Raw genomic sequence first — 125,049 nt, forward strand, 5'->3', positions numbered from 1 at the left:
GAGTGCCTCTCCCGCGGGGCTCTGTTCTGGACCGAGAGGAAGATCCTGCAGGGCTGGTCTAAGGTCTAGCCTGGGCACTGGGCAGTAGTGCTGGAATCTGGGAGCTGAGGGGACGCGCAGGCACGGGTGTGTTATCTTGGGGGTGTGGGCACGCACCTCTGAGGGAGTGGTGTGAGCCTCAGCTGTGAACCCCAGTGTTATGTGGGTGCAAGGCTTGGCCTTTCTGTGTTAGGATTGTTGCGGGTGGGGACAGGTTCAGCGTTGGTTGAAATCGCGGTATTGTAAGAGGAGCTCGCTCATGCTCTAAGTGCTCACGAAGGTGCGGCTTAAGTGAGGAGACTTTTAGGGGTGTGATATTTACTAGGTGTTGGGGTGGGACGGTCTAGGTCTATGTGCCTCTGGAGTTTTTTTGTTGTTTTGGGGAGCTGGTGGTCTTTGGGTCCTACCACTCCTCAACTTTGCTGGAATGTGGTCAGGGCCCCCTGACCCAGCCAAATAAGTCCAGATTTCACTGAGTGTCAGGTGGCTGTGTTGACCCATTCTTAGGGTCTCAGTTCAGTGTTCCCCACTCCAAGTTAGGGCTTTGGAGAGGAGGGGGTCAAACTGGGACCCATTCCTCAAGTTTTTTTTAAAGCATCCAAAGACTTAGTGACTGCAAGCACTTTTAAATTGCATTTTACTGTTTTGTTAAGGAGACATTTCAAACAGCCGGAAAGATATAAAACTCCAAAGACCTGTCACCCAGACCCAACACTTGCCATCTTGTGGCTAACCAGGATTCATCTCAAAGTGAACACACTAAGAATCCTTACAACCCTACAGACTCTGGTCTTCACAGCCGTGATTTCACAAGCTGTCACTTCACAGTTTTGTCACCTTGGCAAGGGCCTGATCTCATCGAGTCTCCAGTCTCATGTGTAAAATGATAGTAACAGCTCCCCTGAGTTGTTGTAAGGCTAGCATGAAGACTGCCTGGAACAGTCTCTGGAATGTTCTAAGTGTCCAGTAAGTACTGACTTTCATTACTACTGGCAGAGAGGATTATCTTACACCTCCCATCAGCAGCATGCCAGGGAAGGCTGAGTTCTTAGGCTCCATCCCAGCTCGCTTTCTAGGAAGTACCCACAATTCTCCTCATCTTGTCTTCCGAGGCAGGTCCATTCCTAATGCCTTTAAGGAAGAAGAGGTGCAGTGCCCTGCTGGAGCTTGAGGATTTCCAAGGACTTTGCTGAACCTTTTGTTTGTTTGTTTGTTTTTTGTTTATTTTGTTCTTGTGCTTCCCAGGACCCCTGGCTGCCTACAGTACCTCCTGCTGGGGAGAATGCTTTTGGGTTCCTGACTGCCCAGTGTCAGGTGAGTGTCATTCATTTTTGCATCCTGAATCAGGAGTAGGTTTCTGTTGCTCTCTTTCAACATCTTGTATCTCATGGTGTCCCGCTGGGGATCAGAACCCCAGCTGGTTCCTCCAGGAAGATCACCTTGTTCTAAGGGTGACAGTTTTCACGGGGAATATCGAGGCCTGGTGTGCTCACTTATTACACCTCCAATCATTTCCCCTGCATTCTACCTCAGCATTTGGTTAGCCGAGGGCTTGTCAGGAGCCAGCCTGGGTCTGTCCTCATTTACTGTTTGTCCTGCTGGAATAGTTTCCAGGAATTTTCAGTTATTTTCCTGGCACCCTACTTTAATAGGCATCTCTAACACCTAGTGACATCTGCACACACACACACACACACACACACACACACACACACAATTTTATTTTAAAAGATGTACAACTTTAGTGTGTACAATTTCATTGTTACACCCAACAACATGTGTAACTTGTTAATATGATTTAATATTCAGTCCATATGGAGTTTGATTTTTGTTGTTTTCTTTTTCTCTCCAGTCATAACATCTGTGATGAAAGGCGGGTAAAGGAGAAGTATGTGGAATTCAGCAAGCTGGCTTTCTCTTTCTATGTCCTTCCTTCGGTTTCTCTGGGCCTTGCTTGTTTGGGTTTAACCGCTGTAACTTCTAGCTGGCTGGCTGAGTTTGCCTTCCTCCTTTGTTCTTTCCAGATTCACTTTCTCTGTGATTGGCTGTGGAATCCTCTAGTTCCACACGTGCTCACTTAATTCCGAGAACTGTATTTTCCGCCCGCTTGTCACTTGCACACTGGGGTAAGGCTCTTTCATTTCCACACACCGGGATCTGATCTGACTCCAGCCTGCTCTTCTGCAGCTGTGCTCCACCCTACTATGTTCCGGTAATTCTTTAAAGGGGAGCAGAGACCTGGCGACTCCTTTTTAGGTTGCTCAGACTCACAACCTTGGGGGCATCCTTGATTCTTGTTTTTACTGTCTACAGTAGCCACATCTGAAATCCAATGACCTCTAACCCCTGCCGCTCCCACTGTGGTCTGGGTCACCATTTTCCATGGAAGATTGTTGTCTCTGGACCTCTTCACTTTGTCTCTTACCCTGCCCCAAGACGCGTTGGTACAGAAACCACAAGGATCTTTTCAGCTAAAAATCAAATTATGTCATCCATTTACAAAACCCGTTCCCAGTGGCTTTTCCTCCTAATCAAAGTTAAAACCAGTGTCCCCCAGCGCTAGGTCTCATTGCCCCATGAGATGTTTACGTTTGGACTTCATCTCCACTCTTCTGTTCTGACGCACCACATCAGCCACATCCATTGCTCCTTTACTTTGGCAGCCTTTACCCAGGCTGTTCTCTTGTCTGAGATATTTACTCCCTCACACCCTTCAGATCCTCTGTGACCTTTTAGAGCTCTCTCTAATTACTCTATTTAAAATTCCAGAGCCCCACCACTTCTGTTACTACTTTTCTTCTGTGTGTATCCATGTTTGTTAAACTGTATGTCTTATTCATTCATCTATTCATCCAGACTGTGGTCATTTATGTTGAACCATACAAGATAATACTCTCAACACCTTTGGTGCTTTAGTGGGTTCACAGGAAGACTGGGGTCAGCAAGGACCCCTGGTCTCACCCTCTTCGTGTAGCATGTTGTACCTGGCCCCCTGTCTTGGTGTGTTCTCTCCAGGAGAGTAGTTGGAACTTAATACATTGTATCTTAGGATTCCCAAGAGTGAAAGCTGTCTAATGTTCTTCAGATGTAAGCTTATGGTACAGTGTTACCTGAATCACATTTATTAGTTAAAGCAGAGGCAATTCAAAACCAAGGTTTAAAGCTGGGATAATTTGAACAGGAGAAAAACATAGTGATAATATATTATATTATAATCCCAAAGATAAGAACCCATCTAGACATAAATAAAAACTGAATTCAATAAACAGGGAGATGGGACAGCTGTTCTTATAGAGTTCTAATTAATGAATTTAGGATGGACAGGGGAAAGAGAACATTGTCATTTTGTACATACCACAATAATAACTAGTGTGATGGGCTTCACACATGTCTGGTTAAGTCAGTGAGTGGAGGTTGGAAGAGACACAGGTTATTGGTATAATCTCCAGCTGTCCCTCAGCAGTGTGACTGATACTGTTATACACACCAGGGAACCAGTACCTGCTCAAGTTACTGCTCTCTGTTCGTTGTGTATATGTTCAGAGTAGCATGGTGGAGCACACTGTCTTTTCGTGAGGAGCCACTGTATGATTTTGTGGCTATGCCATTTTCCATTCTCACCTGTAATGTGCAGTGACAGAGTTGTGATTTTGAAAACTTGATCGGAGGCTGGTTTCTTTTGCTTAATGTCCTCTGTGTTCTTCCAGACTCCTGGGCTCTCTAGTGGATGTCTTGGAGTTGAGGCAGCTTTTTTCACCTGTCTCATATTACTTTCATATTTGATTCAGGTCAGTCATCTGTTCGGTTTTGCTTTGGAGACAGGGTCTCTCTGCATGGTCCTGGCTGTCCTAGAACTCACTATGTAGACCAGGCTGTCCTCAAAATCACAGAAAGAGTAACTATAATGAATATTATACTTTGTCCATTTTCTTTCCTCACCTTCTCTCTAGTCCTTTTGCATCTTTCTTTCTTTCTTTCTTTTTTTTTTGTACTTTCAGGATTTTTTCTGGTCATTTTTAAATATCTGTCATTTTTATTTCAATCTATTTTCTTGGATATCTTGTAATTTATTCTTCACTTTTCATAAGCAATCCTACAAATAGGCTTTATCTGTGTTTTCTTTCAGAAGTCTAGTCAAATCTTCTTGGTGTCTAGATTTCACCTGCCCATTTCTCAGTTTCTTAGTTTTTGAAATTTGGATTCTAGATGCTCTCTCGTATGTTTCAAGATACTTAATTCAAGCTGGAGTTAGGATTTTGTTTGGTTCTTTTCTTTCCCAATATCTTTGAATGAGGTCATTTTTAGCTGAATTGTTTGGATTCTCATTTTTTGCTTTACATTTTAATTTAAAAAATGATTTTTGAGATATATTGTATTTTATGTGTATGGTGTTCTGCTCGTACGTATGTCTGTGCACCACATTTCTACAGTGCCTGTGGAGACCAGAAGAGGGCGTCGGATCCCCTGGAACTGCAGATGGTTGGGAGCTGCCATGTGGGTGCTGGGAATCGAACCCTGTCCTCTGGAAGCACAAACAGTGCTCTTAGCCCCTCTGCTTTGCATTTTAATAGATTCCTATGTAGATGTAATGGTCTTATTAAATAAGAAACACAGAGCCAAATGCAGAGTTAAAAGTCCAAGAGGTCAGAGCAGTAGCTAAAAAACTACTAAAAAACCCTTTCTTACCCTTTGCTGCCGTCCTTCCCCTCTGAAAGAGACCTACTTCCTGTGTGTCTGTCTTTTATTGACTGTTCTGCCTTCTTCTTTTTTTTTTTTTTTTGGTTTTTCGAGACAGGGTTTCTCTGTGTAGCTTTGCGACTTTCCTGGAACTCACTTGGTAGCCCAGGGTGGCCTCGAACTCACAGAGATCCGCCTGGCTCTGCCTCCCGAGTGCTGGGATTAAAGGCGTGCGCCACCACCGCCCGGCTTGTTCTGCCTTCTTATTGGTTGTAAACCAAACCACATGACCTCCTCGTCACTGCCTGTCTATACAGACCTCTAGGTCTCTATGGTTGGTATTGAGATTAAAGGCATGTGTCTCCATGCTGGCTGTATCCTTGAACACACAGAGATCTGCCTGTCATGTGATCGGGATTAAAGGTGTACGCCACCACCGCCTGGCTTCTGCTATGGCTTGCTATTAGCTCTGACCCCCAGGCAACTTTATTTATTAACATACAAATAAAATCACATTTCAGCACAAATATCACCATATTCCTATTTACATGTCTGCATTTCTGTAACCTGAACTGCCACATCCTAGTGTTTTTGAGGCCATCTCCCCCACCCTAGCTTGAGAAAATGCTTTTGTAAGCTTAAATATGGTTTCCATATTTGGTTGTCGAGGAGGGAGCGGTTATAAGTCCTCTGGTATCTGTTTTCATCTGTTTTGCTTTGCAGGAACCCGGATTCCCCTGGCTTGTTGCCCCTTTACCTTGCTGTTTCCCAGAAGGTACCTTTCTTCACACTCCTTCTAGAGAAAGCATTTTCACCTGACACCCTCTCCTTTCTGTTTTCCTTACCCATATGTACTTTCAAGATACCATCCTCCTTTGGGGAGGCTGGGAAGGTGGCTGCAGGGTCCCAGAGAACCGAGGGAATAGTGGTGAGTGCCTCCTGTCTTCATACCAGCTGTCGTGGGATGGACAGACTCTTCTCTTGTCCTGAATGTCGTGTGGGTGCTTACCAGGGTCCAGGGCCTGTTCCGTCTGAGTGATCGCACCTGCAGGCACCACTGAGCGTCCCTTGGTGCTTAGTCTATGTATCCGTTATTTACCTAGTGATTAACTCTACACCACACAGTTCTTCAGTGGGAAACAGTGTGCACATTCCTTCGTTCATCTTCAAACCTCCTGTTGGCTGAGAGTGACCCCACAGTAAAGAACTGGAAGAATCAGGCATCTCTCTCCCTCATCGACAACAATTGGATTGCTGGAATATGTCAGCATACCTATTTTGAAAGAGTTTAGCTCCAGCCTACAGATTCCATTGGGAAGACGTGAATGACATGCCAGTTGGTTTTCAGCTCTTGATAGAGTAGTGGCTGTCTGTCCTCTTGCCCTTCATGGCCAGCAGCCGTGTCCATGTTGCTGCAGCAGCTGGCACATAGCTGCTGGGAGCCTTTTATCCAGGTGTCAAGGATATGTGTTCTGGTGGTTGTTACTGATCTCATCTCTGCCAGCTAAAGTGACTACGTAAGAACTGGGAAGTTAGAAAGATTTGAAAGGCAACAGGAATGAGTCACCGGAATTGCAGATAGGACCACTGAAATTAAGTTTGGGGACCATGAAAAATATTACAGAAAATAGAGACTTAGGGATCTGTTGGGACACCAAATAAACCAATATATACTGGTGGCATTATCATCAGTCTTAGGTTTGTTTTCTGTTTTTTTTTTTTTTTTGTTTTTTTTTTTTTTGAGACAGGGACTCACTATATAGCCCTGGCTGACCTGGAATTCTCTGTGTAGACCACATTGGCCTCAAACTCATAGAGATCCACTTGCCTTTGCCTCCAGGTGCTGGGTCCCAATGGTGTGTGCCACCACTCCTGGCCATTGTGGGATTATGAAAAGGGGAAGAGGAGAGGCATTTGAGGAAATAGTGGCCTCACATTTGCTGGGTGGCATGAATATGAACAGACAAGGCGCTCAGCAGCACAAGGTGGGACAGGCTGGGACATCTACACCGGGACACAGGATAGTGAAAGGATTAAACCAGACTTCAGAGACTATTTGGAAAAGAGCAAGAAGAAAGCAACCCTGAGTACCTGGGATCCTAAATGAGACTATCAGCGATATCTCATTGTCCATCTCCGAGGGCAGGAAGCAGCGGGTTGGTAGTTTCTGCTTTGATCACAGTGCATAAAGATGAACCAACTAGTAAACCAACTAGATCTAACAGACATCCCAACGAAACTGGATATTGCCCTCTCAAGTGCATATGGACAGTTTTCAGCATCCATATGCATTACATTGCACCACAGATTACCAGTAATCTTAGAAAGGTATATGTCATACACCACAGTGAAATAAAACTATAAACCAGCAGCAGAAGGAAAACCAAAAAATCCTCACATACCTGGAAATTAAATAGTATATCCAAACCAATGTGTAAAAGAGGAAGTCAGAAACTTCTAGAGACAAGTGAAGACAAAAACACAAATTATATGGTGGAATCAATGTTGAGCAACAGTTTTAAGCATAGTGCTTAGATTTGAGAAGGAGATGAGGAGGCCAGGAGGTGGTGGTACACGCCTTTAGTCCCAGCACTCGGGAGGCAGAAGCAGGTGGATCTCTGTAAGTTGAGGCCAGCCTGGTCTACAAAGTGAGTTCCAGGACAGCCAGGGCTGTTACACAGACTAACCCTGTCTGGAAAAAAACAAACAAGCAAAAAAAGAGGAAGAGGAGGAGGAGGAGACAACTAGGGCCTTGAATGCAGCTCAGTTGACACAATGTTTTTCTAGCCTGCAGGTAGCCCTGGGTTGATCCTCAGCACCACGTAATCCAAGTATGGTGGCCCAAACCTGTAACTCCAGCCTGTGTGGGGATGCAGAGAGCTCAGAAGTTCAGAGTCGTTCTCAAGTACGTAGCAGATTTGAAGCCAGCTTAGGCTACATGAGAACCTGTCCTTAAAGAGAGACAGGGAAAAAGAAGAGTCTAGGGGAACAACGTAGAGAGAGCTAGAACACAAACTAAAGTATTAACCCAAAGGTAATAGATAACAAAAATAATAAATATTAGAGTAAAAGCAAATGAAATAGGGAAGCTGGATTTATTGGTGCATACCAATGTTTCCAGTACTTGGAGGGCTGAGGCAGGAGGTTTGCTTTAAATTTTAGGCCAGCCTGGGCTACATAGCAAGTCTAAAAACAACCCCCCCCCCAAAAAAAAGGAAAATTAATCAAACTTAAAGTTCTCCAGAAGGCATCAAAATTTATAACTATATTAAAATGTGAATTATTCAAATAAGAAATGGAAAATGAGGTAGAAATTAAAAGGATTATAAGAGTACTATAAACTGGACACCACCAAATGAAACAGACTTCGAAGAGTGGTTAGAGAAGCAATGGACATCCCGACTAAGACGTGACTCGGTCATTGAGCCCTGCTCACCAAGACGGGCCTGTGACCTGGTGCCTTCACCGGGAAATTCTACCAAACACTTAAAGAAGAGCTAATGCCAGCCCTCAAACTTTCCCCCAAATATGGAAAACTGGATGAATTATTCTTTGAAGTCAGTATTACTCTTGGTGCCCAAACCAGACAAGGACACTAAAAGAAAACTACAGATTTGTTACAGTGAGAAAAAGGAAGGGGGAAAAAAAACCTTCAAGAAAATGCTAACAGAATTGAAAAGCACATTAAAAGAATGATGTGTTCTAGGAAGGCTCGATTGTTGGGATGTAAAGATGATGGTTCAACATTTTAAAAAAAATCAGTGTTACACATCACATTGTTAGTTGAAGGAAAAGCCACATGATCTTCCTGCTGGATGCAGAAATGTACTTGACAAATTAAATATCTTTATATGAAAAAGACTTAAAGGAGAGGCCATATGAGAAAGTCTCACAGTGTGTGTATGCCAAGATGAAAGGCTAGATAGCCATAGCACAGGGACAGGAAAAAGATGCCCACTTTTGCCAGGCGGTGATGACACACACCTTTAATTCCAGTACTTGGGAGGCAGAGGCAGGCAGATCTCTGAGTTCAAGGCCACTCTGGCCTACAGAGCTAGTTTGGACAATCAGGGATACACAGAGAAATCCTGATTGAAAAAACAACAACAAAGGATATCCACTTTTGCACTTGCATCAACAGCATATCAGAAGTTCTAGCCAGTGAAAAAGAAACACAAAGCATTGATTTCAGAAGAAAACAGTAAAATTACCTCTTTAGAAATGGTGTAATCTTACATGTTGAAGATCCTATAGATTACATGCATGTACACACACTTGAACACACCTATTAGAACTAATTTATAGCAACAACACACAGAACCAGTTTGATATCTGTAGACTAACAGTGAGCAATTCTAAAAGAGAATTAGAAAACAACTCTATATGCATCAAAAGGAGTAAAATACTTAGAACTAGCCACGGATATGAAAACGACAGAACATCACTGAAAGAATTAAAGAAATAGGGCTTGGGGTGTGTCTCAGAGGTAGAGTACCAGCATTTATGAGAATCTGACTTCAATCTTCAGTACCACAAGAGTAAAAAAAGAAAAAGGAAATGAAAGAAGTCACAAATAAGTGGAAAGGTGCCATGTGCTACTGGATTGAAAAACTTCTGAAACCATCATTCAGGCTCAACGGAAACATCTATCACAAGCTCAGTGACTTTTGTTTTACAGAAATAGAGTTCACCCTAAAGTTCATGTGGGATCTGAGGGACTCTGAGTACCTGAAGCCATCATGAAAGAGAACAATGCTGAAGGACTTCTGTGGATGAAAGAGAACAAGGCGGAAGGACTTCAGCTGTGGATGAAAGAGAACAAGGCTGAAGGACTTCAGCTGTAGATTTCGTGAATTTCCAGAAAGTTATTCTAATCCCAGCTTCAGTCCTGGTATAGACAGACCGATGGACAGAAGAGAAGACATCAAAGTCAACCCTGGCACATGTTGTCAAATGGTTTTCAGCAAGAGTGCAAAAGCATCCAGTGTGGGAAAGACAAGGTCTGTCAGAAAAGAGAAGGTGAACACTTAGCTCGCACCATGTGCAAGGGAAGGGAGGGAGTCAGGACCCAGTATGAGAGCCCCGCTGTATACCTCTGAAAGGAAACAGGTGCATGGGATACTGGACTTGGTGATTTCTTGGAAATGGTATCAAAAGCACAGACAAAAGAAATAGAAATACTGGGCTTCATTAGAACTTTACATTTTTCATCAAAAGGAAAGAATCCTATTTGTAAGTTACGGAACTGAGAAGGAATGTCAAGAATATAGAGAAAACATATAACAAAAGATTCAGTGTGTTCAAATGGTATGTGTCAGCATTTCTGCAAAGAAAATGCAAATGTGACCAACATATTAGTGTTCTGTCACTGTGGTGCAATACCTGAAGTAATCGGCTTACAAATAAAAGCTTCATTCTGGCTCAGGGTTTGGAAGGTTCTAGTCTATGGTGGCTTTGGTCTTGTAGTAAGGCAGCAAATGGCTGTGGGAGTGAATGGGAGAGCAAAACCGCTTACATGGAGAACCAGGGACCAGAGAGAAGTGAAATGGGCCATGGTCTCAGTTCTCTTTGAGGGCATGTTCCCACTGACTCACTTCTTAAAGGTTCTGCTCCCTCCCAGTAGTGCCTTTCTGGGGTCAAGTCTGTAACCCACGATCCTTTAAAGGATACCTAGCATACACACTTGCCAGCCAGTGAGCACATAAAAAGTACATAAGCACATAAAAAGTAACCAGTATTGAGATACACATAAAGACTTTATTCCCATATCTATCATTATTATTTTTTAAAAGATTTATTTATTTATTATGTATACAGTGTTCTGCCTGCATGTATGCCTGCAGGCCAGAAGAGGGCATAGATCTCACTACTGATGGTAGTGAGCCACCATGTGGTTGCTGGGAATTGAACTCAGGTCCTCTGGAAGAGCAGCCAGTGCTCTTAACTGCTGAGCCACCTCTCCAGCCCTCCCCTGTGTCTGTTATTAATTGCCATTAGCCATGTTTTCCATGTGAGAAAGCCAAAGCATTGGTTTATGACAGAGATGGGCCTGAAACTCGGGGACTGCGGCTCAGATACCTCACCACCCCTCTGTGCCTCTCAGCTCGGGCTGAGTTGTGGCTTATTTAGGCTTTGGTGTTATGGAACTGCATGAATTTCAGATGCTTCAACATTAATGTCATGTGTTAGACTATTTGGTCTTTTAAATTTTTAAAACTTAGGAAGTCTGGGGACTGGAGGAGTGGCGCCATGGTGAGGAGAGTGCACTGCTCTTGCAGAGGACCTTTAGGGTGGCTTACACTGCTTGTAACTCTAGTCCCGGAGACCAGATGCCTTTTGTGTGCATCCTCTGTGTACACCTATATGTATGTACATACACATAGACATGCGTGCATCTACACAAATGAAAACTGAAAAACAAACCCAGTAACTCAGAAAGGCTCTTAGGCCTTACTTTTTTTTTTTTCCCCTGAGACAGGTTTGTCTGTGTAGCCCTGGCTGGCCTGGAACTTGCTCTGTAGACCTGACTGGCCTCAAATTCACAGAGATGAGACTGGGATTAAAGGCACGCACCACCACCACCACCCAGCTTGTTGTTGAATTTTTATGTGTTGACTTTTCTGCTAGATTTAAAATTCTCAGGACTTACAGTTTTACTTTTTGCATGAACAAAGTAGCCTACCAGAACTTTGAATCTCTAGGTTCATAAATGGTACTGACTAGGTAGATACAGGCGTTTACAGGTCTCAGATCATATGGCATCAGGGTGGCAGCCAGAGCAGATGCAGTCTTTCTCACTGCCTCTACTGGGGTACCCTCTCACTGCCCCTCACCCTGTGCCACATCAGGGCTGGCTTGGGGCCAAGCAGGACCATTCTGTGTTACAGGTGCACATGGCATTCAGAGATGTGGCTGTGGATTTCTCCCAGGAGGAGTGGAGCCTGCTGAGCCCTGCTCAGAGGTCCCTGTACAAAGAGGTGATGTTGGAGAACTACAGCAACCTGGTCTCTCTGGGTAAGCCGTGTGTCTCTCAGGACTGACGTTCTCAATTAGTGCATACATCCACAGAAGTTTAGGCTGCCGTGTGTCTCTCAGGACTGACGTTCTCAATTAGTGCACATATCCACAGAAGTTTAGGTAATACTTGCAGCAGCCATCTTACTTTTTGGCCTGTTTGACATGAGTAAAGACATTTTGTTCTCTGCTTTCCTAGGGAAGTCTGATTTTGTGGAGTTGAATGTCAGCCGGAGTGAATGTGTACTCTGCATCTCTAGGCTTTTCCCTCCAGTCGGGGGCTCTCTCTTTCCCTAAGTTAACTTCTTTTAAATAAGACAGGTGTGTCAGATTTTTCATTTTTGTGATAAACACCCATGAAAACAACTTAAAGGAATTATTTTTCTTGGTTTTTTTTTTTTTTTTTAATGCCAAATGCTGTTTATTGAAGGAGGGAAAAGGTCTTAAATACAGGCTTACAGCACAATGGGAGAACCCTGGAGGGCAGAAGTTCGCTACCAATGTTTTACAATCTTGCATCTAAGCTGTTAACGTCCATTATGCAGGATACAAAGACAAGGAACTTCCCTTAAGCATTTAGGAGGGTGGAACCCAGCAGGGAATTAGCATAGGGAGGATATCAAGGTCAAGGTCAGCAAGCAAGGCAACAGTTACCCAAAACAGGGGCCAGGACCCTACAGGTCCCCCTTTTACTAAAAAATGAGCTTCTGACTTAGGTTGCGTGGGAAGTCAGCAGGTCATCTTACCCATCATGGAGACACCTGCCCAGGCTACACAGGCGCTCTGTCTTAGGTTGGTGAGTGCCCCCCCCCCCCCCCAGGTATTACCTGTCTCTGAATACTCATTATCGTACAGGCTCAATGTGTGTGAGCTGCAGAGTTAACTGCTGCCAAAGATCTCAAAGTGGCGCTGGGCTTGCAATCTGTGTGTTCGACACAGAAAAGACCAGGCAGGGTCTCACTATATACCACCGACTGTCATAGAATTCACTACATACACTAGGTTGTCCTCAAATTTGTAGAGGTCCATCTGCCTCTGCCTCCCAAGTGTTGGGATTAAAGGCGTGTGTCACCATGCTCAGAAGGAGGACTTATGTATTTCAGCTCACAGTTTCAGTGTGTTGTGGTAGTGGGGCTTGATAGATCATAGCGGTATACTTCATGGCAACTAGGAAGCAAAGAGGAAGGAGGGTAAACCTGTATGTGTGGACTTTCCTCCATCTCTCTTCTATTCAAGGCCCAGCCTATGGGGTGATGCCACCCCCTCTCAAGGCAGGTCTTTCTTCCTAGTGAATCCTCTCTGGAACCCCTCATAGACAGTCGGAACGGTACGCTTTACTGATCTAGACATTTCTCTACCCAATCAGCTTGAGAGTCAATATTCACTTTACTAGTTTTATCTCCCAGCATGGAGTAGAATCAGTGTATCCCCCTCTGAGTTCACTGTCCCGATAATCTCCAGTAACTGTTAACCCTTGGCACTGCCCCCTGCAGCTCCCCCCTCAGTCTTTGCTTTTGAGTCTATTCCAAAGGCCAAGTCAGAATTCCTTCTACACCCTAACCTACAGCCATCCTGTTTTCTTTTCTGGTGAGCAGGAATTCCATTTTCAAAACCAAAACTCATCACCCAGCTAGAGCAAGGGAAAGAGACATGGCAAGAGGAGAGAACATGTCCACAGGTAGCCTGCCAAGGTGAGTGGGAAAGGCCTGGGCATATGGGGCACAGGGCTGGTAGCAGCCCAGGATGCTGAAGAGAAGAGGCAGAGATGAGGAACTGAGTATTTGACCCATAGGGCCACCCTGTCTTCATGCAGGAGCATTCCTGGGGTCTCTTGTCTCTCTTTCCTTGAAGCCTTTTGGCCTCCTGCCTCTACTTTCTGAGTACTGGGATTAAAGTCATGCACCACCATGCCTGACTGAGTTTTTGAAATTTAAACTTATATCAGTATTGATTAAATCTGTGTAAACTATAAATACAGGAGCACCTGTAGACTTCAGATACTTTATAAACTAATTCGTTGAACTGATCATATTTTGTGTTCCGTTTGTCCTGAGACTAAATAGTCCAGAGTGTACACATAACAGCAGATTCACAGTCAGTGGAAAAGATCATCCGGTGGAAAATTGAAATTTGTCTTCCTGTCACTCCATATAGATGTTAAAACAATGTTGAACTTTCTTTGAAGGGGCCAGTTTAATTCTGAGTTGTGTTGACTGCAAATAAAAGCCAGCCACTTTGTGTGTACCCACAGAAGTTAGAAGACCATAAATAGGGCCATAAATAGAAACCCAGACTCAGCTATGATATGAGTTGCACAACACCTTAGATTACACAAACCAAAGCTGGTAAAAGGGGCCAGGCTTCGGATACACCCAAGAAACAGGCCTGAGGCACTGCTGGCTGCCTAGGCAGGTGTTCCATAGAAGTGGGGCTGGGGAGGGATGGGTATCAGGTTGGATCAGTGGCTCCCAGACTGTCAATCACACCTGTAGTGACAACCAGTGGAGCCGCTGATGGGAAAGAATTGTACCCAGGTGCTGGAGAGATGACGCAGCAGTTAGGAGTTGTCCTTGCTAAGGACCCAGGTCAGTTCTCAGCACCCACATGGTGGCTCACAATCACTGAACTCCACAGGCACCAGGCACACACGTGGTGCACATACATACATATATGCAGACAAAGCATTCAGACACATAAAAAATTTCACTAAAAAAGAATTGTACCTAGTTACTTATGAAACACTGAAAGATAAAAGGGAAGATATTTCTTTAGTAGTCTGCTGTGTAGAAAGAGTAAAAGACTTTCATGCTAGGAAAGGGTGGTTACTTTAATAATTAAGACAGTTGTTCCGATTGTGCTAATTCATTTATGACTGAAAACTGCATTTGGTATAGAATAGAGTAATTCTGATAACTGTGATTGTGCATTGGCTCAGGAAAAGAGTGTCTAGGCAGATTCGGTAAGATCTGTACTAACTGCTCAAATTGGCTGGTCATTGAGTGCCTTCAGCTGACCAGAACCAGCACCGATCACACAGTACAACAAGAGGTATAGCGTAGAGAAATGTTTTCTGGGTTTTGTTTTGGTTTCTTTTCAACTTCAGTGGTCATTTGATGTTCGTTGCTGAGTCTTCTCAGGACCTAGCCCTTCTTTGTCACAAACTGTCTCTGCTGTTAGACCTGTGTCCAGGGTTGTCTTTGGTTCTGTTGACACCTAGGCAGTGTGTCCTGTAGTTTTGGTTTTGTAAACATGCTCTTGCTATGTGGTCCAGCTGGCCTTAAACTCGATGTGGATATCAGGCCTCAAACTCCTGATCCTCCTGCCTCAGCCTCCCAGTCTTTCCTCTCCCCCTCAGTATCCCCTTGTGTTTTCTGCCTGCCTGCTTGCCTCTCTCTCTCTCTCTCTCTCTCTCTCTCTCTCTCTCTCTCTCTCTCTCTCTCTCTCTCTGTTTCTAGGGATCAACCCAAGGCTTGTGAGAGCTAGGCAAGCACTCTATCACTCAGCTATATTTCTTTCTCTTTTTAAAAAAATAACTTATTTATTTTATTTCATGTGCATTGGTGTTTTGCCTGCCTGCATGTCTCTGTGAGAGTGTCAGGTCCCTTGGAACTGGAGCTACAGACAGTTGTGAGCTGTCATGTGGGTGCTGGAAATTGAACTCGGGTCCTCTGGAAGAGCAGTCAGTGCTCTTAACCGCCGAGCCATCTCTCTAGCTCCATTCAGCTCTATTTCTAACCCCCATGTTTATTGTTTGAACTGATTCTTGGAGTCATTTTTATTTAAACTAATTCTGGAAATTAGCAGGACTTAGAGGTTAGTAAAGGGCATCTTTTACAGTACTGGGGACCTAGGCTATGGTTGTGCTGTTCCCTGCCGAGGGATTACTGCCTTGTAGAAATTCTCACAAAGTAGTCCACTGATAAGGTGTTTGTCAAGTGGGGACACCCTAGTTCAAGTGTGTCATGCACTTTCTGTTGAACCATTCTTTCTCTTTTTTAAAACACTTGTTGGTTGGAGCGGGGCATTCACATGCTGTGGTGCACATACAGAGGCCAGAGGACAACTCGTGGTACTAAGTTCTCTCCTAACGTGTGCAGATTTGGTGGCAAGCACCTTGACCCACTAACACCATCTGGGCTACCCACTCTTCTCCTGTGCTGTCTTGCACTAAAGTTGGAATGATGCTTTCTCAGCCTGCCTACTTCATCCTCCAGAACATCAGGAGATGTTTCCACATGGGTTTTGTTAATAGCTCTGTCAAAAGCACAGCTGCACAGTACACAGTGGACGTAGTTTCTGTCTTGGCGTGGTTGTGAGTCCAAGGTAATTGTAGTAGTAACTGTGTGGAGCCTTGTGTATTGGCCTGATTCACATATCTGTTAATTGTGGTGCTTTTTGTGGCCTCACGTCTATAGTGCTTATCCAGATGGAGTAGGAGGTGTGAGATATGGTGATGGGCTAGGGAGGAAGTCATGTAGAGGAGGTCTTGGGGGGTGGCACTCAAGGACAAGGTGCAGTCACCATTAGGTTGGGTAGGGTTATTTGGGCTGTCCCTGCAAGGACTCCATTCTGACTCATTCTTGTCTCTGCAGCACAGGCCAAGCGGGAACTCTGCCCTGGTCCTGTCTGCCCTCCAGATCTCACCAATCAGAAACTCCCTGTGCAGCATGTGCTGAGTGATCGCGCCCCGTGGATCTTCACACGCCTATGTGCAACAAGTCACGTTGACCCAGGGGACTTCTGTCATGGGGCCCAGGAGAAGCAGCAGGGAGTCTCTGATAAGAGCTCCTGCAGAGAGAAATCAGAAGGTGGAGAGAGAGAGGGTGTCAGGCCTCTATCTAGGACAAAGAAAAGGAGTTTGGGAGCCCTCTGCAGGCCACCCCAAAGGCAGCCAGTCAGCTCTCGGAATGGCATCAGATGGGTAGGGGTGGAGGCCAGTTCAGCTCAAGCTGGGAGCACTGAAGAACCCGAGAAGTTGCTGAAGCGGATAGAAGTCTTGGGATTTGGAACGGTCAACTGTGGAGAGTGTGGGCTGGGCTTCCGCAAGATGACGAACCTGCTTAGTCACCAGAGGGTCCATTCAGGAGAGAAGCCATATGTGTGTGGGGTGTGTGAGAAGGGCTTCAGTCTAAAGAAGAGCCTTGCCAGACACCAGAAGGCACACTCTGGGGAAAAACCCGTTGTGTGCAGGGAGTGTGGGCGAGGTTTTAACCGGAAGTCAACACTCATCATTCATGAGAGGACACACTCGGGGGAGAAGCCTTACATGTGCGGTGAGTGTGGACGAGGCTTTAGCCAGAAGTCAAACCTCATCATCCATCAGAGGACACATTCAGGGGAGAAGCCGTATGTGTGCAGGGAGTGTGGCAAAGGCTTTAGCCAGAAATCAGCTGTTGTGAGACACCAGAGGACACACTTGGAGGAGAAGACCGTTGTGTGCAGTGACTGCGGCCTTGGCTTCAGCGACAGGTCAAACCTCATCTCCCACCAACGGACGCACTCAGGGGAAAAGCCTTATGCCTGCAAGGAGTGTGGGCGGTGCTTCAGGCAGAGGACCACCCTTGTCAATCACCAGAGGATTCACTCAAAGGAGAAGCCTTATGTGTGTGGTGTCTGTGGGCACAGCTTTAGCCAGAATTCCACTCTCATTTCTCACAGGAGGACGCACACTGGGGAGAAGCCATACGTATGTGGGGTGTGTGGACGGGGCTTTAGTTTGAAGTCGCACCTCAACAGACACCAGAACATCCACTCAGGGGAGAAGCCTATTGTGTGCAAGGATTGTGGTCGAGGCTTCAGCCAGCAGTCAAATCTCATCAGGCACCAGAGGACGCACTCTGGGGAGAAGCCCGTGGTGTGTGAGGAATGTGGACGAGGCTTCAGCCAGAAGTCCAACCTCGCTGCACACCAGAGGATGCACTCAGGAGAAAAGCCGTACGTGTGCCGAGACTGTGGGCGAGGCTTCAGTCACCAGGCTGGGCTCATCCGACACAAGAGGAAGCATTCAAGGGAGAAGCCGTACGTGTGCAGGCAGTGCGGACTGGGTTTTACCAACAAGTCAGCTCTCATCACACATAAGCGGGCACACTTCGAAGAGCAGCTTTGTGTGCGCAGAGAGTGTGGTCAAAGCCTTGTCCAGAAGTCACACCTCACCTTCCATCAGATGGCACACAAGAGGGAGGAGACTTACACATGCAGGACCTGTGGGCAAGGCTTTAGGCAAAGGTCTCACCTTAGCAGACACAGGAAGATGAAATGTGCCCACCACAAACTGCCCCTGCAGCCTGACTCTGAAGCCTATTTGGGGCAGTTGTCTGACCCCTTCTGTTCCCTTTGAAAATGAAGGTTTTCAAAGAAAGGCTTCATTGTCCAAACTCTTACACTTCCATGAAGTAGGAAAATGGACTTCCTAAGACCTATGGACAGTAACTCAGCCTACTTCCTTTCCAGTCTCATGTTGTGTGGCCTTTTGTCTAGTAAACTTGGCTTCTTCACAAATTTGCAACCTGATCTGTGATTCTCATTCTCTTGGGAAGTGGACCATTCAGGTATCGTGAACTCACTGTTCACAAAAATCCATTGCCTGGATGACAAGGGCACACCTGCAAGGCTCTGAAGGCCACACCAGGTGGTTTCAGGGAACATCAAGGCAGTCATTCCACAACATTTTGATACTTCAATCCACTTTGTGGATGTGGTTTTATCTAATGGAATGCAATTCCATTAAAAGTATTGGAAACCCAATAGAAATACCTACTAAGAAATGTGATTTTCTTTTTCATCCAAATTCACTCCAAAATTTGTTTTTATACCTAAATGTACATACCCGATTTTTATAAGATGGCCCAGAAATGCAGTTAGGTTTTTCTTTTTGATTTTATGTAGTTAGGTGGTTTGCCTGCACTTATCACATGCATGCTCGAGCCTCTGGAGGCCAGAACTGATGTTCTAAAGCAACATCAGATGCCTTAGAACTGGAGTTACAGATGGTTGTGCACCACCATGTGGGTGCTGGGAATTGAACCTGGTTCTCTGCAAGAGCAGCCATTGCACTTTGCCTCCAAGCTATCACCTCAGTCCCCAAGCGGTTTTTCATCCAAATTTGCATACTAGGATTATCTAGATAAAATAGCTTACTATATTTTCCTTTCAAAATGCTCCTGAAACCAGGACTTTTCATCCAAATTCATTAGTTCTTGTAGTCTTTAGGAAATAATTATGCCAGATTTAAAGAAAATGACTCAGGTATATGATTTTTTTCCTTAGGTTTTTCAAGTGTTCATAAATTATGTGCTACATTATTTACAAACTACCAAGAAATAAATGGTTCATATCCTTCCACTCAAGTGTAGAGTTTGGGGGACACAAGTGTGTTGTCAGGTTTCCCTCTGGGTGATAAAGAAACAAATTAAAAACCAAATTTATGTAAATAGTGTGGACTTGGGGGAGGGAAAAACCATATTTCTTCCCAGATTTCCTAGAAATGTGGTATTTTCATTTACATCTGCTCAAGTGTGGAGGTTTATAGAAACTAAATCTTCTAAGATATGCAGAAAATGTAACTTCTTACCAAATTCACTGAAATCGTGGAGGGTTTTTTTTGTTGTTGTTACATATCCTTTGCAAGAGTTTTCTTCTAAATGGCATTGAAGTATGATTTTCTAGTCAAACTGGCTCAAATAGAGAAGTTTTGAGAAATAATTCTTATGCCAGAATTTTCTTCCAGTGTAGCTTAAAGACTTTATATTTCATCCAAACTTCTTGACTTGATGGGTACTGGGGTGGGGTGGGGGAAATAAGCCTTGTTACACACAAGTAGTAAGAAAACACTTGTTAAATTTTGTAACTTCCTAACTTTTAGACATGAGATCTGTGCTATATTTCTCCACAATGGTTCCTAAATATGATTTTTAAGTAATCAAATTCAGGGCTGGGCAGTGTTGGCACACGCCTTTAATCCTAGCACTCAGGAGGCAGAGCCAGGAGGATCTCTGTGAGTTCGAGGCCAGCCTGGTCTACAGAGTGAGATCCAGGACAGGCTCCAAAACTACACAGAGAAACCCTGTCTGAAAAACAAAACAAAACAAAACAAAACAACAACAACAACAAAATCAAATTCAGAGCAGTGTGCATGTTTGTTTTGTTTTTTCCATATCGGCCCTTTGCTAGGTTTCCTAGTGGTGAGTTTTTTTGTTCAAAGCATTTTGGGGTGGGGGTCCAAAGTGATGAAAAAAGATAACCTTTTATCCGAACTTGCCTGAAGTGAAACTTTGGACACAGGTGCATGCCATGTCCCCATGAATGATGTAAGTTTATGTCCAAATTTGCATAACATTAGGTTGAGGCAGTCAACGTGAGTTATTTACCACAATTTTATCTCAAACAGCATGCAAATGCAACTTTTTAATTTTTATTTTTAGTTTGGTTTTTTTTTTTGGTTTTTCGAGACAAGGTTTCTCTGTGTAGCTTTGCACCTTTCCTGGATCTCGCTCTGTAGACCAGGCTGGCCTCGAACTCACAAAGATCCGCCTGCCTCTGCCTCCCAAGTGCTGGGATTAAAGGCGTGTGCCACCACCGCCCGGCTAGTTTGGTTTTGTAAGACAAGGTTTCTTTATATAGCCCCAGCAGTCCTGGAACTAGCTTTGTAGACCAGGCTGATGTTGAACTCACAGAGATCTATCTGCCTGCCTCTGCCTTCTGAGTGCTGGGATTAAAGGTATACACCACCACTGCCTGGCACAAATGCATCTTTTTAGGATCCATATTCATTCAGATTGTGGTTTTCTTTATGTTTTTTTTTTTTTTTTTTTTTTTTTTTTACCTAATTCCTACAGCAGTTTCTTTGTCCCAGACTAGCCATAAACATGATTATTCACTCACATTGGCTTGGGCTATGGATTATTTTGGATATAATTCTGTGCCAGATCTTCAAAAATGGCCCTGAACTAGGGTTTTTAAAAACCCAAATTGAGCAAGGTGTGGTGGCACACACCTTTAATCCCAGCGCTGGAGAGGCAGAGGCCAAAAAAACAACTGGAGATGTTCAGTGAAGAGATCTGTGTCATGGAATAAGATGAAAGAATGATACACAGATCAGGATACCTGATGTATCCTCCTCTGGCTTCTGCATAGCCACACCTACATACACTACACGCACCCCTCAGATACTCATGCTTAGGCAGCAAGCGCTCTTACCCACTGAGTCATTCCCTGGCACCAACCCCATTTCACAACTTTGAAATATGAAATATGAAATATGAGAAACATGGGAAGCAACTATTAGCCTTTTTCAGACATTTGACCAAGGCTTGTCCATGATGCAAACAAGTCTCGTGTCTCAGTGCCATTTGTCCAGGTCTCATTTTAAAAACATCTTTGGGGTTGGGGATTTAGCTCAGTGGTAGAGCACCTGCCTAGCAAGCGCAAGGCCCTGGATTCGGTCCTCAGCTCCAGGAAAAAAACAATCTTTGAAAGGCTAATGATGTAGCTCAGTAGTAGAGCACTTGCTTCCCACAAGAAGGGCCCTGATTTGATCCCTAGTACCACTAAGTTGATACATTAATATTTTTGTGATCTGAATATTTGTGTTGTAACTTAACCCTTCATATAGTAGTGTTCAACTTCGATTCAAAGGAAGGAAGTGATGGTCAAAGTCACAGGCAGTACAAGGCTGAAATACCAAAGGTACATGAAGCTGGCTGTCATTTTAAGTTGGGTATCCTAGAGAGACCTCACAGTCCACTAGACAGACAAACACAGGTTGACTGGTATTTGCTTAGTTCCCTCTTTCTCTTCCAAGGTCACAGCAAATCCTCACATGCTGAGATCACATCTTATTTTATTCTTTATTTTTAGGCATGTACTAAAAATAAAGATTGTTTTTATTTCCTTGATTTTAAGGAATTCAAGGAAGGAAGAACATAGAAGCAGGTGGTATAATCTTTTTTTTTTCTGTATAATCCTTTTTTGAAACAGCAAGTAGCATTATTTCTTGGTAGATTATGATGGTTAGTTTTAACTGTTAACCTGGGAAGAGTCTTAGTGAGGCTCTGTCTACATCAGGTTGGACTGTAGGCATGCGTTGGTGGGGAATTGTCTAGATTATGCTAATTTGAGGTGGAAAGACAAATCCACTGTGGGTGGCACTATTCCCTAAGCAGGGATCCTGGACTACAGAAGAGTGGACAAAGTGAGCTGAGCACTAGCATGCAGGCATCCACTGCTCTTTGTTCCTGATTACGGGTGGCCATGACCCATTCCCTCAAGCTCTTGCCACATATGAGCTAAATTGGCTTTGTCAGGATATTTTATCGCAGCAACCAGAAACCAAAACACATACCAATCAAAATCAGACTATTAGGGTTGGAGAAGTGGTTCAGTGGTTAAGAGAGCTTGCTCTGCAATCAGGAAGAATGGAGTTCTGATTGCAGCATTCGTTTAACAAGCCAGGAGTTTCCCACAAACATCTGTAACCCCAGCTGAGGCTCAAGTTTGCTTGCTTCCAGCTTAGCTGAGACATGAGCCCTGAAGTCAAGAGAAGGCCCTGTTTCAGAGGAAGAGGCAGAGCGATGGAGGACACCTGGTGCCCTCTTCTGGTCTTTGTGAGCATACACAGGAACGTGAACTACCCCACACACCTACATGCACTCAGATACCACACACACACACACACACACACACACACACACACACACACACACGAATCTTTTTTTAAAATCATAACATTTTATAAGGAAATAGATATTATCTAAAAAAACTAGTTATTTAAAATAGTCCATGCACAGAAACCTTGAAAAAATTGACACTCTAAGAATGTGATAGTTCAGGAATTTTTCCTTTATTTAGATTTTCTGTTGCTTTAATTTCTTGTAACACACATGAAATGTTTCATGGAATAGTTACTTGTCTGCACAGGATAGGCAGGGAATCACTCTTCTGAGTCCTGAATGTCCATCTTTACTGTACACATGTCTAGGAGGCAAAACCCGCACCAGCATTTCTAATCTCACAGCACATAAACCCATATAACCAAGGTATCAGCTCGTTCTAGAAATTTGCTGATATACATATTTGCATTTTGAGCACAACCTCATATCAGAAAATAAGTGTTTTCCAAACTTAATAGCCAAGATATCTATTTTGCAAAGCTGTCCTTTAGGCTCATTGACCATTCAAAAAACCATAAAGTGAATTTTCACAACTGTTTCCTAAGAACCCACCTGTGCCAGGAGCTCTAATTAAACATGAGACTTACAGTCTCAGGCATGGACGTTGGGTGTGTAGGCATGCAGGTACAACACTGTGCTGGTCAGCTTTTTATTACTATAACACATAACCGAGACAATCAACTTATAAACGAAAAGGTTTGTGTTGGCTCACAGTTTTGAACTTTTGAGTTCACGATCATTTGGTTCCATGCCATTGGGCACATGGCAAGACAATACATCATACCAAGACAAAATCATTCACTGCATCACCAGGAAGCAAAAGAGAATGTGATCCTGCAAGCCCCTTCAAAGACCTGCCTTCAACCACTGAAAGACACCTCACTAACCCACACTTCTTACAGGTTTATCTTGGGGACTCCCCTATTCTCACCCATTCTCTTAGGTGTACTTCAAGACTTGTTCAACTCTGTGGTCAAACCACTTTGAAAAGACACATCCAGGACTTTGGCCATCAGGAACATAACACAGAAACAACCCATATGGTCATGTCACTGAAGAAGCTTCCTGAAGGGAAACAGACTACTTATACGGACACGTCACAGGATAAGACACAACCAAACATCCTCTTTCAACATGCTAACCTTGAGGATATGCAAGGGATCACCAACTCTGCTGTCTGTCATGCAGATGACCCAGGTAGGCAGGAAGGTGCAGCCTCATTCCCAACAGGGTACCAATGGTACATGGCAGATGAGCTGGCCTAAGTGCTGCCTACACTTTAAAAAGATTTGCATTCAATGGATCTAGAGCACAGGGAAGGCTTGTGGTCACTGCTATTGATCTATGTACAAAAGCTGGACTGCCGAGACAGTTTTCAGACTCTCAGACTTGAAAATTCATTTTTGTGGATATTATTTTGGCCCATCACTTTGGGTAACCTGAATCTAATTCAAACCTACAGACTGCATACTGCCAACCAAGAAAACCTACAGCTCCTCCTGGGTTCTTACAATAGATACAGAGACCTGGAGATGGCAAGATCCAGACTGGGGCAAATAGGAACAGATTAAAAACAATGAAGTGCTTTACTTTAGTGGTTGCAGGAGACAATTCACCTGCTGTTAGTGAGTGCCAACTTTGCTAAAGATGGAGGACTCTGGGAGTGGTCAAGGGCATCAGCCCCTGAAGCTTGCTGAGGCCTTCAGGGACTTTTTGTAGGGAAAGGGCTGCATTCTGTCTTCCAGCAGGAGCCAGCTCACTGCACCATGAATTTACATGACATCAGACAGTGTAGGCTGTGGAGAATGTCCTATCAGTTGGCCTGTCCCCACCAATCAGTGAAGAACTCGAGACTCCTCTGAGTGCACTAATGCCCTAGACAGACACCAGTCGGGGGGAGTTTCCTGCTGGACAGAGGCTCCTCTCTTGAACTATGCAAGTCCATCCTTCAGATGACCACTCCACAAGAGAACATTCCATCCCATCAACTGGCCTCCACTATCTTCCACTCATGCATGGCTACCGAACCTCTCTCTGCTAGACTGGACTTACCATTCTCTGCCCACATACCCTCTTTTGTATGTACCAAGAATCATATCCATGCCATTACCATAACATCCCAACACCTTCAGCGGGCCTAATTTCTCTGTCTTCTCTTGCCACTCTCTGCCCATGCTCCCCCAATGCTGTATCCAAGTTATGCCAACTCCATGAGTGTGCCAGCATGTGTGTCTGAGTGGGAAGAGTTCCCTGGTGTTTAGACATGCTTTCTTACAGCACCTCTGCAAAAGATCAGGGACTTTAAACCACCCCTGTGTGTTTTCAAGGGACATATGCAGAACAGATATCTAGGCAGAGCATTTTGGTTTCAAGTTGGTCAACAGGATTTGTAGAGTGACTGCTGGCAAAAGTAGCTCTGAGGACTGAGTAACTATGTGGGATCATAATTACTATTGGGACACAGATTGTGACCAACTGTGTCACCTGTTATACAGAGAGGCAGGCAAAGATGGCAGCCACCCTCTCTGTCCAAGCAGACTCATATACTATCCTTAAATAAAAAGGAGAGCTAGAGCTGCTGGAGGCCCACACACAATGCTCCGATACAATGTAAAGTTTCCTCCAAAGGAGGGGCAGAGTGCTACTCTTTTTGCCCAGGAAGGTAGAAAACCAAACACCTGTAAGACTGCAGTCACAGAAGCATCTGATGCCACTTCCCAGATGCCCACATATCTGTAGGAAGTGCCCCAGGTCTCTTACAGACAGTGGCTCTCTTTCCCTGATGGATGTCCTGAACATCACATCAAGGGTGAGGACATGAGTTGAGGGAAGAGGAACAGCCATTAACACAATGTCATGCTGAGTAAGTGTAGTCTTGCTTTCAGCAGACTTAGCAGAATCTAAGATATATTGATATGGAACCCATTCCTAGTAGCATACTTCTGTGAAGTCCCCTTTGGAGGAAGGAAAGAGCCATCTGTAAAGCTTGCATCCAAGTACAATTGTTTTCAGGCACCTCTCTGCTGTGGGTGAGGGGTCACCAGCATGCAGGGAGAACTGCGGGGTGGAGGGAGAAGAGCCTGAATGGACTGAGTCCAGCCTGAGGGAGTATAAGACAGGGTCATCTAGTTCTGAATCCTGGGAAGAGGCCTTTCAGATACACTGTGTTTTCTGCTAAGATAAGGACAGTCATTCCACTATGAGTTCTTATAAACTATTTGATTAAGCTGTATATATATATATATACGTCCAATAAAAGCAGGGGAGGATATATACGTGCTATACTCCTTGTGTACACATACACATGTGATTATATAATGTTGTATCACCCTACAGAGACATGGCTGACTCTAAGCGTGAAGCAGTGGCTGAAGAATCTGGATGAGAAGAGCTTTATTATGTAGAACTTTATACTTTCTGACTTTGAACTACATGTAACTACTATCTATTGAAAAATTAGTAACTGGGTTGGGAGCACACTTCAGTTGGTAGAGTATTTGGTTAGCATGCATGAAGCCCTGGGTTCAATCCCCTGTACCACATAAAATCTAATGTAGTGGTACAAGTCTGTGATCCCAGTACACAGGAGGTGGAGGGAGCAGGATCAGAAGTTCAAGGTCATACTCAACTACATAGCAAGTTCAAGGACAGGACACATGAGACCCTGTCTCAAAAACAACAATAAAGAAGAAAAACAAAAATTAAAAACCAAACTTCAAAATTATCAATAAAACATCAAAAAGTGTCTGGACATAGTGGCACATGCCTTTAATCTCAGCATTTGGGAAACAGAGACAGCTCTCTGTGAGTTCAAGGACAGCCTGGTCTACATAGCAAATTCTAGTCTGGCCATGGCTGTATAGTGAGAACCTGTCTCAAAAAACAAAAAACAACAACAAAACAGAAAATAAAACATTAAAAAGCATATGTTAATTTTACCATACTCCAAGGGATATGTGGTATTGGGTAGTTATACCACTTTAAATAAAAAAAAAATAAAAAAGGAAAGAAAAAAAGCTGGGTCTGCTGGTCCCAGCCTGTATGTACTCTCAGCTACTTGGGAGGCTGAGGTGGGAAGATCCCAAGTTATTCAAGGCCTTTCTATGCTACAGAGTGAGTTCAAGGCCAGTCTGAGCAACTTCATGAGTTCAAAATAAAGAAGGCTAGGAATATAACACAGTGGTACAACACTTGCCTAGCCTTGCCTGGGTTAAATCCCTTCTACCATGGTACATACATGCACACGCGTGCACGCACGCGCGCTCACACACACACACACACACGCACACACACACGCGCTCACACACACACGCACACACACACGCGCGCACACACACACACACACACACATACACACTCACAAATCTTATGAGTTCCTTTCAACCCTAATTCTTACATTTAAACACACATTCCAAAAGTAAGACCAGCTATAGCTGGGTGGTCTGTCTGCAGCCTTGTGAATACCTCAGATCTAATTGTCCCCTAGGGTGGGGTTCCCAGATGGGGAAAGTTGGTCTTCCAGACCTTGGCTGAATTTAGCGGCCAAGAGCGAAATGGTGGGGTCATCTCCAATCTCAAGAGCGATGTCATATGCTGTCTGGCCTCTTGTGTTCTTCTTTTGGATGTTTGCATTGCACCTGCGAAGGAAGTGGAGAAACAGTCACTCAAGGCCCTCAGGCATATGACTCTCAGAGCTTGACTATTCCTTGCCACAGAGGCCAGTGTAGGTACATCCTGGTCCTACCTCCCCAAACATGTCCCCAAAAGACCACTATGGCTTCAGCTCTTAGAGTGACTCTACCTCTTAAGGGACCATGTGATTTCAAATATTCAATTGCCTGTCCTGGTCATTGGTTCCAACTGTATCAAAGACCTATAACCATGTTCAATGAGGGTAACGCTCATTGTGTGATAGTGGCCTTCCCTGACACTATGGGTAACAGTTCAGAAGGTAGGGCCTGTCTAACACCACTGAATGTCAGTAGAGATGTCACTGGGATCCTCAGTGGTGTAAGCCTTTGAACATACCCCAGTAAAATGGCGATGCTCTCCCTTCCTTCCAGGCCAAGTAGAGATGCTTCATGAAGAGCTGTATTTCTGAACCTATTTGTGGGGGGAAAAATTCTGGGTAAATCTTTAGTGTTATCAGGAAAATGGAAAGGGACTAAACTCGGGTCCTCAGGTTTGGAGACAGGGGCCTTTACCTGCTGGATCATCTTGCTGGCCCTAACTCTGGTTTGCTAAGGAACAACTTGCCAAGCTTCTCTGTGCAGGAAAGCCAGGGGTCTGAATGGCTGATGTCTAAGAGTGGAAGAATGGAGGGAACGTGACATGGTTCCTTGGAGGCACGGAGCCCAGCTGCAGGGCAGAGGCCATGTTGAAAGGGTTACGCTTTTTAGATGAACATATTTGAGCTAGATTTAGTAGCATCTGGCTCTCTGGGGGCAAGTCTGCTTCCCTTTCCTGGAAACTACTAGAAAGGTGGCCTCCAGCCTGGCTTTCTTCCCCAAGTCTTCCACCTATGTAAGTTAAACACTGCTCAGGGCAACCTTGATAATAGAGTGGAGTGGCACTGTCACACCATTCAGATGGACAGGCATAACCACAATGTTGGGATTCGGTGGATCTGCAGTGGCATGTGACACCATTCAGATGGACAGGCATAACCAAATGCTGGGATTCGGTGGACCTGCAGTGGCATGTTACACCATTCAGATGGACAGGCATAACCACAATGCTGGGATTCGGTGGACCTGCAGTGGCATGTGACACCATTCAGATGGACAGGCATAACCACAATGCTGGGATTCGGTGGACCTGCAGTGGCATGTGACACCATTCAGATGGACAGGCATAACCACAATGCTGGGATTCGGTGGACCTGCAGTGGCATGTGACACCATTCAGATGGACAGGCATAACCACAATGCTGGGATTCGGTGGACCTGCAGTGGCATGTCACACCATTCAGATGGACAGGCATAACCACAATGCTGGGATTCGGTGGACCTGCAGTGGCATGTGACACCATTCAGATGGACAGGCATAACCACAATGCTGGGATTCGGTGGACCTGCAGTGGCATGTCACACCATTCAGATGGACAGGCATAACCACAATGCTGGGATTCGGTGGACCTGCAGTGGCATGTCACACCATTCAGATGGACAGGCATAACCACAATGCTGGGATTCGGTGGATCTGCAGTGGCATGTTACACCATTCAGATGGACAGGCATAACCACAATGCTGGGATTCGGTGGACCTGCAGTGGCATGTTACACCATTCAGATGGACAGGCATAACCACAATGCTGGGATTCGGTGGACCTGCAGTGGCATGTCACACCATTCAGATGGACAGGCATAACCACAATGCTGGGATTCGGTGGATCTGCAGTGGCATGTTACACCATTCAGATGGACAGGCATAACCACAATGCTGGGATTCGGTGGACCTGCAGTGGCATGTTACACCATTCAGATGGACAGGCATAACCACAATGCTGGGATTCGGTGGACCTGCAGTGGCATGTTACACCATTCAGATGGACAGGCATAACCACAATGCTGGGATTCGGTGGACCTGCAGTGGCATGTCACACCATTCAGATGGACAGGCATAACCAAATGCTGGGATTCGGTGGACCTGCAGTGGCATGTCACACCATTCAGATGGACAGGCATAACCAAATGCTGGGATTCGGTGGACCTGCAGTGGCATGTTACACCATTCAGATGGACAGGCATAACCACAATGCTGGGATTCGGTGGACCTGCAGTGGCATGTCACACCATTCAGATGGACAGGCATAACCACAATGCTGGGATTCGGTGGACCTGCAGTGGCATGTTACACCATTCAGATGGACAGGCATAACCAAATGCTGGGATTCGGTGGACCTGCAGTGGCATGTTACACCATTCAGATGGACAGGCATAACCACAATGCTGGGATTCGGTGGACCTGCAGTGGCATGTTACACCATTCAGATGGACAGGCATAACCACAATGCTGGGATTCGGTGGACCTGCAGTGGCATGTTACACCATTCAGATGGACAGGCATAACCACAATGCTGGGATTCGGTGGATCTGCAGTGGCATGTTACACCATTCAGATGGACAGGCATAACCACAATGCTGGGATTCGGTGGACCTGCAGTGGCATGTTACACCATTCAGATGGACAGGCATAACCACAATGCTGGGATTCGGTGGACCTGCAGTGGCATGTGACACCATTCAGATGGACAGGCATAACCACAATGCTGGGATTCGGTGGACCTGCAGTGGCATGTGACACCATTCAGATGGACAGGCATAACCACAATGCTGGGATTCGGTGGACCTGCAGTGGCATGTTACACCATTCAGATGGACAGGCATAACCACAATGCTGGGATTCGGTGGATCTGCAGTGGCATGTTACACCATTCAGATGGACAGGCATAACCACAATGCTGGGATTCGGTGGATCTGCAGTGGCATGTTACACCATTCAGATGGACAGGCATAACCACAATGCTGGGATTCAGTGGACCTGCAGTGGCATGTTACACCATTCAGATGGACAGGCATAACCACAATGCTGGGATTCAGTGGACCTGCAGTGGCATGTGACACCATTCAGATGGACAGGCATAACCACAATGCTGGGATTCGGTGGACCTGCAGTGGCATGTGACACCATTCAGATGGACAGGCATAACCACAATGCTGGGATTCGGTGGACCTGCAGTGGCATGTGACACCATTCAGATGGACAGGCATAACCACAATGCTGGGATTCGGTGGACCTGCAGTGGCATGTGACACCATTCAGATGGACAGGCATAACCACAATGCTGGGATTCGGTGGACCTGCAGTGGCATGTCACACCATTCAGATGGACAGGCATAACCACAATGCTGGGATTCGGTGGACCTGCAGTGGCATGTTACACCATTCAGATGGACAGGCATAACCACAATGCTGGGATTCGGTGGATCTGCAGTGGCATGTTACACCATTCAGATGGACAGGCATAACCACAATGCTGGGATTCGGTGGACCTGCAGTGGCATGTCACACCATTCAGATGGACAGGCATAACCAAATGCTGGGATTCGGTGGACCTGCAGTGGCATGTGACACCATTCAGATGGACAGGCATAACCAAATGCTGGGATTCGGTGGACCTGCAGTGGCATGTTACACCATTCAGATGGACAGGCATAACCACAATGCTGGGATTCGGTGGACCTGCAGTGGCATGTGACACCATTCAGATGGACAGGCATAACCACAATGCTGGGATTCGGTGGACCTGCAGTGGCATGTGACACCATTCAGATGGACAGGCATAACCACAATGCTGGGATTCGGTGGACCTGCAGTGGCATGTGACACCATTCAGATGGACAGGCATAACCACAATGCTGGGATTCGGTGGACCTGCAGTGGCATGTCACACCATTCAGATGGACAGGCATAACCACAATGCTGGGATTCGGTGGACCTGCAGTGGCATGTTACACCATTCAGATGGACAGGCATAACCACAATGCTGGGATTCGGTGGATCTGCAGTGGCATGTTACACCATTCAGATGGACAGGCATAACCACAATGCTGGGATTCGGTGGATCTGCAGTGGCATGTTACACCATTCAGATGGACAGGCATAACCACAATGCTGGGATTCGGTGGATCTGCAGTGGCATGTTACACCATTCAGATGGACAGGCATAACCACAATGCTGGGATTCGGTGGATCTGCAGTGGCATGTGACACCATTCAGATGGACAGGCATAACCACAATGCTGGGATTCGGTGGACCTGCAGTGGCATGTGACACCATTCAGATGGACAGGCATAACCACAATGCTGGGATTCGGTGGACCTGCAGTGGCATGTCACACCATTCAGATGGACAGGCATAACCACAATGCTGGGATTCGGTGGACCTGCAGTGGCATGTTACACCATTCAGATGGACAGGCATAACCACAATGCTGGGATTCGGTGGATCTGCAGTGGCATGTTACACCATTCAGATGGACAGGCATAACCACAATGCTGGGATTCGGTGGATCTGCAGTGGCATGTTACACCATTCAGATGGACAGGCATAACCACAATGCTGGGATTCGGTGGATCTGCAGTGGCATGTTACACCATTCAGATGGACAGGCATAACCACAATGCTGGGATTCGGTGGATCTGCAGTGGCATGTTACACCATTCAGATGGACAGGCATAACCACAATGCTGGGATTCGGTGGACCTGCAGTGGCATGTTACACCATTCAGATGGACAGGCATAACCACAATGCTGGGATTCGGTGGACCTGCAGTGGCATGTCACACCATTCAGATGGACAGGCATAACCACAATGCTGGGATTCGGTGGATCTGCAGTGGCATGTTACACCATTCAGATGGACAGGCATAACCACAATGCTGGGATTCGGTGGACCTGCAGTGGCATGTTACACCATTCAGATGGACAGGCATAACCACAATGCTGGGATTCGGTGGATCTGCAGTGGCATGTTACACCATTCAGATGGACAGGCATAACCACAATGCTGGGATTCGGTGGACCTGCAGTGGCATGTTACACCATTCAGATGGACAGGCATAACCACAATGCTGGGATTCGGTGGATCTGCAGTGGCATGTTACACCATTCAGATGGACAGGCATGACCAAATGCTGGGATTCGGTGGACCTGCAGTGGCATGTCACACCATTCAGATGGACAGGCATAACCACAATGCTGGGATTCGGTGGACCTGCAGTGGCATGTTACACCATTCAGTTGGACGGACATAACCAAGCGCAGGCCTTAGTATACTGGCAGTGAAATCCCATGTGCCCCGTGTCACTGTGGCATGACACTGTGGCACTGTGGCATGCTGATGAAGTATATAAGGAAACTAAGGAAGGCCACATTAAAATGGTAACTGCTCTATGTCCAGAGTAGCTTCAGACTCTCAGTTGGACTGAGAGTTCATGAATCGAGGACTTAGTTTACTAAAGAATCATTCAAAAAGTGACTTGCATATCAACCATAAGGCATCATGCTTAAATGCTATGAAAAGCTTGTCTGAACTATAAAAATATAAAATATATTATAAAGCAAATAGCATCACAGGGTACAGTGGTGCACCACCTTGGATCCCAATACTCAATGCAGAGGCAGGTGGATCTTTGTGAATTCAAGGTCAGCCAGGGCTATGCAGTGAGACCTTATTAAAAAAACATGCATCCAGGCAGTGGGACCGGGACCTGTCCTCAGTGCATGTGCTGGCTGTTTGGAACCTGGGGCTTATACAGGGACACTTGGCTCAGCCTGGGAGGAGGGGACTGGACCTGCCTGGACTGAGTCTACCAAATTGAACTCAATCCTCAGGGGAGTCTTTGCCCTGGAGGAGATGGGAATGAGGGGTGGGCTGGGGGGGAAGGGGGACGGGAGGGGGGGAGAACAAGGGAATTCATGGCTGATATGTAAAATTAAATTATAAAATAAAATTTAAAAAACATGCATAAGCAAATAGCATCATTTCACCATCAAGAAAATGATACAAAGGTGTGGGAAAATGAAGAGTGGTAGCATAGTCAATGTAAACCTTCAGAAAACTCAAGAAAGTCAGCAATGTTTTATAACTATATATCAAATATTCTGCTATAAAATAAAACTGAAAGGGAGCAGTGTCTTCTGATATAGTGTCTTATGGGAAATATTATAAAAATGCACTCAGAAAACAGGCTCCTGTTATTATAGCCCTGTCCAGCCTCAAACTTAGGATCCTCCTGCCACAGCCACCTAAGTGCTGAGACTGCAGGTGTGCACCAACAGACCTGGTGACAAATTTCACAAGCATGCCTGACTCTGAAAGAATAAAAAAACCAAAATGAGCAGTAGTCATAAGGAATATATTCTGAATAAAAACAGAAGAAAAACTGGAACAGATAATAGAGGTAAAGCTATGGGAATTCTGCTCCCTCCTCTGTGGTGGCCGGAAATATCCAACAACACATCTCACCAAGCCAGGTCTTGAACTTGTCTGTAAGAGTCCAGGAAGCAAGAGATCTAGATACCGGCAGCATCTTTGGAGGTTTCTACTTTGACATCTCGTCCAGAGATGAGCATTGCCACAAATGATACATACTCCAGGAACTTCTGAACCCAGTTTCCAAAGTAATTTGGAGGCAGACAACAGAATTGCAGATAGGGATTAGGGTGTGAGTCAAGATGGCACTCAGGTTGGACAGAAAGTAACTTTCCATAGAACCTCACCATCCTCAGATGGGGAAACCAAGGGACCAAGAGACTGTGTGGTGAACTCGCCAGCTCCTCCCCACTAGTGTCAGCACCTGCAGGCAGCTTGTAATGTCTCTTTCTGCATTAACTTCACAGATTTTCACAAGGACCTCGCTTTACGTGGTATAGGTCTTAACAGTTTGGATCATGACAAAAACTTTGCCCAATATCCCAAGAGTTAAAGATTCACTAGATCCAGAAAAGTACAAATTCACATTGGATGTGGTAGCATACACCTATAATCCCAGCACTCAGGAAGCAAAGACAGAAGGATTGCAAATTTTAGTTTGGCCATGCCTAAATAAAAAGTACACAAAAGGGGGCTGGAGAGATGGCTCAGAGGTTAAGAGCACTGCTTGTTCTTCCAAAGGTCCTGAGTTCAATTCCCAGCAACCACATGGAGGCTCACAACCATCTGTAATGAGATCTGGCGCCCTCTTCTGGCCTGCAGGGATACATGCAGGCAGAATACTATATACATAATAAATAAATTTTTAAAAAAAAAAAAAAGTACACAAAAAGAACAAATTAATAGGTTAGCAAAAGCATTACCATCTATAAAGCACATGCTTTTAATCCCAGCTCTTGGGAGGCAGGTGGATCTCTGAGTTTGAGGCCAGCCTGATCTACAGAGTTTCAGGACAGCTAGGGCTACACAGAGAAACTCTGATTCAAAAAAAAAAAAAAAAATTAAGTTAGACAACCCAATAGAGTATCTTAAAATTTGTTTCACTCAGTGTTGTGATTTCAATAAGAACTGTCCCTTGAGTCATTGTTCTAGAAGGTTGCAGAACTTTTAGGAGGTGGAGATTCACTAGGGGAAGGTCCCTGGGGATGGGCTTGGATGTTTTATAGCCCTGCCCCACTTCTTATTCCTGAGTGTGGATACAACGTGAGCAGTGAACCTCCTGGTCCTGACCATGCCCTCCCTGCCTGCTGCCATTTTGGAGTACATCCCTCCAGAACTGTAAGTCCAGTCAAGCCCTTTCTCCCTTAAGTTGCTTTTTATTACAGGAATAACAAAGTAAGTAAAGCACCCAGCTTTGGAAAACACCCATTAAGCCTCTTACTAAGGCTGAAATAGAGTAAAACAGTTCTACAGGGTTCCAATTGAACAGGGCACTTGCATGGACTGATTCTACCGTGACAGAATCCCGTGAGCTATACCTAGTCACAACAGGGTGCCCTGTTGTCCCTTCAATGTTTCACTTACGGTCCCCACTGCTGGTCGAGGTCTGCTCCTCTCTGAGCGAGAACTGGAATGGCTTCATGATGTCTATTCACAACAGCCACGGTAATAGCAGGTCGACCTTGACTATCACAACAGTTAGGGTCTGCTCCCTGTGGGTCACGGAAAGGGACAAGCTTGCCACAAACCCCTGAACTCAACATTGCCCAACTGCCATCCCACCATGAATGACAAATGTCCTAGACAGGGATGATGGCATGAAGTTGAGTATAAATCAATGGAAAGGAGAATGAGCAATCTCATGAACACAGCTGTCAAGCCCCCAGATGTTTAAGACTTTTCCCCACATGGGGAAGAGCAAGCACCCAACCACCTTGCTTTGTTAGGAAAGCAGGCGGAAAGTAAGTGTGGCCACATTCTGTGCAGCTCGTGGACATCACTTGGGTCCACACATGCTTGTCTACATTATTCCTTGCCATAAAAACCGGCAGAGGAACATCGAGTCTAAATCCCTTGACCAGTCACTGACCCCATTTGCATGCAGTGTTTAATTGACAGGCAGCAGGCACAAACCAGGCTGATCCCTGCAGAGAGGCCTGTTCTGCAGGCACTCACTTCATCGAGCAGCTGCTCCAGCACAGACAGTCTTCCTTTCCCTGTGGGGCCAACTTCCTCCAGCAGGAGTCTGTTTTCAGGCTGTGGAATGACAGAATGTGGTCATCTTCAGCGCCTCTGTGTGTCTGTGTTGCAGAGTCCCAGCCCCCATGCTCGAGGCACAAGCCTTCTCCCAGTTTAGTAGTGAACAACAAGGATGAGTGTGTGTGTGTGTGTGTGTGTGTGTGTGTGTGTGTGTGTGTGTGTGTGTTTCTCCAAGTGTTTTTGTGTGCACACAGTCTTCCATATGCAGTAGTACAGGCATACATACATGTGTAACTGTAATGTGTAATCTGTGCTCAACTCCCAAGCCCTGTTGTAGGTAAGGACACTGTCTTGACATTATTTTATACAATCAAGGGCAAGGAGGCACACAAGAGACCTCATAAAACTTTGCTAGTTTTGTAATGAATATTTCCAGGAAGAGCAGCTAGGGTGTGAAACCTAGAATCCACTCTGCAGGCTTACTAAAGAGCTTGAGGCCAGCCCAATAAGACAGACCACACATTCACCCAAGAAATGGAACCAATAGAGCCTGTCTCTTGCTTAGGAAAAAATACTTTCATCGGTCCATAGACATTTGAAGAATTTATGTTTTCAAGATGCTATGAAATTTACCTTTTTCTGTCTTCAATATCATTTTCTATACAAAAAGGATTTCCAATACTAGGAGACTGAAGGAAGTAGGCCCAAACAAGCACTTTGCTTTAGCACACTTCGGCCACCAGTCCTCAGGCATGCCTTGGGTGATCACAGAGACCCCGACTGCCCTTTGTAAAAGTGTTTACAAAATCTACTCCCCCTGCCTTCCTGGGCTGCTAAGCCTTTCAGAAGATATGGGGTTCAGGCTATGTCACCCCTCATTTGCCACCCCACCTCTCTGGTGAGCTTCTTGGAACAAGGTACTGTATCCTAATTAGAAAAACCCCAGCATGGTCTTGGGTATAGTACCTAGTCACAGTGAATTCTGTTCCTTATAGGAAAATGAATTAGAACGTCAGCTTCCTGAACTCTGGAGCCACATCTGGGTATGCTCAAAATAATCACTACATAGCGAATGAAAGCTGGAGCTGGTAAGTGCAAATGAGAAAGCAGAGGCACACAGCAGTGGGAAATTTGGGTCACACACAGACTAACAAGGCATTGTAAACCATTAATTTGGGGAACTCTATACTTCTCTTATACTTACTAGTTCAAACTGGGGGACGGTGGGGAGCACAAGCAACAATCATAAAATCCTCCCCCCAGATTTACTAGTGCATGTGAGGCCTGTGTTGCAGGAGCCACATGCAAATGTAAAGAACAGTCCCTGCCTTCAGAGCAACTGAGATGCAAGCAAGGGGGTGAGAGCATGCCCACTGTGGAAGCCCAAGGACCTGGCAGAACCCAGGGAGGAGGGGAGCACCACACATGCCCATCTCTATGTCTGGCTTGCTGTTCTTCACAGTTGTTCTCTGTGCTGCAGCCCAAGAGGGCCAGAGACAGGCAAACTGGGGAGGGCAGTGGGGCACCCTCGGTCCCTTTCTCCAAAGCTCCCTTCAGGATTATTCATGGCATGTATTTTAAAAGACTAAACCTCAAAGCTGTAGGAAATCCTAAAGTGATGCCCACTGTTGGTGGACTAGTGATTTTGAGGGATTTCAAAGAAGACTAGACTAAATAAAAGCAAAGCAAAAAACAAACAAACAAACAACAACCTGAGACCCAGAGATCTGAGTGTTTTCTCTCTAGCTGAACATTCGGATTCTAAGTCAGTCAGTAAGGAAGGTATCTACTGGGTTCAGGCTGCAGGCAAGAGTGTACCACTGAAGGACTTACTGTGAATGGCTGAGACAGCTGGCACCCACCCCCTCCGCTCCTCTGCGAGGGTAGGAAAACCATGCTTTCTATATAAACCCGTTACTATTTTCTAGAAATCACATGATTTACCCAGCAAAGGCTTCTGATGGGTGAAGGGAAGAGTACAGTCACAAGGGAGGGTAGAAGAGGAAGAGAAAGAACAAACACAACTTCATGCAGAACTGAAATATACATGAGCACATCACACCATTAACACCCTTGCCACCAGAGGAAAGACCTTCTATATCGGCAGCCCAGGAGACCCTAATGATTCTCCTGCCCAGTAACTCTGGGGAATCCCATCATAGTGGTTTGAAAGAGAATGGCCCCCATAGGCTCCCATGGCAGGTCCAGTGTCTTTCTCTCTGTCTGCAATATGCAGATCAGATGTGAACCCTTAGCTATTTCTCCAGTATCATGCCTGCCTGCCACCATGCTCTCTGACATGATGATCATGGACTAACCCTCTACAGCTGTAAGCAAGCCCCCAGTTAAATTCTTTCTTTTATAAGCTGCCTGGGTCACAGTGTATCTTCACAGCAGTACAACAGTAACAAAGAAACCCATCCATAAGCACCCACCCACAAAGGAACTTCAACTCACAAACCTATTCATGCTTGGTGCTCACACTGGACACCCATGCCAGTCACCAGTGCTGATCCGACTAGCCCTTCATTTGTTAAGTGATTAGACAATGAAGGATCATCATGTATCCAGCCAAACCAAATACAAGGCAGAGAAAGATGAGCACTCAGAACTGACCCCAGAGGAAACAGAGATGATCCAGGAAATTGATGAGACTTTAAAAATAGTTCTAGTTCGCCATCTTGAGAAATTTGCCACAAAATAAACAACACTATTGTTTAAAAGGAGGAGAAAATGAGAAAGCATTCCATTACAAAATGTCCAAATAAACATTGATGCAACGGGCTGCAGAAGAGCTAGGGAGACCAAGAAGTGCACCTACCGTAGGCATCTCTGGGTTTCTGTAGAAGCTTTTGGCCTTGAGATTCTTCATCTTGACACTTTCGGGGGTGTCTGAGGCGCTCTGGCTATAGGCACTCACTGAAGTGACAAAGAGTTGGAGACCAAAATGACCCTGCCTTACTTCCCACATGTGAGGAGGCACTTTGGTCAAGCGCCTCAAAAGCCAAAAAGGATAAAATGGATTTTCTAGAAATTTTTATTAAACCTGGCAGGTGGGACCCTTGACCACCCCTCTGGGAACCAGAAAATGAGTGGAGCAGTAACTTAGGTTATAAAGCACATGTATACCTCCCGCCAGCTACAGCAAATAAACCTCCCAAGCCCTGTGAAGGACTTCAAAAGTCATATCCCAACTCCAGAGAAGCCAGACAAACAAACTGCCTGGAACATGTTGAGATTTGTGACTTAGCTTCAAATTTTATACAAGTCTTATCAATCTTTGCCCACTCTATGTATTCTTGATTAATTATCAAAAACTCACCAGAAGGGTATAACTCACCCAAGCTGGACCTGCTGTCATACAGCCCATTGCCACCTTCGGTGACACTGCTCAGAAAGTGGTCACTGAGACTCACCGACTTGTTGATGTACAGGTTCTGGCCAATGAAAACATTTCAAGCATCACTAATGATGGGGCTGCCATGTCTCAACAGAGAGACCTACTGCTAGCCTGTTCCTCAGGAGGGACACTAACAGTGCAGCCTGAGGCTGGGAACCCTGCACACAGTAGGCAAGCACTCTACCACTCAGCTATATCCCCAGGGCGCTTTCTACTTCTAAGACAGTGTCTCACAAAGTTGTCCCAGATGGCCCTCAACTTGCTCTGGCCTTTACTTTGAGATCCTCATGCCTTATTTTGTAGAAAACAAATAAGTCAAGGTGAACTCAGTAAACATTTTGTGTTAGTCTTTTTCCAGATTCATTGTATCCCAGGCATATAATCATTTCAGTGAGTTGTAAACCACCCCAAAGAGCACCAAAGTGGGGCGGGTGGTAATTCCTGTTCCTACCACATCCTCTGGGCTGGAGAGTGGGTCTCTCTGGTAGTTAGCACACCTATTTATATAGTCCCCTGGAATTCCTTGTCTAGGTCAGGTTTCTTACTATTTGAAACTTTTCCTTTCTAGTCATTACACAAAAGTATTCCTGTAAACTGTCAGCCAATAGTACAATCAATTTGTGAATAACCTCTAAAGGATTTCATACCTTGTTGGAGACTTGAATGTAGTTCAGCCTGATGCTAACTTCGTAGCCGTCTTCATGGACAGTAGCAGAGACAAGCTTTTAAAGAAATTTAAAGAATATTCTCAACTGTAGTGTAGGACTAAATACCTAGGAATTCTGAGATGTTATACTCTATACTTAATAAAATAATTATCACGAAAAAGGTTAGAATAGAGAAAGAAGAGAAATGGAATAAATAGGAAACAAAGAACAAAGAAGCAGACTCAAAACCAACTGACCTATATTCCTAATTATAAAGGAACTAAATACCTCAATACAGGGCAGAGGTTCTCAGACTGAATAAGAACAAGATCCAAATTTATATTTTCTTCAAGAGACTTCCTTCAGTCAGCCATATGGCTGTGCCATTACTTTTGAAAAGGTGTCCTGGTGAATGGGGGGTGGGGCAGCTATTCAATGAAGGAGCTCAGGAGTGAGCAGCTTTCTCTGTAAGCTGCAGAACAAATTTAAACAGGGCAGCAAATGTTTCTGAGGATCAGATGGTATTTTTTTTTTATGTCTTGTTGGTCATAAACCTTTATTGCAAATGCTTAGCCTTGCTGTTGTAGCCCAAAGCAGCCATGGTTAACATGTAAATGGATGGATACATCTCTGATCCAATAACATATTATTTGTAAAACTAGGCAGTAAGCCACATTTGTCCCAGAGGGAATAGTTTGCTGAACTCCAGATTAAGACAAAGTATGTATAAGCTATCAAAATAGTCCATCAAAAGAAGCTGAGCAGTACTTGAAAACAAGACAGGGTCAGTGTTGGATGATTTTGTGACTGATTTGAAAGGGTTTCTTCTAGTTTGTGACAAACAGGAAATGTTCTCCCACTGAACTGTCTCTTAGTAATGACTTTGTGCCAAAGAATAGGCATGTGGTTTGGGATCTACAGACCTGTTCCACATCTGAATGCCCAAGACACAGCAGCAGTTTGGGGCAGCTTGCCAAACCTCTCTGAGCTTCAGTTATACTGCTTATCAAATAAGACTTGCTATGAAAATCTACAGAGTTAAAACAATACAAACCAAAATAACCTCGATTTTGTGCCATTAAAAACCACTGCTTTAGCTGGGTGTGGTGGCTCATGCCTTTAATCCTAGCACTCAGGAGGCAGAGGCAGGCTGATCTCCGAGTTCAGGGCTAGCGTGGTTTACAGAGCAAGTTCCAGGGCAGCCAGTACTACACAGAGAAACTCCACCTCAAAAAACAAACAAAAAGAAAAAAGAAAAGAAAGCATGAAAGCAGAGATAGAAAGGAAAGGGCGAAACACACACACACACACACACACACACACACACACACACACACACACACACACACATACACACATGCAAAATGAACAAGCAAAGTCTTGGGGAAGCTGGATCCCAGGGATGCTCTGAGTGGTAGCTTCATCTTACCCACCTTTCCCATCCTGGGTTCTGCAATCAAGGCCCGAAAATCAGGGTTGTTCTGAGCATAGGACCTGAGGTGAGCAGAGATGTGATCCAACTGTTTTCTCCAGTAGCCTAGAAAGGGAGAGAACCCCAAACACATTGATAATTCTTCCACATTTAAGAAAGAAAGAAGCAAGCGTGGAACATACATTCTCAGGTTATTTTCCTTGGCCAACTGTATTGGGTTTTCCTTACAGAACCTCAAGTATGCACTAAAGTAAGTGCCACAACCACCCCCAGGCTGGCACACACGATTATCACAGATCATCACATTTCAAAAGAATGTGCATTGATTGCTGCAGGTGAAGCCTTTTATTCTTATAGTATTCTATCTCACATATAAATAACAATGTCTTAAATGAATGGTTTGACAACTGTGTTCATCCCAGTCAACATCCAGAACATTTCCACTACTCCAGAAAGTTTCTTGTGCCCTTTCTAGTCTACATAGGGGTTTAAACGCATTTGAATTAGAAATCAGAGCGGTTTTGTTTGGTTTCTCACGTGTGGGAGAGAGACTGAGTGGGCTCCCACCTTTCTGCCCAGACTGGAGGCGCTCGACAAGGAGAAGCAGACTGGGGTGGGATCTCAGCTGAGACGGCAGAGCCAGTCAGGCACTGACAGGAAGATTTAGCCCTTCTTTTCTCTTAGCTATGTGGGTTCATTAAATGACTGAGTTTGTTGGTACACAGTACCCTTGTTGTCCTCTAGCAGGTCTCTTTCATCCAGGAACACACAGTGAATTTCTTTATCTGGTGCTGACCTTCTAGCGAGCACACTGACCTTTGTCCTTCTTAAAGCTTAAGGTCAGAACTGTCAGGGCATCTCATCTACCTTGTTCCACTGGCCAGCAAGTGACCATCTAGATTCCAAGAGACAGAAAACAGTCTCTTCCTCTTGAGGACAGGAGGGATATTAGGAATCATTCTGGAAATGATTGTAGATGATCTCCTTAAGGCTAATGCCACACTCAAGTCTATAAGAGTCAATCAAACTGTGGCTGAGTTCTAACTCCTAGTAGGGAAACTTAGGGAGCAAGATAGAGTTAGGAGGCCACTATCATGACAGCCTGAGGATCTTGGTGCTCCCTTTCCCCAGAGAAATCAGTTTTAAAAGGCAACGAAAGGCTGGAGAGGTTGCTCAGTGGTTAGAGCACTTGCTCCCGCAGAGGACCTGGATTTGATATCCAGGACTCACATGGTGGCTCACAAACATCATTAACTATTTCTGTGGAGACCCACAGAGGTTTCCTAGTGAGAACTTACTCAGGGTCTGAGAATCTGAGCTTGCTCTACCCAGCAGGGTTGCATAAGGGAATGATTTGGCCACGGGCGTGGTTACCAGGTGTTTGGAAGGGTCTACACTTGGCTGTGTGGTGTGCTTTGATCTAGCAAGGGGGAGGTCTTTTGCTCCACCCTTTGGAATTGTTATATAAAGCCCTTTTGAATAAATGGAAAAGGCCATTGGGTATTGACCCAGGTCCTCCCGAAGCTATCCTGTGGTTCTGTCTTTCTCCTCTCTGTTATCTTTCTATCTAACATTTTCTTATCCCTCTCTCCTCCTCATAAGAACCCTGGAAAAGGTGGGAGCTGGCCCCCCACACAGTTCCAGGGGATTTGATGCCCTCTTCTGACCTCTATGGCAGGCACCAGCACACATGTAATGCAGATACACATATATGCAGGCAAACACTCACACACATAAAATAAGTAAACCTAAAAACAATCAATGACCTAAATTCTCTGGAAGTGTTTCTAAAGTATTTAATGAAGAAAATGTACTGAAACTCCGAATAGTAAGTGGGTGGTGTCTGAATAATAATCCACCTTGCTCTTGCCAAATATGACGGAAACTCCAGTCCAGGTATGCACAGTCAGGAACACAGTCCTGTCATTCTTGGTTCTAAGTTCAACCTCACTATCTTCTCAGAATAAACAGGATTTCCCTACTTCTCATCCTGCCCCAACTGCCGAGTGCATAGCCTAAGTTCTTGGCAAGTGTGGTCACAAGGGTGTTCTCCCTGTTCCTGTCCAGCCATTGCTCACAGGATGGAGGCTCTACCTCGATCTGATGTATTGTTGATACTGGGTACCCAGATCACCTATTCTTGGTTCATTTATCAAAGGTCCATTTTGAGAGAGGTAACAACAGAAAACCATATATGATTGCTGTGTTCCCTGGGATGAATGTCATTCTGAGAGAAAAGTACCAATGTCCATGCCCGAACATATTTCTGCCCAAGGGAGAAAGAAGGCCAGGAAGCAGAGAGTTCAGAAGCTCTTCCCAAAGGAACTGACTTCATTTTAACAGAGTGTGGAAAAGTTCAAACTCAGAACAATGGAAGGGGATGATACAAGGCAATTATAACGGGCTGGGCATTTAGTTCAATGGCGGAGTGTTTGCCTAGCATGCACAAGGCCTTGAGTTCAATACCAGCACCTAAAGAAGGAAGTGGGAGCAATCACAGTTCTGGTGAGTTCACTACAGGTAAGAGCTACATCATATACATCATAGGTTGGCCACTTTACATAGAACGGGGGGGGGGGGGAGAAAACAGCTGATTAGAGCCCTTCTGAAGTCAGAAAATTATTCAAATACTGACCTGTGAAAATACTGCTGTAAAAGACCCCACGTTTAATTAGATCAGTGAAAGGATTGATGATGACCTAGAACATGGCTGAAAACAATAAAGTGACAAACTAGCAGTGATTAAAACTCAATGGTGGGAGAGGTCCGGAAGGGAGGGAGGGAGGAGGGGAGGCGGGAAGGCGGGGAGGCGGGGAGGGAGGGAGCCTTCCAAACCCACCCAAACCACCATCTTCCTAGGCCACAGAGTGCAAGCCAAGGGTGTACCCCCTAAAGCGCAGCCTCAGAGGCTCACCCAGCAGGAGGAACTGCAGTTCACCAGGAAGACTGGGCTAGCGGCTAGGCAGGGAAATGTGCAAACAGCAATAACAAGCCTGGAGGGGACACCAGACTAGCGTTGAAATAATCAATCATTTAAAATCTCCAGTGCCGGAGATTTTAAACAGTCTCAAACTGTTACCTGCTGCTGGGACCCTTTCCTCCTACTGGGTTGCCTCGTCCAGCCTTAATATGAGGGGAGGTGCCTAGTGTTACTGCAACTTGATATGGCGTGTTTGGTTTCTATCCCAGGGGAGGCCTGTCCTTTTCTGAGGGGAAACAGAGGAGGAATGGATTGGGAGTGGGAGGTGTGGGGTGGGGAAGTGTTGGAGGGACTGGGAATGGAACGAGAGAGGGGAAACTGTGATCAGAATGTAATATATGAGAGAAGAATAAATTAAAAAAATGTAAAAAAAAACAACAAAAAATTATGAAAGAGGAAAGTTCAACTAAAACATAAGAATAAAAGGCAGGGCTGGAGAGATGGCTCAATGGTTAAGAGCACTAGCTGCTCTTCCAGAGGTCATGAGTTCAATTCCCAGCAACCACATGGTGGCTCACAACCATTTGTAATGATATCTGGCGCCCTCTTCTGGCCTGCAGAACACTATATACATAATAAATAAACCTTAAAAAAAAAAGGTTTTATTTCCTTAATTTCAAAAAAAAAAAAAAAAAAAAAAAAAAAGAATAAAGGGCAGGTGAGTGTAGTGGGTAGCCATTCCAGCTTTGATCTGGAAGTTCCAACCCCCATTGAGACTTCGGCAACTGTCACGCCTACAAGGTGGGGCCAAGGGAGGCGCCTGGGGATCTGAGAGCTGGATTGGCGGGCGCTCTCTCTGTTGCGGGACCCTGGACTGGAGAGGTGGACCGAGCAGAGCTCCAGAGAACACCGCTGGACTGTGATACACCTTCCCCAGACTCCGCGACCTACCTATTCCTTAATTTGTAAGTTACGCCATTAAATAAATCTCCTTTTAACTACGTGGAGTGGCCTTAATAATTTCACCAATAGGTGAGAGCCAGGTGGTGGTGGCATAAGCCTTAATCCCAGCACTTGGGAGGCACAGGCAGGAGGATCTCTGAGTTCGAGGCCAGCCTGGTCTACAGAGAGAGTTCCAGGACAGCCAGGGCTACATAGATAAACCCTGTCTCAAAACAAAACAAAACAAAACAAAACAACAAACAAGTCAGGTGAGAAAAACTGCCTTTGACAGCAACTGCAAGTTGGGGCTTTAACAAAACTCCAGAGTAGCCATTATAAACGTGTCCAAGGTGTTAGTTAGATTGCAGATCCTGTAGATGTCCCTCTCTCCCAGAAATAAAGCCCCCTGCAGTTCTCTCTCTCTCTCTCTCTCTCTCTCTCTCTCTCTCTCTCTCTCTCTCTGGGCCACTAAGTGGCAGAAGGGCCAGAGAAACGTCAAGAAGTGGCAAGGCCACAGACAGGCAGGGCAGTGGCTGACAGGCACTCTGGCATAGGGAGAGGGCACACGGGAAAGGTGTGGGCGGTGGCCATTTGAGAAGCACAAGCTTGCTACTGGACTGATGACTGTGCTCACTCCTGGAGAGGGTGATGGTGGCTGTGTGCGATCATTAATGAATGTGCTTGACGTCCTTCAATCGCACACTTAGACACAGTTAAAATAGTGAATGGTATGCTACGTGAGTTTTATGCACTAAAAAGCCATAATGACAGGTGGCGATGATGACACTGACTAAGCCTGTCTACACAGCAGAATGAACCCACATGCACCATGAGACTGGTGGAGCAGACAGCAGGCCAGGAGTTAGAGTACTGGAGGAGTAAAGTCTAAGGAAGAGCTACTGTTCATACCAAGAGTGACTTGAACAAAGAAAAAGGAACATATTTCTAGTCCATGAAAATAAATCTAAAAGGGAGGGAAACATGGGAGGTTCTCCAGAGAGAGGGGTTCCTCCTACCAGGAGCAGGTGCCCCCGCTTACCTCTTCCTGGGCTGACGGCTGTGAGGACGGGCCTGTGGTCACTCATCTTCTCCTGCCTCTGCCTGTGAGAAGCCGCCTCCAGCTCCTTCTTTGCCAGGAGCTTGCCAGATGGGTAGAACAGGCCCGAGGTCTGTGTGCCCGTGTCCTTCTTAGACCCAAAAGCAGAAGTGGGCAAAGGGACACTTAGGGACTGCCAGGCAGATCGGGGCTATGGGCAAGGGAGAATACACTTGAAGATTAGAATCTAATTTAACTAACCCCATCTCCAACCACAAAACACAATTTAAATCAGAATAAAAAACACCGAACTAAAGGTGTTTGTTGGGGGTAGGGGCGGGGTTCTTGCCTCCACTGCTTATCTTCCTCGCTCTTCTCTTTCCCAGCAACTCCTACCTTGATTCATGAAGGTAGCCTCTCCCCTTGGTCATTTATTGTCCCCAGTTCAGCCAATTAATGATGCTTCTATCCTGCCTGGGCCTGGAAGACATCTACCCTCTCAGTTCTATGATATAATGGAACACAGTCTTTACTGCGCAACCACATTCAATGGCTGAGAATGCACATTTCTTTGACAGACCTAAGAAAATCACCATGGAAAGCTGTGTGGCTGTATGGTGTCACTGCATCTAAAGGGACAGCATTCACATGGCAGACAATGTATGTTTCTATATTTATTAGGATCAACTTCCTGGCAGAGAGAAGAAAATGTCTAAGAAACCTTACACAGCTGATGGAACAGGGCAAGGAGGAAGGTTCTTGGACTGCTACTGGGAAAATGCCAGAGCAGTTCACTCTGCCGCATGCAGAGAAAGCTCCTTCTCTCTGGGGCACTGTGTCTACTGCCTCGTAGATGCTATTAGACACAAATCTCCATCAGAACAATGCCATTTTAGTTTCCTCATTTTTTTTGGAAGCAAGGTTTTGCTTTCTACCCTAGGCTAGAGTTTTACCCTAGAACTTGCATAAATATGTAATTTTTGAAGAAATCATTCAAAAGTTTAATTTCTTTTTGGTTTTGATTTTTTGAGACAGGGTTTCTCTGTGTAAGTCTTAGCTGTCCTGGATCTCACTCTGTAGACCAGGCTGTCTTCTAACTCACAGATATCCACCTGTCTCTGCCTCCCAAGTGCTAGGATTAAAGGCTTATGTCACCACCGTCTGGGGCATTCAAGAGTTTAAAACCTAAATTGAATTTATTTACATACCTAGTTCAAAGTCCATGTGCAATGTCTACATATTTTGGTTCTGGTCTTCTGGACTGATTCATAGGGCAGGGGACACAAAGCCAGTTAAACCTGGCAACAGTTCTTACCACCATGCAGCATGTAGGCCTTACCTCAGAAAATGGGCGATGTCCGCCAGCAACCAGGGCCAAGCTGTTGTTCATTCTAAATCTTGCTATGGACTTCACATAAATACCACAGGTGCCACAGAATCGGGCAGACAGATGATTGTTGGCCCCACATTTTGGGCAGACAGAGTGGCTGCTAGAAATGCCAAGCTACAGAATAGAAATATTTTTATGATTTTAGAGTTTTAACTTGCTCACGCAAACTATTCTCACACCATATAGTCTCTAGTCATCAAAATAACATATGCTCCTGCCCTCTGACCTAACAGTTCTACCTCTAGACTTTCTCTTACACATGGACAATCACTTCAAGAAATACATCCCAGGTTATCTTTTGTAGTATTATAGGTGTTTAAAAATTACATTTTAAATTTATTGTGTGCATGCGCGTGTGTGTGTGTGTGTGTGTGTGTGTGTGTGTGTGTGTGTGTGTGTACTACAGTGCCTCTGCAGAGGTCAGAAGGCAACTTTGGAGAGCTAGTTGTTTCTTCCCACCAGGTGGATTCCAAGAATTGAATTCATAATGCAAGATATCCAAGAGAGTCTGCTTAAGGGGTCTTCAGGTTTGGTGGAAGGTGCTTCCACCTTGACCCATCTTTCCAGCCCAGTAGTGGCAGCCTAGAGGAAATAAGTGTCCAGCAGGGGGAGAGATTGCCTAAATTAAACCATGGTATGTGCATATAGAGTCTCTACTATAGACGATGGCTTGTGAAGCCACAGGAAGCAAGGTATACTGCCAGGTGGAAAGAGTGGGTCACTAAGTGCCAGCTCACTGGGGACCTGAGAGAACCTGGGGTCTCAGAAGCAGGCGTGCTTCTGAGCAGAGGTGCTGTGGGCTGAGATGAAGGAGACAGTCATTCACTCTTTTGTTACTCACATGCGGTATCAAGTAAACATAAACATAAATAAATATTTGATTAAAAAATAGGCAAACTCCATTCAAAGAATAAATTACAGTGGTCAGTAAATTAGTGAAAAGGGTTAACCCAAAAAAATGCAAATCAAATGTCAGTGAGAAGGGCTTCTTAGTTCCAGCCCATGAAACTATTATTTCTACCTCCAAATTTTTGATACAGAAATCATAGGAAGAATCTCCTGCAAGGCTATGGGGAGACCTTAGCTCTCCAGGGTGCCCAGCACAAAGGAGTCAGTCTTTGTTGCTGTTTTTTCAAGACAGGGTTTGTCTGTGTAGCTCTGGCAGTCCTGAAGCTTGTTCTGTAGACCAGGCTGGCCTTGAACTCACAGAGATCTGCCTGCCTCTGTCTCCTGAGTGCTGGGATTAAAGGTGTGCGCTACCACCGCCTGGTGACGAGGCTCAGTCTTTAGGTACCTACCGCGGATCCACACCAGTCGCAGAAGGATGCCTCCCAGTTGTTCTGGCAGCCACATCTGGAGCAGGAAATGGTCTCCCCACTCCGAGTAGGCGGGCGAAGGACTTCATTTCCATTGCACAGCCATGGCTAGACAAAGCAGCATTGACAGGCAGAGTCACAACTATGTTCTCCAGTTCCCACTCCATCCAAATAAGCGAACAAAAGCCCAAACAACAGAAACTGGAAATATCCTCTGTGGTGATATTGTGTTCCCCAATATATCGTGCACCCTAATAAATTTATCTGGGGTCAGAGAAGAGAACAGCCACTAGACAGACATAGAGGCCAGAAAATGGTGGCAGTCACACCTTTAATCCTATCACTTGGGAGGCAGAGATCCATCTGGATCTCTGTGAGTTCAAGGCCACACTGGAAATAGCCAGGCATGGTGACTCAGGCCTTTAATCCCAGGAAGTGATGGCAGAAAGGTATATAAGGTGTGAGGACCAGGAACTAGAGCTGGTTATGCTTTTAGGCTTTTAGCAGCAGTTCAACTGAGATTCATTCTGGATGAGGACTGAGAGGCTTCCAGTTTGAGGAAACAGGATCAGCTGAGGAATTGGCAAGGTGAGGTGGCTGTGGCTTGTTCTGCTTCTCTTATCTTCCAGTATTCACCCTAATATCTGGCTCTGAGTTTATTTTTATTAATATGACCATTTAAGATTTGTGCTACAATCCTCCCCCGCCCCACTTTTCTTTTGACAAAACGGGTAAAAGTATGATAGATTCACCTATTTTTGTTTGCTTTTTTGAGACAGGGTCTCTCTCTACGTAGTCCTAGCTGTCCTGGAACTTGCTATGTAGACCAAGCTGGCCTTGAATTCACAGAGATTCCCCTGTCTCTGCCTCCCGAGTGCAGGGATTAAAGGTGTGTGTCACTAAGCCTGGCCCAGATTCATAAATTTTTAAGTTCACATTCCTTGCTGCAAATCATAGGAAGTCAATGAAAATGGAATCTTCTACATCTCCATACCCCCCTATATCATTGGTATTATGGGTTGAGTAAGCCAACTAGTATTACTAGAACATTACTGATAAACCAAGCTGAGCCACATAGGGTCATGACTGGGACTTATCTTCTCCCCTCTGCCCTAGGGAAACGTTGATTTATTCTTCAGCCTGGGCATGGGAATGATAGGGTGAGGAAAGGGCCACTTTTATTCTACATTGTAAGACCACATTTAGGGGCTGGAAAGATGGCCCTGTGGCTAAGAGAACTTTGTCACCCTTTCAGAGGATCTAGGCTTGATTCCCAGCACCCATATGGTAGTTCACAACTGTCTGTAACTCTAGTTCCAGGGGATCTGACACTCTCTTCTGACCTCTGAGGGCATGAGACACACAAGAGGTGCACAGAAATACATGTAGACAAAACACCCATATATATATATATAAAATAAATCATAAAATTAAAAAAGCAAGAGCACATTTGTACTTCATACTGTAAAACAAAACCCGCAGCTCCACACTGGACGTAGTCCAGCATGAACACCTGCCAGCTGCTAACAGCTTGCTTGTTTGGAGCTAGCCTTTAACACAGGGATCTCCAGAAGGCTCTTTAGGAGGAAGGTAGACTACATCACTGGGAGTATGTGAACCTTTACTACACAGAGACAATAATGAGGGGAAAGTACTCGGAGCAACAGGGAGAGAAGTACAACACCAGGAGGCAAGCACCAACGCCTCCCAGAGGTGAGGCTGCTGAGGACCAGAGAGAAAACCTTTGCAATGAGTCACTGCTTCTCTTCAGATTCCCTGTAAAGTATGTCAGCTGAGATGGGATGGGGAAAGCAGACTGAGGGAGGTTCCCTGGCTTCCCAGATTGCCAGATCTCTAAATAAAGTACAGTTTCAAGACTCAGTTCCTCTCTCTGGTCCCCGGCTCCAGTACTCTAGTTACAAAAGGAATTCTTTTATTGTGGAGAGGGAAATGGTGGTTTCTTGAGGACTTTCTGAAACTGTTAGGTAGACCTGGGTTAGAATCTTGGCTCGTGCTGCTTATTCACTGTGTAATGTGACAGCTTCTCACTTTCCAAATGGGGATGGTAGTAAAAGTGGCAGTTCTGTGACTGTCTGTGCAAGAACTGTTCCAAGTACTCGCCTGCAACCTTATGTCAACTCACACAACCTGTGAGATAGGTGTCATCACTGAGCCCAGGCCAACTGATTTTACAGCCTCTTGTTCAGGATTTCACACGGTCCCTCGGCAGCATCCTCACAGGTCTGTAGTGGGTTTGGGTGAATGCCAAGTGAGTACAAAGGGATGCTCAGCACAGGCAGGGTCAAGTTCTCTTCCTCAAGCTTCTCTCTCTGGGCTTTCTATTAGATGCTGACTTATGCACATGAAAGGACTATAATTCTATATTTCAGCCCCTTAACCCAGAAAGCTGAGGAAGGAGAGAGGCCATGCCAGTCCCTAGCCCAGGGAGCAGAGGAAGGAATCTTTCCATGATTATTAACCTAGTTTCTGTGCAATCAGAGACAGGCTCTTTGGAGTACTCTGAAAGACATTCTTCGGAAACTTTTGCTTCAGATTTTACATTTCAATTGTCCTAGTATTAATTTTTTTCCTTCTTAAAAGAAAAAGATTTATTTGTTTTACTTTATGTGAGATTTTGCCTATATGTATGTATGTACACCATGTGCATGCCTTGTACCAGAGCAAGTCAGAAGAAGGCACTGGATTCCCTGCAACTGAAATTATGGATGGTGGTGAGCCACCAAATTTGACAGAGATTTTGCCAACTTGTGGTTCTAAATACGAAGGAAGCCTTCAGATCTTTCGTTAAGGATGAAAGTCCAAGTGCACTTTAAAATATAAAGTTGCTTTAAAGAAAGAAAAATTCTCTTACCCCATCATATCAATGCTGCTAAACAAAGAAAGACATGGAGCTGCCAGACTGAACATGCAATGCTACTTTCTGCCCCTTCCATAAACACTATCATTCTAACACCTACATGCTGATATGCCATTCAGATACAAACACATCTTTAAAAACATTCACTTTTGGGGCCTGGGGAGATGGCTCAGTAGTTAAGAGGACTTGCTGCTCTTGCAGAAGACCAAGGTTTGATTCTCAGCACCTACATGGTGGCTCATAGTCATCTCTAACTCCAGTTCCAGGAGATCCAATGACCTCTTCTGACAGCTATGGTTATCAGACACACACGTGATGCACATACATGCACACAGGCAAAAACGCTCATACATGTAAAATAATTTTTTTTTCAATTTTGGTATTGTTCCTAAACAGTTTTATTGACAGATAAAAAACAGAAATGGGGGCCGGGTGGTGGTGGCGCACGCCTTTAATCCCAGCACTTGGGAGGCAGAGCCAGGTGGATCTCTGTGAGTTTGAGGCCAGCCTGGGCTACCAAGTGAGTTCCAGGAAAAGGCGCAAAGCTACACAGAGAAACCCTGTCTCGAAAAAACAAAACAAAACAAAACAAAACAAAACAAAAAAACCAAAAAAACAGAAATGGGGGCTGGAGAGATGGCTCAGAGGTTAAGAGCACTGACTGCTCTTCCAGAGGTCCTGAGTTCAATTCCCAGCAACCATATGGTGGCTTACAACCATCTATAATGAGATCTGGTGCCCTCTTCTGGTGTGCAGACATACATACAAACAGAACACTGTATACATAATAAATAAATCTTTAAAAATAAATAAATAAATAAAAATAAAACTAAAAAAAAACAGAAATGGAAGAATCATATCATTAGTAGTTAATATAATCAATTTAAAATGTCTTACTTCTTATATATAAGAAGTCCAGAAGACCAAAGGAAAGGATAAGAGGAAGGATGAAGGAAGGGCTGAAAATCTTTTATATTATTATTATTATTTAGTTATTATTATTTTGAGACAAGGTTTCTCTGTTTAACAGCCCTGGCTGTCCTGGAACTCACTTTGTAGACCAGGCTGGCCTGAACTCACACAGATTCACCTGCCTCTGCCTCCAGGTGCTAGGATTCAAGGTGTGCACTATCACGCCCTGATTTAAATTATTTTTGAGACAGGGTTTTGCTCTTATAATCTAGGATAGCCTCAAATTCACAATCTTCCTGCTTCAGCTTTCCAAGTATTGCTGTTACAATAGTGTGCCACCACACTCAGGGCTTCATGTAGCCCATGCTGTCTTCAGACCTTTCTGGTGTGGGATATTTGTACAATGTGTGAAGATGTATTGCTGTGATTGGTTCAATAAAGAGCTGAATAGCCAATAGCTAGGCAGGAGAGACTGGGTGGGACTTCCAGGGAGAGAGAGGAACATCTGGGGCATGTGGGAGACACCAGTGAGACACTGAGAAAGTCAGACATACGGAATGAAGGAGAGGTAAAAGCTACATGACAGAATGTAGATTAATAGAAACAGGTTAATTTAGGTTATAAGAGCTAGTTGGAAACAAGCCTAAGCTAAAGGCCAAGCTTTTACAATTAAAAATGTCCCCATGTCATTATTGTCCAACAAGAAAGACCAACTACACCCTTCTGCCTCCACCTCCTAATGCTGAGATTATGGGTGTGTGCCACCACACTCAGTTTATATATGGTGCTGGCAATCAAACTCAGAGCCTGAGGCAAGTACTTTACCAAATGAGCTATCTCTAGTCAAAAATTAATCTTTTGATGACGAGTTTACTTGAGTCTACTGGAATAGTCACTCCAAGAATGATTTCCATGAGTGCCACCATTTTCTCCTGTTATGTCTTCTCAACCTCACCATCATTCTCTCAGTGCTTTGGAAAATGACAATGCAATTTTGTGGTGGGAGAATACTATAAAATCTGAACCTATCCTACCAGACAAACAGCTACAAATACAAGATTCCTCCAGTTTACAACAGATTTGATTTGGGAATGCTGTGGATATTGCTTTGTATAAATAAAATGCTGATTGGCCAGTAGCCAGGAAGGAAGTATAGGCGGGACAAGCAGAGAAGAGAATTCTGGGAAGTGGAAGGCTGAGTCAGAGAGACACTGCCAGCCGCTGCCATGACAAGCAACATGTGAAGATGCCGGTAAGCCACGAGCCACATGGCAAGGTATAGATTAATAGAAATGGGTTAATTTAAGATATAAGAACAGTTAGCAAGAAGCCTGCCATGGCCATACAGTTTGTAAATAATATAAGCATCTGTATGTTTATTTTATAAGTGGGCTGTTGGACTGCTGGGACTTGGCGGGACCCGGAAAGAAAACTCCAGCTACATGGGAATGTGTGCATGTTCTAGTTAATTTTGCCAGTCTCATTAGCCTATTTACATACTTGATTTTGAAAATACATCTTATGTAATAGGAATATTTTTTTTAACCTACACAGATTTTTCTTTTGGTAGCGATGGAGTAAGACTTCACAGCCATAAAACCTGTTCCTAACGCATGAAGGCTCTGGAGAGTGAATCAGTACACACAAGTGGAAGGTGATTTATGCAAATTTAGTTCCTATCTTAGCCTTTGGCCTGGGGCTAAGGGCACAACACACAGTGCATGCCAAGTGGGAGGCAAGAGGCAGTATTTCTGGTCAGGGGAGCCAGAAATCTAAAGCTGAATGCGAGTACTATTTTTGCCCTGACTTTTCTTGCACTTGTTTAAGGCAGAGGTTCTCACAGTCTCACAGGGTTTGCATATACATGTGCAGGATCTATGTAACTATAATAGGAAGGATGAGGCAAGGGGGATCTGACCTATTGGATGGCTTACTTTCACGACCACAAAATACATGAAGCAAACACTGTATCTGAATCATATCTGGAGGGGTTTCCCCACATGGGAGCCTTTAACAAATGTTAATTGACAAGAATAATATATACAAAGGGCTGGAGAGATAGTTCTGCAGTTAAAAACACTGGCTGCTCTTCCCTAGGTCCAGTTCCCAACACCCATATGGCAGCTAACAACAGACCCAGAGGATCCCTCACCCTCTTTTGACCTTTGCAGGCACTGCATGCATGTATTGTACATGCATTCGGGCAAAAACTCAAACACATAAACAATAAAATATAAAAAGAGAGAGAAAGAGAGAGAGAGAGAGTCATTTCTATGTTTTGTGCATGGCATGATGTACTGTGGAATGGTCAAATCTATACCCCTGATCATATGCATTACTTCATGTACTTATCCTTTTTTGATGGTAAGAACACAACATTTAGTCTCTTAGAAAGTTTCAAAGATATAGTGAATAATTATGTACAATAACACAAGTAAGAAGAACTAATTGGTCATCATGATGAAAAACAGAGCTCTTGAATGTATTCTCAGAAGTATAATGTATCTTTCACCAACTTCTCCCCAAAGCACCACCAATGGGTCTCTGGTACCCATTGGTTTCTGTGGTTTTCTGGTGTCATTACACTTGGCATGTATGTGAGACTATTCAGTATCTGACTCTGTGCCTGTATTATTTCACACTCAACATAATGTCTCCACATTACAGGTGAAAGGATATCCTCCTTTTCAAGGACTGAATGGTATTCTACTCAGTATGCATACCATGTTTTCTTGATCTTGTTCATCTGTTGATAAACTCAGGTTGGTGTTGTATCGTGGCTACTGTGAATTGCAATGATCATGGGATGCAGTTATGTCTTTGTCATGTTGATATTTTCTTTGGCTATATATCTGATAGTGAGACTTCTGGGTTATATGATCATATATTTTTAATTTTTAGAGGTATCTCTAGACTGTTTTCTATATGTTTATATTAATTTACATTTCCATCAAGAGTGCAGAAGAGTTTTTCTTTTTCCACAGCCTCACTAACATTCGTTATCTTTGTTTTGTTTTGTTTTGTTTTGTTTTGATAACAGCTATTGTAGCTGGAGTGAGGCAATACTTCTTGTAGATTTCTAAAGTTAATTTATGTATGTGTGCGTGTGCATGTGTGTGCACATGTGCTTACCATGGAGGGCATAAGGAGGTCAGAGGAAAACTCAGGGAGTTGGTTTTGTTTTCCGCCATGAGTTTGGGGATCAAACTTGGGCTGTCAGGCTTGCACAGTAGGTGTTCTGACCTGCACTGCCTCCTCACTGGCTCTAGCTGATGGTTAGTGGTGCTGAGCATCTTTCCAGCGCCTGCAGGCTATTTGTAATGTTTTTCGGAGTATCTATTTGAGTCCTTTGCTTGTTTTTTGAGCACTTTTTGTTATGGAGTTGTTTTAGTCTATCATACTTGGGGTGACAGACCCTCGTGAGGTATAGTTTCAGTGTCTTCTTCTGTCTGCTCAGGTCTTTATCCTGCTGCTTTCTTTGCTGTGCAGAAGCATCTTCCTTTCCTGTAGCCCTGCTTGCCTATTCTCACCTTCATTGCTATATTTAGGGCCACAGCCAGAAAGTCATCACCAGACAATTACCTAGAGGTTTTCCTTTGTTTCTTCTAGTAGCTTTGTACTTTCAAGTCTTATGTTTCAAATCTTAGGTTTGTGTTTAATTGATTGTTGTACATAGCACACGAAAAGGGTCCAGTTTCATTCTTCAGCAGGCTGAGACAGTTTTCTTAGCACAATTTATTAAAGAAGTTGTCCTTTCCTCATTTTGTGTTCTTAGAATCTTTGTTCAAAAATCAACTGGTTCGGGGGGGGGGGGGGGGGGGCTGGCTCAGTGGTTAAGAGGGCTGCTGGTCCAGAGGACCACAGTTCAATTCCCAGCACCCACGTAGCAGCTCCCAACCATCTGTAACTCTAATCCAAGGGTATCCAGTACCATCTTCTGGACTCGGAGGGCACCAGGTACACAAGTGGCGTACAGACATACATGATGACAAAATACCCATATGCAGAAAATAAACAAACAGAAAACAAACAAATATCTAAATATGTGGGTTTATTCCTGGGCTAACTGTTCTTCTGGGGCTCTGCTCCACTGGCCTGGGTTGTATCTGATGCACCGTGCTGTTTGATTACTAAAGCTTTGCAGTACATCAGGAAGTCTGACGGCTCCAGCTTGGCTTTTTTTTTTTCTTAAGATTGCTTTGACCATTCCAAGTCTTTTGTAATTCCATGTGAACTTTAGGATTCCTTTCTCTATTTTGTAAAAAATAAAGTCATTGAAATTTTGACAGGTTTTCCCTGAATCTGTAGACTGCTTTAGAAACTGCAAATATTTTATCTATGTGAATTCTTCTGATATCTGAACATGGGATAACTTTCCACTTATTCCTGTCTTCAATTTTATTTTCTTTCTTTTTTTCTCTTTTGTTTTTTAAGATAGAGTCTTGCTGTGTAGCTAAGGCTGGCCTAGAATTCATGATTCTCCTGCCTGAACCCAAGGGCTGGCATTATAGGCCTGTTACCGTGCTCAGCTTTTCTTCCATTTCTTTTATTAATGCTTTCAACTCTTCACTTTTTATGTTTATCTAATTATTTACTACCTTTTCTTCAAAATTTGCTAGAAGGAGAAAACAAACAAACAAACAAACAAAATCCAGCAATGTATTTGCAGCATTCCACTTGTTTCACTGGTATTCATAGAACACTGCATCTAACAATGACAGGAAACTCATACTTCTCAGGTGTACCTAGAATGCTTCCAAGTTAGAGCGTATGATGGGCCACAGAATAAATCTTATTAGAGTAACAAATCACACAGAGCATGTGCTCTGACAATAAGAGTTAACTCTTGGTGGCTGGTGGTGGTGCCCGCCTTTAATCCCAGCACCAGGGAGGCAGAGGCAGGCTAATCTCTGAGTTTGAGGCCAGCCTAGTCTACAGAGTGAGTTCCAGGATTGCCAGGGCTACACAGAGAAACCCTGTCTTGAAAACAAAACAATAAAATAAAAAAAGAGTTAACTTTTAAGTCACCATTACTAATAATATTTGGAAATGAAGCAAACAATTAATAAATGTCTTATCTCAAAAAAGAAATTACAGTGAAAATGGACAGTATTTTTAATGGTATTATCATGAAAATGCAACATATACATTTATATTCACAGAATTTTGCTAAAGAAGATCTTGAGAAATTCACATTCTGTGCTAGAAAGAGAAAAAAAATTTAAAGTCAGTGGTCTGAGTTCTTATTTTAGGAAATTAGAAAGGGGCTGGAGAGCTGGCTCAGCAGGTAAAGGTGCTTGCTGCCAAGCCTGACGACCTGAGTTTGATCCCCAGGACCCACGTAGTAGAAGGGGAAAATGGTTTCCTCTGACCTTCATGTGCATGCGTGTGCACACACACTAAATAGAAAATGTGAAGAAAAAAATAAGGCCAAGAATAGTGGCACACCTTTAATTCCAGCAATCAGGAAGCAGAGGCAGGCAGATCTTTGTGAGCCTGGTCAACATAGTGAGTTCCAGGCCAGCCAGGGTTACATAGTTACAAACAAAAAAATAAACAAATAAATAAGAAAGAAAATTTAAAAATAAGTAAGTGAACAAATAAATCAAAAGAAATTTGAAAAAAGGACCAAATTAAAATCAAAGCAAAGAGAAGGAAATAATAAAAAGCAAAATAAAAACTAGGATGTAGCCGGGCGGTGGTGGCGCACGCCTTTAATCCCAGCACTTGGGAGGCAGAGGCAGGCGGATCTCTGTGAGTTCGAGGCCAGCCTGGACTACCAAGTGAGTTCCAGGAAAGGCGCAAAGCTGCACAGAGAAACCCTGTCTCGAAAAACCAAAAAAAAAAAAAAAAAAAAACTAGGATGTAAAGTGCGAAGACTTTGAAAAGACCATAAAATTCACACATCTCTGGCCTGATGGAAGGAGGGGACATGACAACCATATTACCAAGCATAAGAGAAGCACATAACCATAGATTCTACAGACAAAAAGGTGACATCATAAGGTAGCACATATGATGTGCTGGTAAAGAGTGATACTGTAAGGTTAAATATGATACCACCTGTGCTGGTGAAAGAAAGAAAATGAAATTGGACAGAAGTAAGTGGAAAGTTATCCTATGTTCAGGCATCAGAAGACTAACATAGATAAAATGTCTGCAGTGGAGGTCAGCAGATTATCTGGGGAGTCAGTTCTCTCCTTTCACTGTGAAGTCCATGGAACTCAGGTTGTCAAGCTTCTGTGGCAAGTGCTCTTACCTGCTGGGCCATCTCGTAGCCCTAGCTTGTATTTCATAATGGTCTCCTTCCTCCCACTGCCATGTCTGCCTTCTCTGTCAACATCAGCACCGAGCACTAGTGACCACCGAAGATGGGGACATTGACATTCAGTCCACCTACCTCTTGTGTGGTAGGCAGGGTCCCCTCACAGACAACACAGTGTCTCAGATGAGCAGGATTCACGGTGCCACAGGTGCGACAGATGACCTTCTCCTTGACAACAGGGGATGAGAAACAGAATGAGCAACGACAGGGTGGAGGTGCTGGCTGTCAGTCCTGTCAGTCAGCCAGCGGTGTGACAGCACAGTCGGGAATACTGCATTGGTCTGGGGATTGTTGTAACATAGTGCCGGACAAAAGACCACGGTTTTAAAAGAGACAAGACTGCAAACAAGCAAGCAAACTGAAGACAGTATTCACTTCGTGTAAGGGAGACAATTTGAAATTTCCCAATGGTTAGGTTTCCATCCCCAGTGTGGGAAACCTGACAGCCTATACCACGAAGAGAAAGACTTGAGAGCAGCAGAGGCTCGTGTGTGGATTACAGGTCTGCTGGGTCCTGAGACTTTATGCTAACTATGAATTTAGGGTTTTTTTTTCTGTAGGTTATGACTTAGATAGAAGTGGAAGAAGTGACTGTCAGAAGAGAATGTTAATGCAACTTCCCACGTCAGTCCAAGAGTCAAGATGGAACACAGAAATAGAGGAGACGATAGAACTAGATAGAGCTGGAAATGAGAAGAAAGGGAGGAGGAGATGGAGAAAAGGGGAAGATGAAACTGTTAATAAGATTAATACAGTTAAGGAGAAACCTCGCATTTTGCCCTGGATAATAGGAAAATGCCTACAGGGTAGATCCCACCCACAGAAGGCCCCAGTTTCTACAGTGCAGACGGATTGGAAAGAAGTAGCACAACTGCTCAGGTCAGTGCTTGGCAGGCTCAGTCACCCACCGAGGAGCAGAGGCTGACCAGTGCCAGTGTGGGAGGAGTGAGCCAGAGTTTATCTGGAGCAGGCAGCAGAACCTAGTAGCACCACGCACAGGTATTAGTTTTGTAGCTATGAAAGATGTAATGTTAAGGGGGTCATGTAGGCTTGCATCACAGTTTCAGAAAGCTGTTGAGGCCAGGCAGTGTGTGGCAGGGTCAGATTCCCTAAAAGAGGCCCCTAGGAGCCGCTGCAGGAAGCTGTGGGGTGAAGCTTCAGCTGCAATGAAGATGTCAGGGTGTGAATAGTTCTACCACTTTTCCTCTACAAAATAGAAGCCACCATCAGAGTGAGCAAACAAAAACATGAAACCACTTTCAGTGAACAGCTGTAAGTCAATATTAATTGTGGGAAGCCAGTTCCCACTTTTACCCAGGGTACTCTTGAGGAGAGAGGGATAAGAAACTTTTAGATAGAAAGATAGTGGAGATTGGGACAGACAGAAACACAGGATAGCTTCAGGAGGACCTGGGTCAACATCCACTGGCCCCTTCTGTCTCTGCAAAAGGACTTTTTATAACAAAGCCAAGGGGCAGGGCAAAAGACCTCCCCTTTGCTAGATCAAAGCACACCACACAGCCAAGTATAGACTCTTCTAAACACCTGGTAACCATGCACATGGTCAAGCCATCCCCTTATGCACCCCTGCTGGGTAAAGCAAGCTCAGATATCACTAGGAAACCTCTGTGGGCCCCCACAATTAATTTCAATATTAAAGTCTGAATACTTAAGCAAAGAACTGTCTAAATTAACTGCATTGCAATTTGCCCTCAAAATCCATTTTCAGGGAATATGTGTAGGGATTTCCCTTATAGATCCTATTCACAAGTTATATATTTGGATCAGTACACCTTCCCAAAAATCAGAATGGGTTTGTTCATGAGACATTAGTTTATCAATCATTAGTCCACTCTACCAGCTGAAGACAGACACATAGTGATTCAAATATCACCTTCTGTATATCTCATTCATGTTTTCACAGAATCACAATTCCCTACCTTCAGGTGATAGTGGGCCTGTGCCCGCAGCTGTGGAGCAAGAGGAGCCTCGCACACCACACAGATGGCGGTATTCATGGGTACCATACTTCCACATTCTGCACACACGCCCATCTGCTCAAAGGAAAAAGTCAGATTTGACTTGGGAGGTGAAAGCTGACAGGACTTCATTCATAAGGTTTGATTTGCTTTTGTAAACTTTTAAATAATTGCCTTTCCTATTATTTTTTTTATTGCCATTAAGAGTAAAAAACCTTAAATAAACGGAAAAGCTCCTGAAAATGGCCATTTGCACAAAAGCATGGTGGAGCTCACAGGTTGCTCCCCTCCTCCCTGCCCTGGGCAGTGACTCCTCCAGGGCTGGGCAGGCTGGAAGTGCGGTACGTCTGTGACTGTTGCTGTACAGGGTCTTCCTTCCTGGAGACATTGCTAAGCTGACAATCTTAGCGGCAAACCAAGAGGAGCAGCAGTAACCCACAGACTGGTGACGTGCCCAAGGGTTTGTGTTGGTTACTGTTGTTCTCGTTGTTTTGAGTAGACGGTTTTGCTTTCATTGTGATTTCTATTTTAACTTCTGAAAAGAATTTGTGTGTGTGTGTGTGTGTGTGTGTGTGTGTGTGTGTGTGTGTGTGTGTTGTGATAGGGAGGGTTGGGAGTGATATAGGTGTAGTGTTTATGTACGAGATTCTCAAAAAATATCAAAATGTGTGTGTTCATACATGTACAAGTGCACATGTGTGCACAGGTTTGTGTGTGTGTAGGTCAGAAGATAACCCCGGTGCCATCATCAGGAATGCTGTCAATCTCCTTTGAGATGGGGTTTCTCACTGGCCTGCAGCTCACCAATGATGCTAAGCCTGCAGCCCCACAGCTGGAGAGCGAGCTAGGTGCTGAGGACTGAGCTCGCCTGTGTGCTTTCAAGTCGAGCAGTGCCTTACTGACTAAGACATTCTTCCAGCGCTTTGCCCAGGATTTTAACAGGCAATCTAACTGTAATCTCTCAATAAGTTCTCAGTGTGCCCAAGCAGCCACACATCTCTACTTGCATGTGTAGATGAAAAAGAGCTCAATATAAGTAAAAGCTGCCGGGTGGTGGCGGCACATGCCTCTGATCTCAGTACTCAGGAGGCAGAGGCAGGGGGATGTTTGTGAGTTTAAGGCCAGCCTGGTCTACAGAGTGAGTTCCAGGACAGCCAGGGCTACACACAGAAACCCTATATCAAAAAATAAATAAATAAATAAATAAATAAATAAATAAATAAATAAATAAAATTAATTTAAAAAAGTAAAAACTCAGGCTAATTTGAAAACAGTCTTAAGTTTTATATTTGGTCCAACCCACACAAACATCTATCGGTAAAGCCTTACTAGCTTGAGGTACATGAACACAGTTTTGGGCCAATCTTGTCCCATTTAAACAGTAAGATTTCAGCCTGTTTCTCAATATGTCTTCTCCAAGGCCATGCAAAAGAAATTCTGTTAGAAGCATGTTCTCTGTTCTCAAGAAGGATCTGGACAGCAAGAGATCAATGTGCTCAAAATTCTTTCAGTGAGTGTTTACATTTGTGGCTCATGTGCCAGGCCCTTGTCACGGCAACCCATATGGGTCACACAAACCAAAAAGTAATGTTTTCAAACATTCTGCAGCTTACCTGAGAGGCTTCTGGGGGTGGAAGACGACAGCCAAATATGGGCGGCACAGGAACACCACATTCGTGACAGAATCGAGAAAAGGGATCAGATGGCCGGGAAGCCAGGCAGTGGGCACACCTACAGCAAGACAGGTTTCCATTTCTCCATAAGGGTCTACACTAACATTCTTACATATGTAATGGAAGGGAGAGGGTGCGTGAGATCTTGCCGCCTGCAAAGGACTACTGGCAGTAAAAGGTTGTTGGGGGCGGAGCATTTTTATCAGTGATATACCTACTGAACAGTAGCCCATGCTAATGCAAGCAACTCTAATTAAATTCAGACACACAGGCACACACACATGCACTCACAGGACATGAAAGTTGGAGGGGAAATTCTTGAGAAGAATCAAGTGTGTATGTTTCTAAATACCTTCATTAGAATTCAGAGATTGTCTAATTTTTTTTTTAGTTTTTCGAGACAGGGTTTCTCTGTGTAGCTCTGGCTGTCCTGGAACCCCCTTTGTAGAGCAGGCTGGCCTCAAACTCACAGAGATCTGACTGCTTTCACTTCCTGAGTGCTGGGATTAAAGGTGTGTGCCACCACTGCCCGATTCTGATATAATTTTTTAAAGTAAGACCTAACTATACTTTGTCTAAAAGAAATCAACTTTAAGTAGGGGAACAAAAGTAAACTATAAGATATAATATGTCCTAAAGATATTAGTTAAGAGAAGGCAAGAGTGGTTACTTATTATTAGAGCAAGTAGCTGTCTGAGCAAATGAAGCCACCAGAATTAAAGAAGGCTTTTTCATAGTGGCATAGGAGTAAACTCAACAACAGGACAAAAACATTTAAATAATTCCATATTTAATATCAGTTTTTTTTTTTTTTTTTGGTTTTTCGAGACAGGGTTTCTCTGTGTAGTTTTGGTGCCTTTCCTGGAACTCACTTGGTAGCCCAGACTGGCCTCGAACTCACAGAGATCCGCCTGGCTCTGCCTCCCGAGTGCTGGGATTAAAGGCGTGCGCCACCACCGCCCGGCTAATATCAGTTTTAAGGAGACTTTTAAGACTATGTAGACTGTCATGGTTAGACAAATTGCATTTTGCATTATGAGACAGCAATGAGCTTTGGGGATAGCAGTGAAATGTTATGATTTGAATCTGCAATGACACTCACAGGCTCAGATTTACAGTACTAGGCCTTTCTTGTGTCATTTGAAGGCTGTGGAGCCTGGCTGGTGAAACACATTACCAGAGAATGGACTTCGAAGGTTATACCCATCCCTGGTTCAGCCCATGAACTCTCTGCTTCTCATTTGCCATGTTGCGAATAAGCTGAGAGGGTCTTATTGTGTTTCCCAGGCTAACCTGGAACTTGCTATACAGCCCAGGCTAGCCCAGAACTTGTGATTCTCCTACCTCAACATCCTTAAGGCTGTCATTACAGGCATGTGACATGTGAAAAACTGTGAAGTTTTTCATAAATATGACAAACTAAGAATTAAATATAGCCAGGCGGTGGTGGCATAAACCTTTAATCCCAGCATTTGGGAGGCAGAGGCAGGTGGATCTCTGAGTTTGAGGCCAGCCTGGTCTACAGAATGAGATCCAGGACAGCCAGAGATACATAGAAGAGAAGCCCTGTCTTGAAAAACAAACAAAAAATTAACTATAAAAGAAAAACAAGTAAATTAGACTTCATCAAATTACAGAACTAAATATTAGAAAGTATTTGTAAAACATCTATCTTACAAGGGGGAACTAATACAACCTAATAATAATAATAATAAATATATAATAAATAATATTATATATAATAAAAAATAATAAATATAAATAATATAACCAATTTAAATGTCAACAGACTTTTACATGACAAATAAGCACATAAAAGATTCCTATTATTAATCACTAGGGAAATATAAATTAGAATCACAATGATATATCACTACAATCTCACAAGAATGTCCAAAAATATGAAGTGTTGGTCAAGTTGTAAAAACTGGAATTCTGTGACATTGCCAAGGTGAATATAAATGATATACCTCCTTTGGAAACAACTGGATAGCTTCTTTAAAGGTTGAGAAGATAAATCACCTATCATACAACCTAGTCATTCTCCTTTAAGACTCCTTGTCTTTACCATAAAAGACATGAAAGCCAATGTACTTGTGTATAAATGTTCACATTAGTTTTAAAATTTGACTTGTTAGCCAAATACTAGGAGGAGCATGTGCTCTTACAAGTGAATGGATAAGCAAACTGTGGGGTGCCCATGCTATAGATGCAATAATAAACAGAATGCTTGGCAATAAAAGGAGTAGACATTTGATGTCAGCCACATGTATGAATCTCAAAACAATTATGCTGAATCAATAAGGCCATTTGATTTATTCCATCACTATGGAAATGATGCAAACTGGACTGACAAGAACCAGATCAACAGATGACTGGTCCCCGGGGCAGGGTAAGACGGTCCAGTGTAGGGATGAACTTGTTCATCTCTGTGATTGTAGTGTTAGTCTCATATACATGTGTCAATCACACTCTTTACGATACACATTTTAATGTATGTTGGCTAGCCTCTTTTCTTTTTTAATTTTTTTCTATGTTTTATCTTCTGTGTATGGATGTTTTGCCTGCAATACATGCCCATGTCCACAGAGGCCAGAAGAAGGTCTTGGATCCCCTGGAACTGGAGTTATTGACAGTTGTGAACCACCATGTGAGTGCTGGGAATTAAACCACGTCCTCTAGAAGTTAGTGTTCTCAACCACTCAGCCATCTCTCCAGTCCTGGCCTCTTTTTCCCAACTATATGTTTTTAAAACTCTAAAATTTTTCTAGGCATGGTAAATGCCAAAACTCAGGATTCTGAGGCAAGAAAACTATTTCAAGTTTGAGGCTTAACCTGGACTGCATAGCAAGTGTCAGGCCAGACCTATATGGCAAGTCCCTGTCTCAACAAATTTAATTTAAAAGCTAGTGATGGGCAAATCCCGTGTTATATTTCATTTTAAATCTCCATGGACCATGTGTGACTTTGATCTTAGACCGGTAGAGAACATGTTACATACTTGAGGAAGTCCGTGTCCCTCTGGATCCGTGTGATCTCCGTGCTTGTCAGACTCTTCTGGCCAGTTATGTGTGCAAAGCCAGGGGACTGAAATTGAGAACACAGATAGAACTAGGAATACAGGTCACAAAAAGGGAAGGGAAGATCCATTCAGATTCATTTACCAGCGTTCAAGTTTTAAAACCATCATAGAAAAACTGGGCGGTGGTGGCGCACGCCTTTAATCCCAGCACTCAGGAGGCAGAGCCAGGCGGATCTCTGTGAGTTCGAGGCCAGCCTGGTCTACAGAGCGAGATCCAGGACATGAACCAAAACTGTACAGAGAAACCCTGTCTTGAAAAAAACAAACAAACAAAAAAGAGATATCTGAATTTACTATTAGACAGACAGTATTTTAGAACTGGGAGACTTAAGTTAGTATCCATTTGTCTTAAAGATATTATTTCTAGAAAACTCAAAAGGACTCACTTATTCAAATAGGTTATTTGAATTAACTCTTCTGTGTTTGGTGCAGAAAATGGGTAAAACAGAATATCACACGGTCCCTGTCCCTAAAGCACAGCCCTCATATCTGTACAATTGAAATCTTATGGACTCAGCAAGATAACAGACTCGTGTGGGTTTCCTAGGAATCTGGAGGAGAGAATATTCACATTTGCAGGCTTTAGGGAGAAGTGCTAACAACCGAGATGGGCATGGGAAAGTGAAGGAAAGCGTGTGAAGTAGACAGAAAACAAAAGGAATCAGCAGTAAGGAAACACAGGTACCACAGCAGGGCAACACATGGCCCATCCTGGGATACACTGATGTGATCGACAGACTGAGACAGAACGGAAGTCTGAAAAAGAAAGTTGATGGGAAGAAGCAAGCCATACTACTACTGATAATAAAATGCACTGGCCAACTGCAGCCATTGCCTCCTGGACATTCACTATGCCCTATGAGTTGTGCCATGTTATGCCATTTCACTCTATTTCTGTAATATTATTTTGAGACGAGGGTCTTGCTAAGTAGCCCAGATTGGTCTTGTTTTTCTTCTGCCTCAGCCTCCTAAAACCAGGGATTAAAGAAGTGAACCACCACACTGAGCATATAACATCTTATTTTGATATATCAGACTTTCTAAAAAGTTATCAAAATAGCAAACTAACTTCTGTTCCTCTAGCTCAAACAATTGCATATGGCAACATTTTCCTACATATCTCTTTATTCTCTTTGAGTCACATGATAATAAGTTGAAGGCACAATAGCCCTTAGTCCCTAAGTAGCTGAGTATGCATTTCCTAAGAAAACCACGTGTCAGAGTCAGAGGAGTGAAGGGCTATGATATTACAATCCACAAACACACATTTACACCCTGCTGGTTATGCCAATGGTGTCCTTTATAGCTATGTATGTTTCTTCCTGGTCTAGGGAAAATGTTTTTCCTGAATCTAATATCATACTTTGAATCTATTTGTCACATCCATGTTGTCACCTCTAATTTGAAGTGGTTCCTCAGTCCTTCTTCAGCTTTCTTGCCTTGAACATTTTTAAAGAGCAGTATATCAGCCAGGTATCAGTGGTGCATGCCTGCAACCCCAGCACTCAAGATGCAGAATCTATCACTTGTGCTACCTCAATGTATACAACAATGGAAAGGCAGGCCATGACTTGGAGAGAAGGTGGGGTGCTGGGGTTGTCTTTCTGTATGCTGTGAATGTGTTGCTCTGATTGACAAATAAAACGCTGACTGGCCAGTAGCCAGGCAGGAAGTATAGTATAGGCAGGATAAAGAGAGAAGAGAATTCTGAGAAGTGGAAGGCTGAGTCAGGAGACCCTGTCAGCCGCTGCCGCCATGAGATGCAAGATGTAAAGTACTGGTAAGCCACAAGCCACATGGCAACTTATAGATGAATAGAAATGGGTTAATTTAAGATATAAGAACTAGATAGCTAAAGCACAGGGACAAATAGCGAAACGAATGGAAACACATGAACTATGAACCAATGGCTGAGGGGCCCCCAACTGGATCAGGCCCTCTGGATAAGTGAGACAGTTGATTGGCTTGATCTGTTTGGGAGGCATCAGGCAGTGGGACCGGGTCCTGTGCTCAGTGCATGAGTTGGCTGTTTGAAACCTGGGGCTTATGCAGGGACGCTTGGCTCAGCCTGGGAGGAGGGGACTGGACCTGCCTGGACTGAGTCTACCAGGTTGATCTCAATCCTTGGGGGAGGCTTTGCCCTGGAGGAGGTGGGAATGGGGGGTGGGCTGCGGGGAAGGGGAGGGAGCGGGAGCGGGGAGAACAAGGGAATCTGTGGCTGATATGTAGAACTAAATTATATTGCAAAATAAAATAAAATTAAATAAAAAAAAAAAGAACTAGATAGCAAGAAGCCTGCCATGGCCATACAGTTTATAAGTAATATAAGTCTCTGTGTGTTTACTTGGGTCTGAGTGGCTGCAGGAGCCCAGTGGACACAGGAAACCTTCAGCTATAGTAAGGAGAGGGGATGCTACATGAGAGGGGTTGGAAAAGGGGAAGGGAAGGGGGAGTGATGTAATTATATTTTAATTTAAAAACATAGGCAAGACGCAGGAGGATCGGCACAAATTTGAGGCCAGCCTGGTTCACATAGTTTCAGACCAGCCAGGACTATATCATGAGATTATTTCTAAAAACAAAACAAAAGAACCTGACAGTTACCTTATAGAAATTCATAGCATATGGCATCAACATGGACTTTGCATTTGTCTAATATTCCTATGACAAGAGTCAGGCATGGATTTGGGTACACATTCCAGAGGAAGGGAGGTGTCATTGCAGCATGTGAGGGGTTTCAATACTCGTTTTGGGAAGGATGCTGAAGCTCATAAAGCCATTTGGCTTGAGTTCACATCAACAGTATGGGCACTAAAGCTTGGGATTTCAGAGTTAATTCTGTAGACAATGGGGAGCAGTCCGAGTGATTTTGTTAAGGACGAAGTATAATGTTTAATGTTTTTGTGTTACATCAGACAAGGCCTGTACCAGAAGTCATAAACTGGTCATTTTTGGCCAAATATTGTGAGACACTGAATTTCATTTCGCCTTTATAACATATATATTGCCTCCCATACTGGTTCAGGTTCCAGATTGATTCTCAGATTTTAAATTGGGTTAGTAGACATGAAGATATAGGTTTCTGGTAGCAAATTCATTTATTCAGGAGGCAATACTGGACTGGAAGTCCTTGCCAATAACTGCTTGCAGATGAGAATGGGCACTCTGGGTAGCTCTGGCATTCCAGATCATCACAGAACCCACAAACTTGGTAACTTCAGTCTAAAGCTACCTGTCACTTGTCATTTATCCTCTACTTCGCTGCCTGACCTGAAGTCAATGTTAGGCCAGAAGGATGGATGAGTAAAATGCAGAAACTGGTCCCATGCCTAGAGTCTCTGTTTGAGGGTTGGCATGAGGGCTGAGAATGTGCATTTCAAATGGACTCCTGTGTGACTATGATGCTGTAGGTGTGGGGAACCCACTTTGAGAACCACTGTGCTATCTCATCACCAAGTTTATCTTGTGCATGACATCACTGATTAAGAATTGTTGTGTACGGGCGGTGGTGGCGCACGCCTTTAATCTCAGCACTTGGGAGGCAGAGGCAGGCGGATCTCTGGGAGTTCGAGGCCAGCTTGGACTACAGAGTGAGTTCCAGGAAAGGTGCAAAGCTACACAGAGAAACCCTATCTCGAAAAACCAAAAAAAAAAAAAAAAAAAGAATTGTTGTGTGTAGTCAGACAGTGTGGTGGTGCATGCCTTTAATCCCGGCACTTTGGAGGCAAAGATAGGCGAATCTCTGAGTTTAAGGACAGCCTGACCTATGAAGGGAGTTCCAGGGCAGCCAGGGCTACACAGAGAAACCCTGTCTTCAAAAATAAAAACAAACAAACAAACAAACAAAAAATTTGTGTGACTATTTACTTGATTATTATTTGTCTGCTTCAAATCTCTATCAAAGGACAGCTCTATGAACATGGAGCTTTTTCCGTTTGGACACAGCATTTCCAAGAGCTGGGACACCTCCTGCAACATGGCTAAAGGCTGAAAGATACTGTCTGAATGTATGCTGGGAAGCATTCAAATGCCTAAAGAATTTCCACCAATGTTACCTGGGACTGATGAGTAGGTATTCTAGAACTCGATCCTTCATGGTAGGCTGGGATTTCCAGTGGACTCGCGGAGAATCGAAGATCTTTCAGAGTTTTAGGGTCTGCTCTTTCGCCTACCTTGAGGTCTACAATTATATTAAATATAATATAAAATCACAAAACATTATTTTGTGATTATCTGTTACTGTATAAAACCATGCAAATATGCCCTTATGACTAGAACCCTCCAGTAAAGGACTACGTCACATTCTTTTCCTAGCAGTAACTATGATAAAGTCAGCCTTCTTAAGTCAATGAACTAGAGCTGAGAAAGAAATAATTAACCCAGTCTAAGAAAATAACCTTCCTTGATACCTTCTACAGCATTCCATGTCAAGCTAAGAAAACAGACCAGTCCAGTTGGAAAGTCAGCAGGTAACATCATTTCAACTAAAAAAAAAAAAAAAAAATTGCAACAGCTTCTTCTTTGCATGGCTATTGCTTACTTACCCAGGAGTCCAGAAACTTTGCTGTCTGAAGTCATGTAAGGAAGACCTCAACTTTTCCTAGAAGATCCAGTCACTTTGTTGTTGTTTTAGAAAACAAACAAAAACCTCAACAGCCTGCGTTTGGTCCTAGGAGCCTATGTGTAATGAGACAACTGACTCCCAAAGGCTGTCCTCTGTAGCATACATGCACCCCACACACAACAACAACAATAATACTGTTGGGGCTTTTGTTTATTTGTTTTCTAAAACAACAACAACAAAGTGACTGTGTCTTCAGGAAAAGCTGAGCTCTAAAGCTGGGTGGTGGTGCACGCCTTCAATCCCAACACTTGGGAGGCAGAGGCAGGTGGATCTCTGTGAGTTCGAGGCCAGCCTGGTCTACAAAGTGAGTTCTAGGACAGCCAGAGCTGTTACACAGAGGAACCCTGTCATGAAAAAAGAGAAAAAAGAAAAAGGTGAGATCTTCCTTACATGACTTCAGACAGCAAAGTTTCTGGACTCCTGGGTAAGTAAGCAATAGCCATGCAAAGAAGAGGCTGTTGCAATTTTTTTTTTTTTTTTTTTAGTTGAAATGATGTTACCTGCTGACTTTGCAATTGGACTGGTCTGTTTTCTTAGCTTGACATGGAATGCTGTAGAAGGTATCAAGGAAGGTTATTTTCTTAGACTGGGTTAATTATTTCTTTCTCAGCTCTAGTTCATTGACTTAGGAGGGCTGACTTTATCGTAGTCGCTGCTAGGAAAAGAATGTGACGTAGTCCTTTACTGGAGGTTTCTAGCCATGAGGGCATATCTGCATGGCAAATGATTTTTTACTTGCTTAGCTATTTTGCTGGCCCCCAAGACATAAAAAAGCAGGCTCATTTTCTAACCATGTGCTGAACACATCCTACATGCACCTTTGTGGTTTCCAAAGTAATCAAACCTGAATCCATATCTGATGCTGGCCCTTCTCTTGCAACTCAGTTTTACTCAATTCTAGCAAAACTCTGCTTTTGTTTAAAATTTACCCAAACACCACCCATTCCCCAAACCTGATCACTCTTTCTTTGTTTGGTGAGGCACCTCATGGTTCCTTCAATATAATCATTCAATAAATCAAATTTTATCAGACTGTTTGTTTATCTCTCATGGTCTTAATCTGTTAGCTAGAATAAAATAAATATTCAAATTGTAACCTGCCTTCCCATTTTTCTTATTTCAATACAAGTCCATAAGAAAGCGTGCAGTGAGCATGCAGGAAGCCTGCTTAGAGTGTTTCTTTCTACCTCATCGTACCTGCAAGCCGTCTAAGGTTAACGTTCCAAGTCGATTTATTTTCAGCATTCTTATACTTCTTCTTTAATTTTGGTCCGACAAATCCATTTTTTAATTCCTAGGAATGAAGAGATTACATGGCACTTGATTATATACATTTAGAGTGTGAGAATTAGAAGTCGTGGCAGAGACAGTGTCATGGTGAACACTTCTTACTTGAAAGGGATTGGAGCAGTTTTTATCAAGTGAGGTCTGTTTCCATTGAAAACCCACAGCTTTGTGTATGGGCTACTTGGTGAGCAGCATGTCTGGCTGGTAGGCCTCACCAGGTCAAGCAGCCAAGATAGGAGCCATAGATAGTACCATTATTAGAGACAATAACAGCACAAGAATGGAATCAGAGGGGAAAATAGAGTGGGGTCAGACCAAAAACAACAGGCCTTATGCATACTACCTGCCTAGACAGCCCTCCAAACACTCTTCTCCTTGGCCTTTCTTTTTTGTGTACTCCATCCCTTCTCTCTGATTCAGACCTGAGTCTCTGATGACTATCCCTGTGATGATCACATTACAGACCCACCTCATCCACTTGCATCCACTCTGGTCCCACAACATGTGCTCTGGTCTCAGGGCTACCACCAGCTTAAGTAACACCCTCAACAAACTTTCTCTGTCATTCTCAACAAGTACCCCATGACTGAAACTTCCTGGTTGGGTGGCCACTCTCTGGCCCTCTTAGCTGAATCACTGGTGCTGACAACCCAGGGCTGAAGTTTCAAACACCTTTCTTAGGTCTATCAGATTAACTCTCCAAAGAAGTGAAGAGTTGCAGCTTTTGGTGGGTGAAGACTTTAACTAATAGAAGTCAACACACACTGGAATGGTCTACTAGCCTGACTAATCCATTCACCAAATATACATTGCCCTCCCTTGCCTGCCCATAAGCTCTGCTAAAAGGATGGCAGTCCTAATTACTGCCATCTTGGAGCTTACAAATGGGAAAGGCTGACAAAAAAAACAAGGAATCACATGCTCAGGTCACTTTTCCCAGCAAAGGCCTGGTGCAGGGATGGAGAAGAGTGCTCACAGCCTGTTTATCTGGAATTTATGCAGAGTTCACAGACAAAGCAGAGAAGCTGGGTGAGCATGGGAGCTGATTCCCCGGGTGGCATGCTTCATCACAGGTAGTCACTGCAGACAACGGAGCACAGGCAGTGACAGTGCCCAGTCAGAATTCTGATCTTAGGCAGAGAAAAGTTTGAGCAAGGCTGGGAAATCAATGAAGATTCTTCACAATGGTTGATCCTGACCTTAATCACAAGGATCTGACTGTCAGTAGAAGTGTTGTAATGAAAGGGAGGGTGTGCCCTTTGAGCAAGAAAGGATGAAACATGGAGTGACAATCTGAACATTCTTCGGTTTCATTACTTGCCTGCTTTGAAAAACCTTTGAGGGCATCTTCAACACTCTCTTCAGAAGAGACCGTCTTCGGTGGTTCATAGTCTACTTGAAATACCTTTGTTACAATTCCACTCTCTCTGCAGTCTCTGAAAGAGAGTATATTATACAAACATTCAAGGTAAAGGGGGCTAGCAGTTAAGATGATGCTAAAGTTACTTAATGTAGCCTCTACATTTATTCTATTTTAAGTTGGAAAAGTCAAAATATACTTTGAGCTAAGGAGGACCTGAGGTGTGAGGTTTAGAGGGTGAAGGGTTGGTGGTGTCAGTCTTCAGCAGTGGCTCTGGTACTTTAGACCCTGCTCCAGCCCAGTAGGGTTCACAGAGCCTCAGGCCAGTGTGCAGCACTCCTTCCCATCCTGCCTGCCTCCTGGCAGTGGCCTGAGCTCTCAGAATACTGGCCTCAGCCCCGCGGAGCTCAAGCTTGGGAAAGTGGCTTACATTTCTTGTATCCTCCTTCTAGGTCTGCTCTGGAACTTCAAAACCATTCCTGGAAAGCCAGACACAGAGGTACATGTCTAGAATCCCAGCATCAGGAGGCTGTGGTAGGAAGATCATTGCCAGTTCAAGAGCACTGGCTGCTCCTCCAAAGGACTTGAGTTAAATTCCAAGTACCCATGTGGTGGCTTACAACTGTCTGTAATTCCAGCTCCAGGGGATCTGATGCCCTCCTCTGGCCTCCAGGAGCACTGTATGCATGCAGTAAACAGGTAGGCAAAACACTCATACACATAAAATAAAAATTTAAAAAAAAATCAAAAGTTTTGCTTGTTTATTTTTTGTTTTGTTTTTTCAAGACAGCATTTATCTGTGTAACAGTTTTAGCTGTCCTGTTGTCTGGAACTCGCTCTGTAGACCAGGCTGGCCTCAAACTCTGGGATTAAAGGCATATGACACCACCACTTGTGGTGGTATTGTGTTCCCCAAAATATTGTGCACCCTAATAAACTTATCTGGGGTCAGAGAACAGAACAGTCACTAGATACAGAGGCTAGAAAATGGTGGCACTCACGCCTTTAATCCTAGCATTCCAGAGCCAGAAATCCGTCTGGATCTCTGTGAGTTCAAGGCCACATTGGAAACAGCCAAGCATGGTGACTCACGCCTTTAATCCCAGAAAATGAGCCTTTAATTCCAGGGAGTGATGACAGAAAGCAGAAAGGTATATAAGGCATGAAGACCAGAAACTAGTAGTATTTGGTTGGTTAAGCTTTCAGGCTTTCAAGAAGCAGTTCAGCTGAGAGCCATTCAGATATGAGGACACAGAGGCTTCCAGTCTGAGGAAACAAGATCAGCTGAGAAGTTGGCCAGGTGAGGTTAGCTGTGGCTTGTTCTGCTTCTTCCAGCATTCACCCCAATAACTGGCCTCAGGTTTGATTTTATTAATAAGACCATTTAAGATTCCTGCTACAACCACTAGCTCATAAGTATTTTTAAAAAATAAATAAACACAATCTATACTGCAAGGGTACAGACAACAGATAATTTATCAATAAAAGGCCAACAGAAATCTCTGATTAAAAGGCCAAAGTGGTTTTCTCAAAGGATCACAGTTGTTTTTAAAATGGACCTGCTATGAAGCATCTTTCTAATTATCTCTGGTCTTTTTCTCTGAGACCAGAATTCTGGTCAGACAGGTTAGCTATTTACCTGACACTTATCATGAAATACATGGTATTTATAGTCAAAATGTACTTAAGCATTTATATATATTTAAAATGTTCAATGGCCTCATTCTTGAGTTCCTTTTTAAAAATCAAGGAGCTTTCATTTCTCTGACTGACATTTTAATAACATGGATAGATACAAGGTCTGTGTGGGTGGACACAGCACTTGCCAGCCTTGGCCCTCCAGCATTCAGTCCCATGGATTTGCCAGCTCTTGTGCTCTACTTTGGTTCTCTAGTGCTTGATAAAACTCCAAGGCCAGAACAACTTGGGGGAGGAATGGGTTGACTTGGTTTACAGCTTACATCCATCACTGAGGGGACCTCAAGGCAGAAACCTGGAGGCAAGAACTGAAGCAGACTATGGAGGAGTGCTGCTTACTGCCTTGCTTCCCACACATGCTCACCTGCCCTTCTTCTTCTTTTTTTTTTTTTGGTTTTTCGAGACAGGGTTTCTCTGTAGTTTTGCGCCTTTCCTGGAACTCACTTTGTAGACCAGGCTGGCCTCGAACTCACAGAGATCTGCCTGCCTCTGCCTCCCGAGTGCTGGGATTAAAGGCGTGCACCACCACTGCCCGGCTTCACCTGCCCTTCTTATACAACTGAGGACCACTCGGTCAGGGGTGACACCACCCACAGTGGGATGGGCCCTCACACATCAATCGGTAGTAAAGAAAATGCCCAGACTTGCCTACAGGTCAGTATGATGGAGTTACTTTCTCAATCGAGGTTCCCTCTTCCCAGATGACTCTAGCCATGTCAAGTTCACACACACACACACACACACACACACACACACACACACACACACACACACACGTGCACGCGCACACATGCACCAAAACTAATCAGCACAAATAATATAAATACAAGGTTTGTGCCAGTAGATACTGTACACTTAGAATCCTCGGGCCTCTAGCATTGGGTGCCATGGACTTGACTGCTGTTTGCTTCAATGAAGGACTCTTCTCATTTGAGTGGATTAAGTTCTACTATGAGTGGTACAGTTGATGAAGATGTGAAACGTAGCTACATAGTTACTAGTGAACACAACGGAACAATTGATGCCCAAAAACAACACCTGCTATTAGATGCTCAGAGGAAGATGAAAAAGTCAAATCTAGGGGAAATCCCTTGAAAGATGAAATGCCTCTTACATAAATATCTAAAGCATTCATTAAAATGCAGCTGCATTCTTTCTATTCTTGCTAATTCATAAACTTTCAATCAGAAAAGAATCCCAATTTCCAGTGTTTCCTTACCCCATTGTCATTTGGGTCTTCTGTATCTACCACTGCACAGCTAACTGCCCAGAAGCTAGGGCCTCAAGCCCCAGTCCTCGGGGAAATTGGTCACAGCGGGTGAACTCTTTCATGTGGTACCATCAGATGGTATGACTTCTTTCACAAATGGTTGTTCTTGGGCCAATCTCTCTCCCTTCCCCCACTCTCTCATATTTTACATTCTCAAGGACATTATATAAGGGTTCTGATTTCTCCACACATCAATGACCTTGGGTATTGTCTACTTGTTGACCATCTGATCACACTTCATCATGTTCTCTGTTGAGGTGTTTGTTCCTTTCTGTGTTAGGATATGAGTTGGCTACTACAAACGGAACTAAAGTAATGACTTAAAACAAACAAAAAACCAACCCAGAATCACTCAGTGTAAGCAGTCTAAAGATGGTGTGGCGGTTTGAATGAGAGTAGCCCTGTAGGCTCACAGATTTGGTCACCAGGGAGCGGCACAATTTCAAAGGATTAGATGGTGTGGCCTTGTTGGAGGAAATGTGTCACTGGGGTAGGTTTTGAGGGTTCAAAAGCTCAATAGAATCTCTCTCTCTCTCTCTCTCTCTCTCTCTCTCTCTCTGTCTATGGCTCAGGATGTCATTCTCAGCTACTGCTCTGGCATTTGCATGCCACCATGCTTCCCCATCAAGATAATAATAGACTAAATCTCTGAACTGTAAGCCGGCTCCCAATTGCTTTCTTTGCCCTGCTCATAGAACACTGGCTAAGACAGAGGGTTGAGAGTGGAGGTGTTGGATGGTTAATGCTCTCTGTTGACTCAACAGGATCTAAAATCACCTATGAAACAAGCCCCTGGGCATGTCTATGGAAGATTTCCTATACTGGGTTAGCTGAGCTGAGAAGATCCATCCTGGAGTGGGCTGGGGTCCTACACTTCAAAAAGAAGAAAAGTGAGCTGAGCTTTGCACTCCCTACTCTCCCCACCACCCAGCCCCTGCTTCCTGACTGTGGATGCAATGTGACCTGCTGTCTCATCATCCTGTCACCATGATTCCCTTCCTCGGATGGACTAGCCCTTTAAACTGTGAGCCAAAATAAATCCTCCCTTCCTTGTATTGCCTTTGCCGGATATTTCTATCACAGCACGAAGAAAAGTAATCAACTCAGATGGCATGGGGTCAATTTCCCATCTATTCTTCCATCACTGCACATTGCACTCATTCTCAGGATCCAACATGATTGACATCCACAGTGGGAAGCAGAAGCCACCCTGTTTCCCTTTAAAAGTCAGAGTCTGGAAGTTTCACATGTCACTTCTCCATATATCCATGAGCTGTGGTCTGGTGACATACCAATCAAGGACGATTAGGAAATACCTATTAGGCAACCATGTACCTGGCTAAAAATCACAGGTGCCATTCTTATAGAAGGGAAAAGCAGATGTTGGGGGCAGGCAGAACCGCTGTCCTATCATCATTGAGGTGCTTGGAGTATCATGGGATGTTTTAACTGTCACGCTGACTTACTTGTTCTGAAAGCTCACAGTGGAGCGTAACTTCCTAATAATTTTCTTTTTTAAGATTTATTTATTTATAATGTATACAGTGTTCTGCTTGCATGTATGCCTGCAGGCCAGAAGAAGGCACCAGATCTCATTATAGATGGCTGTGAGCCACCATGTGGTTGCTGGGAATTAAACTCAGGACCTCTGGAAGAGCAGTCAGTGCTCTTAACCTCTGAGCCATCTCCCCAGCCCCCTGACAATTTTCTCTACATGACAGTGCCTTGTGGGTCACTCAGAGCTGTGATTCTGGCTGACCTGCCCAGCACTCACCACTTCTGCCCTTCAGTCACCTGCCTTCTTCCTGTCCTTGTTTGCCTGGCTCTTGTTGATTTTAGGTTGATCTTTGACATGTTTTACTTGCACTTCAGTAATTTCTCAGATTTCATACATTCCTTAAAAAGGTTTTAAAAGTCTAAGTAAGTAAATATCCCCCAAGACTTAAAATTTTTTATGTAAAATCATAAATATATAAATATCAATCTTAATACAGTTGAGAAATATCTAACATAATATAGAGGTTGTAAGCTGTATTTTAGAAGGTAGAAAAAATTCTTAGAAATATGAAATTCATCTAAGTAAGCACTATCCGAGTGACAGTGTTAACAACACATTTGTCTTTCTATGCTTAGTGAATATTTCCATGTTCAGTGACTGGAGGGGCTCACAGTGGACTGAACTTTGGAGAAGCATTTGAAGTATAAGGCCAAAGTTGCAGGTTCTGTGTGGACGCACATAAGATGACTTATCCATGATGATAATTTATCATCCACCTCAGCTGTCCTTCTTAGCACTTTTCTATGGTTCCTGAAGGGGCACTTCAGACCCCACACTGATGTCACCCTGCTTCTCAGCCGCTTGCTCCACTCCTTTAAGGCCTAGGCTATCTCTCTACCACAGATGGCCCTGTCCCTGGATACCCAGCTAGAGCACTGGCCCACAGACGCTGTTCAGCCTAGAACAGCCCATAGACCAGCTTATGCTGCATGGTAGGTAGAAGGATATCAACCCAAGAATAGCCCTCCCACCCCAAAAAGGATGTTTGAGGTTAGAGTTATAAACCTTACTCAGAGCCTAAGATGCATTTAAAACACACACACAACCTTCTATTAGGGCTCAGAATAGTGACCTTAAATACGTACACACCAACATAAATTATACCCAGAATAAAAGCCATCTCTGGGTACCTCCACAAATACTATCCTTTCAATGAAATATCAGAATTAAAGAGCTGGGGTGTAGCACCGTTCACAACATGTCTTCTTAGCATATGCAAGGCCCCAAGTCCAGTCATCAGCACTACAAAGCAGAATTTTCTGAATGACTACAAGGAAATTAGCAAGCTGCATCAATGGGAATTCACCATTTGGTTTGGGTTGAGTTTTCTCAGCCTACTGAAAACTATTGAAATTTGGGGCTACATAATTCTTTTTCATAGGGGCTGTCCTCTGTATTATAAAATGACAAGCTGCAACTCTACCCATTACCCACTAGATCAGTGGTTCTCAACCTGTGGGTCATGACCCCTTTGGGTGTCATATATCAGCTATCCTGCATATCATATATTTACATTATAAGTCATAACAGTAGCAAAACTACAGGTATAAAGTAGTGACAAAATAATTTTATAGTTGGGGGTCACCACAACTTGAGGATTTGTATTAAAGGGTGCAGCACGGGAAAGGTTGAGAACTACTGTACTAGATGCTAATAGCAAGTAATCCTCCTAGTGGCAACCAAAATGTTTCTTTGCATTTGTACGCATGTGGTATATGTACATATTCATGTGGTGTGTGCATGTGTGCACATGCATGTGTGTGTATATATGTGGAAGCCAGAGGTGGGTGTCAGGTGTCTTCCTTCATCACTCTCCATTTCATTTATTTTATTTATTTTGTGTGCATAAATGCATACTTCATAGGGGGTGAGGAGACAATGGGTCACAGCATGCATGAAGAGGTCAGAGGACAACTTTCAGAAGTTGGTTCTCTCCTTCCACCTTGTTCTGAGAAAGGCTGGCCCCTGTTATTTCTGAGCTATGTATCTCAGCCTACTTGGTCGGCAAGCTGCTGGCAATTCACCTATCTCTGCTTCCATCTCACTGTAGGAGTGCTGGGATAAAGATGTATCACATGTATCAGCTTTTGATTCTGGAGGTTGAACTCAGAACATCACACTTGTGCCACAAGCATCTTTATCCATTGAGCCACTGTCCCCAGCTCTCCTATCTATCTATCTATCTATCTATCTATCTATCTATCTATCTATCTATCTATCTATCTATCTATCTATCTACCTATCTATCTATCTATCTATCTATCTATCTATCTATCTATCTATCTATCTATCTATCTATCTATCTATCTATAGTTTTTTGAGACAGGGTTTTTCTGTGGAACTTTGGCTGTGGCTGTCCTGGAACTCACTCTGTTGACCAGGCTGACCTCAAACTTAGAGATCCACCTGCCTCTGCCTCCCAAGTGAGGAGATTAAAGGTATGAGCCACCAAGCACAGCCTCCACTGTTTTTTTTAAGAAGAGGCTCTCACTGAACCCAGGGTTCATTTATTCAGCTATGCTGGTGACCAATGAGCTCCAGAGTTCTGCCTATGTCTACTGCCACTATATCTGGGGGTCCAGGCACATTTTATTCCCCCAGGCACAAACTCTTGAATTCTAAGAGTTGAAGCAGCTCTGAAGTTCCAGTAATCTCAGAAATGAGGACTAACAGATATAGGAAAGCCAGAGAGCTGCACAATTAAGGTCACACTGACTAAATGATTAAGTAGGATTAACATCTTCAAATCTCTGTGGTGATAATCTTGTCAACTTAATTGGCTTTAGAAAGGCCTAAAGGATTAGCAAGGCACACTCTGGGAATGTCTGTATGCTGTGTCTTGACTTAATTGGTAGATCATTCCTTTGATGAATTCATACTATGATGGCATTGTTGGGAAACAGTGAACAACAGGAGGTGCCTTACTGGAGTAGGCAGGTCACCAGGAGGCATGTCCATAGAGACCACATCTTGCCCTGACCCCTTCCTGTATTCCCGTGTTCTTTTTCTTTGCTTCCTGATGGCTATCATGTAATCTTCTCTTTCCTCCTACTCCCTTCCCATGGTGATTGGGTTGACACCTCTGAAACCGACTCAAATTAAGTCCTCCTTTTTCAATTTTTCTCAGGTATCTTGGTCATATTAACACAAAGGTAACTCTAAGTTTCCAAGTCCTGTCTTCTTAGACACCTCAGTGACTTGGACCAGAGTTTTTCCCTGCCTTTGCAGTCTGTGCACATGGCATTCAGATCTCTGCATTGTGATGCCTCCTGAACAGGGTCTGTATACAACAAGCTTGAATCAAGGCCTCCAGCTAGGAAGTTGATATGTATATGCATGTATGTATATCAAGTTGATACATATCTCCTTAAAATATATATTTAAAATATTTAATATGTTAGGCTATACATACATATGTATGTGTGTATGTATGTATATTTCAAGGAGCTACAGATCGGGCCTGTGAAATATTCTGGTAACCTACTTATGTTTGCTTTATCAACCTTGGTTGCAAAACTGGGGGTCCTTCATGAGTCTACTGAAGAAAATAATTATTCTCAGAGGAATCTGAGCCCCTAAACACTTGCTCTGAAAGTTCACAGTGGAATTGTGTAGCAAGTTCCTCTGAGATTAAACATTCTAACTTGGAGGGAAGCTTGTTGAGACTCAGAATGTTTTAAAGGAAGGTGAAAAATCCCATCCTGCAGGGCACATGATAAAACTCAGGAAGTAAAGAATTCAGTAGCTTCAGAAGTGCCCCAAATGAACTAGATTTACTAGGTTCCTCCTTCCCCAAGCTTAGGTAAGAAGTAAGGACTGCTGGGAGATAGTCTCAGATAAGCAGAGCTGCCTAAAAGAGGCTCAGACCAGCTAAACCACCTGGACGAGGCAGAGGCCAGTGGAGCTGCCTGGAAGACACATTCTTTGACATATCAAGCTGCCTGCAAGTTGGTTGTGAGTGTGCTCCAGGGTTCCAACTTTCGTGGGCTGTCACTCATGCTGGGCAGGTTTTCGGTGATGCAGCCATCTTTGAGTCATTTCTGTTCTTGTTTGTACCCCCATCAACCCCCCCAACCCCCGACACACGTTCTTGTAAGTAACCCAACAAAACCCACTGTTTCATCAAGCTGGGCTTTGGGAGCATCTTTACTTCTGTCTGTGTTTTGTTCCCCATCTGCGGTGAGTAAATGCTGTTCAGATCTACTACTTTGTCACAAAATATCATCCTTAGTTCCAGACTTGGATGGATATATTGTGACCCCTAAGTAAGGTCAGTGGTAGAGAAAGGAAGACTGCACAATCACTGCCAACACGTGACAAAACACGATGGTGAGACAGGATGCTGCCGACCACAAGGAGGCTTTTGAGGAAGCAGAGGGTGAGTGGACACTGGGATTTGACTGTTCGTGTGGCCACCAACCCTTGACAACACCCTCCCTTTCCTGGCATATTCCCAAGTTCTTTGCCCTTCTCATCCAACTCTGCTCTTTCCATACTCTGATATGAAATTCTCTGTTCCCCACCCAGTAAGTAAATGTTAAAAAAAAATATATCAATAAGAAAATAATCATGGCTGGGCATGGTAACCCATGCCTTTAATCCCAGCACTCAGGAGACAGAGGCAGGGAGATCTCTGTGAGTTCGAGGCCAGCCTGGTCTACAGAGTGGTTTTCAGGACAGTTAGGGCTGTTACACAGAGAAACCCTGTCCCCAAAAGCCTAAATAAATAAATAAATGGGAGTAGGAAATAAAGTAGGAAATAAATAAAGAAAATGGGAGTAGGAAAAGAAAGATTTAGGAAAAAGAAAGTGACTCATGGCTTCCAAGTTGAAATGGCAAGAGCTTTGAACATCAATGAAGTCAATACAAAATGAAACAAAGAATGATGTCCCATCCTAGGGAATGAAAGAACCATCCACTAAACAGCACTTTCCTCAGAGCCAAAGGACGCTCTTTAGAAAGCTCTTCCTCCCCAGAACTCCAGTGTGGAATCTGAAATAAAAATATTATTAATATATGCAACATGTATTGAGTTATATGCTTATGATTTATGGACTTTACAACTCAATAAAATACAAATAATATATATACTGAAATTAGCATAACTTTTTCTTTAGTGTCCTTCTAACACACTGATTCTCCCAAGAAGAAACAAATAAAATTAGAACATAATGTAGCTGGGAATGATGGCATACACCTTTAATCCCAGCACTCAGGAAGCAGAGGCAAGTAGATCTCTGAGTTCAAGGGCAGCCTGGTCTACAGAGAGAGAGTTCCAGGACAGTCAGGGCTATATAGAGAAACAAAAAAAAAAATAACAAACAAACAAACATATATATATTATATATATATATTATATATATATAATATATATATGTGATTCTATCATACTTGTTTGCCTACCATGTTCTTAACTTACTTAGAGACGGCAACAGCTTTAACTTGTATTTTTCCATCAGGCAGTGTAATGGGTTTTATATACTTAAATGTATTGTTTTCACCAGAACCAACTTTCTTTAGGAAGTCAGGTTTGCTGCCATCCAGGGTGTAATATATGTTGACATCTGGGGTGTCTGAAAAATCCAGAACAGGATAATCATAATTAACACTGAAATAACAAGGCCCTGTATAAGTATAATCTCTTTAAAAAAGGACATACACACACACACACACACACACACACACACACACACACACACACACACACAGAGCAAAAGAATGATTCTGTTGTCTGTGCTAACACAGTACTTTGCATGAATGAATTCACTTCATCTATTCATCTATACTCCTGTATGAGGTAGGTCCTAATTTGTACCCATTTTATAGATGGAAACTGAGTACCTGAGAGACTAATGAACGTGCTAAATAACAAAGGATTTCCAGTGCTCACATGGTGGCTCACAACTCTGTAACTCCAGAAGCAAGGTATCTCTAATGCCCTCTTCTGGCCTCAGTAGGTACCAGGCAGGCATGTGGTACACTGGCAACATGTAGGCAAAACACCCATACACATAAAATAAAAGTAAAACTATTCTTAAGAAAGAAAATGGAAGTAGGAAAAAGAAAACTGAAGATTTAAGAAAAAGAAAGTGACTAAGGACCTCCAAGTTGAAATGGCAGTAGCTTTGAACAGCCTAATACACACAAAATTTGCAGAGCTATATGTTTATGATGTGTGGTTTACTCTGCTAGGCTGAGTACACAGCCCATGATCTTGAACCACTGTGCTCTCTGCCTGTCTGCCTGTCTGTCTGTCTGTCTGTCTCTATCTATCTATCTATCTATCTATCTATCTATCTATCTATCTATCTATCTACATACCTACCTATCTATCTATCTTATCATCCATATCATCACATTCCAATAGTAGTCTTACTTCTTCTAAGAGTCATAAGCCCATATGTTTAAATTATTAAACATGTTATCCTCTCAGATAAAAAAAGTAATAGCATAATATGTATCTTATCTTGGAAATCTTGAACTAGGGAGCCCAGAGGTAGCTCTACAAATGCAGATAAATATTTTTATACATTTAAACTATCCAAATTAAATAGATACATATGTAATTGGAATCTAAAAGTCTTTTAATACAAATATTGTTCATATGTCTTACTATAAAACTTATTTACATAGATTATATGCATAGATAAACAGATTTAATATTAAATATTATTTAATATTAAATACTACTACTAATACCTTGTTTCTGTAATAGTTAAGATTTATTTATTTGGTTTTTTTTTTTGAGAAAGGGTTCTCTGTGTAGCCTTGGCTGTTCTAGAACTCGCTCTGTAGATCAGACTGGCTCATATTCACAGAGATTCACCTGCCTTTGCCTTCTGAGTGCTGGAATTTAAAGGTGTGCACCACCACCACCTCGCTAAAATTTATTTTATTATATGATAAATCTTGTGTACCTCACATATACCAACTCAATATGTCAATGATATATACCAGTATACAACAACTTACTTAGTCCTCACAATGGCTCCACAGGTTGTAGATATGATTATCACCAGCTTACCATGACGACACAGTCACTCAGAAAAACTAAGTGATATGCTTAAGGTCATAGGGATTGTCAAACTGAAATTCAATCTCTAACCCTTTATACTGGAAAATTTGTATTTCTGGGTCAAATTTATTATCCCAGGAAAGTAATAAGCATCCTGAGAAAGGTTGGGGACACAACTGGATAGCTTACCTTGACTTAGGTGAGTCAAGAGGGTGTTGCAACTAGCAACCTATTCATTTTATTTAAATATATACTATTCAAACTGGTGTGGTGGTACACACCTGTAATGTGGGAGGCAGAGACAGGAGGATTGTTACAAATTCATGTCTACCTGAACTATATATATTGAGTTCAAGGTTTATTTGGGCTACATAGTAAGATCCTGTCTCACAAGAAAACAAACACATTCAAACCATCAAAGAACAACCCTTTCAATTTGTAGAAGATTTAGAAACTTCTAAAGCCCCAATATAGAAAACATACAAAGACATCAATCAGCAACACATGAATACAGAGTATGACAATGCTATTTTTTTTAACAATTCAAAATACATGTGATTCCTACCAGATTTCATTTCCAAAAGAGTATTGGTATCAATTTCATGGTTAGCTTTTCCAGGCTGAGGCACTCGCAGTGGTATGATCTGAGGGGCACACACTGAACCAGCAGTCATGTTTTCTCCTTATACCGGAAAAAAATTAGATTAAGAATTCCATCATGAACCTATATCTGAACACAAAAACTACAGAGTACCATTTTCAAAAATGCAGCAAGCCAATAAAACTTAAAGAGAACATCATTAATATGCCACCTACTGATAATGCCCCATTTAATTAATGAAATGATTATTACATTCCAGCTGTATATCTGCTACTGGATAGTCACTTAAATGCTTTACATCTAATACAGGCGCCCAGATGAATTCGATAGGAGATTGGAGCCATTTTAAATGGGCAGATTAATTGAGTGAGGCAGTACAGAATCCACCATTAATATTCTGACGTCGGTTCCTTCAAGATCATTCACTCTTCACCGCCTTCAGCTAGTGCACACATGCACACTCACTCTCCTGACTTCAAGGCAGCTCATTACATAAAGGGAGCAAATAGCTTTGCCTGTAGCACGAATTATTTAGAGCCAGCTTTCAAAAGACGCACTAAGCCCCGCAGCCTCACCTTTTCTGTTGCAGTATATTGCGTATCCGAAAGCTGCAAAGACTGCAGAGCATCAGCTCTCAATAGAAAGGAAGGTGACGTAGATATAAATCAACAAACACCGTTTCCTATTCGCTCCACTGTCTTGTAAATAACTACCACGACGGGGGGGGGGGGGGGGAGCGCGGAGGAGGGGGTTATGGGTCTTTTCTCTGAGGTTGAGAGGAGCCATCTTGGCACAGCATTTACACCTTGCATCACTCTTTCAATTATGGCTAAATAATCATTCAGTTATAATGTTACATATTCATCCTACTTTTATAATCAACATTTTCACCCTCATTTTTACAGTTTTTCATGCAACAATTTGTTGTTCGATGGTGAGGCTTTTTTTTTTTTTTTTGAGATTGGTAATTGGAATTCTGATAACGTTGCTCTGAACATCTTTGCGTTTTGACATACCTTGTTCTGGAAAATGGGATAATTAGATTTAAAAGATTAATTTCCAGTTTGAGGGCCAAAAATAAAAACTACGGGTAATTCAACCTTAGGAAATGAGGCTGGAGGTAGAGGGATTTGCCTATATTCACATTTCCTTTCGAGTGAGAGGCAATTAAAATAAAGATAGCCGAAAACTAGAATCTAAATAAACACAGTTTATTTGCTCACGGTTAGCTATTAGCTGCCCTTGGAAGGCTGGGGTGGTCAACGCATCTCATGCGAAGGAAATGGAGAAGGCTGATTCGCTAGGTCCAAACTGCAGCCTGCTGTCAGTGTCATGCCACCAGCATCCCCCAACATCCTTCACCTGGACCATCTCCTCGCTGCCCAGACCAGGACCCGGAGCCTCGTCAAGCCCTCGGCTTTGCTACGCAGTTAGAAACGCCTGGATCCCTCCCAACCGAATGCGTGAGGCCCTCTTACTCACCTTCCTCCAGCCTCAAGGACAGAGATAAGGACCCCCGACGCACCTTAGCCGCCGCCAACCGGGTGGGTGTCTAGTCTCTAACGCCTCACGACTGCTCCTCCGCTGCAGCTTGGGTTACCACAGACGCTGCAGCTCGCGCCCCGCCCACCGGGAGACGAGCAGATGATTGGCAGGGAAATCGACTGCCTAGCAACCAGCCCCGCCCTTGTCTCTGGCTGCCCAGACTGTCTGGTACCCGCCCCCAGCTCTGTCTGAGGGGCTTTGCTGTAGGCGTCCAAGAATATGCCTTCTCAGCGGCTGGAAGGGCGTGAAAGGGTGCGCCCCTATTCAGCGTACGGGGGACCGAGCCTTTAGTCCGACAGGCACTGAAATTCGGGACAGCAGAAAGGGGAATCTGTGGCGACACTGCTGAGCAGAGCGGAGCAGGCGCAGCACGGACGCCCCAAGCCTACCGACGAAGAAGGCCGGCGCGACCGGACAAAGAAGGCCCCTCTCCCGCCCGGCGCGCGCCTCTGCCGGTCCCCGGGACTTGCAGCGCGCTCCCCGGGGCAACTTTTTCTCTAGTCTCGGAAACCGCCCTAATGGCTGAGGTGAAGGTGAAGGTGCAGCCGCCGGACGCGGATCCGGTAGAAATAGAAAACAGGTAATGCAGCTAGGTTCCCGACCCTGGGTGGGCAGCCGGACCCCTTCTCTCGCAGTCCCGGGGAGTGGCCGGAGCAGGCTGGGTGAGCACGCAGGAGCCGAATTGCTAGGTTCTGGCGCCCCCCTCCCGACTAGGAAGAGCAACGTGACAGCTTGGAACCTTATGTAACTGGCTTCGCCAGAATTCTGTTATAGTAGTAAGGACATACTTGGAACCTGACAGTGGCTAGTGCCTGAAAAGAGATCTGCATTTTCCCCGTAGTACTTGGGCATGTTCGAATTCATGTTCCATTTTAGGATTGCTCGGTGGCCAAAGGAAGGGAACCTTTGGGCCAACTCAGGCTTCAATTTGTTGATTACAAAGCATCATTGAGCCAAATAGGTTCAGTGAGACCTTAAAGCTAATACTTCTCCAGAGCGAACAGATATTTTTAGGTTATAACGTAGGTAAAAGACAGCAACTTTCGCAACGGTTGTGGATAATAAGTTTATTACTCCAAAGGCGATATTTGAATTTGTTTGGAAGAGATAATTTAGCAAACAGACTCCAGTTGTGAATCACCATATCACACCCCCGCCCCCAAATTCCACATTTGCCTTCAGCCGACAGACCCAATGGCTTCACTCTGTTGTACTTATTTCCATTGATAGCACTGAGGTTTCAGCTTTAATATCTAACCATAATGTATCTCCCTCATTTGCCTTTTGAAACAAGCAAACATAAATCATTAATGAAAGGTTTCAGTACCCCGATACTGGGTTTCTCCGCTGATGCAGTAAATCAGATCAGGCCAAATTAAAAGTGCAGGTTTAAGTTGGGCGGTGGTGGCGCACGCCTTTAATCCCAGCACTCGGGAGGCAGAGCCAGGCGGATCTCTGTGAGTTCGAGGCCAGCCTGGGCTACCAAGTGAGTTCCAGGAAAGGCGCAAAGCTACACAGGGAAACCCTGTCTCGAAAAACCAAAAAAAAAAAAAAAAAAAAAAGTGCAGGTTTAATGAGCAAAGTACCCCGGGGGTGATCCTGGGGGAAGATATCAGGAGAGGAATCTAGGCAGGTCTAGGGACCAAATCTTAAAAACCCTGTAGATGTGTTCTTGAGCATTTCCGGGGGAGGATCCAACCCTTGGATTTCTGAGGGGCGGGGTTTGGAATGGGGGAGTGAGACCAGAGCGGAGATTCCCAATGTCTAATACCTTTATTCCTAGAATTATAGAATTATGCCACCAGTTCCCTCATGGAATCACAGATCAAGTAATTCAAAATGAAATGCCTCACATAGAAGCCCAACAACGAGCAGTGGCCATCAATAGACTGTTGTCCATGGTAAGGTGAATTCAACTAATTCATGTAATCTGTTATATATTATGATTTCCATTGCTTTCTGTCACATAAGGGAGGTGAGATTCCTAGATATCTGGCTCTATGCTGTTTCTGGGATGTTTTGGAATATGGTAGTATTTGAATTGCTGAACTGAGAATAGAAAGTGAGTGGGTACCATTCAATCTAGTATCACCCTAAGTAGAACACATAGATGGAGGACAGGGGAATTTACTCCAGACCTACTTTGAGTTCCAGTACCAATCTTCTGTCTTCACCACTCTTTGTTCTTAGGCCTTCAGATTCCAGCTACACATTGACTTTCAATCTCTAAGGCTAATGCAGCACATCTATCTCATTGATCTGTGCCACTGGCCTTCTTGAGGCTCTCTCTTGCAGGAGGTAGATTACAATAGTTCTCACCCACCATAATCACATGAACTAATGCATGATAAGCCTCTTTTTAGTGAAGCAGTACACTAATTGTAAAGCCTAAAACTGTGACTTGATTCCAAGCCAGGGAAAAGACTAGACTGTCTGAACTGAGGGAGAAAAATAATTATGTGCCATTTGACAAGATGAAGAAACTATGTGCAATTCTGTTATAACGGTGTTATTAACTTAATACAAAAGCACACATGGGTGTAGTCTGTTTTCACCTTCTGTAGCTAGAGTTTTCCTGCCTGGCCCACGGTCAGGACAAATCTCTCTCACCCGCCAGTCCCACAGCCACTCAGACCTGACCAAGTGAACACAGAGACTTATATTGGTTACAAACTGTATGGCCGTGGCAGGCTTCTTGCTAACTGTTCTTACAGCTTAAATTAATCCATTTCTATAAATCTATACCTTGCCACGTGGCTCGTGGCTTACCGGCATCTTCACAAGCGGCTTGTCATGGTGGCGGCTGGCAGTGTCTCTCTCACCCAGCTTCCTGTTCTCTCAATTCTCCTCTCTGTTAGTCCCATCTATACTTCCTGCCTGGCCACTGACCAATCAGTGATTTATTCATTGACCAATCAGCAACACATGTGACATACTGACCATCCCACAGCAACCTTCTTTTGCTTTCTGCTGCTAGCACTTAGCCATTCCCTATAAACTATTTCCACTGTGATTTTTCTGTGGGTTATCACATAGCCTATTCATTGAGTGTCACAGTGTCACTCTGAGCTTTTCAAGAGCAGGAAGGCCTTTGGGAAGAAGTACAGCCTCAGCTTCCAGAGACAGTGCAGTGGATTTTTCAGTGAAACCCAAGAACCTGGAGCCCTAATGCCTGTCCTCCTCTAACTTTGGAAAAATACCCCACCAAGTACTGCCCCAGCTGTGCTTTAAATCTGCTTGTGTTGCTCTCCTTTCTCAAGCCATTAAATTCTCTTTTCTTATGCATTTCAGTTTTGTATTATTAGCAGTTAGTTAAAGGAGTCCTTAAAACTTTGAAACTTCTAGCCTTGTCTTACGTCTAAAGGCTCTAGATAGGGAGACTTTAGGGATAGATGAACCTCTTGTGAAGCCTTTGCCTTCACCTTTTGAGATGAGAATTTGGCAAACTTTCCCTATGAACTGGTAAATAAAATATCCTTTGTGACCCATCTGGTTTCTGTCACAACTGTATCACTTGTCATTTTAACAAGAAGCAGCCTTGAGCCATGAACAGTGATGTGTAAACAGATGGGTGTGGCTTTTTCTGATAAAATTTTATTAGTAAAAAAACAAGCAGTGGGCTAGTGACTTCTGTTTCCACCCAAGGAGAAAGAAGTGTTGGAGATTTCTGGGCTTCCTTTTTCTGTGTAGAATGACTCCTTGTCCTTCAGGACTCAGCTCTGTTGCTGTCTCCAGGAAGCTACCTGGAGTCCCCAGGTTGGCCACAGTCATTTCTCTGAGTGTGCATCCACCCTTGTTGTTTCTCTCTTAATGCCAACCAGATAGTGTCGAAGTCATCTATTGTTGGTTTATGCTCTTTTCTCTTTTGGGGGGCCTGCCACCCAGCCCCCAAGTAAATCACACATTCAGGCTTATTCTTAATTATGAATGCCCAGCCTTAGCTTGGCTTATTCTTGCCAGCTTTCCTTAAATTATCCCATCTACCATGTGCCTCTGGGCTCTTCTTGTTCTCTTACTTCTGTAAATCTTACTCTTATTCCATGGCTGGCTGTGTAGCTCGGTGGCTGGCCCCTAGCGTCCTCCTTCTCTGGCTCTTTTCTCTTTCTCTCATATTTCTCCTTCTATATCTTCTCTCTGTCTGCCAGCCCCATCTATCCTTTCTCCTGCCTTGCTGTTGGCCAGTTCTTTATTAGACCATCAGGTGTTTTACACAGGCACAGTAACACAGCTTCACAGAGTTAAACAAATGCAACATAAACAAAAGTAACACACCTTGAAATAATACTCAACAGCAGTCATCTTTGTGCTTCCCTTTTAGGATTTGTTTTGGCCTGGGGGTGTAGCTCAGTGGTAGAACACTCACCTAGCTTGCATGATGTTCTGTGTTCAATCCTCAGTCCTATAATTATATCAGCAAATTGTCACCTTAAGCAGCTATCTTAACAATGGTACAGTACAGGTGTTTAGTAAGTGACTAGAATAGGCTGAATAAATGACAGAAGGAAACTTCTGAATTGAGTTTTGTGATCCCATTTTGCTATTTGGCGAATTGGGGAAGGAGGTAGGGTGTTGCAGTTTGTATAGTATGTAAACTGTTTATAGTCTTAACACACAGTAAGGCCCCCTCTTGGTTATAGTTTCCTATAACTGCTGCAAGTCCAGAGGTGCACACATCTGGATTCTCCAAATGTTAGACCAGACCCAAGGAGGTTAAGAAGCATGGTAGAATATGCTTTATTTTACTTTGCTTCATTATATAAAATACCACCACTAAAGGCCTTTTGTTCATTGGCTGACCTTTCTGCCTAATTCTACCACAGAATTAAAATTGTACGTTTTAGTAAATGTCACTAATAACACTATAGTTTAACTTTTAGTGTGCTGTTGAAGATTCATGTTTATACTTTATCTGGACTGAATTTTTATTAATACGAATTGTATTTTAATTAAAATTACTCATATTTTATATAATTTGGACTTACTTGAATTTCAATATGGATTTTTATCAATTATCCTAAAAAAGCTTTTAAAAAAAGATTTATTTTTATTTAATGTGTGTGAGTGTTTTGCCTCTATGTATTGTCTGTGCACTGCATGCATGCCTGGTACCCACAAAGGCTAGAACGGGGCACTGGATTCCCTGGAACTGAAGTCACAACGCTGTTGTAAGCTGCCATGTGGGTGCAGAGAACTGAACCCCAGTGAGCAGCAAGTGCTCTTAAGTGCTGAGCCATCTCTTCAGCTCCCAGGGTTAAGAGCACTTGCTGCTCTTACAGAGGACTTGAGTTTGATTCCCACTACCCATATACATGATGGCGCACACCTGGCTCTAACTCCAGTTCCAGGGATCCAGTGCCTTCTCTGGCCTCCATGGGCATTGTATACACATGACTCACAGACATACATGCTGCAAAATACCGGTGTATGCCAGGCGGTGGTGCACGCCTTTAATCCCAGCACTTGGGAGACAAAGGCAGAAGGGTCTCAGTGAGTTCAAGGCAAGCTTTGTCTACAAAGCGAGTTCCAGGACAGCCAGGACTGTTACACAGAGAAACCCTGTCTTGAAAAGCCACAACCAAAACAAACAAACAAACAAACAAAATAACATATTCATTAAAACGTTGTTTATGCCCTGGCCAAATAACCAAGCCAAGGTAGCATTTGGTGCATTGTTAGTATCTCCAACTTGAAATACCTTGAGATAGTTAAGTTTTTTAAGATCCCTTGTTTGTGATGTGTAGGCAAAATTCTTGGTCTCAGATGAAGAACTGACAAATGGGAGAGACAGAATAGTTTAGTCTGTGTAATAGACACATTTAAAACTGTATTAACACTTACAATCAGAATTAATGTATTTCCAGAGTGATTGATTACAGTTTCCTATTTTAAAACACTTTAGGGTCAGTTGGATCTTTTAAGGAGTAATACGGGCCTCTTATATAGAATAAAGGACTCTCAGAATGCTGGGTAAGTAAGCACCTATTTTTTAATTTTAAGAAATTTTGATTATTATAAAAATAATGTATGTATTAGAAAAAAAGCTAACATAGTAACAGGTATTGTGGCACACACCCATATCTCAGGACTTGGGAAGTAGGGCAGAAAGTTTAATGCCATCCTTAGCTACATAGCAAGTTCAGGGCCAGCCTGAGCTATGTGAGACTGTCTCAAATAAATTGTGTGTGTGTGTGTGTGTGTGTGTGTGTGTGTGTGTGTGTGTGTGTGTACAATATATATATATATTAATGTGTGTCAATGTTGTGTATGTGTGTGTCTGTCTGTCCGTCTGTACATAATGTAGCAAAGTGTGGTGGTGCACACCTATAATCCTGACACTTGGGGGGCAGAGGCAGAAGGATCATGAGGTGGAAGATGGTTTAGGCTATACTTCAAAAGACCCTGCCTCAAAATAAGAAAACAAAAACTGATGTAAACTCATACCATCCCTGCTCTCTGTCCTGTGTTTCCATTTCCCAGAGTAACTATTCTTGGTAATTTCTCCTAGATAGACATAGATGATTATATATTTATATATTATCTCTTTCTTTCTTTAAAAAAAAAACAAACCCAAAAACTGGATCATGCCATCCATACTGTTCTGTAACTTTTTTTTTTCACTTATTGTACTGTGAACATCTTTTCATGTTAGTACACACAGCTCTATCTTCATTCTTTTTAAGGTAAGCCCTTCTTTTGCTAAATAAGTCAGTGTGGTAGCTTTGTCTGCTGATTAACTTAAGTAGTTTTGCATATGATAACACAGCCCATATTTTTTTAATTCTGCTTTATTCCCTGCAGTAAAATGAAGGGGTCTGATAACCAAGAAAAACTAGTCTACCAAATCATAGAGGATGCAGGGAATAAAGGTGAGCATATGAAGGATGATGCATTGTCTAGGTCTAGACTTAAAGTGTTTTTCTTGTTCTATATATTTTATTTTTAAAGAGAGGATCCCACAATGTAGACCAGGCTTTCATGCCTTCTTACCTTCTTGCCTCGTCTTCCTAAGTGGTGGGATTGCAGGCATGCCCTGTCACATGCAGCTAAGCACGTATGTTTTCTACATATTCTCATTCTGCATGTACAACTTTCTTTCTTTGAAAGAAAGCTCATTACTTCCCACAACGGGTATTTAGTGAATGTAAGAACCACAACCTTATTTTTTTCTGTTTTATAGAATAGAATGTTGTTTTTTGTTGGTTGGAGATGGCAGATAACCCCAATCTAACTTTAAGTTCCTTTTTTTCACTTTTACAGTCTTAGGTGAAACTGTCAGACAGTTGAGATTAGGTAAAAGATTGGATGAGAGCTAGAATGCAAGTTAATTCAACAGCATTCATATGTTTTTCTTTCCATTACAAAAAAGGATCTTGTTATATATTTTTTAGAAGATGTCCCGCTAGGTAATGAGGCACCCCTTTATCCTAGGACTCGGGAGGCAGAGGCAGGTGGATCTCTGAGTTCATGGCCAGCCTGATCTGTGCAGCAAGTTCCAGGCCAGCCAGGGCTGCATAGTGAGGCCCAGTCAAAGAAAAAAACACACTGAGATTCCAAGAAATTTCCAGTCAGAATATAAAACGTACACCTGGTTACTGACTTGTACTTTTGTTTCTTTATCTTTTTTTTTTTTCTTTTTTTGTCGTCAGGCTCTTAAGTTTCTGAAAACAATTATAAAACGTTGTGTTAAAGGATGTGCTGTCAGCTTTCCTACTGTCTTACAGGAATATGGAGCAGAGATATTCGATACAAAAGTAACTTGCCATTAACGGAGATCAACAAAATTCTCAAGAATTTGGAAAGCAAAAAGCTTATCAAAGCCGTGAAGTCTGTAGCAGTGAGTAGTTGGCCTTCTGGGTTTCCCTGCATAGTCACTTAAATAAGCTCTTCCCCTGTGTTTTCAGCCTTTCAGTCTTTAACTCAGGCTGGATTTAAGACAAATGTTTTAAAAGGACTACAAATTGAGTTCCTGTCATGCTGACCTGAGACTGTGGCCTGCTGCCCTCTTGGTGTCGCGCCTGTGCCAAACTTCGTGCTATTTTCTGCAGTAAGGAAGTCTGGAGCCCTGAGTATTTTCCTAGTTTTCGTGTTGTGTGAGATAACTCACGTTATCTTACTCAGCAAGTGTCTATTGATTGGGCCATGGCACCTACTGCTCTGGGCTTGGATTACATTTAATAACCAAGTCAGAGAAAGAAACCAAGTCCTGTGTTTCTACACCATGTTTGTGGTTTCCTTTTCTTTTCTTTTTTTTCCCCTCTATATCTGGAATATTCAGTGATAAAAAGATGACCTATTGTGAAGACATGGAGTGATCTTTTTCCTTTTTTTTTTTTTTTTTTTTTTTTTTTTTTTTTTTGGTGTTTTGAGACAGGGTTTCTCTGTGTAGCTCTGGAGCCTGTCCTGGAACTCTCTCTGTAGACCAGACTGGCCTCGAACTCACAGAGATCCGCCTGTCTCTGCCTCCCGAGTGCTGGAACTAAAGGCGTGCACCACCTCCGCCCGGCCAGCATGACTTCTTATACCAAGCAATAGGCATTAACGTCACTCCATGTGCTGGGCAGTGGTGGCGCACGCCTTTAATCCCAGCACTTGGGAGTCAGAGCCAGGCCGATCTCTGTGAGTTCAAGGCCAGCCTGGTCTACAGACCAAGATCCAGGATAGGCACCAAAACTACATGGAAAAACCCTGTCTCAAAAAACCAAAAAAAAAGTCATGCTGACAAGACAGCACATTGTGATTCCAACAAAGTGACACTGTAGGAAAGTTAAGACAGTAAAAACACAAACATTTGCCAACCTTGGAAGTAGGGTCGTAGGAAAAATTGAGTAGATGAAGCACAGGCAGTGTTTTGGGGCAGCTAAACTATTGTATATAACATGAGTGTTAAGCATGTGTTGAAACCTATAGACAGAGGACAGAGTAATCTTTTTTTAAAGATGTATTTATTTATTATGCATACAATGTTCTACCTGCATGTATGCCTACATGCCAGAAGAGGGCACCAGATCTCATTATAGATGGTTGTGAGCCATCATGTGGTTGCTGGGAATTGAACTCAGGACCTCTGGAAGAGCAGCCAGTGTTCTTAACCTCTGAACCATCTCTCCAGCCCTCAGAGTAATCTCAATAGCACTGTTTTATTTTATTTTGAGAGAGAGGTCTGGTAATGTAACCAGGGCTGGTCTTGAATGCAGGCTCTTTTCTGCCTTAACCACCTGAATGCTGGGATTTACATTTGTATGCCACCATGCCCAGCTGTCTGCATCATTTTTTAACTTTTTAAGTTACTTAGAAATTGGGGGAGTGCCAGAGTGGAATGTGGAATGTAGAACTAGAAACAAGGGGTTGGGCATGGCTTAACAGTTAGAAGCACTGGCTGCTCTTCCAGAGTACTCAGGTTTGATTCCTAGCACTTACACGGTAGCTCACAACCATCTGTAACTCCAATTCCAGGGGATCTGATACCCTCTTCTAGCCTTTGTGGGTAACAGGCACAGATATACACAAATCTCACACACATTTAGTAAATGATTTTTTTAATTAAAAAACAACTAAATGTGGCAGAATTTTGGAAATCACACCACTAGGGGTTGGAGGAATAGGGGCTAACCTCAGTCCTTGTAGAAATGAATGGTGTCTCTAAAACTAAAGACAAAGGAAAATGTACTGAACTACCACACCATGTCTGAACCAGTGTTCTTTTCCTTCCCTTGAGGCTCCTGATCCTACCGTACATAGAGAACCGTGGGCAGTGCCAGCTTCAGTCTAGTTCTGACTTGGTTAGAGGCACTGTCCACTTCCCCCAAAGGTGGCCCTCACTTTAGATGACTGTCCAAGTTCTGTAACTCTGCTATCTTTGCAGCAATCTGTACATCTAAAAGTGTCCTAACATATAAACTTTAGTTTGCAAGTTTAGTTTCTGGAAAAGGTTATAAACGAATGATCTGTGTATATTCTTTCCTAGGCCTCCAAAAAGAAGGTTTATATGCTCTATAACCTGCAACCAGACCGATCTGTGACTGGTGGAGCCTGGTACAGTGACCAGGATTTTGAATCTGAATTTGTTGAGGTGCTTAACCAACAGTGTTTCAAATTCCTACAAACCAAGGTGAGTTCATTAAGGAAACATCACAGGCCCTTTAAAAAGCTGCTTCATGAAAGATTTACTCTTGTATATCGTATTTTGTAAGATCGAAAATGCTAAAATTGGGAATTTTTGTTAAACAATGTGCTGCTGTTGGTGTGGCACATGTGTTAACTTCAGAAAACCCTAACATGCATTCTTGTTTGAGTCTCTTGTTCTAACCTTACAGGCAGAAACAGCAAGAGACAGTAAACAGAATCCAATGATTCAAAGAAACAGTTCATTTGCTTCATCACATGAAGTGTGGAAGTACATCTGTGAATTGGGCATCAGTAAGGTGAGAGCTTACTTTCTACACTGTCGTATAAGGTGTAGTCTTCCTCACAAGGCTGTAGCTTACAGTATATTTGACCCAGCCCCATCTCAGTACACATTCTGCTGAACCCACTTTGGAAAATCACTGTCCTAAAGTAGGCAGAGGCCCTCCTGGTGGTCTGACTCTGGCTGAACACAGTCCTGGCAGCGACGTTCACCACCCAAAGTCAAATTGTCTTGATAAGTTCTTGATTGTGTGACAGTTGAGCTTGCCACAACATTAGTGTCATTTATTGATAGTCTCTTACTTAATGACATGTAAATGGTATCATCAGCACCCTTTGAAGACCTTTACGTAAGGACACTGATGGTTTTCATGGTCAGCAAAGAAGCCAGAGTGGCATTTGCACAAGTCATTTTTACTTCCTGGTTCCCAGATTTCTCACTGATAAAAAACTAGGAACTAGAATTATTTCATGGCTCAAGTGTCTCTCTGCTTTAAGACATTTTAAGATTCTCCATCAACTGGGAGGCAGAGGCAGGTAGATCTCTGAGTTCTAGGCACGAGTTCCAGGACAGCCAGGACTACTCAGAGAAACCTGTCTTTCGGGGGGGGGGGGGGGGGGGGGGGGGGGGGGGGGGGGGGGGGAATAAATAAATAAATAAATCTCCATCGAATTCTTGGGGAGGGAGATTTCTTCTTTGTGGGTTTTTGGTTTTGAGTAGGCTCTTTGTTGTTATTTTGATTTTGTGTGATGCTAGGGATTGAACCCAGGGCTCATACTAAGTAAATGTTCTACCACTGAGCCTTTTTAGTGGTTTTGTTGTTGTATCATCGTGTCCCAACCCCTACCCGCATTCCATCAAATTCTTGCCAAAAAGAATCTTACCTCATAAGGCTTTTGAGGTTTTGGTTTGATTTTTTTTTTTTTTTTTTTTTTTTTTTTTTGGTTTTTCGAGACAGGGTTTCTCTGTGTAGCTTTGCGCCTGTCCTGGAACTCACTTGGTAGCCCAGGCTGGCCTCGAACTCACAGAGATCTGCCTGGCTCTGCCTCCCGAGTGCTGGGATTAAAGGCGTGCGCCACCACCGCCCGGCCTTGATTTTTAAGAATGGTGAGGCCATCAGTCAGTGTGAGGCTCAGCATGAAGTTAGACTTCTGTCCTTAGCATTTCAGTGGTTTGTGCTGATGTGGACTGTTACTTGCTCTCTTTGTGCCTTCCTGTACTCTTCCCCAGAACATGGCTTCTCCGCCTCACTGTGACTGCTGTTTATAGTACCTTCCTGAAAGGATGTTTCTTTGTCCTTTATGCATGCTTTCTAACATACCTCCTTTCTAGGTAGAGTTGTCCATGGAGGACATTGAAACCATCCTGAACACACTCATTTATGATGGGAAAGTGGAGATGACTATCATTGCTGCAAAGGAAGGCACTGTTGGCAGTGTAGATGGACACATGAAACTGTACAGGGCAGTCAACCCAATCCTCCCACCTACAGGCTTAGTCCGGGCACCCTGTGGACTCTGCCCTGTAAGTAAAAGCTGCTTCACTTTCTGCTTTTATCACCACCGTGTGCAAATGCCACATAAAAAAAAACAAGAGGCACACCAGGCTTCTCACCAACAAGTGTCACGTGAGCTATTCAAACCACCACAGACTCCCGATGGACAGATCATTATTGAATAGGTCTTACGTTATTTCTTGGAACATTCAGGGTAGAGACATACCCTTCTGTGCTTGACCCTGAAATGGATACATTTTTATTGGGACTAACTATTTCTCCTCTGTAGGGAGGGAAGTGAAATTTGTTGAGAAGCTACCACGAGCCAAACTTACTCTAATCCTTCCATGTCCTTGGTGCTAGTGGCATTATTTCCCCTAGAGAGTGAGGGAACTTAGGCTAAGTGTAACTCGGTGGCAGAACACATGCTTAGTATACACAGGGCCTCTCACCCCAGATTTGAACCCCTAGTACCCTCCCCCCAGAAAAACTTAGACTTAAGCAGAAAATATCACTTAGAGTAAATTTGGAGATAATGTTTTCCCAGCGTGCCTTAGCACTTTCACTCATTCATTCCTAGGTGGTTTATGAACACTGTGCTGGACATCCTGAGGCTATAGAGAGCAAAAAGCACTTCTTATCCTTGTGGCATTTATATTCTTGGGCTGCTACTCTGCCTTATCATTATGATAATCCTTGTCTGTACCCCTAAGCTCTCTGTGACTCAGTTTCAACTTCTAGACAAAAGCCAACATCCTGGAAATTCTACTTAGCACCTTTCGAAGATAGTTGAACATGAAACATCCTTCAATTTAGTACAAATTAAGTTGTCCATAAGTATAGGACTCACTTCCTTCACTCCTGTGCACCTACTGATAGCCTTTGACTCAGTTGGCATGTGGATGGGGTCACCTTTATGCTGTATTAATTGACCTCCAAGCCTGGCAGGATGGTGCACACCTTTAATCCTAGCACTTGGGAGACAGAGGCAGGCAGATCTCTGTGAGTTTCAGGCCTGCCTGTTCTACATAGCAAGTTCTAGGACAGCTGGAGCTACATACTGAGACCCTGTCTCAAAAAACAAACAAAAACTAACTAAAAATAAAAAGCTTATAGTTAACTATGATCACAGAGTAGACACTGTTACAGTGTGCTCTTAAATATAGTCCTAATCGCTTTCAAAGAGTGTTTTCTTTCTTTTAATACTGCTTTAAACCAGTGGGGTTTTGGTATTTTAAAACTTTAATTTGAATATAAACTTTTTATGTGTGTTTCTTTTTAAGGTTTTTGATGACTGCCATGAAGGTGGTGAGATTTCACCATCTAATTGTATTTACATGACAGAATGGCTCGAATTTTAGTAGAGAGCTGTGAATTTGACTTACATTTGGCAAATGAATTACTTGGAGAGCAAATAATTCGTGGTGGAACATCAAATTTCCTTGCAAGCATGCTTCTCAATGATGGATACTGACTTGCTGCTATGAAAACATATTTATTTATGAAGACAGAACACAAAGCAGATGAAGTTTAATAAAGTTGAATAGGGAAGTCTCTTCTGCAGTAAGTAAAATACCTTGAAGCTCTGGAAGACCAAGGAAAAAGAAGCCAGCAAACCTCCATTGACAAGTACTGGATAAATTACTTCTTCAGGTCTTCATTGACACTCATCATCAGGCTTATTACCACCATTTCTGTTTGTGTTTCTTGGGTTTTATTGAGAAGAAATTGGAGGTGGTGTGGGAAAGGAACATCCCTTTCCCACAGTTGGTTCCTCTTCTCCTCAGTGCTCTTCCAGAGGAGTATGCTGCCACACTGACTTCGCTCCCACATGCTGTTGTTCAGGACATGTCTCCATCCTAAAGGGGATAATCTCACAAGTCCTTTGTTAAGGCTGTAAATTTCTCTGATGGCTTAATTGTACTGTTTGCCAGAATTTTTTCCAGATTCTTACTTCATGCCTATAGTATGACCCTCTGCCACCAGCATCAAATTCAAATTTTGTAATCTGATCCCCATGTGAAATGTGATAAGTAGAACCTTTGGAAAGTGACAGATCGTGAGTGTAGAGTCCTCGTGAGTAGAATTAGGGCCTGTATAGGAGATACCCAAAGTGTTCCATTGTCCCTCTATCATGCGAGAGCACAGGGAAAAGAATAAGGAAGCAGGCCCTTGTTAGACAGTAAATCTACCAGCCCACTGGACTTCCCATCTTAGAATCATGATAACTAGATGTATTTTCTTGATAAACCATTAGCTGCAGTTCTCAGCCCATGGGTTGCAGCCCCTTTGGGGTTAACAGTCCTTTCAAGGGATCATCTGAGATCTTCAGAAAACATAGATATTTACATTACAGTTCATAACAGTAGCAAAATTAGTTTTGAAGTAGCAACAAAAATAATTTTACAGTTGAGGGTCACCACAACATGAGGAATTGTATTAAAGAGTTACAGCATTAGGGAGGTTGGGAACCACTGATCTACAGTGTTCTATTAAAGCAGATAGAAGAGATAGTATCTAATCTTTCAACTAAATTAAAACTAAAACTAGCTGTTTTTTTTTTCTCTCTCTCTCTCTGTCTGTCTCTCTCAATCTGTGCCTGTCTGTCTCTTTTTTTTCCTCTCTCTCTCTCCCTCTTCCTCCCTCTCCCTCCCTCCCTCCAAGGGTTTTTCTGTGTGGTCCTGGAACTTTGTAGACTAGGCTGGCCTTGAACTCACAGATCTACCTGCCTTTCCCTCCCGGGTGCTGGGATTAAAGGCTGCCTCTACTATGCCCAGTTTACTGTTTGTCTTCAAAGTTTCTTTATACAAGCCAAAAGCATGAGCCAACTGAATGTCTTAACACTCCACTCTTCTTTGGGGCTGAGCTCTCCCACCATTTGGCCGTGTTCTAAGTGAACAGCATTATTAGAGTTACCTTGAGATAATGGGACCAATAAAGTCATCATTTTTATCAGATGAATTCTATGAGCAGCTCTGTGGAATAAGCATTTAATGACACCAGCTCTTTTTAAGTGCTAAATTATATATAATATGCAGGTTTCTCCTCCACCTCTAGTGGGGGCTCCCATGGTATAAACTGTTTACTCTTCCTGGATCTGCCTGGCTTATCAAATAAGCACTAGTGTTATTTTACTAGAAAACTAGATATGTAGGGGAGTTACAAAAGGGAGAAAGAGTAGGTTTTTTTTTTTTTTTAATATGCTCTGTATTTTTTTTTTTTTTTTTTTTTTTGAGAAGAGTCTCTAGTCCACACTGGTTATGGTCTAGGCTGGCCTTGAACTCATGGTGTCCTGCTTTAGCCTCCCAAGTGCTGGGATTACAGGAATTTAGCAGGCATGCCTGGCTTTGTATTGTCTTGATAATTAGATACTAAGTTTTAAATTTGCAGTCAGTGGCTAGAAGTGTTGCCTCACCAGAATAAAGAGACACTTAAAAAGGGTTTCCTCATAGCATAGTTTTTGCTTGTAGCATATTATTTACTCTGAGTATTAACTGAGAGGGATAAATAAATTTTAAAAATGTAGCAACTGTGCTATAAATAAAATGAATTTGCCTACAGAGACAAGCTGTCATCAAAAGAAACTGTGGGCCTCTAAAATCATGATGCCACAAAGTCAAACTGCAGATGACTTTGGTCTTTCCCACTTGGTAGCAGGTATTTTCTTCACCTGAGAATGCATACTTTAGTCTGTTGAGGACCCTGTTTTAAAGTGATCCATAAAAAAATTAGACACCACTGGAAATGGTGGTACACACCTTTAATCCCAGCACTTGGGAGGCAGAGGTAGGTGCAGGTGGATCTCTGAGTTCGAGGCCAGCCTGATCCTACAGAGCAATTTCCAGGACAGCAAGGGATATACAGAGAAACCCTATCTTGAAAACAAAATAAAATTTGACATCCTAAATACCTTTAGTGTTTTTTTTTTTTTTTTTTTTTTGGTTTTTCGAGACAGGGTTTCTCTGTGTAGCTTTGCGCCTTTCCTGGAACTCGCTTTGGAGACCAGGCTGGCCTCGAACTCACAGAGATCCGCCTGGCTCTGCCTCCCAAGTGCTGGGATTAAAGGCGTGCGCCACCACCGCCCGGCTAATCCTTTAGTGGTTTTTAATGAATAGTTATGTGAATTCTTACATGAAACTTCCAATTTGTCAATAAATGTTTTATATAAAGGTTTTGATGGTGATCAATTAAGCAAAGTAGTCAAATAGTTCAATTCCATGATGGAGCACATGCTTGGTATGAGGCCCCTGGCCCAACCATCAACAGTGAAGGGAAGAAGTGGTGGCAGATTTACTATACGCCCAGTGAAGGACAGATACAGAATATGTGCCCTGCAGCAGTGTGCTCCAGTAAGACAGGATCTTGAACTCAATCCCACCTCTACCTCCCTCCTGCTGGGCTAGAGGTATGTACCATAACATCTAGCCAAGTAGCATTTTCTATCATGATGGAAACAGTCGGTATTTGGTGTTTAGTACAGTAACCTCAAGCCAGCTGGCTAGCCAGCACTTGAAACAAGTGATTAAAAAACAAGGCTTTATTTAGTTGCCTGTGGGTATTTCTTATATTAGACAGCACAGTTCAACAGAGAGCTTTCTTGTATTCTCTCCCTCCAGGGATTTCTGAATCTCACACTGAAATGTATGAGTTTATAATTAAGATTTTAAACAACTCACTTTAAAGTTAGGTTAAAACAAATTAATTTAAAAACATTAATAGATATATCTAATGTAAGCAGACTCTTTAGCAGTGATTGGACCAGACCTATAATCCAAGTCTGCTTGCATTTGAGATTAATAATTATTTTACTCTGCTTTTGTTTTTGAATTCTTAAAAAAAAAAAAATCATTAACTTACATAAATAACATTAGTTCACAATTTGTTTTCTGCTACAGGGTAAAAATAATATTCACTTGCCAGGTGGTGGTGGCATACGCCTTTAATCCCAGCACTTGGGAGGCAGCAGCAGGAGAATCTCTGTGAGTTCAACTCCCTCTACAGAGGGAGTTCTAGAACAGCCAGGGCTACACAGAGAATGTCTGTCTCAAAAAACATACATACATACATACATACATACATACACACACATTCATTCACTTGATAACTAACTTCCTGATATTATCCATTCTCATGTGAGCACTTAAGAGTAGACCTATATGGTTGTCTTTTTCTCCTCCAAAGATACCTATTGTTAAAAGTTAGAATATTTTGTGTATTTAGAAACCCCTAAATCATTTCACAACAGCTTTGCATCCCATCTAGGGATAAAAGTGTGGAAAATCACATTTCTGTATCTGTCACAGGTTCTGTGTCATCAAGTTTAAGTACACTGGAGATCTTGAGCATCACAACAGTCAGGAAATTCTGGGAAATAAAGGTTTTTTATTTTTTTACATATGATCCAAGTACATTATAAACATGAGTAAAAAAAAAAGCAAAGAAAAAAAACAGTAAAAATGTCATAATGAAACCATTTTATACATCAAATATATGCTAATATAAAAGTACATTTTTAAAAAGGGGTTCTTTTTTGGTGAGTATAAGAAAAATCTTGGAATGATGCTTAAATGATCTCTAGAAGTTAAAAGGTTGAACTCTTTACAGAATTAAACTTGAATCATGGAAAAGTTCTTTTTGAAGATACTTAAAACGTAACAGTACAAATTGCCCCCTTGTTTTCCACCATTTAGCATTACGTTCATTTTGGTTACCTTCAGCCTTTCTTTGAGACAAGGTTTCTCTGTGTAGTACTGGCTGTCCTAGAACTTAATCTGTAGACTAAGCTGGTCTTGTAGCTTTTGCAGACCTTTTAATTACAGTGTTGGCAGCTAGCATAATTCATACACACACATACACGTATATGTTCCCCAGCTTTAAAAAAAGACATAAATATTTGTCACATTTCTGTATTACAGCACTCCCACATGACCTAATCCTGCTAGTCTTACTGAAGTTGGTATACAGGTGGCAGGCTATACAGATTATCTGTCCCCTGGAGCTTCCTGACTCGCATCCTTATATGTTGGTCCCTCAACCTGTCAGAAGGACCTAGGGACTGGGGTGGGGTCAGGGATTTGAGTGATGAAGACCCAAGTTTGAGTTTACTACCCTGAGCCAGCTTGAAGCAACAGCTAGAGTTTTGAGTTCTAAGAACATTTTGGACCTTTAATCATGTTTACTTCCCCCAGTAACAGAAAATTTTTATTTCAAAAAGGAAAAGATGTTACTCATATACTTTGCATGAAAACCTGTTTAGTTTTTGTTTTTGTTTTTGGAGACAGTTTTGCTAAATATTTAGCATAGGTAGGCAAATTCAAGATCCACCTTCAGCTTTCCAAATACTAGGGTCTCAGGAGTGGGTAACACTTTGCAAAAGCTACTGAGTTATAATTTGGAATGAGACTCAGGATACCTGGGTCTATTTGTTCTTTCTTTCCTGAGACAGGGTGAGGCTAGCCTTCATTTCCTGGTCCCCTGCTTTCTCTTCTGAAGTGCTGGGATTACAGGGACACACCACCATGTCTGGTTCTACTTCAGACTAACTCTCTGGATCAACAGGATGGCTAAACAAACTCCCTCTGTGTCCCTTATCAATACAAGGAAAAAGACTGCTATAGTTACAGCTTTTCAAGAAGATTCAAGTTCTATGGGAACTGAAGATGCTAGTGACTTAGGGTGAGTGTTCAAACAGGCTTGTTTTTCAGGCACTTCACCGGACATTACATGTCTAGTACTGGGATAACAGATGCTCTTCTACCCCATCTTGGCATGTTACAGGGCAGGCGTCATCCTGACTATTCTGGTACTTTCAGCATAGACTTTACCACACTAATCAGTTCATGAAACTCTGTGTTCTGAAAGTGACCACGGTTGGTGAACTTGTACAATTTGGCATCCAGCCTATCTGCCACTTCTTCTTGTTCCTTCCAGGGAAGGAAGGGGTCATCAGTGGAGCCAAACTGTACAATATGAGGGCAGTTGGCCTTGATCTTCTCCCACTGCCAGGGGCGGCTGAAGTACCCTGTAGAAAAAAAAAAATAGCCTATCAATATGCATAAATAGTCACTCTAGTCATCTGAAAATACCTACTGGGGGCCCTCAGAAGTGCAAAGGACCAGGGGCTTGAGTTCAGAACAGTTCTTCAGTTTTCCTATCTGTAGGGCTTGATACCATACTGACTTGCAAAGACTAAGTAAGGCTCAAATAAAACCAGGTCCTGGGATTCATTCGAGACTTCAGATTGGAAAAGACATCTGTCTTACCTCCAAAGGTAGGTGGAAAACCTCTCATTTGCTATTGTTTTTTTAGGGCTGAGAGAGAATAACTACTTTGTAACTTGAGCAGTCTGTCCTGTGTCTAGGGAAGGGCTTTCTTGGGTGTTCTCCCTAAAGACTTACCACTTGCACGCTCGTTTTCATCCCCCAAGTCTGACGTGTACGCAGACACCAATACAAGGGCATATACCTGATGTGTCTCTGCATACCTGCGGTGAGAAAGATAGTGTCAGTAATACGTGGTGTTATTAAATCTGAAAAACAGTAAGCCATGTGATGTGAGTTCACAGAAAGGTAGCATATGCCACTGAGACAGATGGAAAACAGAAAGAACATCTCTCAATCACTAACATGTGCATCCATCCACCTTTAGTATGTGTCAGCATTATTAAGTAATTTGGTCAACATTCTGATTCAGATTCCTGGGCTCAGCCCCAGGCATGGAGTTCAGAGAAATGGGATTAAGGCCCAGGAACCTGCAATTTAAGAAAAAATGGACATTGCCAGAAAGATACTTCTACTGCCCCCTGTACATTCATTCTCGTTTGTGTCATTATAATTGTCCCCACTCCCAAACTATCATTGCAATGCTCCTTAAGGGCAGGAAGAGCCTCACTGCCCTCTGACTAGCACCCTACCAGCAGACCAGCAGCTCACTATTTGCAGATGCTCTCGCTCAGCCAAGAGCAGGCTAAGGAAAGGTGTGAGATGTCTGAAGAAGCTTTTTGCTAGGGAATGTTTAGGGCTAGAATTTCATTCTTGAGAATAATCCTTTCCCCCCCAGCTGGTTACTCAAGAAATATCAAACCACAGAAGACATGAAAGGAAAAGAAGCACCAGATTGAATAAGACTGCCACACTTTACACTTACCTTAGTATTTGTCCCCTACGGATAGCCTTAGTGCCGTCATTATACCCAGTAAATTTACACTGCCTATATTCTTTATAAAGGCGTTTAGGTCAGTTCCCTAAACTGAATTTATTTTCTCATGGACTAAGATCAAACATTTTTGACAAGATAGCCTTCCCATTACATCAGGGACACACAATGTTGTGTCCCACTATTGATACCAAGTTTGATTGCTTGTTAAGGTGTTCCCAGCACTTTCTACTGAAAAGGCTCAATATCCCTTCGTAGTTAATAAGTCAGCTAGCATGTCCCTTCTGAGTATATTAGTTGCCTGTACACACTCTTATACTAATGATTTGGGCATCATTTTTCTTTGCCTCTCAACTTTAGAAGGTTGCCAACAATCCTAATAAATTCAGAGGACTTATTAAAAATATTACATCTTTACCAATGGCTGGTAAACAAAGAAAAGGACAGAGTGTGTTACAAATTCACTGATTCTGTGCTAAATTACCTTTTTTTTTCTTTCTTTTTTTTTTTGGTTTTTTGAGACAGGGTTTCTCTGTGTAACAGCCGTGGCTGTCCTGGAACTCACTGAGATCTGCCTGCCTCTATCTCCCAAGTGCTGGGATTAAAGGTGAGCACCACCACTGCCCAGCACTAAAACACATTGTTATCCCCACTCCCTGGACCTATGTAGCTGAAAGGTTATAAAATTTGGCAAGATTCTATGACATACAATTCATATAGTATCTCGAATAACCGCTTGGAACAGCCTTTGTTACCAGGGTAGGAAATCTGGAAGAAGCCCAACCTCAGACAGCTTGGCCAGCTAATTCTTACCCCCAGGCTGGTGGGGAAGATAGGAGATTTTGACAGAAGCAAATGGGTGTACATGTGAATCCCAAGGGTTAGGGGGTTGTAGGTGGGTAGGGGTAAGCAACCTCTATTCTCCACGAGGTATTTATTGAACATCTACTCTGTCTCTCTCTCCTAGGCACTGCAATTCCTTGTTAGTGAACAAAATCCCACCTTCATGGAGCTTCCATTCTAATAATAGGGGCAGACAAGAGATCAATGTATGTTGGATGGTAAAGTATTATAGGTAATAAAATATAAAGGAGATAGGAGTCAGTAGGTTGAGGCTACTCTTTTATATGGAATTATTAAAGATCTCACCCAAAATGGGACATTTAAGCAGAGACACTGTAAGAGAAAGCCAGGCAGCTTGTAAGATAGTGTTCCTGCTAGAAGGCTCAGCAGGATAAGGCTGGTGTGTACTTGGCATATTCCAGGAACTACAATGACGTCAGTATGCCTGGTTGGGAGAAGAGAGACATCAGAGCTGAGCAACAGGAAGCTTTGGAGCTACAGAAACTTTAAAAGGATCACTGCACCTGGTAAAAGCCATTGGTTTCTTTCAATCCCTTGGCAAACAAGGAAGAAATTAGGGCACATGATGTTACCACTTTTGAGGTCAGCACTGTTCCCTCTGCAATGGAAACTTAAGAAACTTATTTCCCAAGCAAGCATGGCTACAGCCCAGACCGGGGGCAGCAATTCTACAGGGTCATACCTCATGGCTGCGATGGCCCCGGAGCTGTGGCCTATGATGATGGTCTTCTCATCACAGTGCAGCTCTGTCTCCATGAAGGGCAGCCAGATGCTCTCTCGGGCTGTAACTGTGTTCAGGGTAAAACAGTCTGGTACTCAGCGGGGGCAGTCTATATGTGATGCTGTCCCACCACTTTTAAACTGAGGCCGAAGTGGCTGTTTTAGCAGAGCCCAAGACCTCTGTCCTGTGATTTTAGTAAAAAGTTTTACTCCCCCACCATGTTCTTATATTTAAAAAAAAAAAAAAAAGGAAATATTACAGCCAAAGTGAAGCTTCCCCCCACTTCACCCATTTTTTCTTTTTTGAGAAGGAGCCTCACTATGTAGCACGTGTTACATGTAATTTTCTCTGTAGCCCACATCAGAATTCTCTTGTCTCAGGTTCCCAACTGTCAGGATTAAAGGCATATACCACCAACACTGGTTTCAATTCTGAAAATTTCATGTAAAAATTTGAACTTTGGAAACAAATACCCCCAAGCTGGAGGTAGAGTTCAGAGCCAGAGTGCTTGCCCAGGGTTGTGAGACCCCCAGGTGCAGTCTCAGCACCAAGAAAAACAAAACACACACACACACACACACACACACACACACACACACACACACACACACACACGACAACATTCTAAAACCCATGTATAGTATATATTATTTCTTTCCTGAACCAAGACACACCCATAAAAAAAAGGGAAAATCTTATATTTTTAAATATTTAGGAACTCAACTAGATTCTGCAAGGCTTCATTTGATCTGTTTTAACTAAATTTTGCCTGCAAATGTCTGTGGACACTTAACAGAGAAAATAAAGTTGCTAGCTTACAAAGTTAAAAATGAAATTTTACCATGCCCAGGTGCTTCTCTTGACTTTCACTGAAATCTTCCACATTTTTTGGCTTATACCTGCCCAGAGCTCCTTGCTTTACTCGTTATTAGTATGTATTTATCTTTGTTCTTTCACTACCATATCCCTGCTTTTTAGCCCCTCACTCCCCACCCCACCCCCAAATGGTGAGCTCAAAATCCAAGAGATGAGGCTTTTCAAAAACAAGTTTAAAACTTACTTGGGTCAGGCATGTTTTTAGCCAAACACTGGAAACCAGGAATCTGAGATATAAGGGGGAAGAAAAAGCTATAATAAAGAGCTTAATTGCAACTAAAACTTTGCAAAAAAAAAAAAAAAAAAAGTGACACCTGAGATGATCTTGCTCAATTCAGTAAATATTTGCTGATATTATGAAATGAAATGGATTAAGTTGTGTTCCAGATGAATATACACCCCATGTATAGTTCTCTATCCAGCTTTGTAGAACTCCACAGAGACCAGTGTCTGCACTTGTAATCTATATTTATCTTCAAGGCATGTATCTATAGAGAAGGTCTATGAGAACGTGCTAGAGACAGAATAACCTGAGCCATACTGTGCCCCAAAAAGAAAGTAAAAAATAATATAGAGACACCATAGAGAAAGTTGATGATCCCATCCTATTGGCCATTTCCAGCTCGACCTGAGTTGTTAGTTTTGCCCACAGCTTTCAGCCACAACCCTGAAGTTTTATTCCAAATGGATTCTATTATCTCCTGAACTTCTATTCTAGAGGCCAAAGCAGCAAACTGTCTAACTGCTGGACTATGGGAAAAAGAAGGCTTTTTCTTTTCTTAAAAGTCAAGCAGCACAGGATGAGCTGGGGTGCAATGCTGTTTCTATAAAGCTCACAAAGAAGCCAAATTAAACAATATCATACAAGATTATACACACGAGTTCGAAAAATACTTTAAGTTTTAAAAAGTACAGCAAAAGGGCCAGGACAGTAGCTCAGCTGGCAAAGGCACTTGCATTGCAAGCCTGGTGACCTGAGTTTGATTCCCAGACTCATGTAAAGGTAGAAAGAGAACTGGTTCCACAAAGTTGTCTTCTTACCTCCACATGAGCCTCCTGCATACAATAATTTAAAGAGAAGCAAAATGAACTTCAGACTGTCATAGGGATAGGACAGGAAGCAGACAGATCCAGTTAGAAGATACTGGCAATGTTCTAGAGTTTAATTTGGGCTGAGACTATGGCTCAATGGTACAGGGCACACAAAGATGCCTTGGGCTTGGATAGCACCGGAATTTGTTTTTCTCAGTGTGGTTTATTACACATTACGTACATTCTTTGTGTATATTAAATGTCACATGGTGAATTTTTTTAAAAAATCTAAAGCAATGATTATTAACATAAAATTATCTGGGAAACCTCCAATCTGAACTGGCCGAAGATTGGAGGGAGGGCATTCTCTATAGTTGCAGAACAGGGTTCCTTTCAGTTTCAAGAACTGAGCCCTCCGCTTTTTGAGCTGCTTCGCCAGGCAAGATCCTGGCCACTAAGACTGGGCAGCACCGTCGAGGACTCACACACTGGGCTCATCTGGAGGAGAGTGGGCATAAACCCTTCGTCCTCCCTCCCTCCGCTCCGCGCCAAGCTGACCGAGGAGCAGGGGCTGAAATTCCTTACCTGCTCCAGCCTCTTTCTCACCCACCCGTACCAGCCGTGGGTGGCCACATCCCCGCCTCCGTTCCCGGGAACAATCACTGCCTTGCTAGGGACCGCCATGGATGCAAAGCCAGAGACCCCAGCCCAGCTCGGACCAGCAGAGCTCAGATCTAGACTGCATCCGGCCCAGAGCCCGCACTGAGGCCTTCTGGGAATTGTAGTCCTTGCATACCCTCAGGTCCTTGCCGCCTCTGCTAAAACGCAAACTCAAACCCTGTGAATTACCATCAAATATCAATCACCTTTGATTTCCCTTTTCCGGCGTTCTCATACTCCTTATGAAGTACTGGTAACAACATGCTTAGAATGTGTTATCTTTTTATTAGGCATACCAATACTTTAAGGAATGATTCCCCCCCTCCCCCACCCCAAGTAAATTTTCGTTAATTTAAGACAGTCTCATTATGTAGCACCTACTGGCCTGGGCTCTCTATGTAGACCAGACTGGCCTAGAACTGCCTCTGCCTCTTAAGTGCTGGCATTAAAGGAGTGTGTCACTATATTCAGCTAGAATTATTTTATTATTTATGTGTATGTGGCCGCTTGCGTGGGGGTGACTAAGGAGTTCAGAGGAGGGTGGTGGGTTCCCTGGAACTGGAAGTAGCCAAATGTGAGTGCTGGGAACTGAACTCCAGTCTTGTGAAAGAGCAGCAAGTACGCTTAATGGTTGAGCCATCTCCCCAGCCCCATTTTTGTTTTTTTCAATTATTGTGTGCATGCACACATGATGTGTGTATGTTTGAACATATTTGAGTGTGCGTGCAGAGGTCAGAGGACAACTTGAAGGAATCCTTTCTCTCATTATATCAAGTGGGTCCCGGAGACTGAACTCAGGTTGTTCAACCCGATTGCTGCTGGCTTTCTTCACTCTTACAGAGTCTAGGGCCCTGGCCATGACATGGAACTGCCCACATTCAGGATGGGTCTTTCTACCTCAACTAAATTAAGATAATCTTCCACAGACATGCCTGCAGATAACCTGATCTCGATGATTCCTCATTAAGACCCTTCTCAGGTGCTTTTAGGTTGTGGCTAGTTGACAATTAAAACTAGTGAGCACAGGGAGTTGTTGATGAAATCAGAGTAGGAGGGAAGGAAAGGACACTTTGCAGAAGGGGTGAGGCAGGCAAACCAGGAGAAGAACACAGAACCAGTTGTCTTGAGTCTGTTCCTTGAGGTGAAAATCATTGAGGTGAGCGTGTAAACTGCATTCTGCCAAGAACAATGTGAGCCTTGGGTGTGGAAATTATGCTCAAATCTTCCCAGGCTACTTCAGGAACAAACAGCCACATTCTATTGTATTTTGTTTTTTTGTTTTTAAGAATGTGTGTGTGTGTGTGTGTGTGTGTGTGTGTGTGTGTGTGTGTGTGTGTGTGTGTGTATACACATGTAAGCCAAAGGTCAATGTTGAGTATCTTCTATCATTTTCCACTTTACATTTGATTTCTGAGACAGGATCTATCTGTGAACCTGGACATCACTGATTTAGCAAGACTAGCTGGCCAGTAAGCTCCAAACATCTCTCTGTTCCCTAGATGTTGGTCATGGGTTGCGTCTTCAGTATCCATTGCTATCCACTGCGACTAAAGCTCCTGTTGGTTATGCCACCGAGCTGCCCCTCGTGGCTGGTCACCGCCCGCGGCGGCCATGCCCGCGGAGGAGCATGCCCGCGGAGGAGCGTGCTGATTGAAAGAATCATAGCCATGGTTACCTTTTCAGAGCTTTATTGGGGGGGGGGGGACAGAGAAAGACAGAGAGAGAGAGAGAGAGAGAGAAAGAAGGGGGGAGAGGGAGAGAGGGGGACCGACGGGGGGAAGGAGCGCAAAGGAGAGGGGACAGAGAGAACCCACAGAGGGCCCAACCGCTTTTTAGGCTGGGAAGCCGGCGAAGGCTGATGACGTAATTAAAGGACATAAATAAGGACCAAAACCTTACAGCTCCACTTTCACAGATTCATGCAACAGCCTTTCAGGGCTTCTTTGCAGAGAATACAACCCTGCCATACATTGTTAGTTTTAGCAGCTTCCAAGAACTTGGAGCAAGTCTCCATGCCCTCTCATTTCAATTATTTATTTTTAGGTTGCATCTCATTGGGTGCTCCTGAAAGGCCAGCTTTCAGCAGCTCAGGAACTGAAGGCAAGGTGTGGATAATCAAACAATTGACTTTTTTATCTGAGGGAGTAAAACTTAACTCTCTGGGACCAGTAAAAAAGGGGAAAACAAGCCAGGCGGTGGTGGCACACGCCTTTAATCCCAGCACTCAGGAGGCAGAGGCAGGCGGATCTCTGTGAGTTCGAGGCCAGCCTGGGCTACAGAGTGAGTTCCAGGAAAGGCACAAAGCTACACAGAGAAACCCTGTCTCGAAAAACCAAGAAAAAAAAAAGGGGACACACACACACACACACCCCTTCAACATGTCAGGCCTCTCTTATTTTTTCCCTTACATCCTTCCTGGTGTTCTCCTTCTAATGCTTTCCTTCTGTCTTCCTCTGACTCTGTTTTTCCCTTACAGCTTATATACCCCAGCAAAAACTTTTGAGTAATAGAAAAATTAGTGTAGTTACATTCTATTTTTTAAGTGAATGATTACAATGAGTACAAGTAAAAAATAGCATGCTTCCCATATCCCTTACATGATTAAACATTTTATGCATTACAAGTGAAAAACAAATTATTCCCAAGGACCCACATACATTCATGTCTAAGTAACTTGTTATAGATTAACAAAGTGTAAGCAGGCAAGGTATTTTTCTCAGCCAGTTCTTTTACTGGCAGGCTGCATTTTGTGGTTACAAAGAAAAGATCAATCATTTAATTATTTGTCTCAAAATGTAATCTTATAAAAAAAATAAAAAATCTTAACTTTTATATGTGAAAAACAATCAGTTCCCCAGCTAAGACTCCTAGCAATAATGGAGAGGGTGCCCGAACTGGCCTTCTCCCGTAATCAGATTGGTGACTACCCTAATTGTCTTCATAGAACCTTCATCCAGTAACTGACAGAAGCAGATGCAGATCTACAGTCAAGCACTGGGCAGAGCACTGGGAGTCCAGGTGAAGAGAGGGAGGAGGGTTTACATGAGCAAGGGAGGGGGTCAAGATCATAACGGGGAAACCCACAGAGATAGCTGACCCACGCTCATGGGAGCTCACGGACTCTAGAAACAAAAAGCTAGGTAGCCTGCATGGGACTGACCTAGGCCCTGTCCCTGGTACATGAGCTAGCTGTTTGGAACCTATTCCCTATGGTGGGATACCTTGCTCAGCCTTGATGCAGGGGGCGAGGAGGGAGGAGCTTGGTCCTGCCTCAACTTGGTATGCCATGCTTTGTTGACTCCCATGGGAGGCCTTACCCTTTCTGAGGAGTGAAGCGGGGGAGGGGAGGTAAAATAAATAAGAAAACTTAATAAAAAAGATAAAGAAAAACAATCAGTCATTTCCACTTTAAATCCTCGGGGTGCAAAAACCACTCAACAGTTTTTTTGTTTGTTTTTTGTTTTTTATTAAATCATATCAGGAAGCTAAGGGCAGAAATGGGTACAAGGAATTAATCATTGCCTTTGATCACCTATCCTAGCATGAGGGCAATAAGCAGAGCTATGCTCAATAACAACATGAGGTTTTCAGAACATGTAGTCCTCAGGAATCTGTCTCTCCAAGGCTCTCTTGGTTTTGCTGGCTGCCCAGTTGTGTCCTATGAGTTCCAAAGCTGCTTGCTGTTGTGGAATAGTCCTTTTGTATACTGTGAAGATGTGTCTTTGCCAAGGTGCATTCTGATTGGTTTAATAAAAAGCTAACTGTCCATTAACTAGGCAGGAGGTATATGCAGGAGATCCAGACAGAGAGAACTCTGGAAGAAGGGCGGAGTTGCCAGTCAGACAGAGAAGCAGCAGCATGGGCAGTACATAGATGAGGTAAACAAGCCTCAGGACAGCACATAGATTAATAAAAATAATTTAAGTTGTAAGAGCTAGTTAGTAATAAGCCCAAGCTATCAGCCAAGCATTTATCATTACTAATATGTCTCTGTGTAGTTATTTGTGAGCTGGCTGGTGGCACAGAAAATTCCACCTACAGCTTGCTGTTACTCTCGAATGCCCCCACCCCCAACCTTGACCCCTGTCCCATCAATTAGGTAGCCTTAGCTAGGCTGGAACTCATTATATAGATCAGGCTGGTTTTGAACTCACAGAGGTCCACTTACTTTTGCCTCTTGAATGCTGACATTAAAGACATATTTGCTGCCATTCCTAGCAAATTCCTTATATTTTGTATGCTTACAAAGTCAACACCATGTGGCTATTTAACACCAAGTCCTACTGCCAATCTGAGGTGTAGGCAGACCCTGGTAGACCACAGATGCCATGGCTTCTGCCTGCCTTAGAGACTGAAACTGGGGAAACATTTCCTTTGATGGCCATTTTCCAGCAGGGAATCCTTGCAGGGGTGGAGGCATTCTCAATTCAGGATTTCTCCTTTTACATAAATTTGTACTTTTAGAAGCTGGAACTTTCTATGGGTGGGGTCTGAACTTCAGGGCCTATTTCTTATTGCCCCGGTGTAAAGTACTAGGTTTTGCATTAATGGTGCTGATCTCTTTTTTTTTTTTTTTTCCGAGACAGGGTTTCTCTGTGTAGCTTTGCGCCTTTCCTGGAACTCACTTGGTAGCCCAGGCTGGCCTCGAACTCACAGAGATCTGCCTGGCTCTGCCTCCCAAGTGCTGGGATTAAAGGCGTGCGCCACCACCGCCCGGCGCTGATCTCTTTTTAATTATAGCTGCTTTCTCCACATCTGCCCCATCTGCAGCTTTTTTCAGGTTCATGTTCTTGTTCTTCCCATACTGCATACTTTTTACATCCTCCAGCTAAATACTCATCATAAGCTGCAATACAGTTGATGAACAATAACCATGCCTCAGCATGGATATGATGTTATACTCTCTTGAAATTTCTTCATCCATACCAATTAGATGGTCCCTGTCTTAGTTAGGGTTTCTATTGCTGTGAAGAGACACCACAGCAACACTTATAAAGGAAAACATTTAATTGGGGCTAGCTTACAGTTCAGAGACTTAGTCCATTATCATCATGGCAAAACATGGTGGCGTGCAGGTAGACATGGTGCTGGAGAGGTAGCTGAGAGTTCTATATCTTGATCCACAGGCAACAGAACGAGACTGTGAGCCACATTTGGCATAGCTTGAGCACATAAGACCTCCATAGTAACACACTCCCAACAAGGCCACACTTCCTAATAGTGCCACCCTGTATGGGCCAAGCATTCAAACACATGAGTCTATGGGGCCCATTCCTATTCATACCATCACAGTCCCTATTGAATTTGGTTCACTCAAGTTTTCAGGACACAGCCAAACATGGCCATATTTTTTTGCCAGACTAACAACACCAATAATCTCTTGTCCATTTCTCAGCACAAGCTTTGTTCCCATCTGAAACTTTATAAGCACAGTTTTTTTCTGTTCATATTTGTATTAGTATTATAGTCTTTCAAAAATCTCAAAAGAATGGTCCACTAATCTCTGCTTACAGCTCTCTAAATTTTCTCCAGCCTACAGCTTCAAATTCTTCATATTGTTCTGCAAAACAGTTCAGAAGGCCTAGGCACTACACTCGTCATGTTTCTCACAGAACCAACCCCACATCTAAGTACCATTGTTCTGTATAGACTTTTGTTGTTGCTGTGATGAAATATCTGACAAGAAGCAACTTAGGGAAGGAAGAATAGAGTCTATCACGGTGGGAAGGCCTAAAGGCTCCCAGTCCAGAGGACCAGTATGGTGATATTTTATTTGTATTAAAATGTTATTTGTATGTTAATAAATAAAGTTGCCCGGGGGTCAGAGCTATTAGCAAGCCATAGGAAAGCAGGGCAGTGGTGGCGTACGCTTGTAATTCCAGCACTTGGTAGGCAGAGCTGGGTAAGTCTCTGTGTGTTCAGGGATACAGCCATTATTGGATACACATGCCTTTAATCTTAATACCAATCATGGAAAACCTGGAGGCCTATACAGACAGGCCGTGAGGAGGCGGTCATGTGGTTGGGTTTACAACCAATGAGAAGGCAGGACAGGAACTCTATATAAAGACTTTAACACAGGGGTAGCTCTGGTTCGGAGAGGTAGGACCACCGCAGGAGGAAGGGTAAGGTTTTAGCTCTTAGCTCTGACCTCTTGGCTTTCTTCTTTGCATTGGTTCTGTGTTTCTTATTTAATAAGAAGGTTGGATACATCTACATTTGGCGCCCAACGTGACAAGAATTCATTAAAGACCGCTTGGCTTGGCTTGGCAGCAGGTCCGGTTTCTGGCCTGGGCGGCCCAGCTGCCTAGCTTGGGCCCAGGCCTGACTGACCCGCAGCTGGAGCTACTTGCAACTGCTACAAACAACTCAGGCCTGCCCTGCTGAACAGGGCCCCTGCCTGTAAAGCCAAGGCTTGACTGGGCTCAAGCGGCTTCTCTCTCTCTCTCTCTCTCACACTGGATTCATACCTCGAACACCAGGTGGCTGTGAAATTCCCTGGGATTCTACTGTTCTACCCAGACTTGGTAAGTCAATTAACATATCTATTTAAAAGAGAATTTTTTTCTACATTAAAAAAAATGGGCTTTATGTGTACATTGGAAGAAAATTGGGCTTTGTTTGAAATTTTAGGCACTCTGACAATGGAACAACTATATGAAAAGATTAATATTGAACGAATTATTCAGTTTATTATTTTTCTTATCCTCATTTTACTATTTAAAAAGATCGTCAACTTAAGTGCCAGGATAACAGTCTTAGAAAAACTTGTTAAACCGGTAAAAATGAATTACAGAGAAATTCAAATTCAGACAGAAGAAATAAATAGTGAAGTTGTTTCAAAATTGGATCATAAGGTTACAGAAAGAAAGCCAGTTTTCACACAATCACCCTTAATTTATCCAGTAGCCGTATAGCAGCTACCTGATGAAGAGAATGAACAAAATACTTGGGTTCCAGTTGAAATGTTAGACTTACGAAGATTTAAGGAGGCAATAGTATCTTATGGCATGCATTCCCCATATGTAAAGCAAATGTTAAACACCTGGTCAACTTGTAATAGGATTCTACCAAAGGACTGGCGGGAATTGGCACAGGCTGTTCTTGAACCCGGACAAAATCTCCAGTGGAAAACGTGGTTCAATAATGAGGCTAAAAATATAGAAAGACAATGGAGGGATAGCGGAATACAAGTCTGCCAGGATCAGCTTATTGGAGAAGGCCAATATGCTTCAGTACAAACACAATGTTCATATGATGTCCAAACCCTAGTTCTATGTCGAATGGCAGCTTTGAATGCATGGGACAGAGTTGAAGAACCAGGAAAAAAAACTGAGTCATTTACAAAGGTTATACAGGGCCCAAAAGAATCTTTCACAGATTTCTTACAAAGATTGACTTCAGCAGTACAAAAAATGGTCCTGAATTCAGAGGCTAGTCAGATAATAATTGAATCTTTAGCCTTTGAGAATGCAAATGCAGCATGCAAAAGAATAATCAGGCCGTTAAAGGCAAGATCTGCACCTTTGGAAGATTGGATTAGAGATACAGTTAATGTAGAGGCTTATGACCATGATGATATGTGGGTAGGAAAAGCAATTTCAAAAGGTTTGAGCAATGTTAGATGTTTTGGATGTGGAAAGCAAGGACATTTGAAAAGGGATTGTAAACAGGTCATTCCTAGAAATAATGTTTCTTCAAGGAACACTGGCAACAGAATGCCCCTTCCTTCTGGCGTATGCAGAAGGTGTGGTAAGGGAAAACACTGGACCAACGAATGTAGATCAACAAGGGACAGACAGGGTAACCCTCTGCCTCGAGCTTCGGGAAACTCCCAGAGGGGCCTCAGGCAGGCCCCCACAGTAAATCCAGTTCAAACCTTTCCTGCAGTTGTAGAGGAAACCCCTACTCAAAGCAACTAAATAACCAAATGTCTATTGGAATAAATCATGTTAGTCGAGATGATGAAACAGAGAAAATAGGAAATACAGGAAAAAACATAAAGAAAACTTTTTGGCAAACTTCTATTAATGAACAAAGACCAAAACTAACAATAAAAATAAATGGTGTTTTGTTGTCTGGTCTGGTAGACACAGGTGCTGACATTACCATAATTGCACCAGAATTTTGGCATCCAACTTGGCCTCTTCAGGAGGTAAACATTCAACTCTTAGGAATTGGGACATTATCTAGAGTGAAACAAAGTGCAAGAGGGCTTGAATGTATAGGTCCAGAAGGACAGAAAGGAAAATTAAAACCATATATGGCTAACATAGCTATGAACCTGTGGGGTCGAGACTTGTTACAACAATGGAATACTCAGATTAATATCCCTCCAATCTCAGAAACAAATCATAAATTAGTACATGTTTCTGAGAGAAATATTAAAAGATATTATTCTAATGAGTGCTCACCAGCCATCCATGTCATACAAGAACAGGGCACAACAACTGATAATCTTCCAAAAACACTAACAGATCTACCTTTAAAATGGTCAACAGATAAGCCTGTATGGGTTCAGCAATGGCCTTTAACAACAGAGAAACTCCAGGCTTTACAAGAGCTGGTGGAAGAACAGTTAAATGCTCATCATATTAAAGAATCAACCAGCCCTTGGAATTCTCCTGTATTTGTTATAAAAAAAAAATCTGGTAAATAGAGAATGGTAACAGACCTTAGAGCAATTAACAAAGTAATTCAGCCAATGGGCTCTTTACAATCTGGAATTCCTTTGACTACTCTGTTACCAAAAGGATGGCCTCTCATAGTTATTGATTTAAAAGACTGTTTCTTTTCAATACCCTTACAAGAAAAAGACAGAGAAAGATTTGCTTTCACAGTGCCTACTTATAATAATTCTCAACCGGTTAAAAGATTTCAATGGAGGGTTCTCCCACAGGGAATGTTGAATAGCCCAACTTTGTGCCAATATTTTGTAAAACAGCCATTAGAAGTGGTACGTAAAAAATTTCCTAAATCTACAATTTATCATTATATGGATGACATTTTATTAGCTGATTCAAATGCAGATACTTTAGAAAGAATGTTTGAAAAAGTAAAGAAAATTTTGCCTTGCTGGGGATTACAAATTGCTTCAGAAAAGGTACAAAAAGGAGATTCTATTAATTATTTAGGATATAAAATAGAACTTCAAAAAATTAGACCTCAAAAGGTGCAAATTAGGAGAGATCGACTACAGACTCTTAATGACTTTCAAGGATTATTTGGAGATATTTCTCATCTAAGAACTATTGTTGGGGTAAAAAATGATGAACTGAATAATTTGTTTAAAACCTTAGAAGGTGATAAGGACTTAAATAGTCCAAGAGAATTATCACCTGAAGCTGAGAAAGAATTGGCCTTGGTAGAAAAGAAAGTACATGAAGGGCACATAGATCGTATTGATCCAAAGCTGGATTGCATTTTGGTTATTTTACCTTCTAGGCATTCCCCAACAGGAATATTAATGCAAAGGGAAGATATTATATTGGAATGGATATTTTTACCAAATAAACCAAATAAAAAATTAAAAACTTATGTGGAAAAAAATCTCTGACTTGATTTGGAAAGGAAAATTGAGACTTCGTCAATTAGCAGGAATAGACCCACAGAAATTGTCGTACCTTTAACTAAGGAGGACATTGAAAAATTATGGATAGAAAATGAAGCTTGGCAAAAAGCTTGTAGTAATTTTTTGGGAGAAATTAACAGCAAATATCCCAAAAGCAATAGAATGATCTTATAAAGAGAGCTGATTGGATCTTGCCTCGAATTGTGAGGAAAAATCCCATATCTGGAGTTCATACATTTTATACAGATGCCAACAAACAAGGAAAGGCAGGTTACAAATCAGAAAATTTAAGCAAAGTGGTTCAAAGTCCTTATAATTCAGTTCAAAAATCAGAATTGTATGCTATTCTGTTGGTATTAATGGATTTTTCAGAACCTCTCAATATAGTAACTGACTCTCAGTATGCTGAAAGAGTAGTATTACATATTTAGACTGCAGAATTTATCCATGATGCTTCAGAATTAACTTCATTATTTATTCAATTACAAGATACAATCAGAAAAAGGAGTCATCCTTTATATATAACTCACATCCGATCCCATACTGGTCTGCCAGGCCCTCTAGCACAAGGCAATGATGAGATTGATAAATTATTGATAGGAAATGTGCTGGAGGCCTCAGAATTTCATAAAAAACATCATGTCAATAGTAAAGGTTTAAAAAAGGATTTTTCCATAACCTGGCAACAAGCCAACGAAATAGTAAAGAAATGTCCTACTTGTTCCTTCTACAATCAAACACCATTACCAGCAGGATGTAACCCAAAGGGTACTCAGAGGAATGAAATATGGCAGATGGACGTGTTTCACTTTGCAGAATTTGGAAAACTAAAATATGTACACCACACTATCGATACTTATTCAGGATTTCAATGGGCAACTGCTTTGAGTTCTGAAAAAGCTGATTCTGTAATCACTCATTTGCTAGAAGTTATGGCCATTATGGGTATACCTGCACAAATCAAAACTGATAATGCTCCATCATATGTCTCTGTTAAAATGAAACAGTTTTTTGCTTATTATAATATAAACCATGTTACAGGTATACCACATAATCCTACAGGTCAAGCAGTTATAGAAAGATCAAACAGAACCCTAAAGGATATGCTAAATAAACAAAAAGGAGTAACAAAAACCCCAAGAAATAGACTACATAATGCTCTATTAACTTTGAATTTTCTTAATGCCAATGAGAAAGGAACAACAGCTGCAGAGAGACATTGGATAATAGAAAAAACTACAGAATTAAATCAACCTATATACTTTAAGGATGTGCTGACCTCAGAATGGAAACCAGGATATGTGTTACATTGGGGACGAGGTTTTGCTTTTATTTCTACAGGAAAAGATAAGCTGTGGGTACCATCAAAATTGATAAAGGTTCGATTTGAACAAGAGAGACCTCTTAATTAGAGGAGGTGATAGTTCATCAACTATCGTAAACATCCAATTTAAACTAACTTACACCAGTAACACATGCCTTTTCATTTAATCAGATAACTTGTCAAAAAGGAACATCCCCAAAAAACCTTGGGGAAAGGTTTTTGTTTTTGTCTTTTAGGAGAATGAAGGTTAAGGAATCTGAAGAACACTGGACAAATGAGACAACTGAAGAAAAGGGACAAATCATCTATCCTAAGAAACAGAGTGAAATGGCGTATGGGTATGTTATCTAAAAAAATTTTATGTCTTCCTAAATGTTTGTTTCTGCTTTTCTTTAAAGATTTAACACTATTTAACTTCTAATAGTCCCAGTTCAATTAAAATTTAAAGCTGACTTTGGAGTTGGAGAATGGCTCTCTCCTTCTTTAAACTCAAGCATGTTGTTAAAAGGAAAATGCAAACTCTCTGTATCATGCCAGAAGAAAAGAGCCATCTTCTGCTATGGGACAGGAGAAAAGCCAAATTAATTAAGGGACTATTCTATTACTAATCTCAACTCTTTGATTCTATTCTGATTCTTTAAACTTTTCTTAAAGTATGAATTTTATATCAAAATTTACAAGATTAATATATATAGATATATATACATTTTAAACTTTGTTAAGATATAAATGGTCATATAGAGTACTAACTAATTCTAAAAAGTCGCATATATAGTCTTTGTGTTCGAGTCTCTTACAAGTTTTTTGCAGGAAATCACGGTCAGGCCTAACATCAACTGAAGTCTCCAGGAAGAAGATGGGGCCCCACAACAACAACAATTCCACGTGGACAATAATAACATCACTAAGCTGACAAATATCATCTACAGATCAGCTTTGAACTACAAAGTGCTCAGAGCAATTTTGAGAGAGCTAGCTGAGATGATCCAGTCTCAAAGACTACTTGAATAAGGATTTGAGATAAACCCTGAATTTTGGTATTATACACAGACTGGATAACGAAGGATATATTTACCTTTCCTAGAATTTGACAATTAACCTAAAATTTTTCTTTGAGGATAAAGATACCTTCGCCCATACCCAGCAGGAAGCAATTTCAAGAATACGACGCCCACATTCCCAAAGAGGTGGTGTGGGGCAGTTGGTTTTTTTGGTCTTTTAATGGGTTTTGGGTGTGGGATAATTTTCATTGATTAGGGGGGTTGGTTACAAGTTGTTGTCAAGGGTTAGGAAAAAGGCTAAGCAAAGGAGATTAGATTTAAGGTTCTTATTAAAAAAAAAAAAGAAAGAAAAGAAAAATGTAAATACTTTACATTGGATTGGATTGTTTTATATTGTATACAAATTATATATATTGAAATTGATATTTTTAGAAAATGTTATATATATTTTTCTAATTGTACCGTTCATCTAACAATGTAATGCAATTTTCTGATCCTTGAATGTTATTACCAACTATTAGGATATAAAGAAATGAAAGTTAGTAGTTAGACATTATAATAGAACTTGTAGTTATATTAGGTATGTTTTCAAGATTGAGTAGATATATTTTAGATAGACAGGTTATCTTCAAACCCTTCAGAGATAGATCTACAGAATATGGCATTTAAAATGTTTTAATAACTTAGAAAATTTTTCTTTTTTGTTATGACTATGAGACATGTCGGCTCCTGGCAGTACCAATCTACTTCAGAGAAAATATGGGCATTGAAGAAACTGCGTATGGAGTTAACTTTCATTGTGGCAAAAGTTAGCCACTGGACAACAAAGTATCCTCGAATCAACAGGACAAAATGGACAGACAGGACATAAAACAAAGGACTACTGATTCTTGCCAAAACAAGTGTGGTTATGGCTTTATCAAAAGGCATCTTCAGAGGCCAGGACAATATGGCACCATCCCTGAAGTGGCCTTCGCAATTCGGAAAAGGTACAGTGCCCTTTTCTTCGAAGGCAGCTGAACAGGCAGTGGGCCGATGGCCTCTGATGTGCAATGGAACAGCAGCTGAAACAGTTATTCTTGAAGAGTAACTAAGCTCACGCCTCTCAATAGTAGACTGGCATTTGATAGAGGGATGTGGAGAAGAATGGGATGCTGAGATGAAGCCATATATACACAGCCAAGAAGAATGGACAGCTGAATTAAAAAACCATCAACAATTTCCAGAATTTAAAATCCTGAATCATGACATGACACTAGTGGAATTCAGGTGTTTCTGGTACATGGACTACTCTCACTCAATGTGAGGTTGAACTGTTGACCTTGTGTACATCCTACTTCACAAATGAGTCTGTCAGATATGCTAAGCCTATAGGCTGAAGATGATGCCCCAGCACTGCGGAGAAACCTCAGGTGACTGTCCAGACAGCTGGCTGTTTCTGTCAACTCACAAATTTTTTGGAAGTTGCTTATGTGCACTTCCTGTTTTTATTTTTGTTAGCTAATATTATTTCCTTCTTGGGTCTCTGAGGGAGTTGAAGATTAGTTAGTTATAGTTGAAGGTTAGTTAGTTATAGTTGAAGATTAATTAGGATACATTTTGTACTTACCAAAATAGGATAGATAATGAAATTATTTTCTCTGAATTTGTCAAATACAAATGGACTAGACATTGTTTAGGTATTTATTACTTGTATATATTGTATATAGTTATTGTACTTTTGTATATAGTTTTTCTTATATTAGTTATAAGCTTTTTCTTTTTTTTCCTTTTTATTAAAATAGAAAAGGGGAAATATGGTGATATTTTATTTGTATTAAAATGTTATTTGTATGTTAATAAATAAAGTTGCCCGGGGGTCAGAGCTATTAGCAAGCCATAGGAAAGCAGGGCATTGGTGGCGTACGCTTGTAATTCCAGCACTTGGTAGGCAGAGCTGGGTAAGTCTCTGTGTGTTCAGGGATACAGCCATTATTGGATACACATGCCTTTAATCTTAATACCAATCATGGAAAACCTGGAGGCCTATACAGACAGGCCGTGAGGAGGCGGTCATGTGGTTGGGTTTACAACCAATGAGAAGGCAGGACAGGAACTCTATATAAAGACTTTAACACAGGGGTAGCTCTGGTTCGGAGAGGTAGGACCACCGCAGGAGGAAGGGTAAGGTTTTAGCTCTTAGCTCTGACCTCTTGGCTTTCTTCTTTGCATTGGTTCTGTGTTTCTTATTTAATAAGAAGGTTGGATACATCTACAGACCAGAGTCCATTATTCTGGGAAAGCATGCATTGCTTAGTCTATGATGCCAACCACAGAGAAATGAAAAACCAACACTCATTTGGCCATCTCCTTTCCCTACTTTATTCTGTCTGGGCCCCCACCATACAAGATGGTGCCCACCACTTTAGTGTGGGTCTTCCTTCAGTTAACTCTGTCTAGAAATGCCCTCACAGATACATCCAGAGTTGTTTCCTAGGTGGCTCTAAAATCCAGTTGAGAATGAAGATTAAGCATTACAAT

The 125,049-nt window shown here is 43.0% G+C and overlaps 4 protein-coding genes and 1 pseudogene across 13 annotated transcripts in view; 3 read left to right on the forward strand and 2 right to left on the reverse strand.

Moving 5' to 3' along the window:
• Positions 1 to 18,228, forward strand: part of Znf133 (zinc finger protein 133) — an 18,523-nt gene extending 295 nt beyond the window's left edge. Inside the window, exons 1-5 of one of the 6 annotated variants that reach the window (XM_052724598.1) lie at positions 1 to 1,353; positions 5,440 to 5,491; positions 11,604 to 11,730; positions 13,326 to 13,421; positions 16,323 to 18,228. The exon at positions 1 to 1,353 is cut by the window's left edge and continues 295 nt beyond it. In XM_052724598.1, the coding sequence (XP_052580558.1) occupies positions 11,610 to 11,730; positions 13,326 to 13,421; positions 16,323 to 18,067 (1,962 nt within the window). In that variant the 5' untranslated portion in view covers positions 1 to 1,353; positions 5,440 to 5,491; positions 11,604 to 11,609 and the 3' untranslated portion in view covers positions 18,068 to 18,228. Of the gene's footprint in view, positions 1,354 to 5,439; positions 5,492 to 5,544; positions 5,645 to 6,456; positions 7,622 to 11,603; positions 11,731 to 13,325; positions 13,422 to 16,322 lie in introns of those variants that run through there. The other 5 variants (XM_052724599.1, XM_052724600.1, XM_052724601.1 and 2 more) reach the window with 5 other exon arrangements.
• A 4,320-nt stretch (positions 18,229 to 22,548) lies between these two features.
• Dzank1 (double zinc ribbon and ankyrin repeat domains 1) lies at positions 22,549 to 86,535 on the reverse strand. 5 transcript variants are annotated; one of them, XM_052725962.1, is made up of 21 exons: positions 86,407 to 86,535; positions 84,846 to 84,962; positions 82,685 to 82,838; positions 72,701 to 72,815; positions 71,290 to 71,386; positions 69,524 to 69,648; positions 65,388 to 65,473; positions 62,327 to 62,444; positions 60,675 to 60,788; positions 58,810 to 58,902; positions 48,602 to 48,727; positions 47,253 to 47,417; positions 45,917 to 46,124; positions 41,017 to 41,120; positions 39,584 to 39,658; positions 38,877 to 38,973; positions 38,358 to 38,455; positions 35,471 to 35,593; positions 34,922 to 35,049; positions 27,426 to 27,500; positions 22,549 to 27,034 (listed from the first exon to the last, which is right to left on the reverse strand). In XM_052725962.1, the coding sequence occupies exons 2-21, from the start codon at positions 84,952 to 84,954 to the stop codon at positions 26,869 to 26,871; spliced, it is 2,376 nt and encodes a 791-aa protein (XP_052581922.1). In that variant the 5' UTR covers positions 84,955 to 84,962; positions 86,407 to 86,535; the 3' UTR covers positions 22,549 to 26,868. The 5 variants fall into 5 exon arrangements, with proteins under 5 accessions (XP_052581922.1, XP_052581921.1, XP_052581923.1 ...); XM_052725961.1 differs by having other exon boundaries at positions 86,364 to 86,527; XM_052725963.1 differs by having other exon boundaries at positions 35,513 to 35,593; positions 86,364 to 86,521.
• On the forward strand, positions 23,444 to 26,414 carry LOC128100992 (protein NDRG3-like; annotated as a pseudogene).
• A 146-nt stretch (positions 86,536 to 86,681) lies between the features above and the next one.
• On the forward strand, positions 86,682 to 101,287 carry Polr3f (RNA polymerase III subunit F). The gene is made up of 9 exons (XM_052725966.1): positions 86,682 to 87,006; positions 88,210 to 88,327; positions 92,326 to 92,393; positions 93,225 to 93,292; positions 94,148 to 94,260; positions 96,391 to 96,534; positions 96,740 to 96,847; positions 98,164 to 98,355; positions 99,610 to 101,287. Exons 1-9 carry the CDS (start codon positions 86,945 to 86,947, stop codon positions 99,685 to 99,687), a joined length of 951 nt encoding a protein of 316 aa, XP_052581926.1. The 5' UTR covers positions 86,682 to 86,944; the 3' UTR covers positions 99,688 to 101,287.
• A 1,122-nt stretch (positions 101,288 to 102,409) lies between these two features.
• Rbbp9 (RB binding protein 9, serine hydrolase) lies at positions 102,410 to 110,751 on the reverse strand. Its single transcript, XM_052726201.1, has 5 exons — positions 110,559 to 110,751; positions 109,126 to 109,168; positions 108,027 to 108,132; positions 105,724 to 105,809; positions 102,410 to 105,347 (listed from the first exon to the last, which is right to left on the reverse strand). Exons 1-5 carry the CDS (start codon positions 110,655 to 110,657, stop codon positions 105,121 to 105,123), a joined length of 561 nt encoding a protein of 186 aa, XP_052582161.1. The 5' UTR covers positions 110,658 to 110,751; the 3' UTR covers positions 102,410 to 105,120.
• Positions 110,752 to 125,049: the final 14,298 nt, after the last annotated feature.

Source organism: Peromyscus californicus, unplaced genomic scaffold, assembly GCF_007827085.1.
Source record: "Peromyscus californicus insignis strain IS unplaced genomic scaffold, ASM782708v3 Scaffold_7__1_contigs__length_154581171, whole genome shotgun sequence".
Classification (NCBI taxonomy): domain Eukaryota; kingdom Metazoa; phylum Chordata; class Mammalia; order Rodentia; family Cricetidae; genus Peromyscus; species Peromyscus californicus.

Excerpts from the sequence above, each read along its gene's own strand:
- Polr3f (XM_052725966.1), top strand. The coding sequence starts at position 86,945 with ATGGCTGAGGTGAAGGTGAAGGTGCAGCCGCCGGACGCGGATCCGGTA. Across the intron at positions 88,328-92,325 it reads TCAATAGACTGTTGTCCATG|GGTCAGTTGGATCTTTTAAG; the intron begins GTAAGGTGAATT and ends AAAACACTTTAG. Across the intron at positions 96,535-96,739 it reads TCAAATTCCTACAAACCAAG|GCAGAAACAGCAAGAGACAG; the intron begins GTGAGTTCATTA and ends CTAACCTTACAG.
- Rbbp9 (XM_052726201.1), bottom strand. The coding sequence starts at position 110,657 with ATGGCGGTCCCTAGCAAGGCAGTGATTGTTCCCGGGAACGGAGGCGGG. Across the intron at positions 109,169-110,558 it reads TGAGAAAGAGGCTGGAGCAG|ATTCCTGGTTTCCAGTGTTT; the intron begins GTAAGGAATTTC and ends CTTATATCTCAG. Across the intron at positions 105,810-108,026 it reads GGGGCCATCGCAGCCATGAG|GTATGCAGAGACACATCAGG; the intron begins GTATGACCCTGT and ends TTCTCACCGCAG.
- Dzank1 (XM_052725962.1), bottom strand. The coding sequence starts at position 84,954 with ATGACTGCTGGTTCAGTGTGTGCCCCTCAGATCATACCACTGCGAGTG. Across the intron at positions 58,903-60,674 it reads AGGCCCACTATCACCTGAAG|GAGAAGGTCATCTGTCGCAC; the intron begins GTAGGGAATTGT and ends CCTGTTGTCAAG. Across the intron at positions 38,456-38,876 it reads TGACAGCAGGTCCAGCTTGG|TGAGTGCCTATAGCCAGAGC; the intron begins GTGAGTTATACC and ends TTGTCACTTCAG.